Raw genomic sequence first — 121896 nt, forward strand, 5'->3', positions numbered from 1 at the left:
TCTTCTCCTTCTGCTCTCTCTCTCCACTCTCCCTGCAAAACTTTCTGGCTCCAAAACCTCTCCTCCAGCAAACATTAGCAAAACAATGGCCTTTCCCAAGCAGGAAGGTAATTTGCAATGTCACAGATCACATATACCTGGTGCTGCCCAGCCCCCAATGCAAACTATAAGCGAGCAAACATGAAAATCAGATTTTACAAACTTATTTGACCAACATTCTGTGCGTGTGTGTTTTTTTCCTGAAAGCCATGTATTTTTTTCTGAACTATTTCAAAGTTATAGACACAATGTTTCTTTTTTTTTTTTAATTTTATTAATTTTAATGGGGTGACATCAATAAATCAGGGTACATATATTCAAAGAAAACATGTCCAGGTTATCTTGATAGACACAATGTTTCTTTACCCCTAAATACTTCAAGGTGTATTTCCTAAAAACAAGGACCTTCTCCTACATAACCACAGTACAATTATTAAAATTGGGGAATTAATATTAATTGGTACTATTATCTAAACTATAGACTTACTTCAGGTTTTACCAATTGCTCCCAAATGTCCTTTATAACAAAAGAAGATGTAGGATCGTGTGCTGCATTCAGTTGTTGTGAAGAGAATCAACTTTCACCCAGAAATAAAGTTGGGGAAAGGGAGAGCTGTGATCAAGTTGGGTTGAGTTTTAGAGGAAATCAGGTTTTGTTTCTGCATACCTGAGCCATACGGTGTAAATGCTGATTTTGCAACATTAGTGATTAATAATAGCATTAATGATTATGATAATCATTTGTGGCCCTTTCTGTTCTGGGTCCTTATGTCTTTGAGACAGATGTATGGTCATTTGTTATCTGCCAGTTGCTCCATGGAAAAAAGTTATTATTGAGACAATGCACCTTAGAGAAAAAAGCAGGAGTTCTGGAGTTAGACAGACCTAGGCTGAAAATTAGCTTTGCCACTCACTGGTTGATGGACCCAGAGTGAACCTGTCTGAGTCTAACCTTCCTGCCTTCAACATGGAGGAGCAATTAGCACGGTGGGATGTGGAGCCAACAGATCGAGGTTCACATCTTGGCTCTTCACCAACTTGGGTTTGAGTCTGCTCATTTGTAAAGTGAGGAAAATACGACCACCTTGAAGAAAGGGTCCCTTGCTGGGCAGTTGAAAGAAGGAATGATTCTTGTACAGGAAGGCCTGGTTCATAACAGGGTCTCCATGAAAGGTTCATTTCTCACCCTCAGCCCTTCTGGGTTGGGGCATGTGTTTTTTCCTCTTGAGGCCTCAATTTCTTCATCTGTAAATCACAGCCAGTGATACCCATCTCTTGGTGGCATGAGAAGAATGACAATTGCAGATAGAAGGGCTTGGTGCTCTGAAAAGTCTGGTTCACTGTGGCCTTGGCAGAGGAAGTGATTGGCTGACACTGATGAAAACAGAAAGTGCTTTGGAATCCTGAGGCCTGCCAAGAATGCGGGCAGACCTGTTCTCCCACTGCTGCTGGGCTCTCACCCCAGCCAGATTTTCTCTTTTCTTCCACTGGGTGCGTCTGATGCTGGGCTTGTCCTGCCTGCCTTTTTCTAGGAAGCCACTCAGTCCCACCTCCAAGAAGGGAAGAAGGACATCACCTTGTCCTGAGCATGTTGTTGAGCAAGAGAGGGCAGATCCAGGGCTGACCCACTGCTGGGAAGAGAGAAAAGAACATGCAACTCTGGCAGGCTTTCCTCAGAGGAGTCTCACCCAGCCCTGCCAGCCTCCTCCCTGTCTCGGGCACATGCCAAGTTCATGATCAGATCAAGAGGCTTGGTGGAAAAGGCTCTGGCCTGGAAACAAGAAAGTCCACCATAGCATTCATAGGATCAAGAAAGGTCTGAAGCAAGACCTCTTGGGGCAGGAGGCCCTCGGCAAGTGAGGCAAGAAGCGGTGGGTATATTTCCAGAGGGGGCAAATGTCCAGCTCCTAGACCTCCTGCCTGGATAGTAGAACCACACTCTAGTGCCAGGCCTTGTGATAAGCACTTGACATTATACTTCTATTATCTTATAGTGCCCTCATAAGTCCTGGGGAGCTTGGGGGCACCATTCTCCTTTGAAGAAGAAAACTAAGGCCCAGAGAATGAATCTACCTTCGCTAGTGGGTGTCTGCTCAGGATTGAAACCTGGATCTGGCCTGACCGGTGGAGGCACAGTGGATAAAGCATCAACCTGGGATGTGTGGTCCCGGGTTCAAAGCCCCAAGGTCGCTGGCTTGAGCAAGGGGTCACTGGCTTGGCTGGAGCACCCCAGTCAAGGCATGTATGAGAAACAACCAATGAACAACTAAAGTGATGCAAGTACAAGTTGATGCTTCTCATCTTTCTCCCTTCCTGTCTCTCTCTCTCTCTCTCTTTCTCTCTCTCTCTCTTGCTAAAATAAAATTTAAAAACCTGGATCTGCTTGATTCCAAAGCCCATGTTCACCAGATTTGCTATGAGATGGAAGAAGGATCTAGGCCAAAGGCTGCCCTTACCTTCAAGGGCCAACACCTTTCTGAGTGCAGCCCTGTGACCTCACAAGTCATTCACATTTTCCTTTTCCTGGACTGACACACTCTGGGGATCCCGTATCTAAGGGGGACTGTCCACATCACCTAGCACTGACCAGACATATCCATGATTAGATGTTGTATGTACCCTCCTCCGTCCCCACCTGAGAGTGGACTATTCCAGGCACTGAGTCCAGTTCCTCTATTTCGAGTGCCAAGCAAATGCCAGGAATGTAGTGGGAGTTCGGTAGAAAACCTTTTGTTTATCAGAGGAAGCATCTGAGACCCAGAGCAGGAGGAAGGGGACCAGTCCAAGGTCACTTAGGCTTGTTCAACTTCCATTCAGGGTGGTTTCCCTCTATTACTCAGTCTTGGTTCGAGCTCAGGGTTTTGCCAAGAAGGAGGGCTGCATTTGAGGATGCCCCCAGGAAGCCGAAGAGTTTGTCTGGTCCCTCAAGACCCTCCCCTCTGTAAGATTAGGGACAAAGCTCCAAAAGAAGCTGGAAAACAAGACCTCAAGACATTCACCTGAAAAGAGAGGCTCAGTGGCCTCTGAGGCCGGGATCTGCTGACCTGGACAACAAGAACAGCATGGTAAACAGTTTTTGCTCTAAGGCACAGTGCCTAAGGACGCTGGGCCTGTGTTTTGTGGGCCATGATGAGTCTCTGACTTGAAATGCAAGGACTAGAAAGTAATTCTTTTTTTTTTCTTTTTAATAAATTTCTATTAACAGTAATGGAATGACATTAATAAATCAGGGTACATATATTCAAAGAAAACATGTCTAGGTTATTTTGTCATTAAATTATGTTGCATTCCCCTCGCCCAAAGTCAGATTGTCCTCCGTCACCCTCTATCTAGTTCTCTGTGCCCCTCCCCCTCCCCCTAACTCTCTCCCTCCCTCCCTCCCATGTCCTCCCTCCCCCCCCACCCCTGGTAACCACCACACTCTTGTCCATGTCTCTTAGTCTCGTTTTTATGTTCCACCAATGTATGGAATCATGTAGTTCTTGTTTTTTTCTGATTTACTTATTTCACTCCGTATGTTATCAAGATCCCACCATTTTGCTGTAAATGATCTGATGTCATCATTTCTTATGGCTGAGTAGTATTCCATAGTATATATGTGCCACATCTTCTTTATCCAATCTTCTATTGAAGGGCTTTTTGGTTGTTTCCATGTCTTGGCCACTGTGAACAGTGCTGCAATGAACATGGGGCTACATGTGTCTTTACGTATCAATGTTTCTGAGGTTTTGGGGTATATACCCAGTAGAGGGATTGCTGGGTCATAAGGTAGTTCTATTTGCAGTTTTTTGAGGAACCACCATACTTTCCTCCATAATGGTTGTACTACTTTACAGTCCCACCAACAGTGAATGGGACTACATCAGAATAAAAAGTTTTTGCTCAGCAAGAGAAACTGATATCAAAATAAACAGACAGCCAACTAAATGGGAAATGATATTTTCAAACAACAGCTCAGATAAGGGCCTAATATCCAAGATTTACAAAGAACTCATAAAACTCAACAACAAACAAACAAACAATCCAATAAAAAAATGGGAAGAGGACATGAACAGACACTTCTCCCAGGAAGAGATACAAATGGCCAACAGATATATGAAAAGATGCTCAGCTTCATTAGTTATTAGAGAAATGCAAATCAAAACTACAATGAGATACCACCTCACCCCTGTTAGATTAGCTATTATCAACAAGACGGGTAATAGCAAATGTTGGAGAGGCTGCGGAGAAAAGAAAGTAATTCTTAGTGTGTGTATATATATATAATGAAACCCAAAGATTCTACTGTTGTCCATTATTTCTTCATTTACTCATCCATCTGTTCACTCACTCACTCATCCATCAATGGAGTGTTTCCTAAACTTCACTCATTCCCGTACTACTTATGTCATTTTCCTTATCCAATACAACCTTGTTTACTTCATGTTCCTCTTTATTTGACTATTTCACTTAAATGCATTTAGCCTCAGCCTAAACAATAGTTCAGTTAAGTATATCTTTGACAACACAACGTATTTGACCACGTATCACGTAAAATCCTCTCCCATACCACCACTGGGTATCTCTGCGTTCATTCATCTCGCCTCTGTGCATCTCAGTTCCTGGACCGTGATCTCCCAGTCCTGATATTCTAGACGTCTATGATTTTTTTTTTTTTTTCATTTTTCTGAAGCTGGAAACAGGGAGAGACAGTCAGACAGACTCCCGCATGCGCCCGACCGGGATCCACCCGGCACGCCCACCAGGGGCTACGCTCTGCCCACCAGGGAGCGATGCTCTGCCCATCCTGGGCGTCGCCATGTTGCGACCAGAGCCACTCTACCGCCTGAGGCAGAGGCCACAGAGCCATCCCCAGCGCCCGGGCCATCTTTGCTCCAATGGAGCCTTGGCTGCGGGAGGGGAAGAGAGAGACAGAGAGGAAAGCGCGGCGGAGGGGTGGAGAAGCAAATGGGTGCTTCTCCTGTGTGCCCTGGCCGGGAATCGAACCCGGGTCCTCCGCACGACGTCTATGATTTAAAGAGTCACATACACCCAGGGGAGGAAACCCCGGAGACCAGATGGAATCAGTGGCAGAGGTAGCTGGTGAAACAACATGTTTATCTGTCATGTTTCTGAGGCTCAGCAGTGACTCAGGAGGCAGGACAGGAAATCCCTTGGGATTGGTCTGTAAGCCACCCCTCAGGGACAAAGAAAAACAGTCAGGCAAGTCCCCAGAAGTCCTAAACAGGCCCAAAAGCATGAGCTACACACTCTTCTCTGGACTCTCCCAGAATCTTCTGAAGTTTCCAGAGGCGCTGGCGTCCTGGAAGGAGGAATGCTATCCCTGGAGAAGTCTGGCTCTGAGAAGCGACTGGGCAGGAAGATGACCCGACTGGCCCCCTTCTAGTCTCCAGAGTAGGCAAGAGGGAAGCGGGTTCCTTCTTAGGCACCTGCCCAAGCCACAGGTCTCTATTTGGTTCCAGCCCAGAGGGATCCTGGGCCCGTATCTGTTCTATGTAACTCAGCCACTTCTCCTCCAGCTAATTAGCCAGAGGTGGATCCCAGCCTGAACATTTGAATTAGGATGAGGAAAGCTCGACCCTGATTAGGTACGGGTACAGGTCGGGTAAGGTAACATGGACTCACTGAAGAGCCTGGCCTGGGACATCCGTCTGGGAGGGGGCGGGAGGCATTCTGAGAGAAGCTGGGTGCTCCCAGGACCTTCTGTCCTGGTGCCTCGCAAGTCCCGGTAGTGAGGTCCTTCTGTGACCAGTCTGCCCTTGAGATCTCTGAGATGGCCCTGAGTCCTTCTGCTTAAACTGGCTGGACTGGGCTTCTGTTTCATGTAACTGAATCAATCACGGTCCAGGGAAGCTGGCCCTTTGGTCTTCCCATTAGCCTTGGCAAGCCAAAGGGTCATGATAATGATAGCAATGACCCCTGCCCCTTACATTAGATTGGCGCTTTATAACTTTAGAAGTCCCTAACATAGGGTCATCACTTCCAGACTTAGAAGACTTGCCCCAGACCTACTCATGCTCAGGACTCCTCTCTCAAGAACATAGGAGGGAGGAATAACCCAGCTTTGGAACCAGGCAGACCTGGGTTCCGATCCCTACTTATCGGTCATCTACTACTTGTATGACCTTGGGCAAGTTATTTAACCTCTCTGAGCTTCACTTTTTAATTTTTACAAACTAGAAAACAGGACAGTGTGGACCTGGAGTCAACTCCCCTTTGGCTCTGCCACCTATTGACTGATGACCTTGGGAAAGGGATAATTTCTAAAAGCCTTAGTATCTTCAACAATGAAGACTGTTTTAACTGATTGTTGCAAGACTTGAATGAAGTATGCAAAATGTTCCATGTGTAGCCTGATCAGACTATGCCTGAAGCCTTATAATCCTAGACAAATGAGTTACATAAGCCAATAAATTCCTGTTTTAAAGAAATTGCGGCATTGAAAAAAATGTTTTGAGTGATATTTGGTACATAGTAAAAATGCTAAGTATTTGATAGTGCTAATAGCAATTTGTTATGTAAAGTACCTAGCATGAGCCTTGACAGATAATTATTAGTCAAAAATTATGTATTAAAAAATGCACTGGTAAATACAGAGGGTTTAAATCAGCCTGGTTTAGCAGGACCACTTATAAGACAGACAAAGGAGTCCTAGTTGATAGCAAGCTTTAAATATAACCACGACAAAGCTAATGTGATCTAGACTATATTAAGAAAACATTGTCTCTAGAAGATGGGATGTGTTAGTCATGTCTCACTCAGCCCTGATCAGAGAGCTCCTAGAGATGGGAAAGTGGTAGTGGCTGGGAAATAGGCATGAACCTTTCACTTTCCAGGAAAAATAAAAGTTCTTTCTTTGCTTATTTAGAAAAAACATATCTAGACGAAGATTTCTTTCTTCTTTTTTAAATCAGTTATGTCTTTGCTCTGGAATGGAGTATACACTGTAGTAATCAAGACTGTGGCAGCCTGACCAGGTGGCGCCATGGATAGAGCATCGGACTGGGACACGGAGGACCCAGGTTCGAAACCCCTAGGTGGCTGGTTTGAGTGTGGGACATAGATATGACCCCATGGTCACTGGCTTGAGCCCAAAGGTGGCTGGCTCGAGCAAGGGGTTGATCACTCGCTCCACTGGAGTCCCCCGGTCAAGGCACATATGAGAAAGCAATCAATGAACTAAGGAGTTGCAATGAAGAACTGATGCTTCTCACCTCTCTACCTTCTTGTCTGTCTGTCCCTAACTGTCCCACTCTCTGACTCTCTCTCTGTCAGAAAAAAAAAAGACTGGCATTGGTGTAAAGTCAGAGCAATACATTAATAGAGCAGAACTGAGAGTCCAGAAATACACACATATAAGTACAACTGATTTCTGACGATGGTACAAAGGCACCTCTGTGGAGAACAGAAGTCTTTTTAACAAATGATGCTGGGACAATTACTCATCCATATGTTAAAAAACACCCATACACAAAACCTCTGATCTACTCATTGCATCATATAAAAAAGTAACTTACAATGATTTTATAGACCCAAAAGCAAACCCTAAACCTGTAAAATTTATAGAAGAAACGTAACAGAAAAGTTCTGTGGTCCTAGGTTAGTCAAAGACTTTTAGATACAACACCAAAAACATGATCGGGGTGTGTGTGTGTGTGTGTGTATCAATAAACTGGACTTCCTAAAAAAAAATGAATGTCAGCTCTTTGAAAGATACTATTAAAAGGAAAAAAAGACAATCTACAGCTGTCAGAAAATATTTTCAAATGATATATTTGATATAGGACTTGTATCCAAAATGTATAAAGAACTCAAAACTCAATAATTAGGAAACAAGTAACCCAATTAAAATTTGGGGAAAATATTTGAGCAGACACTTCACCAAAGAAGATATATGAATTGCAAATAAGCACAGAAAAAGATGCTCAACATTATTAGTCATTAAAGAAATGCAAATTAAAGCTACACTGAAATGCCACTACATGTCTATGAGGGTGACTCAAGTTAAAAGGCTGACCTTGGTAAGGATGTGGAGAAACTGGGACTTTCATACACCACTGCTGGGGATATAAAATGGTACAACCACTTGGAAAACAGTTTGATTGTTTCTTAAAAACTTAAACCTACACCTACAGTATAATCTGGTCATTCTAATCTTAGGGATGTACTCAAGAGAAATGAAAGCACATATCCATGCATGACTTACAAATGAATGTACACAGCAGATTAATCTATAATAGCCCAAAACTGGAAACCCAACTGTTCATCAACCGATGAGTGGATAAACAAATTGTGGTATATCCACGCAGAGCATACTACTCAGCAATAAAAAAACAACAACATAAAATAACAAAAAGAGCTATTGATGGATGCAACCAAATGGATAAATCTCAATACAATTATGTTGAATGAAAGAAGCCAGACATGCCCTGGCTGGATATCTCACTCAGTTAGAGCATCTTCCCAAAACACCAAGGTTGCAGGTTTAATCCCCGGGCAGGGCACATACAAAAATCAACCAATGAATGCATACATAAATGCAATAGCAAATCAATGCTTCTCTCTCTCTCTCTCTCTTTCTCCCTCCCTTCCTCTCTCTCTAAAGTCAACAAATAATTTGAAAGAATTCATTTACAAGTTCTCTGGGCTGGGGCTTTTCTTTGGGGGTAGATTTTTAAATAAGTTCAAATTTTTAATACATACAGAACTATTAATATTTTCCTTCTTCTTCTGTCAGCTTTGGTAAGTTGTGTTTTTCAAAGAATTTGTCCATTTCACCAAAATTTCAAATTTATCTGTATAACATTGGTTTTAGAATACTTTTATTGTGCCATCTATAGTGATACCCTGTTTTTAATTGCTGTTGTTTCGAATTTGTATTTTTTCTACTTTTTTAGCAGTCTTGCTGGGGTTTTAACAATTCTGTTAATCTTTTCGAAGATGCAATTTTGGGGCTTATTGATTTTCTATATTATATGTTCAGTGTTTATTTCCTTAATTTCAGCTTTTATCTTTATCATTAATTTTTTTAATTTATTTTATTTTATTTATTCATTTTAGAGAGGAGAGAGAGACAGAGAGAGAGAGAGAGAGAAAGAGAGAGAAGAGAGAGACAGGGGGAGGAACTGGAAGCATCAACTCCCATATGTGCCTTGACCAGGCAAGCCCAGGGTTTCGAACCAGCGACCTCAGCATTCCAGGTCGACGCTTTATCCACTGTGCCATCACAGGTCAGGCTATCATTAACTTTTAAAATGATCTTTTCTTATGTCTTGAAACACTCTTTCTACCTTTTTTTTTATTAACTTTAGAGAGTCTGAGAAAGAGGAAGGACAAGAGAGAGGGAGAGAGAGAAACATCGATTTGTTGTTTTAGTTTTTTATGCATTCATTGGTTGACTCTTGTATGTGCCCTGATGGGGTATCGGACCCCCTGCAACCTTGGTAGATGAAGGTGATGCTCTAACCAACTGAGTGACTCAGCCAGGGCTGTTTCTTTAGGTTTGATTGCTGCTCTTCTTCTACCTTCTTGAGATCAACACTTAATTATTGAGTTTTAGATTCTTTTCTAATACTATATGCATTTAAGGCTACATATTTCCTTCTAAGCATTATTTTAGTTTTTTCCCCATAAACTTTAAAATGTATTTTTTAATTATTCAGTTTAAAATATATTCTTCTTTCTGTTTTATTTTTTCTTTATACCATGAATTATTAAGAGTGTATTGTTTAATTTTTAGGCAGTTGAATGTCTTCTATTTTTGTTACTGACTTCTAGCTTAATTCCAGGGTGGTCAGAGAAGATATTCTGAAAATTTTCAATATTTTGAAATTGTTGAGACTTTCTCTATATTAAATATATTGATTTTAATAAATATTCAACAAAATGAACATGAGTTGGTCATTAGTAGATGCAATTTTATATGCATTAGATCAGGTCTGTTAATTATGCTGTTAATATCTTCTATATCCTTACTGATTTTTTTTACTTGTTCTACCAGCTATTGAGAAAGATGTGTTAATGACTCCCACTGTGATTGTTAACTTGTACATTTTTCATTTTTGTTCATTTTTTGTTTATAATTTATTTTGAAGCAATGCTATTGGATGCATAGAGATTTGGGATTATAGGGTCTTCTATTGGATTATCCCATTTAGAATTATGAACTATCTCTTTTTATCTCTAATAAAATTTCTTGCCTTAAAAAAATAAATTAAATAAAATTTAAAAATAAATGTTTTTAAAAAGAAAAGAAAACAGGCTTTTAAAAAGAAGAAGAAGCCAGGCATAAAGAGTACTTACTGCATGATTATATTTATATAAATGTCTCAGAAATGGAGAACAGATTGGTTTCCTGGGGACAGGGAAAACATGGTTGGAGGGAGAGTTTACAGAAGGGCGTAAGGATCTTTCAGGGATGATGAATATGTTCATTTTCTTCATTATGGTGATGACTACCCAAGTATATCTCGTAACATAAAATTCCAAACTTTAAATACATGCAGTTTATTATATGTGGATATACTACCTCAGTAAAACTGCTTAAAAAACAACAACACAACAGCCAAGGGCCTTCCCCATGAGTTACCCATCCAGGGCTTGCCACAGTTCCATACAACATCTGAACACGCCCATCTAATTGAGCACGATTGCTCTTTCTGGGTCAAAAGGCCCAACTGACTGAGCTGCCTGAACTGCAGCCTGCACCACCTGGAGTCTTCTTTCCCGGGGCCCCACTCTAAGTAGGAGCCTTATGGATAACTTGGTAAGTGGGTAACAATACACACCCAAGCCTGGAACACCATGCCTCCAAATTCCATAGGCCCACCAATCCATGCTTGTTAGTGCTGTGGCTTCATAGTGCAACAACTTGCCTTTCACTTTGGAAGAGAGAACTTGATACGCCCTAGACCTCTAGAGCTCCAGAAACATCACTGAGGTGCCAGCCCCTAAAATGTTGTGGCATTGATTTCCTACCTTCAGCAGGCTTGTATCTTACCAGGGGATTTAGGGTGTCCGCTACTTTTTGCTCACAGAGCATGATCTGCATGATATCATCAAGGTGGTAGACCAGTATGACCCACCTGAGGACAATGGTATGTCCCCACAAGCCACAAAACTGAAGAACATGGCAGAGAGAGGAAAGGTAGAGAATGAGGGGGCTGACCTGTGGTGGCACAGCGGATAAAGCTTCGACCTGGAACACTGAGATCGCTGGTTTGAAACCCTGGGCTTGCCTGGTCAGGGCACATATGAGAGTTGATGCTTCCTGCTCCTTCCTCCTTCTCTCTCTATCTCTCTCTCTCCTTTCTCTAAAATGAATAAATAAAATCTAAAAAAGGAGATGAGAGAATGGAAGAAAGAGCATGGAGAGCTGGGAGGCGTGGGTAGGTGAGGAGAATGGATGGTATTGAAGGAAGAGGGAGGAAAGTTCAAGAGTTTGTCTTTGAGCCTCCTTGTTGGTTCTGATGGAGAAACCTCCAGGCTCCACCTTGGGGGTGGGGGTGGGGGTGGAGGGAAGGGGAGCACTCTCAGCTGAGCCCTGCCTGAGCTGACACTGTCCTCGGCACTTTGTGGACATTTTCATCCTTCACAGCTTCCCTGTGTGGGAGCAGGCCTTGCACCGCATTTTACCATTGATGAATCTGAGGCTCGGTGGGAAGGAGACCTGGCTGGGTCCCATAGCCATTGAGAGTAGAGTTTCCAAAATTAAAGACCTGAGCACTTCCAGCTTCTCCCTGCTTATGCATTCCTACCATACTCTGCAGATTCTGGAACTCAAGATCCAGGCCTCAGAAAGGCCACAGTACCCAGAGGTGAGCTGTGATGGGGACTGTCACTGGAACGCCAGGGCTGGGCACCACTGGGAACCTAACAGAAGCTCCCCATCCTTTGCAAGAACTTCCCCATGTTATATACCCCCCATCTTATATTTGCCATGTTACTGAACTTCTGAAATGCTTTAATAAATTAAATCTGGTCAATTGAATTTGGTTTCCATGTCAAGCAGGAGCCAGCGCTCCAAGAAGCCAATGCAGAAGCTGCAAGGCTTCTTCTGACCTCGTCTCTGGGGTCACGAGGCATCAATCACCTCACCTCACGCTGCGGGGAGCGGGGACAGCAGGGAATCGTGCTAAGGCACAGTTCCTTTTTCTGAACTGACATTTATTGAGCACCCACCCACTGTGCACCAGGCAGGCCACTTAGCTCCTTCCAAGCCTTATCTCCTTACTTCTTCCCAACAGCCCTGTGATATGCAGAAAGCAGTGACGCCCACAGGACCCTGATAAAACTCAGAAGCCGTTTCATCAGGGTGGACACCCTTTCCTTCTCTCCCTGACCTGGGGCCCTGCCTTTTCTGGATCTAGGGCCTTGGGAAGGGAAATCTGAAAGTTCCTGGATGCTAATGGGTAACGGAATTATCGCAAAGGGAAGAGTCATCTTCAAGGAAACACCCCCCATGCTTCCTTGTCAGGCAGGTCCTGTGGACCCTAAGTCCCACAGGTCCACGTGGCTCTTTCTCTGTTCTGAGCCCCTCATATGCTCCCTGCCCCAGTGGGCCTCCCAAAAGCTTCTTAGTTGAGATGTCACCCTGTTATATTAAATATTAGGTAAGCATGAAAAATATTTTCATAATACGTGTGTGTGTGTTATGAAGATGAGAGGAACTGAGGTGACTCCAGTTTGTAATAGCAGAACACACTCCCCCAGCCCAGCTGCATTCATGCCACCCGTGTGTTATTCCTGCTCTGAGACCTTCCCCTCCTTCAGGATAAGGAAACCACCCTCCTGAATTGTGTGTCTGTTAGTCCTTTATTTAAAAAAGTATTTTCGGCCCTGGCCGGTTGGCTCAGCGGTAGAGCGTCGGCCTGGCGTGCGGGGGACCCGGGTTCGATTCCCGGCCAGGACACATAGGAGAAGCGCCCATTTGCTTCTTCACCCCCACCCCATCCTTCCTCTCTGTCTCTCTCTTCCCCTCCTGCAGCCAAGGCTCCATTGGAGCAAAGATGGCCCGGGCGCTGGGGATGGCTCCTTGGCCTCTGCCCCAGGCACTAGAGTGGCTCTGGTCTCCGCAGAGTGACGCCCCGGAGGGGCAGAGCGTCGCCCCCTGGTGGGCGTGCCGGGTGGATCCCGGTCGGGCGCATGCGGAGTCTGTCTGACTGTCTCTCCCCTTTCCAGCTTCAGAAAAATACAAAAAAAAAAAAAAAAAGTATTTTCCCCTACGTGTTTAGATCCCTAAGAATATACCATTATAGTTTTGCATTTTGCGAAGTGCATACAGGGATCACACTGAATTTGTTCAACATTATCACCCCGGGGTTCCTGGGAGTCATGAGCTGTATGTAAGTCATCCATTCTCACTGCTGTGTCCCACTCCACTGTAGAATATACCACCATCGTTTACACAGTCTGCTGGTGATGAATGTTGGGGACGTTCCAGTGTTTTGCTATTGCAAATAGGCTGCTCTGAACATTTTTGTACACACTCTCGAGTGTGAGTTTCTCTAAAGTAAATATCTTGGAGGGGAATTATTGAGTGATGATGGGGCAGATCGTCTTCAGCTTTACCAATAACGCCAAACTATTTTCCAGTGTGGATGCACTAAACAGAGCCTGAATCAGACCTTGTCCTCAAGGAGCACCCAGGGTAGTGGGGAAGGACAGGGGATCATCAGCTCATCATGATCCAGGATGCCAAGTAGCAGCCCTGCTTTGGGTGCAGGATGGAGAAGAAATAGCCCTGATCCACTTTCCAACCCTGGACTTAATGGGAAAATAATGACATGCCAGGAGCCTGACATAGTCTGCCTCTTTTAATTCTTTTTTTTTTTTTTTAAGTGAGAGGTAGGGAGGCAGAGACAGGCTCACGTATGTGCCCCAACCGGGGTCCACGGGGCAACCCCCTCAGATGCTCTGCCCATCTGAGCCACTGCTCCATTGCTCAACAACTGAGCTATTTTAGCGCCTGAGGCGAGGCCATGGAGCCATTCTCAATGCCCGGGGCTAACTTGCTCCAACCAAGCCATGGCTGAGGGAGGGAAAGAGAAAGAGAGCAAGAGGGTGAGGAGAGAAGGGTGGAGAAGCAGATGGTCACTTTTCCTGTGTGCCCTCACCAGGAATCAAACCCAGGACTTCCATACTCCAGGCTGACACTCTACCACTGAGCCAACTGACCAGGGATAATTCATACAGCAAACCCATACTTCAGTTAGATACCTTTCATCTTATTTTACAGGTAAGGAAAACTGAGGCACAGAGAGATTAAGGAACTAGCCCAAGGTCATACAGTTTGTTAAACCTCAGGGTCTGGATTCCAGCTTAGTCCATCTGATTCCAAATTCCATCATACTCTTCTGTCTTCCACTATAAGCTGTTGCACATTAGAATTATTGAACCATGACTACAACAGAAATTTTATAATTATTGTTATTTCCTTTCCAAGCATTATTATATTTTTAGAAACCTTCATTTGATATGTGGCCAACTTCTACAAAGCCAGCTATATAAGCACTCCATCCTACCCCCTAGGAAGCCTGCTCTGATTCCCCGTCCCCAGGGCCGACCCCAACACAGCACCAACCCAGTGTCTGCCTGCCTGTTGACTTGTCCCATTCCCCCTTGTAAGGCAAAACCCATGTCAGGGGCAGAGTAGGAGCCAGTAAGTGTTTAAAGAAGGAAGAGAGAAGGAAAAATTGGAAGTAAAAAGAATTTTAAGCCCATAATAACAATAATCATTTATTGAATGTTTGCTCTGTGCCAGACACTGGCTCTGCGTTCTAATGCACGCCCCACGCCCCCAAGCCTCTCAGTCCTGTGAGATGAGTATTTTCATCCTCAGTTTACGTTCAAGGAGACTAAGGTTTGAAGAGGGTGTCTGCTGTCCAGGGTTGCATAGCGAGTAAATGACTCCATCGCCTCTGTTGCTAACCACGATGTGACAATGTGGGGCCGCTTCCCCATGCTCTTAGAGGGGCAGAGGGATTAATCAAAAACAGTTTTGTCAAGAAATTCTAAATTGTGCCACTCTTGATCCACTAGGATTCTTTGGGATAAAATGCTCGATCTTTCAGGATTTCTCATTCCTTCTTTTCCTTCTCCTGAGTAACATCTGAAGGGAGGGGGGAATGAAGAGAAGGGCTTAGATTACCCCTGAGTGGGGAAGGGGCCTCTGGTCCCCATGTCGCCTCCAGCTTTGTCTCCTCCCTTGGGTGTCCACCCTCTATAGCTGCCCTAATATCTATATCCCACCTGTCCTCTGGGCGGGTCCCCTGGCATCCACTGCCCATGCCTTCTCCTGGCCACAGCTTCCATAACCTCTCCTCCAACCCCAGCTCCCTCTGGTCCACAGTCTTCCTAAGCATTTCTACACCTCCATCTCCTGGGTTCCCAGAAACTATATGTTGCTTTCCTCTCTCCTTCACTCCATTGTGGAGGGATGAGCTCCACAAGGCTGCCCTATGGAACAGAGAACAAGAGGACATCCCTATGTCAGGACTATTCAAAGTAGTTGACATCAATCACCTGGGGACTTGTCAGAAATGCACAACCTCAGACCTGACCCAGAGCTACTGAATCAGCAACTCTGAGGCTGAGACAGCTAGCCATCCACGTTGGAACAAGCCTCCGGGTGGTTCTGATGCACACTCAGGTGTGAGGATCACTGCCCAGCCTCGGTGCTTCCCTCCCACCAGGGTTCACCGTGGAAGTCCATGTCCAACTTGGCCGGACTCCAGGTCTTGATGTGTAAAAGGATTTGGGGATTCAGGAAAACACTGTATCCTGCTCACGTGTATAGGTCTTTAAATTAAAATTCTAAAACTGTTATGACTGCTGAAATCTTTGGAAATAGCCATTTAAAAAGTCAAAGCTGTGCCCTGGCCAGGTAGCTCAGTTGGTTAGAGCATTGTCCCCATACACCAAGGTTGCAGGTTTGATCCCCAGGCAGGGCGCAAACAGGAATCAATCAGTGAATGCTTAAATAAGTAGAACAACAAATCGATGTTTCTCCCTGACTCTCCCTCCCTCTCTCTCTAAAATCAATCAATAAAACAATAAAAGTCAAAGCCAAGGACTAGCTTCTTGTCGGCTGCTGAATCTGCTCCCTCAGAAGTAATAGATGCCTCGGTGTCAAAGGTGAGGAAGGACAGGAAAACTTCTAGGAATTAAAAAGTCACAGAATAGTTTCTCAAAATTCTTTTTTCACTACATATACAACATATTTTCAATTCCAGACTGATTTAACCTTCATGTCAACCCGGAGAGGTCCCACAATATCGGGTTACCTCCCGGAGTAGCAGTCAGCCCATAGAGTCTAGACCAGGGGTCCCCAAATTACGGCCCGGCCCACCGGCCGCATGCAGCCCCCGAGGCCATTTATCCAGCCCCCGCCGCACTTCTAGAAGGGGCACCTGATTCATTGGTCAGTGAGAAGAGCATAGTTCCCAATGAAATACTGGTCAGTTTGTTGATTTAAATTTACTTATTCTTTATTTTAACTCTTTTTTTTTTTTTTTTTTACAGAGGCAGAGATAGACAGGGACAGACAGACAGGAACGGAGAGAGATGAGAAGCATCAATCATCAGTTTCTCGTTGCGTGTTGCGACTTCTTAGTTGTTCATTGATTGCTTTCTCACATGTGCCTTGACCGTGGGCCTTCAGCAGACTGAGTGACCCCTTGCTGGAGCCAGCGACCTTGGGTCTAAGCTGGTGAGCTCTTTGCTCAAGCCAGATGAGCCTGCGCTCAAGCTGGCGACCTCGGGGTCTCGAACCTGGGTCCTTCCGCATCCCAGTCCGACACTCTATCCACTGCGCCACCACCTGGTCAGGCTTATTCTTTATTTTAAATATTGTATTTGTTCCTGTTTTGTTTTGTGTTTTTTTTTTACTTTAAAATAAAATATGTGCAGTGTGCATAGGGATTTGTTTATAGTTTTTTTTATAGTCCGGCCCTCCAACAGTCTGAGGGACAGTGAACTGGCCCCCTGTATAAAAAGTTTGGGGACCCCTGGTCTAGACCATCACCCAGGCCCCTATGTGGTGTCGTTTTCATCCATCCCTTCTCTCCACCCTCACTGATGTCACTGCCCACAGTCAAGTCCCATCATCGTAGCCCAAGCATTTACCGGTGTGCAATCTTAGGCAAGTTACTTAAACTCTTTGCCTCAGTTTCCTCATTTATAAAATGAGGATTCCACATTCAGGTTTAAAAACAGTGTATTGGGAACCTACAATATTCTAAGCACTGGGCTTAAGGCAGTGAAATAATCAAAACTCCCTGTCCTCTTGGAACCGAGCTTCTGCTGTGGTGAGGCTAGAGAATGCCTGAGGGGAAAGAAAGGAGGATGGTTATTTTAAATAGAGTGGCTAAGGAAGGTCCCACAAATAACGTGACATGAGCAGAAAATTGAAGACACACACTACATGGATTTCTGGTAAAAGTGCATTCCAGGTGAAGAGAACGGCAAGTGCAAGAATTTGGAACCTGACGGCTATTTGGAGTCTTTTTTTTTTTTTTTTACAGAGATAGAGAGAGAGTCAGAGAGAGGGACAGATAGGGACAGACAGACAGGAACGGAGAGAAATGAGAAGCATCAATCATCAGTTTTTCATTGCGACACCTTAGTTGTTCATTGATTGCTTTCTCGTATGTGCCTTGACTGTGGGGCTACAGCAGACTGAGTATCACCTTGCCAGTGACCTTAGGTCCAAGCTGGTGAGCTTTGCTCAAACCAGATGAACCTGCACTCGAGCTGGCAACCTCGAGGTCTTGAACCTGGGTCCTCTGCATCCCAGTCTGACGCTCTATCCACTGCGCCACTGCCTAGTCAGGCTATTTGGAGTCTAGAAGGATTGACAAAGAAGTCAGTGTGGCTGGCACAGAGTGATGGAGGAGAAATATGGAAGCTGGGGAGAAAGGAACTACATAGATCATGTAGGGATTTATCTGCTATTGTCAGGACCTTGACTTTGACTCTAGGGCAGGGGTCCCCAAACTTTTTACACAGGGGGCCAGTTCACTGTCCCTCAGACCGTTGGAGGGCTGGACTATAAAAAAAACTATGAACAAATCCCTATGCACACTGCACATATCTTATTTTAAAGTAAAAAAACAAAACGGGAACAAATACAATATTTAAAATAAAAAGCAAGTAAATTTAAATCAAGAAACTGACCAGTATTTCAATGGGAACTATGGGCCTACTTTTGGCTAATGAGATGGTCAATGTGCTCCTTTCATTGACCACCAATGAAAGAGGTACCCCTTCCGGAAGTGCAGCGGGGGCCGGATAAATGGCCTCAGGGGGCCGCATGTGGCCCACGGGCCCGTAGTTTGGGGACCCCTGCTCTAGGGATATGCAGGCAGATTTGAGCAGAGGAGATACTCAATCTGACTTTGTATTTTAAGGTCACACTGGCTGCTCTGTATGACAAACAAATGAAGGGTCTGGAGCAAGGGTAGGGGTGAGGACAGCAGTCAGGAATGTGGCCACTGTAGTAATCCAGGCAAGAAACACTGGGGTCTGCCCCAGCTGGCCACAGTGGGGAAGTGAGAAGAGGTCAGCTTGAAAATATTGCTGAAGTCAGAATCAGTAAGATTCACCGAGAGACTGGATGTGGGGAGTGAGAAACAGTGCTGACAGTGAGGGAAGGTGATGAGGGGAGAGAGTACACCAGGATAACTGCTATGTTTTTAGCCTGAGCAAGTACAGGGATGAAATTATTGTTTACTGAGAGAGGAGCAGGTTTGGGAAAATCTTTTTTTTTCTATTAAGTGAGAAGTTGGGAGGCAGACAGACAGTCTCTCACGTGTGCCCGGACCAGGATCCACCCAGCAAGCCCCCCACTGGATGATGCTCTGCCCATCTGCTCTGTTGCTTGGCAACCAAGCAATTTTAGGCCTGAGGGGAGGTCATGGAGCCATCCTTAGCACCTGGGAGCCAACTTGCTCAAACCACTCAAGCCATGGCTGCAGGAGAGGATGAGAGAAAGAGAGAGAAGGGGGAGGTATGAAGCAGATGGTCACTTGTCCTGTGTGCCCTGACTGGGAATCGGACCCAGGACTTCCACACACCAGGCCAAGACTCTACCACTGAGCCAACCATCCAGAACTGAAAAATCTTTTATTTTTTAATCATTTTTAGACATGTGAAAGCTAAGATTCCTATTAGACATCCAGCAGAGGAGAGGTGCAGGCTAGAAGACTTTAGGGGATAGATGGTATTTTTAAAATATCACGAGAGCACCTAGTTTGTATGGATATTGTGGGGATTAAATAAGTTAAAACATGTAAACACATAGCAGGCACTCAGTAAAGGCTAGCTAATCACCAACATCACTTTATATACTCCCCTTAGCTTCCCAAATGGCCTCCCTGCTTCCCACCCAGGGCCACCTCCATGCCATCCCCCACACTGCTGGTCTGTGAACTTTCTAAAGCCCATATCTAACCATCCCTCCCTGCTTAAACCTGCAATGGCTTCCTATTGCCTACAAGGTAAAGAACAACAATCAAAGGCCCTTCGAGGCTTTTCCTGATTCAATCACTGCCACCCTCACCGACTCAATTTCTGCCACTACCACCCACCTCCCACTTCGTTCTCCAGCGATAATAGGAACCCTTTGTTGACAGTGTGGTGTCTTTGAACATGCAGCTGCCTCTGCCGTGACTTGTCCAGCAGCAAACTCCGACGGATTCTCACATCCTCTATGAAGCCTTCCCTCCCCACCCAGGGGGCCTTTCTTCACGGGCCTCCCCCACTGCCCAGGGGGCTGTCCCCTCTCCCATGGCTCTGTCTCCTACCTTCCCTGGTGTTTCTTGCTCGCAAGAAAGATTGTGTTCCTTCTACTTCCATTCCTGCTGCACTGAACACTGAACCTGCCACAGGCAAGGGACTGAGGGAGGGGTGATTCTCCATAATGGGCTTTATTATTGTTACTATATTTTAGATCATCAGAGGCCCAAAGAAGTAAAATCATTTGCCCAGGTCATTCAGGTGGTAAATACTGGGGCCAGGAGTGAACTTCAAGCTTGTCTGAATCAAAGTCCTGAGCCCACATGCACACGTACACACTCACAATTAATCTCAGAACACCTAGGGTGAGGGTCTCTCTATTGTTTCCTACTCAGGAAGGGATCCAGGGCTAGAGAGAGGCTTAAAGACAGGCTCAGAATGGGTCTTCACTTATTAACTCACTACTTTATTTACTCATTCATTCTCTCATTCATTTACTCCTTCATCCTGACTCACTCATTCATTCACAATCAACTAATTGTTTCTACCTCCAATTTCTACTCCTGACAGACCCTACATTCTAAGAACTCAGAGTCTGTGGAGAGCCTGGCCAGGAGATAAGGTGACACAGGTCAGGGAGTGGAACCCAAAGGGCTTGCTGTGGATCCTGGCCTGAGGATGTGTAAAGGTCCAGAGGCTCAAACAGCTACTGGAGGCCCTTACACAGACCTTCCAGAAGGAAAGTACCTGATGGGGATGAGAGGAATGCAGAGGATTTTAGGGGAGGGAAGGTTGGAGACATGGGCAAGGGGTCAATGTCAAGATTAATTTGGGAGTTAAGTGTGGAGTAGGGTTAAAGCTTGGATTGGGTTTAGGATGAAAGATCAGAGCTTGAAATCTGATTATTTATCTTTTTAAAAGATTTTGTTTTTATTTACTTATTTTAGAGAGAGTGAGAGAGAGAGGAAGGGAGAGAGATGAGAAGCATCAACCAGTAATTGTGGCACTTTTTAAAGTTGTTTACTGATTGTTTCTCATATGTGCCTTGACCTGAGGTGACCCTTTGCTCAAGCCAGCGCCCTTCAGGCCCAGCAGGCGACCACGGGATCATGTTGATGATCCCACACTCAAACTGGTGAGCCTGCACTCAAACCAGTGACCTCGAGGTTTGGAACCTAAAACGTTGGGCGGATTAGGATGCTGTTCTATGTTGTCAGCATCTTCTGTGGGCCAGGCAAAGCCAGCGGTCCAGATGTTCTCATCTGCTCCCGACGCCACCCTAGGGTTGGGCTGGAACGGACAGCCAAGCCAACCTTTCCCTGCATACAGTAGGCGCTTCATCAAGGTTCGTTCTCTCCCCTCCCCTCCTTTCCCCACAAAGCCGAGTCCAGGAGCCCCTTCTTTGCCTGGGCGGCGCAGGAGTGCTGACTCACTCGTCCGGGGCGGGGGGCAGCGGCTGGGGCGCCCCTGGCCCCTCCCGGGCCAGCAAGGCGCAGCCGGGGTCCTGTGCTGCCGCGGGCGGGGAGCCGCGCAATTACCCTAATTACAGCCCGGCCTCTGCGGCGGTGGCGAGCGCGGCCACGCCGTGTGGAGAACGCCCCCGGCCCGGGCCGAGCGTGGGAACCGCCGTGCCCTCCGCCCGGGGCGGCGGCGGTGGCGGCGGCCGCGTTGGGAACCAGCCCGGGAGGCCGCGACTGCTGATAAGCCAGCCTCGCCGCTCGCCCGGCTAATTACCGGGCGGCGCTCAGCGCGATCACGGCGCCTTTCATCTGCCTTCTCCGAGTGCCCCGCGCTCAGGAATCCCAAACCCCACACCTGTGGGAGCAGCGGCGGGACCGTGGCCGCATCCGCGGGGGGAAGCCGAGTGGCCAAGCTCGCGGGCGCGGTTCCCATGCGCCATTCATTTGCTCGCTCCCTCACTCGAGCAGTTTAGAGATTTGGTGCTGCGTAAAGGGCATGAGAAACACAAGCAACCTGAGGGTTTACACTCTCTGCACCCTGGTTCCTTATCTATGAAAAGGGGGCTGCAGTCTCCATTCTGCCTCCCTCTCAGCACTGTTGCTCTCTTACTGTTCTTTCGTTCGTTGATTGCATTCATTCACTTAGAACATTTCTTGAGCGCCAACTATGAAATGAGCACCAGGGTTAGGGTGACCAACTTTTGTCCCAGTTTGTCCAGGACTGAGGGCTTTCCAGGATGCAGAACTTGGGGGTGCTAAAACTGAGATAACAAACCAGGATGGTTGGTCACCCTGCCTGTGCTGGGTGCTGGAGGGGGGTGGATTTGAGCTACATCAGAGCCTGGCCTATTCTATCTGAGAATGGAAGGACTACTGCCCGCGGGGAGGGATGCCCCATGTGAACTGTTGGCACTGGAACAGGGCAAGGGTGAGGCATCCTGGTGATGTGCTATGCTCAGCTTTTTCCCAGTCTCCTGGCTCGAGGCCCAGGCAGATATGTCAGAGCAAGCCTACCCATTGCCTGGCTGGGAAAGCCAAGGCTGATGGCTGACAGTGGCTTTCCCACAGCAGCGGCTGTGAGTCAGTGCCCAGGGGCAGGCGTGGTCAATCCCACCCTCTCATTCTACCTCATCTTTCCGAGCTGCCTCCACTCCTTACATGGGGGAGACAGGGCTGGGGGCGTGGTGGTGGCTGCGTGTCCTCCAAACCTGGTGAGGTAGTGCCTGCCATGATAGGAGGCCTTCCAGGAACCCTCCGCTTCACCAGTAACCCCCAATGAAGCAGACCTCCCCAAAGGCAGTGGTGCTTGCCAAGAACTTGGTTACTGCTGGGTTCTTGGCAGTAGCCAGGTGAGGACATGCCAGGAAGAACCTAGAAAGATCAGCCTTTGGAATCAGACAGAATGGTCATTAACCCCAATAGGTTACTGGAACTCGTTGGCTGAGCCTCACTGTCCTCACCTGTAGCTTGGGAGCAATATGATCTCCCACTATGGGGGCAGTGAATGGAATTCCTAAGACAAGGGAACAAATAAGTGCTCAAGACACACCAGTTCCCTTCCTTCCCCTTTACTGGTCCCTGTATTCCCCTGCCCAGCTGGCCCGCCTCACCTTCTGCTTCCCTCTTTTCTCTCCATTTATTGGGTATCCACCATGCACTGGTCTTCTTAGGACCGAAGGTGGGCAGACACATAAAAAAAAAAAATGGAATTTTCCTTCTTTCAGGGAAGCCATGGCGACTCCTGAAACCCCAGGGTGGGAGAAGGAGAAAGAATAGCAGCAGCCAGGGGCCCTGAGAAAAGAGGAGGCCGGCTCCCTCACTCCTCCCCCCTCTCCAGCTGTCACCCCTCTGCCTGGATGCCCTTTCCCTCCATCCCCCTCCCCAGCATCACACCACCAGTTCCAGCTCCTCTGTCTCCATCCAGCAGGGAAGCATGCTCTGGTTGCCCGAGGCAGATTTAAGCCCTCCTTCCCCAAGGAAGTCTGGCCTGTCTTTATCTGCAACCAAGCTCATTGTAAGCAGCAATAAATACGGATAGAAGAGAAGAGAATCAGAAGGGGTGGGGCTTGCTGAATCTGTTCAGGTTGGAAAAGTTATCCTAGGGATTCCTGCCCACCCTATGCCCAGGCTGTGACATTCCCTCCAGAAAGAGCGAAAGTGACAGATGAGAGGCTGTCCACTGGGGCAGGGTACATACAAACTCCTTCCATTGTCTTCCTGCCTCACCTCTTGCCCCTGTTTTACACTTTGATGGTGGCAATGAGCCACCTGTCTCCACTGGGGCGGTCACTGGGACACAGACACCCAGGTGCGGACATCAGCTTTTCTAGGAGAACTGAGCCTCCTTGAGGACAGTCACTTCCTTGAATGTGAGAGGCTTGACCAGATGACCTTAAAGTCCTTCCCAAGTACTTGCAGAAATTCGAGACTTTTGGTTCTTTGTAGCCAAAGGTGTAAAGCTTCTCTGTTCAATGTGGTGGCTGCCAGCCACAGGTGGCTACTCAGCTCTTGATAATGTGGCTACTGCAAATTGAGCTGTAAGTATAAAATACACACAAGATTCCAAAGATTTAATACAAAAAACATGAAATACCTCATTAATTTTTATATTGATTATGTGTTACAATGATATAATTTTGTGTATATTGGGTTAAAAATTTTTATTATTGCCCTGGCCGGTTGGCTCGGTAGTAGAGCGTCGGCCTGGCGTGCAGGAGTCCCGGGTTTGATTCCCGACCAGGGTACACAGGAGAAGCACCCATCTGCTTCTCCAGCCCTTCCCCCTCCTTCCTCTCTGTCTCTCTCTTCCCCTCCTGCAGCCAAGGCTCCACTGGAGCAAAGATGGCCCGGGCGCTGAGGATGGCTCTGTGGCCTCTGCCTCAGGTGCTAGAGTGGCTCTGGATGCAACAGAGCGAAGCCCCAGAGGGGCAGAGCATTGCCCCCTGGTGAGCATGCCGGGTGGATACCGGTAGGGCGCATGTGAGAGTCTGTCTGACTGCCTCCCTGTTTCCAGCTTAGGAAAAATGCAAAAAAAAAAATTTTTTATTACAATTAATTTCACTTGTTTCTTTTTCTCCTTTTCCAAGTGAAAGGAGAGGAGATAGAGAGACAGACTCTTGCATGAGCCCTAGCCAGGACCCAGCCAGCAACCCCATCTAGGTCTAGTGTTTTGCACATCTGGGGCCATGCTAATAACCAAACCATCTCTAGTGCCTGAGGTAGAGTTTCCAGAGGTTCCACGGAGCCGTCCTCAGTGCCCAGGGCCAATGCACTTAAACCAATCCAGCCATGGCTGCAGGAGCGGAAGAGAGAGAGAAGTGAGAGAGGGAGGGGTGGAGAAGCAGGTGGTCGCTTCTCCTGTGTGCCCTGACTGGGAATCGAACATGGGACATCCACATGCTGGGCTGACGCTCTACCACTGAGTCAACGAGCCAGGGCCACTTTTTACTGTTTTAAAACAAAACATGGTTACTAGAACATCTACAATTTCACATGTGACTCACATCCTGTTTCTACTACACAGCACTGGCTAAAGAGCTGGTTGGTGGTCACCCCAAGACTTCTTCCCTGGCACCAGTCAGCTCTGTGGGTGTCGGGGTCTTATTCTCTTCCTTGGAAGGAAGAACCAGATCCTGATACCTTAATGAGAAAGTGCTGCTTTTCCCCAAAGATGAATGTACCCCAAGTCTCTTCTTCCCCCTTGGATGGCTGGGTTCTGAGGGAGTGAAGAGCAGAGCCCATCCTCCAACACCCTGTTCCCTCCGCAAGGAAGACAGAAGTAAGACGTGACTGGGAAATGCCTTTCCAGACTGGCTTCCAGCCCAGCAAGAGCCAGGCTGGCCCACCCAGAGGAAGCCCCTGGCTGCCTCTTCCTGCCTGGCCCAACCCTGCCCTCTAGTCTCCAGCCAGGACAGCACCAGGCTGGGCATTCAAGGGGGCACATGACTCTACCTCCGGGAATTGATACACCAAAGAAGCAGTTCACACCCACAGAATAACTACAGATGATCACACAGCAGCCTCTGTCTGCTGAAACATCTCTAATGAGACATGGGCAGGTGCAGGCCCCGTTTCTCCATGTCCCACCCCCACCAGTATTCCTTGCTACATTTTGAAAGGAAGTAAAGGACAGGATATCGTGGTTAATAGTGAAACCTTAGCATTCCTTCAGGCATAAGTTTAAACCCCAGTTTGGCCAGCTGCTTTCTGTTTGACCTTGAGTATTAACCTCTCTGGGCCTCAGTCTCTTCAACTGTAAAATGGGAACAATCAAAGTACACACTTTGTACAGCTATTATAAGAATTCAATGAGCTAATGCACGCACACTGCCTGACAGAGCAAGTGCTCACCCAACGTCAGGTACTCTAACTATTATTAATAATAACTGAATCTGCCCTCAGTCACATACTTCTTTTTGTGACTAAAATCAGCCAAAACAAGACTACCACAGGAGGCTTCTCCGGGACTCTAAGCACCAGTTATTGGAACACAGATTGACTGGAAAGGGATTTGCAGAGTGTCTGGTCTAATGGTTCATAAAGACCAGCTGCACATCTCTGCAACACATTTCTGGTCCCTCTGGTGGGCTCTGGCTGGTCAGGTGCTCACAGCATAGACTGTGGTGAATAGCAGGGACCCTGCGTCTCAGGCAGCCCCTTTCTGGGCCCTCCTTCCCCTGTACACCAGACACCTGGGCCAGGAGGGGTGGGATGAAGTTAAGAAAAAAATGGCTGGGAACCCCAGCAGCTGTGTTTTTTTTTTTAATTTCCCTCAATTCATTCACAAAATGAAATAGCAGGAAGAGTATTACCTTTACTTCTTGCAAACTTCCCACTTAAAACTAGATTTTCAACAAGTAAAAAAAATTTTAAGTCCCAGAATGAGTCTTTTGTCTTAGCAATTCTAGATTCTCAAATGGACAAACTCACATCAAGAAAACAGTCGTGGATTTCAGGGCCAGGCTGGGAACCGGGGAGATGGCCGAGACTGACCCCGAGACTGTGCAGGATCTCACCTCGGTGGTGCAGTGCAAACATTCCTGCGCCAGACACAAGATAAATTCAGACCGTGTCCGACCAGATCACTGGGAGAAACGATGACCTGAGTAGTCGTCTGGATGGCCTGGAGAAAAATGTTGCAGACCTCAGGACACAGGCTGGGGTGGAAGAACTAGGAGGTGGAAACGCAACGGCTGCTACACGGAAGAATTGAAGGTGGCTGTTTACTGAAATCTGGAACATTGTTTTTACAAGCCAAGAAGAGATCAAATGGCTTTTTGCAACTAACTACTATGTGTAGACAGGTATTATAGTATGAGTGTGCATTCTTCTTATCACATACTGTATGGGTAGTTTGTACAGGGATTCCCTCCCACCCCCAGTTTCTTGAACATGCTAACTTCAAACCTGGGACCTCGGTCAGTTGTGCTAGTAAATAAACACTGAAAAAAAGAAAGAAAGAAACTAGTCGTATTAGCACATAATCATGTAAGACAAAGTGTCCTGCCCTAATATTTCTGCCTTCATATTGTTTTTAATGTATCTTTTTTTGCTATGTTGATGTAACCTTTCTCTTCCTTGAGGAAAAACAATAGTTTATTTATTCTGAGGTATCCTTCATTTGGATTTTTTGGTGTTACAGATGACCTTGCCCTGGCCAGATTGCTCATTGGTTAGGGCGTCATCCCGACACGCCAAGGTTTCACATCTGATTCCCCATCGGGGCACACACAAGAGCCAACCAGTGAATGCATAGATAAGTGGAACAGCAAATCAATGTTTCTCCCTCTCTCTCCCTCTCTGTACCTCCCTTTCTTTCTGTCTAAAATTATTTAATAATAAAAAAAAATTTTTTTTAATGGCCTTTCTTTCCGTGGAGTGGTGAAGTGGCTGGTAGCTGCTTTAGGCTGGTTTGATTAGCTGGTTAGGTTGTTTTATATGTCTTGACTTAGCAAAATAGAAGGTTTGCTGTCTTACATCTGTTTCTAAAATTTGAAAAGGGTTGGTTCACTGACCCAAAGATCTGGGGACCACTGCCCCCATCTAGCCTCAGACCACTCGTCCTTCCACTTGTCCTGCACAAGCTGTCCCCTCAGAGACAGAGATGGCAGGAATCCTCACAGCCAGAACCCCCTCCCCCGTGAGGGGGCTCCTCCAACCCCAGGCAACGAGCCACTCACATTTCCAGAGGCTCCTATGACATCCTCACACACCTCTGACTCTGAAGCACCTTCCTCCCATTGAACTGAACCCCACCTCTTGGTGATGTCTACCCACTGCCCACTGGTCCTGGATTCACTTTCAGAGGTCACCCCGAACCTTGCACTCTCACTGCCAAGGACAGCCATTTGGAAATCTGAAGGCAGTATGATTTAAGGGCCCCTCGAGGATTCCCTTCCCCGGGCTAAACAATCCAGTTCCTTCCTCACAGGGCCTCCACCCTGCTTACCCCTCAACCTTTAGATCCCCTGCAGGAGCTCAGTACAAGAGGCACAGCAGCGTGGTTGGTAAGGGTGCAAGCTCTGGAGTCAGACAGGCTTGCTATGATTCTTGGCCACACTTTTGGGGGGGAGGGGCTGTGTGACTTTAAACAAGTTACTTCAGCTCTCTGTGCCTCAGTTTTCAGTTTCCTCACCTCAAAGTAGACATAATAACAACTCAGATAGGATTGTTATGTTATGAGGATGATGTCAGTTAACACGTATTATGCCTTAAAACACTTGGCACAGGTTGTGCTCATCATGTGTCATCCTGGCTACGACTGGTGAGCCTGCCCTCCCCACCCATTGCCAGTTGATGGGGGAGGGTGGAGGGTGCCTGACCCAAGCTGGGCCAGTGAGCCTTTTCCCAGGGGTTTTTAGACATGAGAGGCAGAGAAAAGAATCCATTTTTCTCCAGTAGCTGAAGGTGCCAGGTGTAAAACTTGGCCATGTTTTCTAAACTATAAAGAAAACCAGCATGCTATGAGAGAGGAGGGGGGAAAAAGCATTGTTCAGAAAAAGCCAAGACAAGCAAGAAAGAGTTCTGATTCCAGTTGCTGCTCCTAAAGGCCAGCTCATTCCCAGCCCTTCCTATAACTTCATTGTTTGTCTCAGTAAGCTTTTGCTGTGTAACAACTACCTTCAAACCTCAGGCTTAAAGCAGCATTCACTTACTAGGTTCTGATTCTATATGCTGCCATTTGACTGGGCTCTGCTGGAATCCCGTGGGCCCATTCATGCAGTTGCAGTCAGCTAGCAGCTTGACCTGGGCTGCTCGGTCCAGGATGGCTTGAAAGTGACTAGGCATTTACTGAATGTCTGCCATATGCTAGGCAGTGTGGGAAATACCCTAGTGGAGAAAATTTAAATTTATTGACATCCTACTTTGTGTTATGCCAGTGATGGAAATTTTAGGTGTATTATTTCACTTAAGCCATCTGATGATATGACCATCCCATTTTACAGATGAGAAAATTGAGGCTCAGAGAGAAAGAATAACCTGCCTAAGATTTCAAGACCCAGAGAGGTGGAGCTGGAATTTAAGTGAAGGACTCCTGAGTGTCTGCAGACCCCTTGCACTGCATCATCCTGGTCCTTCTACATCACAGAGTAAAAGTTGGCCCTCCTTTCATGCTGCTTTAAGAGATGTCAAGGGGACTGAGTGAATACAACATCCAACAATGTCAGATTCAATGCCATTCGTTCAGCAAATGGGCCCCATACCTATTTTGTGCTAGGCATCATGTTAGGTACTAGAGATGTGGAAATGACTCAGACACAGGATGCAGCAGCAGCAGCGTGGAGGAGGAAATGATTAATCATGCCTGGTTTGGGCTCAACATTGACTAGTTTATCAGACTGAATCTTCAGGGATGGGTGATACTGGTGAGGAAATGCAGTTCAAGCTAAACTCCCCTTCCCACAGATGTTCAGGGTTTCCAAGTCCCAGTTACATAGCAATCAAAGGTCAGGGACATTCTCAGGGGGAGGGTCAAGGGCTCTTGGGCCATCTTTTGAGCCTGGCTACAAAGCTATGCACAGGCCACTTGTCCGCAGGATATCTGTGGATGGTCAGAAGTAGCCGTTTCCAGGGTAAAGTGATACCCTTGCCATCTTCTGAGCCAGCCTCCCTTCCTTGGTCTAAGGGAGGAATTTCTGCCAGCCCAGAGCTTGGAAGCTCAGAGAGGCAGCACTCACATGTCCAGAGCCCTGTTCCAGTGGGCAGTCATGAGCACTGGAGAGGCATCGTGAGCAGAGGAAGGGATGAGCTAGACCCTGCTGTGAGTTCTGGCTGCATCAGTGTTGGGCTGTTTCCATAAGGTGGTGATTTACCCTTCCTGGGCATCCTCATAGTCCATAAAATCAGGACAGAGCTCCCCATTTTAGCTAACACCTTTTGTATCTCTTGGGCTAGCTTAACCAAAATCAGTTTCAGAAGGAGACCAGGGCACCTCCTGAAACTCCAGGGCAGAGGGCCCCGTGAGCCTGGCACGGCACCTGAAAGGCTGTCAGATATTCAGTTAGGACTCCCTCTCCATCACTCTCTCGTTTCTTTTCCTTCCAGCTTGCTTCTTTTTTCTCCCTCTGTGCAAGGCTTCTTCCATTTATTTGGAGCCTGTGGCAACAGCTGGCTGCCCCACAGCTCACACAGAAGTTTACGTGTGACAGTCCCAGCCTCATTTAGTCTGGCTGCTGTCTTTCAGTCCCAATTTCAAACTCTAGGACCTAGAGGAGAGAATCTGGCCAAGGTTGGGCATGAGGTCCACCACTCCAGTCCATGGCACAGAGGACTATGTCCAGCAAAGGTGGGTCACAGAGCATACCTGTGGACCCCCCGTGGGTAAAGTGAGGAAGAGGGCATTTCTCAAGAGAGAATGTCACCATGAGCTAAACAGATCTGCCCCAAAAGTTACCAGGAGGATTAAATAAGTCAACAAACATCAACAGCTTGGCACCAGACATGCATGCCTTTCAAGGGAGGGTCTGGTTCAGATGCCCCAGAAGCCCAGCTCTCAGAAGAGGAGTGAGGGGGAGGTGAGGGGTTGTAGGAAGGATGCAGCCCCAGCCTGGTCCATGCGCAGCTCCGGAGCACTACTTGCCCCACAGAGCTAGCCTCACATTGAGGCAAGCAGACTAATCTATTGTGCCCTCACCAATCTGTCCCCAGGAGTGGTAGCAGCTGGGGGAGGGGGAAAGGACACTTCCATCTAGCTGAGGGCAAGTATCAAAGAAGAGGACAGCTGTGACTGTTAGCAGTCAACATCCCAACAGCTGGGAGACAGGAGTGCCAGCCAGGAGAGGGGGTCCAGGCAGGACGCCAACTTCATCCATTATAGGAAGCCTCATGCAAACGCATGAGGGCACTAGTGGACTCTTGCCTTTACCTCTTCCTTTTACATGTTTAAGAGTAATACTAAATTATATATTGGACATGTGCTTTTTATATATAATGCATATATACTGTATATCACCCTATATAGTACATACAAACATACCTATTGCTGTAAAGATGTAAATGTAGTAAGTCCCGAAGGGGAGTCTTGAGAACTACAGGTGCTTTTTGCCTTACATGCTGATTTTAGAACACAATTAAATATGTGTTCTTATTAAATATGACTCCACTATAAGTGGTTGAGCTTCTGCATCCCTCCCTAATCCCCTCTTCCACAGGGTCTCAGGGGTCCTGTCCTGATAAGGACCCCAAGGGGAATGAACCTCCTGGCTCCAGTGGCTTCCCATCCCACTTGACACATACCCAACCCCTTGACTCAGCCCCTCAGTGTCCACACGGCCTGACCCATGTGGACCTGTTTGACTGTTGTCCTTAAGCTAACCAACCTCCAGCCTCAGGGCCTCTAGTCAGTTCCTCAAACCCACCAGCTCTTTCCCACCTGAGTCTTTGCACCTGCTGTTTCTTGCCCGGAAAATCTTCCCATGTACTTTGCAGAATTGGATCCTTTTCTCCATCGGGTCACCTAACGTCACCTGTCTGGGAGGCCCACCCTGACCCTTCTTGCTAAAGTAAGTTCCCATCACCTTGCTTGTTTCCTTCCTAGCCGAAATGGTTTGTAATTGTTTTTGTTTTTCCACTTGGTTCTTGTCTGTTGTCACTAAATGATAAGCTCCATGATGTCAGGATGTGCCTGGCACACAGTAGGAGCTCAGTAAGTATTTGTTGAATGAATGAGTCTTTTGCCATGCTCCAGTAGTTTACCTGAAATCCATCCTTCCTTTGCCCTGGCAGGAAAGAACGTTCCAATTAAAGGACCATCACTCTCCCGTCCTGCCCACAGCCACTAACAATCCCTTGCTTGAACAGGCGAGTAAGTGTAGGACATGAAGTTAAATGACCCATAGCTGTGCAGCATTAGGCAAATGACCTGCCTCTCTCTATCTCAATTCCTTTCTGTAAAATGGATGAAACACCTCCTGGCTTCCCTTTTCTGGGGTTGACGTAAGACGATAGAGAAGCTCTGCAGAGATGGTGTTCAGTGTGTTGAGTGCTAGCAGGCAAGCACATTCACGGGGTGGCCTGATCTGTCCCTGTCTAGACACACACGATCATCCTGCCCCACCCAGCTACTTCGTACTTCCTGAACTTCACCCCTTACGTTCACGCCTGGGGGCCTTCATTTCAAAGCTGTGCTTTGTTGGGAAAGTCCATTTCCCTGATTTCATCTGTCCAGATCCTGCCCATCTGAGAAGGCTCACTCCTCCATACCTCTTCCTCCACCGCTGGGCTCACTGCATCACTCCTGGGAATGTCTCCCTTCCTGCACTTGAGCTCCTTTCTCTAATCCGAGCTGCTAATCCCAGCCTCACACTGCTCTGTTTAGTACAGACTAGGCTCCATGTGGGCAGCGGGGCTTCAGACAGGAAAGAGACCCCCATCTCTACCCTCAAGGTGATCACCATCTACTGAGAGCAGAGGAGCCAAAAAGCACTTGGGCCCTGGCCAGGTGGCTCAGTTGGTTAAGACATCATCCCGATACGCCAAGGTTGCAGGTTTGATCCCCAGTCAGGGCACATATGAGAATCAACCAATGAGTGCATAAATAAGTGGAACAACAAATCAATGTTTATCTCTCTCTCTCTCAAGTCATTAAATTTTTAAAACAGCATTTGGTAACTGATTTGCAGGTTAGGAGAGCATAATGGTTAAGCACACCTGCATTAAAGTTACACACACCTGGCTTTGAGTCTCAGGGTGCATGGAACAGAAACCTAACCACTTAACTAAATAGGACACTTCCCTCTAAATAGTAAGAAGACCAAGGTAGGTCTTCCAGGACTGCTACAGAGGATTCGTGGTACATGGAGAACCCAGGCTTCTCCTAGATCCCACTCTGCCATACTTAACGTGTCCGTTTATTATTGTCCTCTGTACCAGTTCTCTTCTAGAAAGTGGGAATCACTGCTTTCCTTATAAAGAAGATACAGCCTGACCAGGTGGTGGTGCAGTGGATAGAGTGTTGTACTGGGACTCGAAGGACCCAGGTTCAGAAACTGAGGTCGCTAGCTCAAGCTCAGGCTCACCAGCTTGAGAGCGGAGTCGCCAACTCGAGCATGGAATCATAGACATGACCCATGGTCGCTGGCTTGAGCAAGGGGTCACTCACTCTGCTGGAGCCCCACCCGACCTCTTCTGCTCACCTCTCATTGACCTGGACTGTGTCTGATTTTTGCCTGGGCACATTGCTTCGCTCAAACCATCAGCATCCGTCATTCTATAGTGTAATCTTATTGAGTTCCTACAATCATATTTTATTGATTCTCAGACCCATGAATTCTTTTTTACATTCTAATTTTTCCAAAATAAGAATCATCTTATATTGATACAGTCTCATTTTTTAATGAAATATGGTGTCAGGCATTGTTCTAGATGCTGGGGTCAAACCAATAAGTGAAAAAGACACAGTCCCCTGCCCTCATGGAGGTGACAGTTACACATAAGTTAATTGTTTAATGTCTTAGAAAATAATAAATGCTTAGAAAAAAAAACAAAAAGTAGAGCAAAGTAAGGCCCATTTGGGTGATGGAATGGGGACCGGTTACAATATTAATATATACATTAGTTATCTATTGCTGTGTAACAAATTACCCCAAAACTCAGTAGCTTAAAACAACAGTTATTATCTCAGTTTCTGTAGGTCAAGAATCTAAGAATGGCTTAGCTGGATCATCCTAGTTCAAGGTCTCATGATGTTGCAAACATGATGTCAGCTGGTACACAGTCATCTGAAAGCTTGACCAGGGCTAGAGAGTCTCTTCTAAGATGGCACGCACACACAGCTATTGGCAAAAGGCCTTAGTTCCTCACTGGCTATTGGCAAGAAGTCTTGGTTCCTTGCCATGTGGGCATCTCCATAGGGCTCCTTGAGTGTCTTTGCTTCACCAGAGCAAGTGATTCAACAGAGACAGCAAGGAGAAATCTACACCATCTTTTATGACGTAATCTTGGAAACGACATCATCACTTCTGCAATATTCTATTTGTTCGAAGTGAGTCAGTACATCCAGCCCATATTTAAGGAGGAATATCAAAAAATTAGTGAACATTTTTGGAAACTACTACAATGAAATAGGAGAGTCAGGATAAAAGAAAGGTCATATTTGAGCAAAGACTTGAAGGAAGTGAGGGAGTCGCCAAGCAGATATGGTGACGAGGGAGGAGAATGTCTAGGCAAGGGAAACAGCTGGAGCCACTGGAGTAAAGCTCACCTGGCATGCTGGGAAAGAAGAAAGAGAGAGTGAACACTGGGAGACAATTAGTGGGGCTACTACACCCCTTTCCTCTATTACTATCTGTGTGACCTTGGGCAAGCCACTTCCCTCTCTGAATCCCAGTTTCCTTCTCCTTCAAGTGTCAATGATAGAACTACTGACAGGTTTCTTATGAGGATTAATAAGGTAATGCATGTAAATCATCCAGTCTATATCTAGTACATAGTACTCAATAAACATTAGCTAATATTATTCTTGTTACAATCCAGCACAGTAGCCTCATTCTTGTCATTTGATCCTCAGGTATACTGGTGCAAATTATCAACCGGGGGCTCTTGGAGGACATGTCCCTTAGGGGATCTGGTAAAAACTACTCCCCTCCTCTGTAACCTAAGGAAAAAGCTGCAAAGAGATGGCCTTTGCCTGCCAGTCAGAGCCTGGACCTCAGGTCTCAGAGCAGCCTCCAGGCTTAAGTGGTAAGACAGCAAAGGTGCTGGGATAAGAGAGGCTCAACCAGGGACTGGGGAGCCAGCCCAGAGTTTCTAGAGCAAGGTCTTCCCAGGTACCTCACTTGACCCGTCTAGTCTCAGTGGAGAGTATTTGCTGAGCCCTGGCTGAGACTTGCTTTGTCTTGGTTACTGGAAATGGGGCTGTCAGCAGGACTGAAACCTAAGAGATCCTGCCAACCATGACCTGCAGTCTTTGGGAAAGGCAGAAGCCATTTGGGGTAGATCCTTCTGTATATTCTCAAGAAAGGGGACTGGACACAAGGACAAAGCAGGAAGAACTGCATCCTCAGTTGGTGGTACTGAACTGACCCTAGGACTTATCAGTGCCCACCTGGGCCAAGCACTACTGTGGCTCTGTCAGCTCAAGCCAGGTGGACTCAAGGGCTTCTCCTGCACCCTCCCCCAGCCCAACAGGCTCATAAAGACATGGCTACAGGCCCTGGCCGGTTGGCTCAGCGGTAGAGCGTCGGCCTGGCGTGCGGGGGACCTGGGTTCGATTCCCGGCCAGGGCACATAGGAGAAGAGCCCATTTGCTTCTCCACCCCCTACCCCCTCCTTCCTCTCTGTCTCTCTCTTCCCCTCCCGCAGCCAAGGCTCCATTGGAGCAAAGATGGCCCGGGCGCTGGGGATGGCTCCTTGGCCTCTGCCCCAGGCGCTAGAGTGGCTCTGGTCGCGGCAAAGCAACGCCCCGGAGGGGCAGAGCGTCGCCCCCTGGTGGGCGTGCCGGGTGGATCCCGGTCGGGCGCATGCGGGAGTCTGTCTGACTGTCTCTCCCCGTTTCCAGCTTCAGAAAAATACAGAAAAAGAAAAAAAAAAAAAAGACATGGCTACAGATGAAAGTAGCTTGGGCCTGGCTGGGTGGTTCGAGCACTGTCCTAATACGCCAAGGTTGCAGGTTTGATCCCCAGTCAGGGCACATTCAAGAATCAACCAATGAGTGCATAAATAAATAGAAAAATAAATCAATCTCTCTCTCTCTCTTTTCCTTTCTCTCTAAAATCAATCAATCAATAAATAAATTTTCTTTTTTTAAAAAAAGCAGCTTGGATCAGTGGGGAGTGCTGTGCTCCAAGGACTACAAACATTGCTTTTGACCCTGCCTCTGCCACACACCTTCTGACCTCAGCCAACTTCCTGAATTATTTTAGGGGCTTAGGTTTCCTTCTTTGTCAAAAAGGATAATAACTTCTGCTTTGCCTAATTTATTCATTCAACAGATCCTTCAGTTCCAACTAAGTGTGCCTGGCCTATCATCCTTGCTCTGCTCCTCCTGTGCCTTTCCCTCCCCCTTCTCCACTTCTTCCCCCAAGGTGCATATCCCTTGCCACTTTCTTTCTTCTAAGATCTAAGGGATCCCCCCCCCACCAGGCTTGCAACCAGAGGAGGAGTAGCAGCAGCAGCTGTCCCAGGCTAACCCCCTGAACCTGTCTCCAAGGTCCCTTTTCCCCTAACTTTCTTCCTGCACAGCCAATAAATTCTTCCTTTACTTGCTGCATTTTGTCTCTTGATTGAATTCTTTCTTCCAAGAAGATAAGAATCGAGGTCCCGTTGCTCCTTCTGTAACCTAAGTGCACAGCACTGTTCTGATGCCTTAGAAATACTGTGCACAACACTCTGTGCAAGATTCAGGTCTCTGCTCTTGGGGAGTGAGCTGCTGGTGAGGAGACATTCTGTGAAATAACGATGGTAGAAGGAAAGCAGACGTGGGTGAGGGGACGGAGAGGGCTAGTCAGGGATGGTTTCACTGGGGTGGATGGTGGGGTGACTGTTAGATAGAGATCAGAACAAAGTGAAGGAGTGAATCATGGATGTCTGGGCAAGTGCATTCCGGACAGAGGGAACAGCAGGAGCCCTGAGAAACAGATGTGCCTGGGCAGTCCACAACAGACTGAGGAAGCAGTTCATGGAAGTGCTAGGAACAAGTGGGGTCCAACCAGAGCAGTGCTGTCACAGCATAACTCAGATCATGTCACTCCTCTGCCAAAGTCCTTACAGGGCCCCAGAAGGCCCCATGTGATCTGCCTCACTCTTTCTCTTTCACGCCTCCCCCAAGCAACCTCTGCTCCAGCCACACTCCCCCCTGCCTGTTACACCTGCCATAAGCTGTTATCCTAACTCAGAGGCTCAGAAGCACCTGGGCTTATCACAATGCAGATAGCTGAGCCCCAGACCAGCCACTGACTCAGAAGCTGATTTAGTCTGGGATGGGGTCCCCAAATGTTCATTTCTAACAAGGTCCTTGGTACTACAATCTGACAAGCACACTCCAGGTGTTCTCTCTGCCGAGACCACTGTGGCACAGACCAACTATTGCCCTTTCCTCCTTCAAGTCTTTGCTCAAACCAAATGGTCTCAGTGCGGCCTCGGACCGTGCTGTGCAATACTGCATCCTGCCCCGGGACCCCATCTCCTCCCTACTCTACTTCTCCTTTGGCCTACAGTACCACTTTCTAACATGTGTATAATTATTGTACTTCATTCATTGTTAACTATGCGTCCCCAAGTTCCTCAGATGGGTTCTCAACCCAGACTCCACGAGCTCCTGAGCAGTCCTGGGTCCCCCAGAGAACTGCTAATCTGCCAAATTTCTATACAATGGTTTGTGGCCATCATGTCTGTAGCTTTCATCACATTCCCAATGTATTGCTAGATCCTGAGACCTTAAAAAACCACTAGCAGAGCAATGCCTGCCATAATTGCTCAAAAAATATCTGTTGACTAAATTAAAGACATTTTAAACATTATTCACACACTTTTTTTTTTTAAAAAAAAGGAAAACTATATAGTAGCATGATGGCTCCCAAATATTGGTGTCCTTAGATCAACTATGTAAGGATAACAGGGTTGCTCTTAAAAGTACAAATTTTTGCCTGGCCTGTGGTGATGCAGTGGATAAACCTTTGGCCTAGAATGCCAAGGTTGCCAGTTCGAAACCCTGGGTTTCCCTGGTCAAGGCACATACAGCAAGCAAGCAATGAACAACTAACATGAAGCAACTATGTTGTTACTTCCCATTCCATGCTCCCCTTTCTCTCCTGTCTCTGTAAAATCAATAAGTGTTTTTAAAAAATGAAATAAATTTTTAAAAATAAATAAATAAAAGTACAAATTCTTAGGATTCAAAATACCCCTAGAAAGTCTGAGTCAGGAGGTTTGGGTTGGGCCAGAGATTTGGGACTTTTCAAGCCCCCTTCACTTCCACCCTCACACACCTCAGGTGAGTCAAGGTGTGGCTAGGTTTAGAAATTTCTGTGTGAGGCCTTAACTGGAAAGAGACTCAGGACAATCAATTCTGGTGTGCAGCTTTTACACTTTGCAAAAAATGTGATCACATCCCTGGTCACTTGTGACCTTCCCACAAACTCTCAGGATGACAAAGCAGGGATGACAATCTCCCTTTCACAGAACAGAAAGCTGAGGCCCTGGGAACCAAATGACACCCTCCTCCCAACACCCAAAGGTCACACTGTCTTCATGTGGTGACGATATGATTAGAACCAGGGCCTGGACTCTCACTCTAGGGTTCTCCCTTCTGCACTAACTGGATAAACCCAATTCCAGGAAGTCCCAAGGTCACAACCAGGGGAGGAGAGCCAGAGAAGGGAGGGGTAGAGTGGCAAACTGTGGAGAGCAAGGTTCAGGGAGGCTGTCTCCTAGCCACTGGGAGAGACGCCAGCAGCTCTAAGGACATAGGCATTCACTTGCTAACTCAGTCTCCTTATCTGCAAAATGGGGCTGGCAATCCATGCCCTGCCCCCAATAAGAAGCTTCTAGAATATAAAGCACTCTAAATATTTAAATTATTATAGTTATTTAGGGAAGGTGCTACTCCCTCTACTCAGATATCCAGGAACAGAACTACATTCAGGCTTTCATTCGAGATACATTTTTGTGCACCTACTATATATATATCAGGCACTGTGCACGCCACTCTACACACATGGCCTCACTGAACCCTCACAACAGCTCTGAGGGGTCAGTGCTGCTGTTGTTCCCATTTTACAGAATAAGAAATTAAAACTCAGGAGAATGAGTTGTAATTGATTCCATCATTTGTACACTCTCCTAACTTTTACAAATATCTGCTCTGGGCTAGGCTCTGGGCCAAGTGCTGAGGTCACGAGAATGAACAAGTCCTTCAAGGAGACATGCCCATAAATTACTTTAATAACAACTCAGTACATGCTTCCACAGACAAGGGAGTGAGAGCAGGAGAGTGGGCAACTGGCTCCCTGGGGTAAAGGGACAGGCAGCTGACCTTCCGCAGGACCCTGCACTGCTAAGGTGGCCGTGGTGGCAATCACAAGGCCTGGGTTCAAGTATTGCTTCTGTCAAGATTCTGTGGTGTATTCCCTAGCAAACTGCTCCCTTCTGCTACTGAACCTCAGTCTCTACTTGAAAAATTAAGAGATTGCGCTTGTGATCCTGCAGCTCTGGGAGCCTAAATCTCTGGCCATCCCACCCCACCTCTGGTCAGTTCCAGCTTGGCCCCAGGCAGCACCAACACTGGGCCCGGGACATTCAAACCAAGCCCCTTGAAAGGAACGGAACATCCGGCGCAGAACACGACTCTTAGCCTGCAGCGCAGCCGGGGGTCCAAAGGGCGGAGCTCCGACGGGGGCGGAGCTGAGGCCTCCTGGAGGCGCGGCGTGATCCTCCCGGCGCGTCTCATCCAGCCAATGAGGACACGGGATCGGGGCAGCCCCGCCTCTGAATATAAGTCTCAGAGGCCCCGGGCGCGACGCGGCGGTCTCGGAACGTGAGCCGGTGGGTGTGCGTTCTCCTAGCGGCCCCGGGTTGCGGCCACGGGACGCCTGAAACTCTGGATTCGGTGCGTTCTAGGCTAGGCAGGAGCACCGGTCCGGTTTGGGTTTCCTTTGTCCGGCCGGGTTGCGGGGAGGGCACGCGACTCGGATCCCTCGCTGCAGAGGAACAGCTCGTCCGGTCGGGGGGACGCCTGCGCTAACCACCCGCCCGTCGTCCCCGCAGGCAGCCAGCCCGCCGTCATGGCCGACCACCTGATGCTCACCGAGGGCTACCGCCTGGTGCCCAGACCGCCGCCCGCCGCGCCTGCCCACGGTCCGCAGGCGCTCCGGAAGCTACAGCCGTATGCGGGCCCAGGTCTGGACAGCGGGTTGCGGCCGCGGGGGGCTCCGCTGGGCCCACCGCCGCCCCCACCCGGGGCCCTGGCGTACGGAGCGTTCGGACCGCCGCCTGCCTTCCAGCCTTTTGCGGCCGTGCCGCCACCCGCCGCCGGCAGCGCGCACCTGCATCCCGTGGGGACGCTGTACCCGGGCCGCGCGGCCGTGCCCCCCGGCGTCCCGGGAGGTCCCCCGAGCCTGCAGCCGGCGCCCGGAGCCCCAGCCCCGCCACCGCCGCTACCGCCGGCGCATGCCCTGGGCAGCATGGACGCCGAACTCATCGACGAGGAGGCGTTGATGTCGCTGGAGGTCGAGCTCGGGCTGCACCGCGTGCGCGAGCTGCCGGAGCTCTCCCTGGGCCAGAGCGAGTTCGACTACTTCTCAGACTTGGGGTCGACCCCGCCCGCGGGCTCTGTGAGATGCTGAGCACGACTCGCCGCCTACTTGAAGTGCCCGAGAATAGAACCGAGTCTGACTGTTCGCCAGACTGCGCACCCAGCGCAGGGCCCCGTACACACCCTCAGTTAGGGTGGAGGCAGCCTCCTAGTGCACGGATTTAACACCGGCTGGGACACCTGGCGTCACTCCAGGCCCTTCTTCCTGCAGGATGACAACAGTTTGGCATCACCTCTCTGACCCGGAGCCTCAGTGGTAAAAAGGGCACTGAACCCCCTTTCGGACTCCATGGTCTTGGATTCTGTGTCTTCTCCTTTCGGACTTTTCCCCCATTCCAACCCCCCAATCTGAGCCATTCCAGGCCTCTGCCTGATCCCCCCTCTCTCCTTGTGCAACCACTGCAGACACTGGATCCCTGGAGCTGCCCAACCACTGGGGCCTCTACCGCTGCTGCCTGAGCCCTGAGATCATAGGGCCTCCCGTCTGGAGGAGGGAAGATTGTAGGTGCAGCCCCTAACCCCTGCAGAGTCGAGCAATGCCCCATCTGGCCTCCAAAAAACAAAATAAAACTGGGTCACTTTACAGACTTGCATTTTCATTTCCCTATCACTGTAGCCCTTGACTATATTTGGCTTCTAGAGTCCTGAGGCTGTTGGGGACCCAGGGTGGGATGGAGGCCACAACCACCGGCAGTGCCCAGGAGAGGAAATTGACAGTTTCTTTTAAAAATATCTGTGAGTTGTGCAATTGTTATGTCATAATCTGGAAGGCAGAGGCTGCCACCACAAGGTGGCAGGGTAACCCAAGGGCACCAACGTTGGATTTCCCAGCTCCTGTGATGGGGAGCTTGGTGCTGCCGCCACCTGTTGCTGGGAAAAGACAACAGAAGATCAGAGGGGAGCTGGTGGTACATGAGGATTCAGAAAAACCTGGCTTTGAGCCATGGCTCTCTCCCTTGTCCATTCATTCAGATTTCTGAGGCTATATCCTCAGAGATGGTCACAGTCTCAAGTGGTTGTGAGGATTAAATGCAATGTGAGGCCTTTAGCACAGTGCCAGACACCTAGTCAGCCCTCAGTAAAATGATAGTGATGATGATTCTACAAATCGGTGCTAGCTATGTTCCAGTCCCTGTGCCAACTGTTACATGCCCTTATGGAGTCACAGTTCAGGTGGAAGTTGAGGGGGGGGGGGGGGGGGCTGACAGACCTTGATATCAATTCATGTAGGAACAAGGAAGAGTGTGATGAGGACTAGGAAACAACATCCCAGCAGGCAAACCCAAAGGAGGGAATGGTTTCAGCTGGTTGGGAATGGGGTCAGTTCAGGCTTTAGGGAGGCAGTGAGTGACATTTGATATGGTGAGCAGGCAGAGCCTTGGATCATGAGTACATCTTTAGGAACTGGAGAAGGTGACATGCACATGAAGAGCCTGTCCAAGTACAAGGCCTGGGGTGTCTAGAAGGGATAGGTTTAATGGCTTTGCAGCAACATTGTAAAGTATGCACAGTCCCCATTCAGCAGATGAGTGAGATTGAGTTGCCCAGGACTGGCAGAATTTTGTCTCAGCCTTTATCACCTGTGTGAGCTCCCGACCACCCTCTGCTGTTGCCTCTCTGGAAAGATCCCTAGGTGTTTCAGGGCTGTAGGAGAAAGACTGGCAGAGAGAGAGACTGAGGTAGAAAGGAGGTTGAATCAGAGATTTCAAGGGTCAGGCTAGGATGGGGCAGCGGGGCTGGAGAGGAGAGAAAGAATTCCAGAGACTGGAGAGGAAACACAGCTGAAACTTTCTCTTCCTGGTGGTCGGGCTTAACTCAAGCTTGTTTGTTAACATGACTTTCCCTCCAGCCTGTGAGTTCACCCCGAGCACACTGTGTCTGCGCCAGCTCTGGAGCCAGCAGGGCAGGCATGGAGTGAGCAGCAGGAGTGTTTACCAAATGAATACAGGTCTCCCCAAAGATAATGGGGCTTTCTGGGACAAGATGTGGAGGAAGGGCAGAGAGGCTTCTGGAAAGGGACTGGCCTGAGCTCTGGCCTCAAAAAGGCCAGTGTTTGCCGCAGCTTTGCCCAGGACCCCAGACTAGAGATGGAAACTGGGGGGCTGGGTTGGGGTGGGGGCTTTAGCCCTGGTCCGGACACTATCCCGATTCTCATCTCTCTCTGAACCTCAGTTTCTCCGCCAGTAAAGTGGAGCTAATATCCCTGGCCTGCAATTTCACGAGGCATTAAGCCTCACAATAAATGTGGAGCAAATTCAGGGATGGGATTACAATGAAAACTCAACAACTGCCTCTTTTTAGAGGGAGGTCAAAGAGGGAGTCCAGCTGCTGAGTGATTTCCCACCCCCATCCCTCCCTGAGGGGCTGCTGACAAGTCAGACTGCAGACAGGTAGACAGCAAAGAAGGCAAGGCTGGGGCAGTCCACCACCTGGGTCTCTAAATCCCTGACAGTATGGAGGATTCTGACCCTCGCAGCTGGAAGGATGAAGTGTCCTTCCTGGTAGCATGTACAGTCTTGTATTCCGACAGCTTCAAGGTCCAGTTCCAGAAGCAGCCCTTACTAGCTGCCTGACCTCAAGCAAGTCAACTTACCCTCAGAGTCTTGGTTCTCCTACAGTACAGGCATACTACAGGTTCCGTTTCAGATCACTGCAATTAAGTGAGTCATAATCTTTTTGCTTGCTGCCTTCCGTTTGTAAAAAAAAAAAAAAAAAAAAATGCAACATCTGTGAAACGCAATGCAGAGAAGTGTAACAAAATGAGGTATGCCTATAATCACACCAGCTTCCTGTGGATTCTGCAAGTATCTCACCCCTCTTCCCTGGGGCTACCTCCTTTAGCAACCTGCTTCCTTTGGCCCTATTGATTTTACTTTCATACCTAGGCTGGGTCTTGGGGCACATCAGTGTCCAGCACAAGCATGGGGTGGGAACTAGGGTAAGTCATGTGTCATAAAAGTCTAACAGCCTGACCAGGTGGTGGCACAGTGGATAGAGTGTCAGACTGGGATGCTGAAGACCCAGGTTCGAGACCCCGAGGTAACCAGCTTGAGCACGGGCTCATCTGGTTTGAGCAAAAGCTCACCCATTTGGACCCAAGGTCGCTGGCTTGAGCAAGGGATTACTCAGTCTGCTGAAGGCCCGCAGTCAAGGCACATATGAGAAAGCAATTAATGAATAACTAAGATGTCGCAACACGCAATGAAAAACCAATGATTGATGCTTCTCATCTCTCCGTTCCTGTCTGTCCCTGTCTATCCCTCTCTCTGACTCTCTCTCTGTCTCTGAAAAAAAAGAAAAGAAAAAAAAAGTCTAACAACAAGTGCTTTCTTTTTTTTTCTTTAATTCATTTTAGAAAGGAGAGGGAGAGACAGAGAGAGAGAAGGGGGGGAGGAGCTGGAAGTATCAACTCCCATATGTGCCTTGACCAGGCAAGCCCAGGGTTTCGAACCGGCGACCTCAGCATTTCCAGGTCGATGCTTTATACACTGCGCCACCACAGGCCAGGCAACAAGTGCTTTCTTAAACTTGTACTCTGGGGTGTTTGTTTGCCTCTCCCTAGTCCCTCTATTAGAGGGGGAGAAATTTCTTTTTAATGAAGTGAAAGGCAAGAAGGCAGCGACAGACTCCCGCATGCACTCTGACGATCCACCTGGCATGCCCACTAGGTGGTGATGCTCTGCCCATCTGGGTCCATTGCTCTGTCACTCAACCATCTAAGCACCTGTGGCAAGGCCATGGAGCCATCCTCAGTGCCTGGGGCCAACTTGCTCCAAACGAGCCATGGCTTCAGGAGAGGAAGAGAGAAAGAGAGAGGGAAGGAGCAGGGTGGAGAAGCAGATGGGTGCTTCTCCTATGTGCCCTGACCAGGAATCAATCCTGGGACTTCCACACAACAAGCCAATGCTCTACTGCTGAGCCAACCTACAGAGCTTTTTTTCTTTCAGAGACAGAGAGAGAGTCAGAGAGAGGGATAAATAGGGACAGACAGACAGGAACAGAGAGAAATGAGAAGCATCAATCATTAGTTTTTCATTGCAACACCTTAGTTGTTCATTGATTGCTTTCTCATATGTGCCTTGACCGTGGGGCTACAGCAAATGGAGTAACCCCTTGCTCAAGCCAGCAACCTTGGGTCCAAGCTGGTGAGCTTTGTTCAAACCAGATGAGCCTGCGCTCAAGCTGGCGAACTCGGGGTCTTGAACCTGGGTCTTCTGCATCCCAGTCCGACACTCTGTTCACTGCGCCGTCGCCTGGTCAGGTCCAGGGCTTTTTTTTTTTTTAAGTGAGAGGAGGGGAGATTGTGAGACAGACTCCCACATGTGCCCCAACCAGGATCCTCCCAGCAACTCCCATCTGGAGTCTGGGGCTGATGCTCCAATCAATCTAGCTATTTTTAGTGCCTGAGGCTGATGCCAGGACCAACTGGCTATTCTCAGGCCCCCAGGGTGCCTCAGCCCCAAGGGTGATGCTCAAGCAAATTGAGCCACTGGCTGTAGGAGAGAAAGAGGCAGTGAAGGAGGAGAGGGAAGGAAGAGAAGCAGATGGTCACTTCTCGTATGTGCCATGACCGAGAATCAAACACAGGATGTCCATATGCTGGGTTGATGCTCTATCCACTGAGCAAGCTGGTCAGGGCTGTAAATACATTCTCTTTAGGGACCATCAGGTCAACATTATAGGGTTGTATAAAGTACCTCATACATGGTGGATTCTTAATAATTGAGAGCAGCTGCCATAATTACCACCACCACCATCATCATTGCCACTCCAGCTCAGCTCAGTGTCTGACAGTCATTTGTTGAGTAAAATAAATGAACAGGCTAGTCTAGTCTTTTCCCAGGATGCTTAGATCATTTAGCTGATTAGTAAGTAATCCTCTTGGATTCCTTAATCCATTCTTGCCTAATTTTACGCCGCTGGCTATTAGAAATGCTGGGTCAGGATTACTGCTAATTGTAGGACTAAGAAGTCAGTTTGTTGAATGCCTACTGCACGCAGGCCTGGTTGGACCTAACAACATCCAGTAGGTGCTCTTTCTTTTTCAATGTTTCTTTTAACTGCCACCCAACCCTGTAAATTAGCACCGCTAGATAGTTTCATCTCCATTGCAGAAGTCAGGACATTGGGGCTTACACAGTGAATTACTTCTCCAAGTTATGCCCCAGTCAGTGGTGGGCCCACCCTAGTATATCCAGAGCCCTTCCCCTCCCAGGCTGGGGCTGGCCGAGGATCTGAGTCTGAGTGGAACAAAGCAGGGTCCCAGACCAGTTTTTTTTTTTTTGCCACTTTGTGACCATGGTTGAAGAGGAGGGCTCTGAGCCTCACTAGGCCTCAGCTTCTTCCTGTGTACAATAGAGAGAATAATTCCAGCTTCAGAGGTGTGTGTGCAAGTGTTCAAATAGACCTTGTTTCTGAGATCACATTGCAAACAGTGCAGCGCGGTTTGGCTAGGATGAGTTGGAGGTGAACAGCCATGGCCTCTACCCCTAGGTGGTGGTCTGGAGAGAGTAGACCTGCATACACGTTGGAACTTGAGATCTGGAGTGTGCAATGTGGAGACACATATGGAGGGATCTGGGCAGGTGCTGCCAAGTAGCTCAGGGTCTGGAAAGCCCTGATAGCTGGTGGTGATGAAAGGGTAGGGTGTGATGTCTGGTCAGGTTGCTCATTTCATTAGAGCACTATCCCACAATGTGGGTTTGATTCCTGGTCAGGACACATGCAAGAATCAACCAATGAGTGCGTTAAGGAGTAGAACAACAAATTGGTGTTTCTCTCTCCCTTCCTCTCTCTATAAAAAATCAATTAAAAATTTTTTTAATATTTCTTTCATTTTTTTTATTTATTCATTTTAGAGAGGAGAGAGAAGGGGGGTGGAGCAGGAAGCATCAACTCCCATATGTGCCTTGACCAGTAAGCCTAGGGTTTTGAACCTGCGACCTCAGAGTTCCAGGTTGGCTCTTTATCCACTGCGCCACCACAGGTCAGGCCAATTTAAAAAAATTTTAAGAAAGGATATGGTGTGAGTTAACTTGGGGAGGACAACCAGGTAAAGGCCTAAGGGCCGAGGCCCTGGCAGATAGAGGAAATAAAGCGAGCTACTCGGCCTACTCTCCTCATCTGTCAAATGGAGATGTCACAGGCTTCTTGTGAGAATGAACCCAGGTGATGTTAAGTGACTGCCCCTGTGAGCTACTTGGATAGAATCAGTTGTTGGGAAACATGACCACAGGGATAAGGAGGAGGGAGCCTTGTTCCAGCCACTCTCCTGGGTGACTTCCCACCTTCAACTCCCGGAACCCCGAGACACAATGCTCCTCATGCCTCAGTGCCTGAGCCTCTGCTGTTTATTTAGCCTGAAATGCCCTCCCCAGGACCTTTTCTACCTATTTCATCACCTAGTGGTGTTGATGAGGAGTCTTTACCCCTAGCCTGTATGGATTTGAGGATAGAACCGGATCCCTCATCGTCCCTGCCTCCACCCCACGAGCAGCTCAGAGTGGCTGTTAGGAAGTACGGGAGTGAGTGATGGTCCCTGGCCCTGAGCTGGGAACTGAGGCTGGCAGATGGCTATGGGCTGCAGCTGGAGTTGGAGTTGGGTGCCCTGAGCTCATCTCAGTTCTACCATGAACGTGTGAGCTCTCTAAACGTTGTAGATAGAACCATATTCCTCACCCCTCCTGCCTCACAGGCGCTGGGTGGCAGTGAGGCTGGACTGAGGGAAAAGGGCCGGGAAATGCAGGCCAGCACTGTGAGGGGAGCGGGCTATATGCCCTTTCTCCTTCAGTCCTCACCATAGCTCCGCGACCTGGGGGCAGTTTTTGGCTTCAATCTATTATTCTATGGGTCACATTCTAGGCAATTGAGGATCAGAAAGGTTAAACAACTTACTCAGCTATGCACAGGACTCTTGGGAAGAGGTTGTTCTTATTGGCAGGATAAGGGAAGGTTGGACATCAATAAGCATAAGTCCATGCCTGACCAAGCAGTGGCTTAGTGGATAGATCGTTGTCCTGGGATGCAGAGGACCCAGGTTTGAAACCCCAAAGTCTCCGGCTTGAGAGCTGTCTCACCAGCTTTAGTGCGGGGTCACTGGCTTGAGAGTGGGATCATAGACATGACCCCATGGTCGCTGGCTTGAACCCAAGGTCGCTGGCTTGAGTAAAGGGTCACTGGCTCAGCTGTAGCCCCCCCACCCCCATCAAGGCACATATGAGAAAGCAATCAATGAACAACTAAGGAGCCACAACGAAGAATCGATTCTTCTCATCTCTCTCCCTTCTTGTCTGTCCCTGTCCGTCTGTCTGTCTCTCTCTCTCTCTCTCTCAGTCTCCATCTCTCTCACTAAAAAATAAATTAATAAATAAAAATAAGCATGAAGTCCAGATATGCCCCACAGAGCAGGGGTCAGACCAGGACAGCTAGGATAGGGAGTCCTACACAGCTCATTACAGGGCAATATCCAGAAGGACTTACTCCTTTGCCTCTTCCTAGCGAGGAGCTACAGATCGGGGCTCTGCCACAAAACCACGAAATCGGCACATCCAGGCAGTGGGCACATCCAAGCAGCAAGACCCTCCCCCAGGCACCCCAGCCTACTCTGACTGACAGGGGATATGAGCCAATCATTATTTGTTTGTCTTTAAACAAACACATTTTTTTAAATCACACATAATATATGCTTGAGGCAAAATCATTTCAATTTAGAAAGTCTAAAGTGAAAAGTCAAAGACATCCCTCCCAAGGTTTTACACACACACACACACACACATACAATGTATACATTATGTACCACACACTGTATACATAACATGCATCTCTTTTTTACATAAATGATATTATATTATTTTATATACTTGGACTTATTTCACTTAATATATTTTGGAATCTTAATATGTTTGGAAATCTTCCTACATCAGTAAATATGGCTCTACCTTACTTTTTTTAGTGACTGCTTTGTGCATAATCTAGTTAACCGGCCTCCTATTGATGGAAAGTTAGGTTGTTTCCTAAACTCTGTGTAAGACAATGCTATAACGAGCTTCCTTGTATATCTGTCCTTGAACGGCTGTGGGGATATCTCGGTAGAATGGATTCCTAGAAGGGGAATTACTGTATTAGAAGGTATGAGCAAATAAAATTGTGATAGTCACTGCCAAATAGTTCTCCGAGTGGCTGATTCAGTCACCTTCCTGCCAGCGCTGCTGGCTCACACCCTTGACTACACTGGACGTGAGCTATATCTTGAATTTTACTTCTCTGAATGAAAAAAGAAAAGAAAAATGTTTATTTGCATTTCTTTGATTATCAGTGAAGACATTGTCTATTTGTATTCTAATGATTACTTGTTCACATGCTTGCCCGTGTTTCTACTGGACTGTTTGTCTTTTTGCTATTGACTCATAAGAGTTTGCCTTATATTGTGAATGATAAACTTTTGTCTTTTGTAAATGTTGCAAAATATTTTCTCCCTAACTGTTGCTGGTTATTTTATATTGTTTATGCTATTTTTTTTTTTGCCTTTTGGAAGTTAGTAATTTTTATGTCATCAAATCTCTGCATTTTTTCCCTCCGTAGCGTCTGGGTTTAAATTAGGGACAGGAATAGTTGGCTTTCCTCAGAGCTAGTTGGAGACAGCACGGAGGAGTTGTGCTTCTACCTGGAATCTGCACTGAGAACAAGGTCGACAGCCTAGCTGCTGGGGTTGGAGGACAAGCCCAGGCCTTGGGCCCATACATACCTGGTTTTAAATTCTGGCCTCAAGCTACATATATGACATCTGTCAAAGCTACTTGTCATTCTGAGCTTCTGTTTCTGTTTTTCATTCTAATCTAATATACATACCAATTCACCTACACCCAACTGGTCAGATTAAATAAACTAAAGGCTAACATGCTCAGTGTAGTGCCTGCACACAATAAGTTCTCAGTAAGTGGTAGTTGTTTCCAATGTTAATACAATAGGTGTTGAGAAAGCTGTTAAAATTATCCAGAGCCTGACCAGTGGTGGCACAGGGGACAGAGCACTGACCTGGGACACTGAGGTCTCAGGTTCAAAACCCCGAGATTGCTGGCTTGAGTGCAAGCCCACCAGCTTGAGCACAGGGTTGCTGGCTTGAGCATGGGATCATAGACACGACCTCATGGTCGCTGACTTGAGCCCAAAAGTCTCTGGCTTGAAGCCCAAGGTTGCTGGCTTGAGCACGGGGTCACTGGCTCTGCGGGAGCTTCTCAGTCAGGGCACATGTGAGAAGAAATCAATGAACAACTAAGGTGCTGCAACTACAAGTTGATGCTTCTCATCTCTCTCCCTTCTTGGCTGTCTTTTTCTCACTAAAAAAAAAAAAAAAGATATCCATAAATAGAAGTCCAGAGTGGGAGGGTGACTTCAAAGTATGTTCCGGGTAAATGGCAGAAGGATGGAGCTCTTCGGGTTGCAGAGGGAGACCCAAAGGCAGAAGAGGACAACTGCTGTTTATGCCTTCCAAGATCCAGTCACCCTTCTCTTGGTGAAAGGCTTCCCCAGATTTCCTTTGGGGAACCACCTCTCCCTCATTTAGTTTGGGTAAGTTTGCCTGTTCCTGCATACATGATTAAAAATGAAATAAAACTAAATTGTAAAATTAGTGTAAGAGACGCCAAAAAACCTTCAGTGTTCCATGACTATTTTGAAATAGCAGTGCTTTACCTCCTCTTTATCCTTCTCTTCTTCTCTCTTCTTCTTCACCTCAAAGTTTTTTTCAAATTTTCAGCTAGCACCCTAAACACCTGAGGTGTCTGTTAGTTATGCCATCCAGTGCTGGCTTATACTATTTCACCTAAGAGTCTCAATGATCAGACTTAATACATATGTTGTTATTTCAGGTTATGTAGAGGGGAGGAAACCAAGGCTCATAGAGGTAAAGTGACTTGTCTACTACCACACAGCTAGTAACTTATTGAATTTAAATATTAAATGTAAAAAATATATTTAATGTACTTAGGATAGTACACATAGCAAAAGATATTTAAGGATTAGATCAGCTGCTGTAATAGAGGGAACTAAAAAAAATTTTTTTAAGTGGCTTAAAGAGCCTAAAAGATTTCTTTCTAGTCTCACCCAGTCATGACCCCAACCTCATGAGCCAATACACCTGCTCAAAGATTGAGTTGGCTTTTTTTTTTTCTTTATTTGTCTATGGACTGGAAGCTGGGTGGTGGACACCTACACATTTAGTGCTCAGGGAGAAGAGAGGTGAGGAAGTGAGCACACCCAAGGTTTTTAAGCCCACACACATCACTTCCACTCAGCTACTCTTGACAAGAATTTGATCATGTGACCACAGCTGCAAAGGGAGGCTGGGAAATACGGTTTCTAGCTAGCAACCATGCATTCACTAACAACTCAGTTACTATGGAAAATGGGAAGGCTGGATTTTGGTGGACAACCAGCAGCCTCTGCCATAGAGAATGGTAATAATAAGTGGTTCACTTGAGATTAGTGCAAGTTTCCTGTGCCCCTAGTGCTTAGTGGAGGTGGGGAAGATGTTAGAGGCCCAAGTCCTATATAAAGAAAACTGTTGGAACTTAAAAGAATTGGTATGAATCAGTCATCACTATGAATGCGCACCTTGGGTAATTCACTTCCCTTCTTTGAGTCTTAGTTTCTTTATCTGTAAAAAGTTTCTTTATCTGTAAAATGGGGATAATAATGGGACTTACCACAGGTAGCTGTTGTGAAATCACTTACCAAAATTTGTGACACTCACATGGTAGAATGGGGAGGCAGAATTTGGACATGAGTGTACAAGAGAAGCCAATTCCAGGGAAGGTGACCATGTGTGCCGTGTCCAAGTGGCATGAATGAATAAGGCTTGAATAAGAAAAGCAAGTCCAGTCCAGTGTGGCTAGCATGTAGAGTAGATGCTCAGAGGGGCTAGGGATAGATTTGAAATAGGCAAGGATCAATGATGAGTGAGAGGCGGAAGAGCTTGAACTTGATTCTGTTGGTAATGAGGAGCCATGGAATAATGAGCAGGATGGACAAAGAATTAGATTTGTGTTTTGGAAGGATCGCTCTGACTGTTGTGTATAGAATGGATTTGAGAGGGGCACATTGGAGAAATGGAGAATGCTGAGAAGATTGTCACATTGATTCAACTAGCGATGAGAGAACCGGGACACGTACAAGATGTGGTAGATGGGAGAGATTGTAAAGACAGAAGTAACACATTGGGGGTGAGGTAGAAGAGGTTAAGGGGGGCGGTAAACAGTGATGAAAGGAGATGATTTGGGGTGGTAAACTCCAATACAATATAGAGGTAATGTGTTATAAAATTGTATATCTGAGGCCCTGGCCAGTTGGCTCAGTGGTAGAGCGTCGGCCTGGCGTGCAGAAGTCCCGGGTTCGATTCCCGGCCAGGGCACACAGGAGAAGCGCCCATCTGCTTCTCCACCCCTCCCCCTCTCCTTCCTCTCTGTCTCTCTCTTCCCCTCCCGCAGCCGAGGCTCCATTGGAGCAAAGATGGCCCGGGCGCTGGGGATGGCTCCTTGGCCTCTACCCCAGGCGCTAGAGTGGCTCTGGTCGCGACAGAGCGACGCCCCGGAGCGGCAGAGCGTCGCCCCCTGGTGGGCGTGCCGGGTGGATCCCGGTCGGGCTCATGCGGGAGTCTGTCTCTCCCTGTTTCTAGCTTCAGAAAAAAAAGAAAAAAAAAATTATATATCTGAAACATGTCATTTTATTAATCAATATCACCAAAAAAAATCAATTAAAGAAAAAAGAATATGTTGGGTCATCTGGGTGGATGTCCAGGTGAGGCAGGCCAGGTAAATGGGCCAAGCGCTCAGTAGTGAGGTCTGGACTGAGAACAAACATGTGGAGTTATTAGCATAGCCACAATTGCTATAGGAATAATGAAAGTGGCCAAGGACAGAACCTTGGGGGAACACAGACATTTAAGAGAGGGAGGGACAGAGAGTGAGAAGGAGCATGTGGGAAGGCAGGAGGAGGACCAGCAGAGAAGAAGCTGTGAAAGCCACAGAAGGTGTTTCCTGAAGGAGGCATGGTTAGCAGTGCCTAATGCTGCTGACAAGCCAAGTAAAATGAAGGCTGATAAGAGGCTGTTCAATCGGCAAGCACCTGGAGGGACGAACGGGGGTCCGGCTGCAGTGAGTCATCAGGAGGTGGGAAAAGAGGAAGAAGGATCATTAAATGTAAATGGCTTGTTTAAGTCATCTTTGGGACCTCCATGTTTTTGTGGGTGGAGTGACCCACAACTGGGTGTTGTGTGCTCATGGGTTTGGCCCAGAGAGCGCGTCCAGAGATGGGGTGTAACGCCTCCCTCTGCTCAGGAGGTGGCAGCACCACACCAAGTGACACCGCCTGGACCAAAACAATGCACATAAATAAATGTCTTCTCAGGGAAATGAAGCTTAGTTCCCCCAGCATCGAAGCTTTGTGAAGGGGAATCAACAGCTTGGACGAGAGCCTTGAGCAGAGGAAAGTGAATGTAACTTTGAATTCAAATTCTGACTCTGTCACTTACTGGCTGAGTGACCTTGAGCATGTCCTGTGTTGGGCAAATAAAATATATTATGCTCACTTTGTTAAAGATGGTGCTGCCCACATGGAAGCCCGTGGCCCAGTGTTGGTTAAATACGTTTGTAAATATGATATATATGTTTGCTCGCTTATACTTTGCATTGGGTGTGGGAGACAGGCTGTAAGCAGGCCGGGTCGTTATAGCCTAAGGCTTAATTTTAAGACTAAGCTTTTCCCCACACCTTTGACTGATTGCATGATGTGGGGTGGTGCACTCTCATGAGGAATCCCATTCATGCCTCAGATAAGTGACTTTGTATCAGAGACTTCCTTGTTTGTATATTGGATTAAAGGTTTTGGTTTCTACACTATAAAATGGGGCAGACCGGGAGCTTGCTCACTCTCCGTTCCTGAGATTAGCATAGAGCAGAAAAAGGCCACGTGGAGGAGAGGGGAGACAGCCAAGATGGCGGAGTGCTGAAGGAGAAGTCAGTTACTGCAGAGTTTGTGCAGAGAGAAGGAGATGGGGAACAGAGGTGAATAAGGCTGGTGAGGTTAGAAACCTTTGATTCTAGGAAACTCGGATAAGTCAGTAGCTTTGGGAGCCCTGAATGGAAAGAGAAGTGTTTTCCCACTGTGTATTTCTTGCCCATCGGGTGCAAGCTAGGATTAAAGCTAATGGCCCACCAGTTCTTGGCTCAATTGTTTCATTACCATCTGTCCAAATCGTATGCGAACCTGCATGGGCCAGGCGGCTGTGATGGTGGCCGCAGCTACTGGCTTTACATCCTGCTTCCTAGTTGGCAAACTGGGGATAACAAACCCAAACCTACCTCTCGGGTCACTGGGAGTGTCTAAACAGTGCAGTTGTGTCTGATGATCTTGTGGGCAGCAGCAAAGGACAGACATGGGCAGCAAAGAGAGGCTCAGAAGTGAAGGGAGGGGATTCAAACCCAATGAGCCCGGAGGGTGCCTATGGTCTGCCAGGACCAGACGCAGCAGTGGTTTTGGAGTCAGGAAAGCTGGGTACGGATTTTGCAGCTGAAGAAACTGAGGCTCACAAGAGAGGAAATTACTTTCCCAGGGTCACTCCCCTTGAACAGGCAAAGGCATCAAAACCAGAATTTGGAAAATAATTTGATGTTTAATTTTTCTTTGAGGCATTGGAGTTTTATCACGGGAAAAATTAGAGTTTTGTGGAACTTCTTTGCCACCTTGTATGTGTGGTTTTGTGTTTTCTGCACTTAGGACTTCTGAAGGCGTCCCTCTCCTCCAGTTCCTATTTCACACACACATTCTGAGAGTACCCCCAAATCTTCTCCTTTCCCCCAAAGATGACAAAGGGCAGGTTAAGGACCAGAGAGGAGAAAGGCCACCCAAGGAGAAGGCTGGAGGTCAGGAGATGTGGGCGCAGCTCTGGGCTCTGCCCTGACTTACCGAGCCTTAGTTTCCTCATCTGCAAAATGTGGCCGTCGGACCAGCCAGCCCCTGGGAGCCTTGGCAGCTCAGGCCATTCTGACAGTTTTTGCCTGTCTTCGAGCTTCCCTGACCACCCCCACCCAAGAAGTCTGCTTCGTAATTCTGCCTCTATCCCATTTCTGTTTTTTCTTCATAGCACTTATCACTCTCTGAAATTATCTTGTTTTTTGTTTATTTTCTGTCTAGACAGTAATCTACTGTCTACTCCATGTGAACAGGGACTCTGTGAGTTTGAGAGAGCCGCTAGGCCTTGGCACCTAAACCGGTGCTTGGCACACAGTAGAGATAAACGAACAATTGCGGAGTAAATGAATGAAGGGCAGAGAAGAAGCCCCTTCCTCTGTAGGGCAAGTCCTGGAGTCCCTGTTTCTCAACCTATGAGCTCCTCACCTCGGCCACCCCTCCCTCTCTCTCTCCCTCTCTTTCCCTAGCCCCCCTCCCCTGTATCTTAATTAATGGACTTTCATGGTGGGGTGTCCTGGCCCTGAAAGTTCAGCCTGCCTACCTGGTGCCAGGCAGGCTCTGCAACACCAAACCAAGGTCTTTACTGACGCCTTGTGGCCGTGGGCACACATAACAGGGACCAGGAGGACTCCCTGGTGGGAGCTGATTGATCCCAGGCGGCCCTGCTCTCCTCTTGTCCTGCCAACCAGCATCTATTAATCACCTATATGCCCGGCCCTATGCAGGGGCTGGTGTCTCATGCCCTCCAGGAGCTGAGTGAGTGACAGCTGGGTAAGGGGAGGTGGGGGTCACAAGGTCCAGGAGAGGAGCTGAGGGGCGGTCTGGTGGGACTAAGGGTAGAAGGTAAAAGCAGAGCCCACTCAGTTTCTGAGCAGGCCGGACAGCATGGGTCTCAAGCCTCAGGACCTTCCTCGAAGCAATTTCTGCCCCTCCAAGAAATTTTCCATGTCTCCCACCCACTTTAGAGGTTGTTGGGGTGGGGGAAGGTGTCTGGTGCCCAGAGAAGCCACTGGGGACAAAAACAAAGATGTTTCAGGAGGGTTTAAAGAATGTCCTGCTTTATAATATACGATGTAAACCTTCGACCTCACTGCTTCCAGTGAAATTGAACTGATTAGTTGTATTAGTCAGGTCCTGCTATAATAATGCTGTGAAACAAGCAAACCCCAAATCTCAGTGGTCAAGAAAATATGTTACTGCACACTGCTAAGTCTCGAAGTCAACTGCAGTTCAGCTGACACTGGTTGGGCCAGGATGGCCTCCCACTTCCAGGCTGGCCCAGGTCTGCTCTGCATCACTGCATTCTGGACCCAGGATGGAGCAACAGCGGTCTGAGTCTTCTCATTGTGGAGGAAGCACCAAGAGGTCTGATAGAACCTGGTATGCACTTATGTCCTTACCTTAGAATAGGCACATTCTCTTTCTCCACACATTCTACTGGCTAGAAAACCCCAGGGCCAACCAAAGTCAGTGGGGCAGTGGAGTGGACCCTGTGCTGCTCAGATGCCCCTTCCAGGCCAGTGCACCCATTCCCCAGTGGCTGGGAACCTGAGCTGCTGACTCACCACAGTCTGAGAATTGCCCTTGGCCATAGGAAGCTGCTTCACCCAAAGTCAAGCCCCTCCCAGGGCCAGTGATTAGCTGATGCAAGGAAACAAAAGCAGGCGTCCTTCCCTCAATCTGCCACAACTCTGAAGGGCTATCTGAGCTCTAGAGCTCCCTGAAGATCAGCAGATGCCTCGGCTGAAATCACGTAACAGATCGACTGCTCCCTCTGCGGGTCCCGCTTTCCTGACATCGTCACAGATGAATCTCCTGAAAGTACTCCCAGTAAACCTGCACACTGCTCTCTGTCTCAGAATCTGTCTATTGGAAACTGCTGTAAGACAGGTCGAAAATTACACTCTGCCCAAAGGTGGTATCATGGTAACGATGAAGAAGGAAGACTTTCAGACAAATAATACAATCCAATACCATCATTAAAGAACATATCACAGAGACAGATCTGACTTATTTAAGCTGCAACACAATGCTGGACACATGTTCAACATATATGCAGCGTGAGAACTGAGGACACTTTTGAAGGGTCCTCATTTTTTTTTTTTTTTTGGTTGTGATGGTTTTATCTTTTCTACTGGGGTTCCAAATAGACGATGTCGTAGCAAAGGTTCTGGGGCCTCAGGCCGACCGGTCATGTGTAGCTTCTCGATTTTGTGCAAGAAAGATTTCACAGCATGTGTCCAAGTGACTTTGAGAGTACGTTTGTTTAAACTGGGGACAGTGACACAGGAAGGGGCTTAGGACAGAAGCAGCCACAGGAGAGCGCCTAGGCAGGGCTGCTTTGGCTCTCTGGAAACGCGACAGGAAAGAAGTGAGCCAGGGTGGGGCTGTTACTGGCTCACTGCAAAGTCAGAGAAAAGGGGTTTGGAAACAGGAGCAGGGGTTTTGCTGCCTACTGTTCCGGCTTGCCAGTCCAATGGGGGCCCTCAGAGTTTTTTGTTCTGTTTTGTTCTTTTATTTAAATACGCGCCCAGAAAAGGGCGCGGGAGAGCTGCGAGGAGGGAGCACGTGCATCCTTTGTTTTCAGGGCTTTCTCTCTCTGCAGAGGGGGATCCTGGGGGACATCTCAGAGGAGGGTCGCAGCAGAATATTCGCCAGCTCTCCAGGTGAGTTCTTTAATATGTTGTTGTACCAGAATGAGTGCATAGAGGGACTGGAGTCTTTTTCTGGTCAGCTTCACCTTCAAAAAATGTCCCTGCAGAGAAACAAAGGCCAGGGTGGGTCTGCCCCAGCACCGCCTGGAATGTGTGAACTGTTTGCTCCTAATTGTCCTTGTTCAGGGAAGATAAAACCTTGGGTTTATTATCTGGCTGTTAATTGCTTGACTCATTTGTTCAGCTATCTGTCTCAGTTTCCCCTTTCCACTCGCCAAGGAATTTTCCTAGCTTCTTACTAATCTGCTTCAGGGTGAGCCCTAATTCAGTATGACGAATGTCCTTTATGAGAAGAGGTGATTAGGAGATGGGAGGAGGGGGGAGGAAGGGAGAACAATGTGTACATGTAGAGAAGCCATCCTGTAAAGACATAGGAAGAAGATGACCATCTACAAGCCGAGAGGCCTCAGAATGAAACCAACCCTGCTGATACTTTGATTTGGAACTTCCAGCCTCCAGAACTATGAGAAATCAATTTCTGTGGTTTAAGGCATCCAGTATGTAGCATTTGTTGTGACGACCCCACAAACTAATACACCAGGGTAGCAACCTTCACAGTCCTGTTGCACATAAGAGGAGGAAAAATAAAGTTGTCTTAACAACTGCAGCTTTCCAAAGTACCGTATTTCCCCATGTATAAGACTCTCCCATGTATAAGATGCACCTTAATTTTGAGGCCCAAAATTTAAAAAAATGTATTACATAAAATTATTGAACCCAAGTTTTATTCATCATAAAATTCATACAACCCCTCATCACTGTCAAATGCGAGTAACAAAAATCGACAACCAGTGTATAAGACGCACCCAGTTTTTAGACCCAAAATTTTTCAAAATTGATGCATCTTCTACATGGGGAAATGCGGTACCTGAAACAAGTTATCTGAATTGGGAAATATGTGGTGTAGTTTTCTTCGATCTGCAAGAGTGTAAAAATTGCAAGATTCAGAGCACCCCACACCTGTGTGAGCTGAGCTCTTGCAGCACTGCAGTCCCAGGCTGCTTGCTACAGCGTCTGGTACTGGGCCTCAAGAGGCCATCTAGCTTCTGCTTTGCTCTCTTGTCATGTGAAGAAGCCCAGTCTAATCTATCAGCACATGAGAAGGCACACGGAACGGAGACCAGCCATCCCACATGTGGACCAACCAGGGTGCTGACAGCCAGCAGCAAACACCAGACATGTGAGTGACACCATCTTAGAACAACACTAGTCAAGATGCCAGATGATTGTAACCCCATTAGTGACCCCAGGTGAGACCAGCACATCTGCTCAGCTTAGTTCAGCCCAAATTGCTGACCTACAGAATCAAAAGTAAATAAAATGGTTATTGTTTTAAGCTATTAAGTTTTAGGGTGATTTGTTGCATAGCGATAGATAAATGGTACACTAAGCTAAAATCATATCTGCTCTCGAGACCATATTTGATGACAGTTTGGGGACTCCCAGAGCCACCTGCAAATCCTCGTTGCTGAGCCAGACACAGTTAGAAGATCAAAAGTGATATGTGCATTGGTTCATTGTGCATCTGTTTTCCCCAAGGGCTGGATAACCTCAGGGCCATACTGGGTTTCCTGGGTCTGTTCATCCTGTGTTTAATGCTGAGCCAGGGGCTGACACAGAGCAGGTGCTCCATAGGCATTTACTCAATTAGGGAAATGCCATGGGACTTGTTTAGGTTACCAGCATCTCCCGCTCTCTTAAATGGTCTCCCTCTACCCAAACTTGCTCCCTCAAATCCATCTTCCATCCAGAAAAAGACATTCTTTTCTTTATTAAGATTTTATTTATTGATTTTATGGGGGGGGGGGGGAGCAAGAAGTATCAACTCATAGTTGTTTCAATTTAGTTATTCATTAATTGCTTATCATATATGCCTTGACCAGGCAAGCCTAGAGTTTTCAATCTTGCAACCTCAGCATTCCAGGTCAATGCTTTATCCACTGTGCTACCATAGGCCAGGCCAAAAAAACTTTCTCAAATACAGATCTACCTGGGTTTGATCCCTGATCAAAATCTTTAACTAGTTCCCCACTGCGCTCATGGTTTCCTATTTCTTTGGAATGAGTTATGAAATTCTACAAACCTTGACCCCTGCCTAATTCTAAAGTCTCATTTTGTACCTCTCTCTTCCTTGCCATCTGGGCACAGTCACAGGGATTTCTTTCTGTTCCTTTCATGTACCACACTCTCTGGTATCTCTGGACCTTTGCACATGCTATGCCCTCTAGCTGAAACATGCACCACCACCCAATTCCCATGTGTGGCTAAATTCTATTCACCCATCAGTACATTTGGTTGTCCATTTTGCTTGGGTTGAGATGACAAGTATGAATCTACACTGGTTTCTGGGCAGTAGCTAATGGTTTGGCTGGATGTTCAGGGACTCAGAAAGCACAGAGTGGAAGATTTCTAATAAGGACGACTTAGGAAGAGGTATTTAGATGGATTTCAGAATTGGGCACAGAGTGTGAAGATATTTCTGTGAAGTCTCACCAAAGGCCATCCATGACAGAGGAGGCTTTTGATAATCAGATAGCTAGATGGCACACCCCATAGATGTCAGCCCCTTTCTTCAATTCCTCCAGTGCTTGCTCAATACACTCTGTACAATGTGGTGATGGTGGCAAGAATGGATACTATTTATTGGTTCAACAATATGGACTTACCTTACCAAGGCTGATCCGGCTAATGCCACTACTGTATGTCCAACCCACCATCATCAGAGACAAATGCTGAATACCAAACATCCCCGTCAGGACGGTTCATCGAGCCACCTGCGGCCAGGTTGTTTCCACTGGATCCCTTCTGACATGGAGAGAGCAGTGGCTTATCCTCATCAACATGGCCAGATCATAAGTTTCCAGGAATCACTGGGAGGTAGTGAGAGTGGCTTTCTCACTATTATACCAAAACCCCCCACAGTGTTAGTTTCCTGGAGCTGCCATAACAAATGACTATAAACTCAGTGACTTAAAACAACGGCATTTATTCTCTCACAGGCCAGGGGTCAGAAGTGTATCAGTTTCACTGGGCCTAAATCAAGGTGTTGGCAGGATGGCTGTCTCTCCTGAGCTCTGGGGGGAGACTCTGTACCTTGACTCTTCCAGCTTCTGGTGGCTGCTGACATTCCTTTCCTGTGACCACTATGACCACATGACTCCTGTCTCTGCTTCCGTCTTCATATTGCCTCCTCTTCTGTATGAAATCTTCCCCTGTCTCTCTTGAAAGGATATTTGCTATTGGATTTAGGGTTTACTGGTTAATCCAGGATAATCTCTCCTTGTCAAAATCATTAACTTAATCACATTTGCAAAGATCTTTTTTCCTTATAAGGTAATTTTTTTAAAATTCCAGAGACGGGGACCTGATATCTTTTTTTTCTTTCCCAGAGAGAGAGGAAGGGAGAGACAGAATCATCTATCTGTTCCCGTGTGTGCCCTGACTGGGGATAAAACCCACAATCTCTGCGTTTTGAAATGACACTCTAACTAACTGAGCTATCTGACCAGGGTGGACCTCATATCTTTGAGTGGCCATAATTTAGGATACCACATCCACTCACAAAACTTTCACTTCTTGTACTCACAATGTTGGGCTATGCTAGTTTGGAAGTCTTAGTTCTTAAGGGAAGGGAAGAAAGACAGTTTTCATTGAATTGGAAGTTAGTTTCTAACTGGCTATTTGTGGCTCCTCATGCCACAAAACCAACAGGTAAAGAGTTAATGTACTAGCTGCTTGACTGATCTTCATTACCAAGGGGAAATTGGGATTCTGCTACATGATAAGGGTGAGGAGGACTGTGTCTACAATGCAGGGTCCCTCTTAGTACCCCCATGCACAGTAGTAGAAGTTAATGAAAAGCTATGACACCCAAAACCATGTAGGACCATTCATGATTCAGACCCTCCAGGAATGACTACTTGGGTCACTCTACCATGTAAAGAACTTTAACCAGCTGAGGCCCTGGCTGAGGACAAAGGGAACATAGAAGGGCAGTAGAAGAAAAAAGATATATGTATAATTGACAGATACATAGTATAGCTCAACTATGGCACTGTGATGAGTTACCATAAAGTTTATTGTAGCTATATGTATTTTCTTCCTTGCTTGATGTGTGTGTTCACATGTGTACATTATATTTCAGTAATTTCTTTCTCCTTTTTCTCCTATTTTATATAGATTGTGATGGCTACCTTAAGAGTTTATTGTTTAGTTGCAGATGGGGTTGTGAAATTAGGAGTAATTAACATCACCCAAATGTGGATTCAACAACTAACTCCTGGAGATGGATACATCTATGGGATGGTGGGACTTTCTGTTTTTCCTATTTTCTGGGAGAGAATTAGACTTCATTTGTATGCAAGATAGTATCACCTTATTAGGTGGAAGCTACTATTGCTATATGCAGGTTCAAATATGTGTGGATTGATGTTTTTGGATACTGAATGTCCAAAGGGGTGGACTGTAGCAGTTATTCAACATTGCCTATTAGTTGGGAATGTAGCCTTTTGTACTCTGCTCTGTGATACTGCAGCTGAGACTCTTAAAACCACATTATTCCTTTGCTAGCTGCCTTCCACAATAAGGAGCACTAGAGAAATACTGGAAGGCAGGAGGAGTGGAGATCTCCTTTTTCCTTTGCTTACTAACCTTATCAGCAACAGCCTGGTAGCAATGCTTGCGTTTGGTGTTTTTCTGCACTCCCAGACAAACTTCACTGTATCCCCTAAGAGGTACTCTCACCAGCCAGATAGCACCCCCTCTTCAGACCTCTGAGCCAGCACTAAGGGCTCCCCCAATCAAGCTTATGTGTTCTGCTGACCCCAACTTCTCTATATTCCTGCCTCAGGAGCAGTAGCTGCTTGCTGCGGTGATTTTTCTCCAGGTTATCTCAGTGCTCTATTGTCTTCTTCAAGCCCACCTATATCGATGTAACCCGTTCCCTATGGTGAATTATCTTTGTTGAAAAACCAGTATAGTTTCTATTTTCCTGATTGGCCCTTGACTGATGCAAACTATTAGGAAAGTGGCACCATTTTTCACTGAAGCATTGAGCCAAAAGAAAGTAAATTTGGAGGTGCAGCGGGATCATCATGAGAGGTCAGCCTGTCTGAGAGGAAGGTTAAATGAAAGATGGATTGCTGACACGTTTTATCACCTAGATATTGCTGTGCATGGAGCCAGATCTAGCCCCTGAACTTTTTTGTTATCTGAGCCAGTCAGTTTCATTCTTTGCTTAAGCCATAATGGATTGAGTTTTGTTGTTACGTTTTTACAATCAAGACTCCTGACTAATCCAAATCCCACCCCCAGACCAAGTGCCCCACGCTATAGGCACCAAAGAGCCAAGGCCAACCACCTCCTACTGAAAACTTTAATGAAACCAATAAGTTAATAAGTTAACAAAGTGAGGTACTTGCATATCTGAGAACTGGGTTGGTGGGGAACCTTGACTGTGGAAGGAGCAAGGGCTTCTTCCCCAGTCTCCTTTGGTCACAGGGTAATCCCATTCTCCTGTCCCTCTCCACAGCTCTGTCTCTGAGGGGCCAAGGGGTGGCTCTCTGGGGACAGTGCAGTGCAGGTGAGGTGAGCCAGGATAGACTCCATCGAGGGCATGACAGTGACATGCAGAGGGCATGTTGGGACAGAGGCTGGCACCACGGGGCTGAGCAGGACCCAGCCCCAGCCCCGGCGCTGCTGCATGCAGGGCCCCAGCCATGAGGTGCAGGTGGCTGGGCCTGAGCCCCTGCTCACTGGTACCCCACAGAGGGCCATGCTTGGTGACCCACTACCCATAACTCTCTTGCCACCTTCAATAGCTTTTCAGAACAGGGACAAAGGCGTACGATACCAAAGAGGTGCTGGGGGCCTGGAGTGGATAGGAGCTTATGCCAGTATAGGGGCTGCCAACTAAAGTGAAGAGTAGGGTATGGGAGGGGAGGAAACCAGTGCGTGTAAGTGCCAGATGTACAGTTGGTGCCTGAAAAAATGGTAGTTGCTAGGTGCGTTATTTTTCTCTCCGGGAGTTACAGTGACTAGGCAGGCAACAAACCTAGATAGAAGCAGGCCTGATAACCCCCTGGGGAAGGGCCTGGGGTCTTTCCAGTGCTATCCAGGCCTCAGGGACCTAAGCCTGAGTTGTGCTGTGGGGACATCGAGGAAGGCCCTTGCGGGCAGGCAGAGGCAGCAGTGAGGGCTCCTGGACCAGAGAGTAGTAGACCATCTTGAGAAAGAGGAGCTGATAAAGCTGTGGGGTGGGGCCTGGAGAGACCTGGGGTCACTTCAGAGCTCCCTCTCCTACCTGAATGGGGGGGGGGACCACCTTGTGGGCATCATCCTGCAAGGCCAGACCATTGGCATCAGCTGCAGAGGCCCAGGAAAGCCTAAGTGGCTCTGTGTTCATGTCTCCACGTGTGTACTTGTGTGTGTGTCAGTGTGAGTGTGAGGCTTTCTGCATGTCTGGGGAAACTAAAGGGACATGTTTGTGTGACATGGGAGCATTGTCCTTGGGAGGTTTGGGGTAGAACTCAGAAACCTGTGCTGTCGAATGTGAATGGAGGGCCAAAGAGGGGAGTAGACATCCAGCAGGAAGACGGAGCTCCTGGGAGGGGACACTGAAAAAGGGAAGAAAGGCCCAGGCACTGCGCTTGGGGGAGGCAAGGGAGAAACAGGCCCCATGCTGGGTGGGGAGGGCTATAAGCCAAAGAGTGGAAATGGGGATCATGGCCAAGCAGCCTGAGACCAGCTACTGCTGGGGGCCCATCTCCCAATGGGGGATGGACAGAGGACCCCATGGGGGTCCCCAAAGTTGCATATTTAACATAGTTTGCATATATGGTGCCCACCTGCCTTATGGCAGGGTTCTGTGCTTGTGGGTACCTGTGAGGGCACCTTGGGCCCACCCTCAAGGGGGCGGGGACTTGGCGGGAGGGCTTCCCTGCTCTGTCCGAAGGGCGGGCCAGAGACCTCACCTTGCATAGCTGGAAGCTGGTTCAGGGCCCAGAGCCCCAGCGACCCACTCACACTCCCGGAACAGTGTCCCTACCAGGCGGGCCGAGTTGGGCCTTGATGGAAAGAGCACTGGGGGGCCCAGAGGTCGCGGGGCAGCTCTGCTGCTGCCCTCCGTACGGCCTGGCATCTCACGCTCCTGAGGTGGGGCGAGTCGCTGGCACCCACAGCGGGGGTCTCGCCCACCCAGGCAGCTCAATACTGCGCGTGGCCTCTCTCCCCGCGGGGGAGCGAGTTCAAGTAAGAAGAGTCCCGAGGCCTCAGGGGGCGGGTCCGAGCGCCAGGCCGAGGGGCTGGCCGAGTGCTGTCCCGACACTGAAAAGCCCCTCAGTCCATGTTGGTGCTGACCGAGCGGGAGATGCTGAGCGTTTGTGCGGAGACGGAGATGTCCTCGTGGTCCACAGGGCTGTGGTAGTCCGAGGTGATGTCAGGGTCTAAAAGCGGCACTTGAACGGTGCCCAGGCTGGCCGAGGTGCCAGAGCGCAGGCAGCGGGAGTAGAAGCCCAAGAGCAGGTCCAACTTGTGCTCGATGTTTTGCACCTGGGGGCGGGGCGCAGCTGGAGGCGGGGCCTGGCCGGGACTGGAGGCGGAACTTGGGGCCGGGGCGGGGAGACGCTGGAGGCGGGGCTTGGGAGGAGCGCGGCTGGGAGGCGGGACACCGCTAGGAGGCGGGGCTTGTTGGGGAGGGGCGGACCTGGGAATCATGGAGCTTGGCGGGGGGGGGGGGGGGGGGGGGGGAAGGAAGTTGGTAACCTGGGGCTAATACCCCGAACAATATTACGTTGTTACTGGTTGTGATAGACCGGGCAATCGAGAGACAACCGACAACCGAGTGGGGGTTAAATTAGGTAGGTGGGACTTCGGCGAATTTATCTGAGACCATAGGAACCTGGGGCGGGGCTTAGCAGGAGAGGGTGAGTTTATCCTGGGCAAGTTTACTGGGTGGCTGGGCTTATCTGTGGGACGGGGTTCTGTCATGCAAGGGACGCGTGGGTCCTGTTTGCTCCTCCCCCGCTGGTGGGTGGTCTGGGCTGCGGCTCTGAGAAGCGCACCCTCCCCTTGTGCTTCTCCACGCGACTTTCAGAGCTTCTCCGTGACGATTAGCTCCGCCACACCAATGAAATGCCTTCGCACACTCACCTGCTTCTCCACTTTGACCACGCGTCCCATCATACTAATCTCATCCGCCGCCTCTGTGTCTGAGGGCCCCTTGTCGCCCTTCTCTCGGGTCTTCCGGTCCCCGGGGCTCCTGCCCACAATCTGGTCCACCCTGTGGGGAAAGGGAACCGTCAAAGGAAGACACAAGTCACCGCTTCCTCCCACAAGAACTCGAGGTTGCCTGCTAAGAGACACAACCTGCACGGAAAGAAGCTACGTGAGGGAGGGGGGCCGTTTTGCTTTGACAAACGGAGGAACCTGGCCACTGCTCTGAGGGTTTTCCAATTAGTTGAGCAAAGGCACCACAGAGAAGCATGACAAGTAAAAACAAACACCTGATGGGAGGACAGGTGGGAAATGGACTGGGAAAGGAGGGGGAGAAACAAGTGGGAATGTGAGTTATCAGGTAGAGGAGGCTGGAGCTGGTACCACCTTATTTTCTGTTCTCCTTTATAGCGACATCTTTGCAGTGGCCTACAGCGCTTGAACAGTCCAAGTGCCATTGGCCTTCTAACCTCATCTGCTACTTCTCTCCCATCAGGCATACTAGGACAGCTCCTTGCTGTCCCTAAAACAAACCCCAGCCACCTGCCCATCCGAAAGCCCTTTCACTCGCTGTTCCCTCTGGAAAAATCTTTATTTAAACAGCCACAGGGCTGCTTGCCTCAACTTCAATTTTTTTTTTCTTAACTGTCACTTTCTCTCCTTTTTAAAATAGAACACCCCAACACCCCAGCCCTTATTTTTTACCTTAGCATTTATTATTTATTGTCTGGTGTATTCTATTTTATTTATTTATCACCTGTTCTCCTTCCACTAGAATGAAAGCTCTGTGAGGGCAGCAACTCTGTTTGCTTTCCGCATATCCCCACTGTCTGGCAAGTAACGAATACCCCATGACTATTTCTTGAGAGAACAGATGAACAGGCAGTGAGAATTCAGGCCACAGGAGGAGAAAGGCAAGGTGACTGGGGTCTTGCTGTGAGAATTCTTTCTATATGCAGGGTGGAGAGAAGGGCCAGAGGATTCCAAAGGCAAGAGGTGGGCAGCATGGAGGACAATTTGCCTGTTCCCTTGGGAGATGGGAGGCCACTCATTATTTTAAGCATATTATTTTATGACCAGGAAATACTCATATAAAGACGTTTCCTGGATTGTGTGGGTCAATAGGTTCTCACAAAGGAAGGACCTGCCGCTGGGTCATTCTTCAGGTTCAAGACAGGTAGGTGCAGGTTCTGGCCTCAGCCTGAAGAAACTCCAGCTTCCGCAGAGGCCCGTAGAGGGCTCTCGGGCTTCCTTCGGGCGCTAGCGAAGGGGCTTTGGCCTTCACACCTTGCACCCTGATTCTGGGGCCGAGGTCTCCCTGTCCCCCTCCTGGATTGGGAGCAGGTAAACCCACCGAGTCTGCAGGCTCTTGATCCGGCCCAGCATGTCCAAGTGCCCTGCCGAGTACTGCTCGATGACGTCCTTCACGTCGTAGGGTCGCAGTGTCTCCTTGAATTTCCTTTTGGCCACCAGGAACTTCAGGATCCTGTTGGGGAAGATATCTCAGAGGGAAGAAATTCTTTTCTAGCCTTCTCTCTGTCTCTTTGTTACCTTGTGCTTGTCCAGCACAAGGGCTCCTCCTGCTTGGGCCACAGCAAACAGCTTCTGCGGAGTTTCCCTCCCTACCCACTATGCCCACACCCATGCCCCCGCCCCTGTAGATTTGTTTGATATTCTTTAATGTGCCAGTATCTGCAGTCATATTAGCCTGGAATGACAGGGACTGGGCCGGTTGCTCTCTGTTCGGTGGGACACTGTTGCCAATGACAGCTTGGAGAAAGACATTTTTGCACTCACTCTGCAAATCCTTGTTAACATAGCCAAAAGGGCATCAGATCCAATCTGGCCTCAGGAGCCCTGGTCTGAGATGGGAGTCAGAAAACAGAAAGAGGACTGGGGAGCATGAGAAGGGAGACCTTGGCAGGGGAGGTCAGGGGACAAGCCTTGAGAGTGATACTTTCTAGTCCCAGGTCAAGAGGATGGGGATACAGGGAGGCTTCTGGACATAGGCAGGCATGGAGGTGTGTGTGTGAAAGTCAGTTCAAAGTAGGCAAAACAAGTGAGGGGGAAAGGGGTTAATTCACAGGAGGTGGGAAGGGGCATATGAGAAAACAGGGAAAGAGACTGGCCTGAAGTTAGAAGCTGGAGGAGGGTATTCTGAAGAGCCCTGAATCCCTGGCAAGGATTGAGCATTGGGAAGTTGGGGTGGTGGGGAAGGGGCCATAGTAGTTTACTCGGCTTTCGGATGCCCATTCTGCCAGCCCTGCAGGGAACCTGGGACTCTGGTGCTTATTCTTCAGAAATTTCGGCAGGAAGATCTGTTCCGGGGGACAGGCCTGAGATGAAAGGGGCAGTGGGGTGAGATTCAAGATAGCTTTGAGCAATTTAGGACTGAAAGGGCCTGAAAGGCTTCTAAGTCTGAATCCAGGGTGACTCCCATGACTTGGGCAACAAGGTGAATGGTGGTGCCACTGCCTGAAATGGGGACCCAGGAAGAGGAGCAGATTTGGGGCATGCTGGGTGTAAGGAGTCTGTGGATGGCCAAGGAGTGTTGACCTGGGCCACGTGGCAGCTCAGGCGTCGTGTTCCAGAAGCTAGTCACTTGGAGGGCAGAGAGGGGATGTGTAAAAAGGGTGGGAAGACAACTCACATGCTCAACGGTGGGGGAAATCCGGCTGACTGATTTTTAAAGGAACACAAAGGGAAGAGGCTTACAGGCAGCTGCATCAGCTAGGGAAGAGAGGAGGTGAGTCTGGAAGGCCTGGGAGTGAAGGCGTCTCTGAAACTCGAGCTACAGGCTGGAGATGGAGACTAGGCAAGACCCCACGCTGAGAAGTTGGGGGGCCAGATCCATGGCTGGGCCATGACTAAAGAACTCAGGAGACTCTGGTTACCTCTTAATTGTTGAGGCAAAGAGACAGCCAGTAGAGTCCTTAGGTCAAGGGCTTTCAAACTTTTTGACCAAGATCTACTACAAGAAATATATTTTACATCAGAAACTAGTATCTATATACACACACACACATAACTGAAAACAAGTTTCATAAACATTGTTTGCCCTACTACTAGGATGAATGCTGATATTTTCTATTCTAGTCTTCTTCTTTTTTTTTTAATGCTGACCACGGCCTGCTAAATTGATTCCACTCAGTTGATTTCAAACTGTTGTGACCTGTGGTTTGAAAACCACTGCTCTAGAGGGAGTCCCCAGGGAACAGACAAACTGAGGTCAAGACACCCAAGAGAGAAAGTCTGAGACACAGATGGACAGGGAAAGGCAGGCAAGTGCTGACCCACAGCCAGGGAGAGCAAAATAAAGAGAATAAAATGAGCAAGAGGAAGCTGCAGGTGTGAGGAGAGGGACCATGTTGGGCAGTGAAGCCCACCGCCCCTCAGCCAACCCTCCAGACATAAGAGTATGCAGAAACCCTTCTGGGAGCCATATGCCACCTCCTCACCCACCCACACAAGGGTGCCAGGCGGGCAGCAGCTGGCATGCCCGGGAGCTAGGCCAGGCCTGGCCATGAGGGCAGGCCCCAGATGGGGAGCAGCAAAGCGTGGCAGGTGAATGTAGGGGGAGGGCCCACCTCAGGCCTAAGTCTCACCTGACGGAGCGGATGACTGTCTTCACAGCAGGCATGACGTCATCCACCGTGAGCTCGCACTGGTAGCTCTTCTCCTCTGCCACTTCCTCGGAGGGGCCCTCTGCAAAGTCAAGGGACCCAGGTGGTAGCAGCAGAAGGGGCCACTTCCACCTCCTACTACCACATGCCAAACCACCCTTAAAGGTACTGATAGGGAGACCGAGGCCCAGAAAGGGCCCAGAACCTCCCTGGGGGCACAAGGCAGACCAGCTCCAGCCCTCCTCAGTGCCCTACACAGAGTAGAAATCCCCAATTTGTTGCATGGCATCTCCCTGTGGCCAGTCGGGGTAAACATCTACCTGTCAGCCAGGTGTATGGGCACGTATCTGTTCTGGCCAGAGGCAAATTGCACAGAGCGCTGGAGGAAACCCCACTGGTTCCACCACGCAGGACAGTGAGACCCAGAGAAAAGGGGCTTGTGGCCTCTGCACCCCGACACACACACAGTCTTGTCCTTCAGCCGAGAGAGAAGGAAACTCAGGGGATGGCTCCCCTGCTCAGCTCTGCCACCAGGAAGACTCTTAAGTCAAGTCATTTTCATTCTGAATGAAAGAACTGGCTTTTCCGAGGCTGCTGCCCTGCACCGCACAGAGAGGCAACGCTGTCCAGCGACAGGTGGTGGGAGGCCAGGTATGTTCCTGTGCAGGGAAGAGGAGGCCCTGGGCACCAGCCATGCCCAGGCTCCCATGGGCCAACACCTCCCAAAGACGGGCTTGTGGGGTTCTGTAACTTTCTAGGAAAGGGTTCTCCAAGTTGTCACCCCACAGCATATTAGGGGCTGACACAGCACAGAGACAGCATAGCTTGTTCTCCCTCCAAAGCCAAAGGGGCTTCCTGTCCCCATCCTCCATCCTTGTCTACTGTCCTCCTCCTTGTACCCCGGGGCCTGAAGCATGTCAAAGCTCGGAGAGCTCTTCCAGGAGACCTGGTCCAACCCTCTCACTTTCCAGAAGTGGACATTGGGGCACAGAAAGGGCCAGTATCTTGCTTAAGTCACAGTGCAGGTCAGGAGCAGAGCTAGAACTAAAAAAAAAAGTGACCTAATTGGTTAATAAGCAACCCCCACCAGGTTCACAGCCACATATCTGCAGGTTGGGCTGGGTGAAGACGGGCGGAGTGGATGCATAGGCTACTGAGTTGGACAGCGCTGGTTGAGGATAACAGCTCTGCTACTGACTAGCCAAGAGATCTCAGTCTTCATGTCTGTAAAATGGGAATAAAAACAACCTTCTTCCCAGGGTGGTTGGGAGAAGTAAACGAGAGAATCCAGTGTGAGGCTGTACACAGTCCAGGCCCAGGAAGTATGGGCTTCTGCTCCTCCCAAAGCACATGTGTGATGCTGCGAGCTTTGGATGAGCACTCACTATATTCCGAAAAACTCTTCTGTTCACCTTCCAGGGGTAATCTCCTTTAATCCTCACAATGATCTTATGAAGGAAGTACTATTATTATCTTCATTTTATAGATGAGTCCCAGAGAAATTAGACTACTCAAGACAAATGGCGCCTGACCAGGTGGTGGCGCAGTGGATAGAGCGTTGGACTGGGATGCGGAAGGACCCAGGTTCGAGACCCCGAGGGCGCCAGCTTGAGCGCGGGCTCATCTGGCTTGAGCAAAGAGCTCACCAGCTTGGACCCAAGGTCGCTGGCTCCAGCAGGGGGTTACTCGGTCTGCTGAAGGCCCGCGGTCAAGGCACATGTGAGAGGGCAATCAATGAACAACTAAGAAGTCGCAACACGCAACGAGAAACTGATGCTTGATGCTTCTCATCTCTCTCTGTTCCTGTCTGTCTGTCCCTGTCTATCTCTGCCTCAAAAAAAAAAAAAAAAAAGACAAATGGCAAAGCCAGGATTCAAACTCAGGCAGCATGGCCCAAATCCTGTGCCCTTAATAACTATCAAATGCCACTATCCCTCTGCATTCTCATTTTATTCTCAGTCTGGAGCCCAGCAAAGCAGGTTATCATGACACCCATTTTACAGACCTGAAGACCAGTACCCAAAGGTGGTCAATCAGTTGCAGAGCCAGGACTAGAACCAAGTCTTTCCACCCCCAGCTGGAACCCTGTCCCCACCCTGCTACCTTCAACAGGTCCTGGGCCCCACACCCCCAGAGGCTCACCCTCAGCAGAAGTGCGGGGTTTGAGTCTCAGAGAGGCCCGGAAGCGGGTACGGTCATTGAAGCTCCAACTCTTCTGGACCTTGGTGGGGCTGGTGGCCTCACCCACCTGCTCGCTGCTCGGGGAGGTGGCCATGGGCGGTGGTGCCAGGTGCTGCTTGGAGGGACCCGTCCGCCGCTGGGAGCTGCCTATGCGGATGCGGTCTTTGATGCCCATCCGGCTGCTGGCAGGGCAGGTGAGTGGGGGAGAGAGCCAAATTAGCTGGAGCTGGGTGGGGGGCATGAGTGGAGACACAGCTGGCTTAGGACTTGGGGGTGGCTATTGGGTCTTGGTTCTCCACCAAGTGGAGACTTCCTGGGATGGGACAAGGGTGTGGTGAGGGGGGTCCCTGACTCCTACAAGAAGCTGATCCAGGATCAGTCTGAGTAGATCCTTTCCCCACCCCCACTGTCCACCCCTCATTGCCCAGACAGATAAGGGATGCACAGGAGACAGATGCCAGAGTGGAAGGGGTGATAGAAACCCAAGAAGGAAGTCAAAGACAGACAGGAGGACAGGGGAGCTGGCCTGACCCAGACGAATGGGTGGGTGGAGGTGAGGACCAGTCTGGGCAGACAGGCTGCTAAAGGACAGAGAAGCTCACCTGGCCACGCAGACTGAGGTAAGCCACCAGCTGCAGCAGGGCAGGCTGTGTGGAGGTGAGGACCAGCCTGGGCAGACAGGCTGCTAAAGGACAGAGAAGCTCACCTGGCCACGCAGACTGAGGTAAGCCTCCAGCTGCACGCAGGGCAGGCTGTGTGGAGGTGAGGGGGTGTGTGTTTGCATGCATGCATGTGATGGTGGGCACAAATGTACCAATGTGTGTACATGTGTCGATTTATATTTTCCTCTTTCCCCCACTCCTGGAACTATCTAATCCCACACTGGTCAGATCAGGGCTTTAGGACCTGGTGCAGTTACACAGGTAGTACACTGCAAAATCCCAAAGGTCTCCATCAGACAGACCTCCGTGTAAGGGGTGCTCCTGGAGGTGTGCAGTGTACTCCCTGCTGAAGGGCCTTGGCCCTGTGGGATTAGCTGCTGGGCCCACAGGTATGCCCAGGACATGTCTGGTGCCTGCCCTCCTGGGAAAGGGCTGGAACCTGATCTCCTGTGGTCTCCCCTGCTTAATTCTGCCCACCTGGACTGATAACTGAAAGCCTGCCCATGGGACCTTGGATTCCCCCCTTCCCTCATTGCCTGTTCACTAAGCCCCCAGTGAACAGCACCTACGTGTCTGTGCTCATGTGCGCACACAACTGCATATCTCTGCACATGCTCGAATTCCCCTTCCCACACCTCAGCTCCCCACCACATCCCCCAAACCATGGAGGAAGACAGGTCGGGGGAGGGGCTCAGGTTCCCCAGAACAGGTCCTGGATGACCAATACCTGGTAGAGTAACTCTGTGTCCAAGAAGTTTAGGGACCATGTTATTGCCATTATAGTAGGACCTATGCAAACGTCCCCCATCCCATGCACTGTGGGTGTCACAGCTGCCTCCCTGCTGTGGATTGCCACTTGAAGTGCCCCCAGCAGATAGGGTCAAGGGCCCTTCTACCCCAAATGCCAAGGACCCTGGCTCAGGAAAGCACCAGCCAGTCTCAGAGGAGACCTGAGGTGAGATAGGACAAATCTGTGTCACCTACTTTCAGGGACTTTCAGATCAAAGGTATAGCAGAGGAATGATTCTGGTTTCAGCACTGGGTGGGAGCTGGGGTCCCCCATGCCCACGGCATGGGGTTCAGGGTATAGAGTCAGGTACTGAGGTAAGGGGGATCTTGAAACCAGGGGCACCTTCAGGAAGGCAGCCAGGATGTAGGGCCATCCTTACAGGTAGGGGCCTCTGCCCAGAAGGGAGAGGTTATAAGTCAAGGATTGGGTTCCTGAAATCAGAAGGGAAGGACAGGGGTGGCCCCACAATCTAGCATGCTGTTTGCTGGCCCAGTATCCCCTCAACACACCCCAGATTCCAACCAAAGTTTGAGGTTGGCTCTCCCAAACTTTCCTCTGCAGAGCCATTCCTTCGCGCTGTCCTCATGCGGGCAAGCACCCCCACACCCGCCTGGCCCGTGCAACCCCTCCTTCTGTCCTCCAGGTCTCCAAAGGGGAGAGGAAGAGAGGGAGGCAGAGAAGACCCCGACACTCAGCCAAGGGCCTGGAATTCCAGATCTCTGAGCCCAGCACACGATTTCAATGGTTTTCTCGGGGAAGGGGGTGACCTCCCTGTCATGAGAAGTGTGCAAACTAGACAGCTTGCACTCAGCAGGAGTTATGTAGAAAAAGTCTAGGGGCTTGCACTAGAGGCCTTGAAAGGTCCCTTTCCAGCTCTGATTCTGTAATGGTTGAAGGAGCTTCCAGCCTGGGTTGTGGGGTTCTGTAACTTTCCAGCCAGCCCTAAGCTCCTCATCCATGTAAGAAGGCTCTGTTTTCCCAGGGGTGGCCCTGAATTCCAGCTCCTTGGGCGGGGCCCAGAAAATGGCTTACGTCAGCCTCTCTGGAGCCTACAAGCTCAAAGAAAATGGAAAGAAACCTGGCACGTGGTGGACATCGAAAGAGCGCCTTCCTTTCCCAGGCTCCTTCAAACACGCAAGTCCTGTCTCACTGCCTCATCCCTTCCAGTTCTCAGCCACTTCGTGTGGTGGGCTCCATATTTTCCATCCCTGTTTCACAGATGCAGAGGGAGGTGAAATGACTTGCCCAAGGTCACAGAGCTCCTACAGATGGAGCAAGGACTGGAACTCAGTTTTCTCTGACAGTATAGACTGTGTTCTTTCTCTGGGGCAAACAATCAGGATAGGGTCTAGGGCAGTGGTTCTCATCTGGGGGTGATTTTTGCTTACTAGGGGACATTTGGCAATGCCTAGAGACGTTTTTGGTTGTCGCAGTGGGGCATGCTCCTGGCACCTAATGGGGAGAGGCCAGGGACGCTGCTAACCACCAACAATGCATGTGACAGCTCCCGACAACAAAGAATTATCAGACCCAAAATATCAATCATGCCGAGGTCAAGATACTCTGATCTAAGTGATCCCAGTGGTGCCTGGGAGATGGAGGGGGTGGGCTTGACTAGGGCTGTCCTGTGGGAGAGAGCAGGCTCTGGGCACAGGCTGCCCTCTGATGGCCCTGCTGGACCAACCCCTGTACTCATTTCCACAGGGAATTTCTTTAATGACTCACCATTTGCCCGCCAAAGGCCAAGGTCATGGGGGAAGAGAGGCAGCCTACTCTTTCTGGTGCTGCACACAGCCTCTCTTCTCAGGACTGTGGAAATAGCCTCCTCACTGGCCTCTCTGCCCTGGCTCTGCTCTTCCTGACTACCGTGCTCACACAACCAGTCATCTTGGAAAGGGGCAGATCTGGAGACCCCTGGGCTTAACCCTTCAGAATGCTTCAATTTCCTATAGCCGTTTCCCAAACTCTTTTTTAAAGTAAGATCTTAACTGTTCATCATATTGTATCAAATGAGGCCAACATTTATACGGCACTTTCTATGAGTCAGGCACAGTTTGAGCAGAAGAAGATCCTAGTATCACCCACATTTTACATCTGAGGAAACCAAGGCACAGAGGGTTTATCGCCAAGGTCTCCAAGCTGGTGAGTGGTAGCCAGCCAGGTTCAGATCCAGCACCCACATTTCTGAGAAACACAGCTTCTGGGGAGAGCAGCCAGGAGCTCTGTCACTCATCTCCCACGCACAGGGCCCCCGGTCTGCAAGGCTCCAAAGGTTCTTTTGGAAAACCCAGGACTCCATGAGCCCAAGTTGCCAGGCAGTGCCAACAGGATGAGGCCCACGCTGGGCTTTTGGGTTCTTTATAACCCAGCTCTGTCCCCAACCTCAGCTCCTGGCCTCCCACTCTCCGATCTGGCCACACTGGGCTACCTGGTCCTTTGCCACAACTGTGCTCTCTCCTCCTCACCTTGCCACTTCCTTGGCCAAGAATGCCCTCCCTCATGCCCACTCCTCTTTGGGCCACTTTGGGGTAAAGTGTCTGACCCAGGCTCCACAGACCCTCTGCTTCCTCCATTTGCTGCACTTATTACACTGAATACCAATTACTCTTTGCAACTCTCCAGGCACCATGTCTTATTCATCATCGTGTCCCTAGTGCGAGGCCCAGCATGGGGCAGGTACCAAGGAATGTAGTGGTGTTGTAGCTAAGAGCTGGGCTCTGGAGTCAGTGAGGGAAGTGTTAATCCCACTCCTTCAGGCATCTGCTAGGATCCTAGGTGGGAAGTGGAAAAGCTAAACCCAAGGCCCCAAAAAAGTCAGAGTGGGAGGGACCCTCAGAGAGCCTCTAGTTCAATATGCCCATTCCACAGGTGGGAAACTAAGGTCCAGAGAAGGGAAGCAATTTGGCCAAGATCACACAAGGGGTCAGTGGCAGAGCCAGAACTCATTGCAAAGCTCCTGTAGCTGTCCCTGCTGGCAGACTGGGCACCAGGCCCATGCCCCCAGACTTGGCAAAGGCATCCCCAGGAAGGCGAGGGGTTCCTCAGGGCCCCAAGGCAGATGGCAGGCGGCAGGCACATGCACCTTGTCCTTGGCCCATCCTGTCCCCGACTCCAGCCCCCAAACTGGGTGGGGCAAGTAGGAGTGGGGACAGGAGGAACAGGTAAGGGGGTACCTCGGTCTCCAGCTGGCGTGGATCCGAAAGAAACTCCGTTTATTACTAAACATCTGGCTGGAAAGTTGAGAACAAGACACAAACAGAGGTTAGTGGGAAGGAGGCAGGTGGGCAGAGCATGAGGAGTTGCCAGGATGGGGCCGGCTTCCTGTTGCTGGTGGGAAAGAAGGCCCCCCCCACCCCAAATTATCTTCCAGCCCACATTCCCAGAATGCAGACGTTCTCAAGCTTTGCATGAGGATTTCCTGAGCAGCAGGTTAAATACGCAGAATTCTGTGTCTGTTCTCCAGAGATTCTCCTTCTGGGGGCCTGGGAAGATGTCCAGCCATCTGCTTTTTTTTTTTTAATTTTTCTTTTATTAATTTTTAGGAGAGAAGGGGGAGGGAGGAGCAGGAAGCATCAACTCCCATATGTGCCTTGACCAGGCAAGCCCAGGGTTTCGAACCGGCGACCTCAGCATTTCCAGGTCGACGCTTTATCCACTGCGCCACCACAGGTCAGGCCATCTGCATTTTTGACAGATACCCTACAGGATGCTGATGCAAGAGGTCAGTGGACCATGCTTTGAGAAACACTGCTTTAGTTCCTTATCACAAAACCCCAAAGAGAGGAGGCGCAGGCCCTGACAATACCATCCCCCAGGACGTCCTGCTCCTTATAGTCCTGAGAACGTGCTTGGCCTAGGTCCACTAACAAGCACCACTGATAGTGTGACCAATCAGGTGTGTATGTCTGTGTGTGCGGGGGGGGGGTCCCATCTGGGGCACCCATCCCATGGGGCCCAGACAGCCAAGATTAAGGATATGGCCATTTGACCTGAGCCTGGTGCCTGACCTCCTAGAAATCACAGCCCAGCCCCCTGGGGTTCTCAGTAGAAGACACTCCACCACCATTACCATGAGCCCCTGCCATGTAGACACTCCAGGGCAGACAGACATAAGGCTGGGAATTAGTGGTAGCCAAGCACTCAGCAATAATCTGTTCCTGGCCTTGGAGACCCAGAGCAGCTGGGAGGTGGCACAGGTGCTGGTCTCCAGGCTGACCTCCATTCTCAGAGCCTTCCTATTCAGGTAGGGTGAGACCAGGGCAAACTGGAAGCTCCAGCGTGCCCTGGCTCAGCCGAGCGGGTGGTCACCAGTGCCAACTTTTGAGTTTCTACCTGGAAGCCAGAGTTGGGCGGGGATGGGGATAACAATAACGGCCTTCAGGCCACGAACTGAGAATCCAAGTGGGGCTGCCCCAGGGATGCTGTTTCAGGGAGCTGCCAGCCTGGCCTGGCCAGTCACGCTTCCCCTCCCCCCAGCCCCGGAACTGGAGGACTCTGCCTCTCCACCCACTTCTTGTTAAGCCCCTGGCCAGAAGTGTCCTCACAGAGAGCAGGGAATGCCGTTCCCAGCATCCCTTGTACCAAAACCACCTCCTCCCAGTTCCCTGGGCTTTTTTCTGCCCAGAAACCAAGAGAACAAAGAGCTTCTTATCAGCTTAACTAACACTGATTTTTCTGCCCAGGACCCAAAGGCTCAGAGTGGCTTGATGACTTTCTCGAGGACACAGCGCATCAGGTGGCAGAGGCAAGCTTTCACTGCACCTCCTCTTCCTGACCACAGTGGGGTTCACCTTTTCTCCCCTCCCTTGTTCTGGGACCCAGGCTCAGCACTGCACCTGCAGCTCAAGGCCCAGGTGCCCAGCTGGCTGACGAAGGGATGACGTGTGAAGACGAGACAAAACAAAAAGATGGGCAGAGGACAGGTGAGAAATGAGGGGGATTGAATTCCTGACCTCAAAGTATACCTTCACAGGGGCAGCCACCTTCCCACATGTGAGGTCGGGGCTCAGCCAAATAGGTTTGAAATTTCAGTATGATGAACATTTATGTGGGGGTAAACATCATTACTTTTTGTTCTTCTTTCAAAATGCAAAAGCTCCAGGAGAGTCAGGTCAAGGGGAAGAAGACTGTTGGAGCAGCAAAATGTCTCTCAGTAAGGAAGAAAGGCATTGTGGGAGAATCCCAGGAGGATCCTCTGGGATTAGCAAAGCTGTGGACAAGGGTTACACAAGACAACAGCATTAGTCATTGGTTGAGTTTACGTAGGTCCTACAGTGGTTCTTAGTCACAGAGCTCTCTCTCCAGCTGGCATCTCATTCCCGAGACGGGAGTTCAGTGTGAAGCCCTTTCTAGAGGAACATGCTGGGGGAGGGGTCCCTGCCCTCACACCCCAAGACGGTGCCCACGATTACCTGATCCGTAAGCACCTGTGGCCAGCGGCCTCCTCCTCTCTCCAGCTTCCCAGGAGGGATGGGGGTGCAGGGGTGGAAGAGTGAGGGGGAGTGGAAACAGAGAAAGAAAGAGGACATGGAATGAATAGAGGAGGTGATGGGAAAGGATGGTGTGGACAGATCCCCCACTCTTCCAGGTGACAAAAAAGGTGAGTCCAGCCTGGTCCCTCCAGAGAGGCTCTCACTCTGTACCTGTCAGGCTGTCCGACGACAACTGCCCAGGCCTCATGACAAGGCCTGGGAGTCCCCAGAACAGGCCCAGACACCCATGTAGTGGCTGGAGGCAGGTCTGAGAGAGGATGAGACAGAGAATGAAGAGGAGGAGGAGAAGCAAGAGGAGGTGGTGGCCCCAGAGGGCCCCTACCTTTCCCCAGGGCAGAAGGAGGCGCTGCCTGGCCGGTGGCAGGTGGCAACGGGCGGGTAACGGGAGGGCGCTCCGTCGGGTACTGGCGCCCGCCGTACCTCCAGGGGCCGTAGGCCCCCATTGCGGGCCCGTTGCACGTGCTCAAACAAGAGGGCCAGCTCTCTGCAGGAGAGGGTGCCATCAGCAGCAGGCAGGGCTCTGGCGCCACCCCCTCACCTGGTGGGCACTGAGCTCCTGAGTTCACATCCTGCCAGGCCCTGACTCTCTAGAGGTGCTCAGCACACACCCCAGGCCAGAGTGGGCAGGGCTGCGGGCTGGAAGAGACTAGCCTTCCTCCTTCCCTTACTATACTCAGGTCCTGGGAAATCCTCGGGGATGCCAAGTACGGTTGTGCAGGCTGGGCACACTCCAGAGCACCCTCACAAGGGGGCAAGTGGGAGCTCAAATCCAGCTTACTCTACCCACCCCACTGACTGTCTGGACATGGAGCTGTGCCTACCTGGAGGCCGGTGGTGGCCCTGAAACCGCAGCCTCCAGATCTGACTCTGGATTTTAGGGGGGAAACCGAGGCCTAAGAGAGAGACTGGATAGGGTGGCTAGCCCAGCTTCCTACCCTGCAGCTCTGGGTTCTTGGAGACCAGATTTGGGACTCAGCTTCCTCCTAATTCTCTAGGCATTTCCTATTTCCATATCCAAGGAAGATCTCTCCCCTTTCTGCCTTCCCATTGTATAGATGAAGAAACTGAGGTCCAAGGAGCAGGACACCCACTGGACCCATAATCTCCAAGCCAAGCTCTGTCCCTCTCACCAGAGGACTGAAGATCACCCCACTCCAAAATCTCCCCCCCCACACACACAGCATATTTCTAACAAACCAGCCCCTACACTATTCCCCATGGCTTGGCCTTCAGTCCTTAGGGCTACTTCTGGAAGGGGCAGTTTCTTCTAATCTAACTACCCTCCTCATCTCTGAGGCAGGTGGAAAGATGGGGGACCCAGTGTGATTATGGGAGCCCCCCTTCACAGCCCCTTTTCTCCTGCTCCTCCCCTAGGAACCCCCTGGGCTGGGAGGGAGCAGGGAGGGAGGCAGCCAGGTGTAGTGATGAGTGGGATTGTGCAACAGCTGCTCCTGGAGAACTAATGAGAGGACGAAGGCGCCTGCAGAAGTGCTGAGCACAGCAGCCTGGCCTGTCTTGATACCCGCCTGATGCCCGCCTGCCTGGGGAACCAAGCCGTGCTCCGTGGTCTTCATTCCTGCCCAAGGGCCTGGCCAACCACCTGGCCACACGAACCTTGATGATACTATATTAATAATCCCCTGCACGAAGCCACCCCTGTGCAGTCTTACCCCGGCCTGGACCAGTGGGGTGAACTAGCTTCTGCACCCTCAGGCTGCCGCCTGGTACAGTACCAGAGGTACAAACTCATGCACGCGGAGCATGTGGGCCCTTGCTCCCAATACTGGCACACCCATTCTTGCCCATCACACTTTCTCTGTCCAGCTGCAATACACCAGGCTGGCAAGGGCTAATGCTGCCTCCAACTCAGACTGAGGAAAGTGGACTGGCAGTGCCACTGCCCTGAGCGGCGTGGACTCTGGGTAAGTGTGTGGACTGCCAGCAGTCCAGGACGCAGGGCACAGACAGAGGGGCAGGGCTCCACCCTGTGTCCTGGGTTCAGTGTCCACAGCCTTCCTGGGCACAGAGAGCTGGAGGAGAAGACACTCCAGGCTCTGAGTTAGGTAGGATGCACAGAGCCAGCCCCAAATGCTCTCTTGGCAGCCATCACCCCTGTCCCACCATCCAGGACTGAGTCCCAGTCACTGGTCCTCAGGGGTATTACCGTCAGCCCCACCCCGCCTTCCCCCTGCGTCAGGGCCTACCTGAAGGATGGGAGGATACTGTCGTAGTAGTACCAGGTGGCTGTCAGGTAGGCCCGGCTGGTGTCCGTGGAGTACAGGCGCCACGCAGCCTGGCGGTGTGGGGGAAGGGAAACGGGAGACACGGCATCAGCGAGGCCTCTCAGCCCCCCATCAGCATCTGCCCCCGAAAGAACCTAGGCCCTGGGCCAGCTGAAGGGTAAGCAGAACCAGGAGCCGGGTCCAATTCCATAGGCACCAGCAGGGCCAGCCAAAGAAATAGCAGCCTAGAAAGAATGACCCTAAGGCAGTGGTTCTCAACCTTCCTAATGCCGTGACCCCGCAATACAGTTCCTCATGTTGCGGTGACCCCAAACCAAAAAATAATTTTGGTGGCTACTTCATAACTGTAATTTTGCTACAGTTATGATTCGGAATGTAAATACCTGATATGCATTATGTATTTTCCGATGGCTTTAGGCAACCCCGCCGGGGTTGCGACCCACAGGTTGAGAACCGCTGCCCTAAGGTGACGAGCAGATCAGCCTCAGCCAGGGCCCTTAGAGGGCGACAGGAGCTGGGGCTTTGTCATCAGGCAGGTGTGGGTTTCCAGCCCCAGTTATGGCCCTTATGAGTGTGGGTAAATTAAGTAAAGCTGCGGAGCCTCAGTTACCTCATCTGTAAAATGGATGTAACACTACTTAGCTAACCAGGTGCTGTGAGGAATAAATGGGCAAATGTATATGAAATGCCGAGTGTAGTGCCTGGCACATAGTTGGCACTTAATGCCCAGGTCCCCTGTTAAACCCTCCTGTTATCTCCCTTACTATAGCTGATAGATATCTATTCATTGTGTATTGATTAATGTCTTTCTTTCCTCCTAGGCTGTAAGCTGTGTCTTGCTCACCACTGCATCCTCTGGCACATGGTAGGTGTTCTGCAAAGATTCAAGGGATGAATGCTGACTAAGTGAATCATTATTACTAATAATAACCCCACCCCATCTTTCCCAGATGCCTAGCACTGCCCATGGGGTTGAGGAGGCGAAGACAGAGCATCACCTCCCTCAGCATTCACAGACCTGCCTGGCTTCCTCTGCAGTAGGAGGGATGAGGGTCAGACAAGAGAAAAGTCTGTTTCCTTCCCTCCAGGTAAGAAGAGCCAGGAGGGACAGTGCGTAGGGCGATGAGTGAGGGCAGGGAGGCATGGAAGCTGCCAGGCAGGACAAAGTAGACCTGACTCTGGCTGCCCCCCTGTTCTGGGTGCCTCCTGTCCTTAAGGGACTGCCCACTGATGAACTCACCAGCCAGGCACTCTCCCAGGACAGGAATATTTTTACTTCCTGCTTGCCTAGGCCCTTGGCTTAGGCTGGAGAGCAGCTGCCAGACTGTCTCATTAATTATGGGCACCACAATACCAGCTGTCTCTCGGCATGGGCAGTGCCAGCCGCCTGCCCCTACAATGGCCCTCAGAAGGCCAGCTCCCAGGGGACAGTGGCCATTGTGCCCCAGGGGATGCTGAGAAGGAAAGGCTGGGCTGGTGACTGGAGATAGCAGGGATGGGGAACGGAATTCCACCCTGGGGAGGAGAGATAAGGAGGGGCTGATTCAGACTAGGGTTGGGGGGTCAGAAGGTGGCACACTGGAGAGCATGCCGACTTGGGCTGTGCCAACATTCCCTGAACTGGTTCCCGCAGGGGAGTCTCTTACACACATCCCTGACCAGGAAAAGCCAAGGCTGAGTCACAGAGTCACACAAATCAGAGCCTGTGTCTCAGCCCGTGCCCCATCAGGATGCCTCAGCACAGTGGGGGAAACTGAGGCTACACACTCTTGGGGTTTTTATCCCACCCTCTGGTTGCTGCTTCTCTGACTCCTTGGCTGGCTCAACTCTGCCTGTCCAGCCACAGAATGTTGAGGCTCCTAAAAGCCCAGTTCTGGACCATCTTCTCTGCTCCCTCTTTCCTCTCCCCACGAGGCAAGCTCCCCTGTGCCCAGGCTTTGTTACCATCATCAGCAGTGGCTTTACATCTTCTCACCCAGACTTTTTCTCTCCCCCCAGTGGCACATCTGCACTTCACATCCAGTTGCCCACTCAACATGGCCACCCAGGGGTTCAGAAGACCCTCAGACTCCACATGCTCTCACCAAACTCACATTCTTCATGCCCCAAATCTGGTCCCCCTCCAATGAACAGGGCCATCAACCAGCCAGTCAGGCAAGCCAGAAACCTAGAAGTCACCCCACCATCTCCCTCTCCCTCACTCCTGATGCCACTGATTTCACCTCCTAAATATGTAGAATCTGCCCATTTCTTTCCATCTCACCTGTTGCAAACCTAGTCCACATCACCCAGCAACCCACATCGCCCAGACTGTTGCGAGACTCTCTGATCTGGTCCCCCACACATACCTGAGTCATCCTCCAATCCATTCACCACTTTTCAAAATACAAATCTGATTGTGTCACCCACTCCCTTCCTTCAGACCTGTCAGTGTTTCCATGCTGCTCGTGGGAAAAAGTTAAACTCCTCCCAATGGGCCCCAGGTCTGGGCCTGGCCCACCTAGCCACTATCTACTGTTCCTTCAGCACTCTGTTCTGGCCCCTACTAGCTTTCTTCAAGTTCATCAAACACACCAGGACATTTGCACATGCTCTTCCCTTACCCCAAATGCTCTCCACTTCATCTCTTCACCTGATTACACCTACCCATCATCCAGCTTTCAGCTCAAGTGTCATTTTCCCGGGATAGTCTTTCCTGAATCCCCTTCAAGGTCTCCTGTTAAAAGCTCCTCAGAGAACCATTTCTTTCTTTCAAGGCATTGATCTCAGTTCATAGTTACAACGTTCATTTGTGTGAGTGTTTTTGGAATGAATTAATGAATTAAGGTGTTAGGAGTGGAACAGGCTCACTGATGGCTGCACAGCTGATGGATGTCTCTACTAGGCCCCTAGGGCCTCTCGTCTAAGCTGTATTCCACTTCAGGCCATGTAGAGTTGGGACCGGAGTCGGCCAGTAGGGCAGCTGTGGCTACTCCTAAACTGGGCATTTGGTACAGAGGGATGTTTTTGACAATCTGAGTCAGCATCCCAGCTCTGTTCCTGACTTGTCCTGTGACCCAGAAAAGTCACATCTCCTCTCTGAGCTTCAAAGTGGAGTCACAATTGCAAACTTGGGACACAAGAGTCAGCATACAGTGTTGACACACCAGTTCAGTTCAGGGGCTTCCTAGGCATCCTGTACCTGGATGAGGTTAGCTGCTGGCATCCTTCGCTTCTCAAAGTGCTTCTGCCGGTGCTGCTCCTGCACCTTCAGGGCAAAGCCGGAGCCAAGGATGCCCTAGGGGGGGAATAGGCACGGTTGGGAGATTGTGGTAGTGGAGACAACAAAAGGCAATCTCTGCTGATGTGAGCTGCCCCACCAATGATGTGGGATAGGGGCTTAGCAGGCTGTGCTCCCAGAACCCCTCTTCCCCAGTCTGGACAATCCTAGGCAGAGAGGGACTCACGGCAGGCAAGGCAAAGAAGGAGATGCCCAGTAAGGCGAAGCCAGCAGCCAGGACCCTGCCCAGCCACGTATGAGGTGTCTTGTCACCATAGCCGATGGTTGTCAATGTAATCTGGAAACACAAATGGGTTACCCAAAGGGCTGGTCACAGGGGCCATCTACAACAGTTTGTTGGGGGCACAGACAGATGGAAGCGTGATCATGAGGGAAGAGATTCCCCTGGTTGCCCACAGGGGCTGGTCACAGGATTTGTCATGGAGACTGGTTAGAGGTACAGACTAACTCTGCCCCCACCCCAGCCCCATGCAGGGATACAGGTCACATCTGGGACTAGATAGGAGCACAAGCTGGTCCATTGGGGCAAATTGAGAGGCTAGCATACAGGCTGGACATAGGGGGTGCTATCATAGCAGAGAGGACAGGTACAGGCCTGCTCAACCTTGAATCGGAGGTCACAATGGTTAGGGAAGGTCCTAAAGAGAAGGGAGGCCCTACAGAGACTGTCACGTACCGTTCCCCACCAAAGCGAGTCAGCGTAGGAGGAGAAGTCAGAGTTGGCGTCCTTCTCGGCCAGATAGACCAGGAAGGAGGCAAAGATGAGCACCAGGAACCCGATGTACCAGGCGGTAATCAGCTCCTGCGGGGGCAGCAAAGAGTAAGACCACAGGCAGGACGGAGGCAGAAAGACCCGACGAAGTGGGGAACTCTGTGCCCACCTGGGAAAAGGGAGGGGACGGGGCTCCCAGAATGGACAATGAGAGGTACTGGGGAAGGGGATAAACGTACCCCAACCTGGCGCTGGTTCTACCCACCTTTCTCATTTTCTCCCTTCAGAGACCCTGCCCCTCCTTCCTGAAACGGCCAGGCCCTCTTAAAATCCCAGACCACTTTCAGACCCCGCCCACGACCTTCCAGGTACCATGCTCAGACCTCCACCTTCAGGCCCATCTTGCCCCACCCTACAAACCCCACTTTCAGGCTTCGATCGGGCCCCACCTCTAGCCCCGCCCCATCCCACCCTCAGACCTTGTCCTAGTCCCCACTTTGCTGTGCACGTGACCCTCCAACTCTGAAGCTCCTCAAGCCCTTTCCCTCAGGCCCCGCCTCCTGCCCTGGTCAAGACTCCTAGACCCCGCCCAGCCCAGCGTCCGCCCCCAGTTTGTCCCGCCCCTTAGGCCGTGGGTCCAGACCTCCAGGCTCCTCCCCTGCCCCTCCCCCCTCCGGGCTCCACTCCGGCCCACCCTCCCAGCTACTACCCGACCTGACCCCGCCCCTGACACGCCTCTGACACGCCCCTAGCGGGCCTCACCTTGCTGTGTGCGTAGACCACCGAGCCCAGCAGCTTCCAAGTGCCACCTCGGCGGTCCATGCGCACCATGCGCAGGATCTGCAGGAAGCGCATGCTGCGCAACGCAGACGTGGCAAAGATGTTGCCCTGCGTGCCCGCGGCGATGACAGCCACCGAGGCCACGAACACTATGAAGTCTGCAGGGGCGGGGAAGGCTAGGTCACCGCCAGCGCCAGCGATCCAACTCACCCCAGGTCGAGGATTCCTGGGATCGTGGGGCCGTGGTTGGGGGATTGGAAGGGTCCGTTGAGTCTGTGCCAGCAGCCCGAGTGGGGTCAGGGTGTCAACCCTGGGGCTTGGGGTCAAGGGTCAGGCGCGGGGGGGGTATTGGGGGGTCAGGCCTTATTACCGATGACACAGAAAGGTTTTCTGGCAAAGCGGAAGCGGCCCTGCCATCCTCGGTAGCGGCAGCAGCATCCGGCGGACCAGACACGAATGATGTACTCCAGGCCAAAGACCACAATCATCACAAATTCCTGTGGGATCAGGGGCCTGAGTTCTCCAGTCTCCAGGACTGAGGCCACACAACACACAAACAGCCTGGATCCCTGGGTTAGAGATACTAAGATTTCCTCAGACACCTCTCCTGGAGATTCTCACCCCTGGATGAATCTGAGGAGGATTCTCTGCATGTGGCCCCTTCCAAAGAGACTGAAAGTCCAAGTCTGCTCTCTCTCCCCGTTCCCATGAGCTGTCTGGGTTTTTCTCCCTCACCCCACCCTCCACCTCCCAGTCATCCCAGACTGTCTAAAGTAGATTGGGTAACATAAAGGGTGGCTGTCAGCTGTCCCCTCCAAAATGATTCTGTTTAGAGGAGGAAAAAAAACCAACATCTCACTAGGGATGGAGTTAGTAGTCTGGGTCCTGAGAAGAAGTGGGACCTACTCACCTCTTCTCTCGGCCCATTGTAAGCCCTGACATAGAGGCAGGAGGTCCCCCAACACCTGCTATACAGCAGGAGATGAAACCTGGAGATGAGCAGCCACCAGCTCAGGGAACACAGCACCGCAAGCCACTCTTTGAGCCATGGTATAAGAAACCACTCTCCAACCTTCCCCTGGAACCCAGAGGTGCTTCCTCACACAGCCTCCCTCAGACAGGAATGCCAGCACTCACCAAGATGAGGAGACACTCATTGGCAAGTTCCTGGTGCTCCTGGATAGTGGACAGCACAGACAACACCAGGCAGGTGAACACCAGCAAAAATCTGCAATTGCAGCATGAGGGAAGGGTTAGACTGCTGGATGGACAGGGCAGGCATGGGCCCTCAGCAGTGTGCTATGGAGTCAGAGGAGGAGGGATGCATTTTTGAGATGTGTGGAAAGCAGATAAGAGAATCAGAAGCAGAGTTCCCTGGACTTGTGGCTCTGTGCTGAACACCAAGGAGAGAAGCCCCCAAGCCAAGCTCTGGCTACTGAGCTTATAGGCACCTTACACCTCACTCATCTGCCCTTGATACAGGCTGTAGTTCAGAGAGGTGGTTGCTCAGCTTTAGTGGTGGGTTGATCTGGGCTGGCAGTGGGAACAGACTGGCCCAGGGTTCCACAGTTAGGAACAAGTCTAGGCTCAGCCATTCTCAAGTGTGGCCTCAGCCCCTGGCTCAGACTCAAGATCATCTTGAGAAAAATACTCCAGAGATCAGCCAGTGGGCAGAGGAGCAAGAAAGATCATCAAATTGAGGGAGAATAGGGTCCCCCCATTCCCAGTGATCCCCAAGGCAACAGAAGCATGGCTTCATCAGTAGAGTGGGGTGAATTACTCCTACCTTTGTGGGCTCTTAAGATATTACATAATGAGACAGCTATGCAAGGATAGGGGATCAGGGAAGACAGGTAGGGAGAGAAGGATGCATAGGGGGAAAGGGTGTGAAGAGGGGAATCGTGTAGCAAGGAGCCATGACATGGAGGCTTGGAACTCCCCTGAAGACAGCGGGAAGCCACTGAGTGGCCTAGAACCAGATGTTCTAGATAAGGAAGGAAATTTAGAACCCAACTCCTCCACCACATCCCTCAACCCCAATTGCACTGTGAGGAAACTGGGGCCCAAAGAGTGAAAGGCATTGGCAAAGGTTACTCAGTATGTCCAGGACAGGATTAGAGCCAGTGGATGGGCAGAAGGGAAAGGGCACAGGGACAGAAACTGGTGGCCTGGGGAGGATGTGAGTGCCTGAGGGAGGCAGAATGAGAAGTACAGCTGCAGATGCAGCAAAAGTGAACGCAGCCAGGCTCCTGGAAGTGCTCTTCTTTGAAATGGGGGGAGTGCTAGACATGCACGTGTCCTGGAAGAGACGTCTGAGAAAATGGACTTCCCTTGTGGACTGACCCACAGCCCACAGCCTTCCCCACCTGGGACTGACCCTCAGCCTTCCCCAGCTGGGACTGCAGATTCTGCATTCTACCTAAAACACCGCACCATGGTAGCCTGCTGAGACTGCTCACCTTTCCCCACACAACACTCCCTGCTCTGGAGGGCCCTCTGCACCCCCACCCTATTGCGCTCTCCCAATGCTGGTCTCCCTGTATGTGGCCCAAGTCATTTTCTACACAGCTCCATTTGTGTTTGTGACAAGGGCATGGGCGGGGAGTCAGAGACCTGGGTTTGGATTCCAGCCCTGCTGTGTGTGTGGCACTGGGAAAGGCACCTACTTTCCCTGAGCCAGTCTCATGTGTAAAGAGGGCCATACAAGAAGAAAACCATGGAAACGGCATGGCTCCACCCTGACCCACTTAGATCTCCTTGGACAGGGGCTTCCGGCCTGCTTGGAGGGCAGGTAGAGGACTGCTACCTAGCACATGCCCCTGGGTGGAGGAGGTAGGTGGCAGATGTCAGTAAAGGGTTTTGCATGAATGAGGGAGGAAGAGGCTTTCTTGGCCAGTTTCAGACAAGAGCGAAGTCAGCAAAGACATAAGGCACGGGGGAGAGTACCAGCTCCTCCTGCTCAATAATTAACCACAGAAAACACAGCAGCCACATCCACTGGGGATAGGGACTGTCACTGACACAGGGCTCAAGGGCAGAAAGGCCCTCCCTGAGGTCCACTTATCCAGCCCCCGCCTCTGGGAAGGCCTGCAGCCAAAACTTGCTTTACCCCAATGCTGGACCGTAATCCTTCAGTCCCATTGCTCAGCCACACTAAGGCCTGCCTACTAGGTGTTTCAATTTTTTTTCTCAACATTTTTCTTTCCATGCCAATAGTAACACATTTATAACTGTCTACTTTATAATAGGTTAAGTGAAAAAAGATTATTAAACCTTAGAGGCATGTGATTCCAATTTTTAAAATGTAGATGTCTTTTATATACTATATACCAAGAGTGAGCAAGACTCTGGGTGGCAAAGTTAAGAATGACTTGGCCTTTGTTTTGCCTTTTGCTTCTCTGCATTTCCCAATATTTTTTAGAATAAACATGGGTATTCTTTGCCTGTGTAACTTGTTTCCTGAGCCCATTTCTTCTACAGCTCACTACTTCTACCTCTGTGACTTCCTTTTTGGTTTTGTTTTTTTTTTTCTATCTTTTTTTTTTTTTTTCAGGTAGGGAAGGGAAGGGAAGGGAAGGGAAGGGAAGGGAAGGGAAAGGAAGGGAAGGGAAGGGAAAGGAGGGGAAGGGAAAGGAGGGGAAGGGAGGGGAGGGGAGACTTTTTTGGTTTTTTGTTGTTTTTTGTTTGTTTGTTTGTTTTGTTAAGAGAGGGGCAGGGAGGCAGAAAGACAGGCTCCCACATACACCCCAATCAGGATCCATTTGGAGCTGCCACTCTGTTGCTCCACAACCAAGCTATTTCAGCACCTGAGGCAGGCCAGAGAGCCATCCTCACTGCCGGAGGCCAACTTGCTCGAACTATTTGAGTGATGGCTGCAGGAGGAGAAAAAGAGAGAGAGAGAGAGAGAGAGAGAGAGAGAGAGAGAAGAAGAAGAAGAAGGAGGAGGAGGAGGAGGAGGAGGAGGAGGAGGAGGGGAAGGGGGAGGGATGGATCAGATGGGCACTTCTCCTGTGTGCCTTGATCAGAAATCGAACCTGGGACTTCCACATGCCGATGCTCTACTGCTGAGCCAACTACCTAGGGCTATGACTTTCTCAATAAACTTTCTCTTACACTTTGAGTGTTGGCCCACCCATCTCTGCATTCACCAGTTGGTTCTTGCATGTGCCCTGACTGGGGATCAAACCTTCAACCTTGACTTATTGGAACAATGCTCTAACAAACTAAGCTACCTAGCCAGGGCCATCTAAATTTTTTTTAGGCAGTTAAGAGGGAGACTTCTGAGCTTTGATTATTTTCAGCTTGAAATAATCTGCATGCTAGAGTGGCATATCTTGGGGTGACTCATTCTGAACCCCTACACTTACCATGTAAACAACTTTATCAAGTAGTGATTTTCAACCTTTGTTTCTCACACACTTATAAACTAATTACTAAAGAAATAGGGGCCCTGACCTCTTCTCCCTTAGTAACTAATTTATTTGTGCCATGAGATGAAAATGGTTGTATTTAGTCAGGGGCACTGACCTTAGTAATTAATGTGTTTGTGCCATGAAAAAAAAAGGTTGAAAATCACTGATCAAGTTAAAAATTGACACAGTGTTCTAGCCATTAAATATGAATACTGTGGACCCAGTAAAGAAGCATGCATTTGATATGAACCCTGAGAAGGAATTTATCTGCTGAGATGGACTTCCCATGGTCAACCAAGGGACCAAATTTTATAAATAATAAAAGCCTAGTGGTGATTTGCTGACAGGGGCTCCTCATATACTCTAAAAGAGAGAGAGAGAGAGAGAGAGAGAGAGAGAGAGAGAGAGAGAGAACATGGGTAATTACAAACTAACATAAATCTTAAAAGACATTTTCTTAAAAATACAAATGGGGCCCTGGCCGGTTGGCTCAGTGGTAGAGCGTCAGCCCAGTGTGTGGATGTCCTGGGTTCAATTCCCAGTCAGGGCACACAGGAGAAGCAACCATCTGCTTCTCCACCCCTCCCCCCTCCTTCTCTCTCTCTCTCCCCCTCCTGCAGCCATGGCTTGATTGGTTTGAGCTCATTGGTCCAGGTGCTGAATATGTCGAATATGGCTCCATGGAGTCTCCACCTCAGGAGCTAAAACTAGCTCAGTTGTGAGCATGGCCCCAGATGGGCAGAGCATCACCCCAAAAGGGAGTAGCCAGGTGGATCCTGGTTGGGGTACATACAAGAGTCTGTCTCTCTATCTCCCCTCTTCTCACTTGGAAAAGAAGAAAACAAAGCAAAACAAAAAAGCCTCTCAAACCAAATGTGTCCAAAAACACACTCTCAATTTATCCTTAATCTCGTTCCTCTCCAGTCTCCCCATCTCAGTAATGGCACCACCCAGGGGCTTAGGCTAAACATCTGAGTTAAGCCTTAAAGTCTTTCTCTCACCTTCCACATCCCGTCCTTTGGAAATTTCTGTTGGCTCTATCTTCAAAATATCTCCCTGGACAGACCACAGCTCACCATCCTGACTCAGCCACCACCTTCTGGCCCCTGACTGGTCTCCTGACTCCATGCTGGCCCTGCTGTCACCCACTCCCTTCAAAGTAGCCAGTGTGATCTTCTCGTCGAGTGAAATGTCCTCAAAAGTCTCCACTGACCCATCACTCTTAGAGAGCAAAGCCCAAACCCTCAGCATGTCCAGCAAGGCTCTCCAAGATCTGACCCCCACCCCCACCTCTTGACCTTGATCTCAACCCAGCATCACTGGGCTCCAGCATTCTGACGTCCTTGCCCTTCCTGGAACACACCAAATGTGTTTTCTCCTCCAGGCTCTGCACTTACTGTGCTGTTTTCTCTGCCTATTTATTGCTCCCTTACTCATCTAGCTCTCTGTCCAAACATCACTTCCTTGAAGTCCCTGGCCACCCCCTCTCCAAAATAACGGCCCTATCTTCACTCTCTCTCTTCTTACCCTGCTTTATTTATTTTTTCATAGCACTGTTGAAAGACTGAGTAAATGAATAGCAGAATTTCAGACTTTTTTTCTTTTATCTAGAGAGACAAGAAGGAAGAGAGAGGGGGAGGAGAGAAATGAGAGCATCAACTCTTAATTGCTTTACTTTAGTTGTTCATTGATTGCTTTTCATATGTGCCTTGACCAAGTGACCCCTTGCTCAAGCCAGTGACCTTGGACTCAAGCCAAGCCAGTGACCCCTTGCTCAAACCAGTGACCTTGGGCTTCAAACCAGCGACCTTTGAGCTCAAGCCAGCAATTTTGGGATCATGTCGATGATCTCACGCTCAAGCCAATGACCCTGCGCTCAAGCCAATGAGCCCATGCTCAAGCTGGTGACCTCAGGGTTTCAAACCAGGGGTCTCAACAATCTGGGTTGATGCTCTATCTACTGTGCCACCACTGGTCAGGCCAGAATTTCTCATTAAACAAACATCAGGACATTATGTCAGTACCCACTGAAGAGGCCCCCAAAGCTTTTAGCAGATCCTTCTCTGACCCTCTGGTCTCCCCAGCATCCTTCCTGAGGAGGGAAGAGAAGATAGGCCTCTGACCTGACCAGCTCCAATTGATAGACTCTGTTTAAAAAGCCCCTGAATTTCACCTCCCTCTGCCTTTATGCACTGGGGGGAGTTTCCTCACCCTAGATCAGGGGTCGGGAAACTTTTTGGCTGAGAGAGCCAAGAATGCCACATAGTTTAAAATGTAATTCCGTGAGAGCCATACAACGACCCGTGTATGTTATGCATTATCCAATAAAAATTTGGTGTTGTCCCAGAGGACAACTGTGATTGGCTCCAGCCACCCGCAACCATGAACATAAGCAGTAGGAAATGAATAGATTGTAATACATGAGAATGTTTTATATTTTTAATGTTATTTTTTTTATTAAAGATTTGTCTGAGAGCCAGATGCAACCATCAAAAGAGCTATATCTGGCTCGCGAGCCATAGGTTCCCGACCCCTGCCCTAGATGCTCAATACAACTGAACAGATATACTTAGCCTGATAGAGAACACCTTATGTTCCAGGCAGCTGAGTAACTGTTTTTATCTGCCAGATGAGGAAACGGGGCCCGGGAGGGACACAGTAACTCAAGACCACACAGTGAATCAGTGACCAGCTAAAGTTGACCGCCAACCTGCCTTGGCCTCCCCAAGGGGGCCTCACACAGACACCCACTCGTTTTTGGGTATTTTTTGTATTTTTCTGAAATTGGAAACGGGGAGGCAGTCAGACAGACTCCCACATGCGCCTGGCCAGGATCCACCCAGCATGCCCACCAGGGGGCGATGCTCTGCCCATCTGGGGCGTTGCTCTGTTGCAACCAGAGACATTCTAGCACCTGAGGCAGAGGCCATAGAGCCATCCTCAGCACCCGGGCCAACTTTGCTCCAATGGAGCCTTGGCTGTGGGAAGGGAAGAGAGAGACAGAGAGGAAGGAGAGGGGGAGGGGTAGAGAAGCAGATGGGCACTTCTCCTGTGTGTCCTGGCTGGGAATCGAACCCAGGACTCCTGCACGCCAGGCCAACGCTCTACCACTGAGCCAACCAGCCAGGGCCCAGACACCTACTCTTTGGACAGCAGAAGAGAGATCAATGTCTGGAGCTTGGGGAGCTTGGAGAGGCAAGAGGAGGTGCCCTGAGCTGGGGTGTGGTTGTATCTGCCAGAACCAGAGGGTGGCTTCATTCATGCAACAAATAAGGACTATAAGGATTGTCTCTGGCCCTGTCTGGGGCGTCAGTTTCTCCATCTATATAAGTGTAGAGGGCACACAGGAGCTGGCTCACTTGACTCTCTATTATCATCCCAGCAGAGAGGTCAGACTGGCAGCTTTCTGGAGTAGCTTTGTCCATCATATCTGGCAATTTGGAGCCCTTGCCCAGTCTAGGAGGCAGAGCTGGGACAGGCGAGCACTGCCTGGCTGGCTCTCCCTGGCCGGTTGTGAGACTCATCACAACCCTTCCTCCCTGCCCCACCCCCCACCATTCTGTGACCATCCCACTCATCCAAAAGGTCAGCAAGGGATAGGCAAATGGTTTGCTTAGAACTGTGGTTGTCAAATTACAGCCAGTGTCAGAATAACCTGGAAGGCTTGTTAAAATACTGATTTGTGGGCCCCACTCCTAGAGTGTCTGCTTCAGTAAATGTGAAACAGAGCCTGAGAATCTGCATTTTTACAAAGTTCCCTGGTGATAGTAATGTTGCTCCTCTGGGAATCACGCTTTGAAAACCACTGACTTAGCTAATGGGAGTAGTTGTGGTTGACCAATTATTAGCTACCTCAAGGCTTTTTAAACAACTATAATCACTGCCTTCTCTGCCCCTTTCCCCAACCCTCATGGCCTGCTCAAATCATTGCTTGGAAGCCGCCACAGAGCAGGGGAGTGAGGGAAGCCTTTGAGGTGGGTCTTCTGCCAATGCCAGCTTCACCCTGTGACCCTGTAACCACTCCTGCTGGCCAAGGGTTCCTGTGGGCCAGGCACTGTGCCAGGCCCTCTCTATGACTATTCTTGATATCTTCTCACAACCCTGTGAGAGCAGTACGTCATCACCCAAGGCTGACCAATGAGGAGACAGAGGTTCAGAAAGGTGTACTATGATTGCTGCACAATTCTGTGACTATACTAAACACCACTGCATTGCCCACTTTATAAAGGAGATGGGGCCTGACCAGGCTGTGGCGCAGTGGATAAAGCGTTGACCTGGAACACTGAGGTCACCAGTTCAAAACCCTGGGCTTGCCCGGTCAAGACATATATGGGAGTTGATGCTTCCTGCTCCTCCCCCCCTTTCTCTCTCTCTCTCTCTCTCTCTCTCTCTCTCTCATTCTAACTCTCTCTCCTCTCTAAAAAAAAAAGAATAAATAAATAAAAATTAAAAAGGGGATGGGGGTGTCATTGAATGTGAATTACAACTCAATAAAGCTGTTATTTAAAAGGAAAAAAAAAGATAGGAAGAAACTTATATTAGGTTGTCCAAAGTCATAAGGCCTGGACCTGAACCAAAGTCCATCTGGACTACCAAGTCATACAGCCTATCTGGGTCTCAGTATCCCTGTCTGCAACATGAGGTAGGGGACGTCCGCCTATGTCTCTCCAGGAGTGGGAGCTGCTGGGGAAGTTCAGCCCCAGCTATTCTGGGATGTCCCTGGGGAAACTGATGCTTGGAGGATAGAAACTTGTGGCTATGGGGGGAGGGGAGGTCCACACTGCAGAAAAGAGGTTATCACCTAACCTCTCTGAGCCACATTCACTTAAGAAATATTCATTGCTGCCAGACCAGGCGGTGGCGCAGTAGATAGAGCCTCGGACTGAGGTGTAGAGGACCCAGGTTCCAGACCCCGAGGTCGCCAGCTTGAATGCGGGCTCATCTGGTTTGAGCAAGGCTCACCAGCTTGAACCCAAGGTCGCTGGCTCAAGCAAGGGGTCACTCGGTCAGCTGTAGCCCCCCGGTCAAGGCACATATGAGAGATCAATCAGTGAACAACCAAGGAGCCACAATGAAGAATTGATGTTCCTCATTTCTCTCCGTTCCTATCTGTCTGTCCCTATCTGTCCCTCTCTCTGACTATCTCTGTCTCTGCCACACACACACACACACACACACACACACACACAAATTTATTACTATCTACACTCAGTCAGGTTTATTGTAAAACTAGAAATGAATAATCCAAGTCACCAAGAAACTAACTAGTAAACCCAGCAGTAACATGACAGACAAGATGATGACGGTGTGCCCTGGGGGTTGGGAGGAACCCTAAGGCAGTTTTAGCAAGATAAAGTTGGGGAATCAGTGAAAACTTGCTGGAGGAGGTGACAAGGGCAGGGGTGGGGGTGCCCCTGGTGGCCAGCAGTTCCAGAAGGTGATGGCCCAAAAGGGAGGGGTACTGGACAAACCAGACAGGCAGATCCAGGGGCCTCAAGTAGCATCCTCAGGCATTACGAGCCTTATCCTAAAGGCAATTTTAAGAGAGAATGACGTAGTCTGATTTGTGTTTCGGGACCACCACTCAGGGGCAGTGTGCTAAGAGGGTAGGCTGATGGGGAAAAGCAAGCGGAAGTCTCCACAATAATTCAGATTACAAGGAGTTGGTGGTGGGAGCACTGGAGAGAAGTGGGAGGCCTGGAGAGAGTTTTGGGAAGTAGGACTTGGTGACAAATTGGAAGCGGAGACCATGAGGGAGAAGACTCATATTTCTGGTGTGCGTACTGGGTGGATGAGGGTGCCATGCATGAACTGTGGTGGGAGACCCAGGTGGAGAAACAGGTGTGGGGTGATGAGTGCCACTGTGGACACGCTGAGGTGGAGAGGGCCATGGGACACAGAGCAAACACTCAGTGGGTTTGAAGAGAGAGACCTGAGCCAGAAATGCAGCCTTGGGGGACATTAGGGTAAAGGGGTGACTGGGGTCTTGGGAGCAGCTGAGACAGTCCAGAGAGCAGGTGGCAAATTTAGAGGAGGACCTAATGGAGCTCCAGCTGGGCAGAGCGGGGAGAGACCCCCCCTCACCCAGCAAGACAGGAGGGAAACCGGGAGAGGGAGGGGCCAGGCCGAGAGAAGAAAGTGTTTAAGGGAGTGGATGACAGTGTCAAACACAGCCAAGAGGTCAAGCAAGATAAGCCCCGAAAAATGTTCACTGGCTTTAGTGACAAGTTGGTCACTGGGTACCTTGGCAAAGGGCAGCCTCAGAGAGAGGAAAGGACCAGGACCAGATCAGGCCCAGCTGGGGTGAGGAAGGGAGAGGGTCGTGAGGAAGTGGATGCAGAGTGTAGGCATAACTATAAATATTTTGAGAAGTTTGACACAGAGAGTAGAGGCTGAGTTCAGTAGCTGGAGAAGAATACAAAGCACAGAGTTTTGTTTTGTTTTTTTTAAGATGAGAGAAGCAGAGTGGAGGGAGAAGTTGAAGATGTGGGAGAAAAAGGGAATGGTCAATGGATGAAGTCCCCAGGGCAGCAGGGAGGTGAAGGGCTAGTATTAAGCAGAAAGAACCCAGCCAGCTTCCCTGGGGGCAGGCGGGAATGGGGAGAGACTAGATGGGAGAGGAGGGCAGGGGACCGAGGAAACCCAGAGAGCTCCTACAGGGGTCCAACTTCTCTGTGAAGAGGTCAGGAACACTTCTCAGGGGTGGGGATCAAGGTGGGTGGGGCTGTCTGAAGAGGTCTGAGACAGTCTGTGTCAAATAAGGATGGGAGGGAGAACTGACAGGCCCTAGGGAGGAGTTCCTTGGGAACACAGGGCCTTTATCTCCACAGTTAAGTGGGAGGAAAGATCTAGAATATCATCAGTGCTTCACATGTGCATTTTTGGTTTTGTTTGGTTTGAGGTTTTTTGTTTTTGAGACTTGATGATCCTGAGGGGAAAGCAGACTGCGCTGGATGAGAGGACCCCCCTGCCCCCAAATCTGGCTAAAGTGAATGCGGAACCAGTCCCTGCTCTGTTCTTCCTCCTGGGCTTCCTGCCTTCTTTCCGTCTCCAGAGTCCCTCTTCCCAGACAGCCCTGCCAGTGTCTGCCACCTGCTTGGCCACCAGCTGGGCCCCTCGTCAGCTTTGAGAATAGGTGGCCCCTTCTTCAGCCCCTAGACCAGGACCCCAAAGGCAGTGTTCTGTCTTCCCTCCTGGGGACAGATGGGTCCAGTCTGTCCCCATTCCTGGAGGACATGACCTTCACTACCTTCCAATGGAAAAGGGCTTCCTAAGCCCCGAACTGGAGCTGATACTACAGAAGGGACTCCAGCTAGACCTGAGAGGCACTTCTTGATGGGGTGCGAAGTGGCCTGGCTCCTCTGGGAAGAACAGGCTCTTACTTCTCTTGCAGGGGGATAAAGAGGAGGGGCCGTCAGCCGGGCCTCAGACCAAAAGGCTCTTTCCAAGAATCCTCAGGGCCTGGGATGAGAAGTTTCCCGTGATCCAGCGATTCTAAATATGGCCAAGGGAGCAAAAGCATGTGACCCAGGGCCCCACATTAGAGCTGCTGAGTGGCTGCTGCTTCTCTGAGCTGGGGGCTGGCGCTGGGGCTCAGGGCAAGGAATGAGGTCTCAATGGAGCCTCAGTTTCCCTGTCTGAAACCTGAAGGTGAGGGACAAACTCAATGAGGGATGAGGTCCCTTTAGCCTTATGACTCTCCAGCAGTGGGGTGGAAGGGAAAGGCTGGCCCTCAGCTCAGTTCCAGATTCTTTGAGGATGTCCCTGGAGGGACAGCAGCCGCCAGCACAGAGTACAAACTATGAAAAAAATGCCCCCTCTTGGAGGACAAATTAGAAAAAGGCATTCTCTTTTGCCTGAAAAAGTATAACAAGTCGACTCCTTTAGATATGGTCCCATTAGAAACAGGTGCCCCTTCCCTTACTCTGGGCTGACCCACCCTTGAACAAGTCTCGATTTCAGCACCACTGGCATCCTCCCAGCCATGCCCATAGGCAGGTACAGGACTCCCAAGGACTAGGACAAGGAGAGCCCTGGGGGCCGCTCTGACTGCCACCGCAGCCCTGAAGGGCCAACTCTACATGGTACCACACGGCTTCATGCTCCTCTCCTGGCTGCCACTTACTCACCTAGAGCTGGAGACTGACCCAAGAAAGATACCTCATCAGTTGGGCTCAGCCAATCAGATTGTCTTTTTCAGGAATGGAACTGAGAACCATAGAGGAAAGTTGGCGGAGGTGCAGAGCAGTGGAGAGGAGACTGCCGTTCTAGAGTCTCATCACCCCTTCTCTACTCCGTGAGGTCCAGATGTGCTCCCTGCTATGACGCTACAGAAGTCTTCCCTGTCCTTGCAGCAGGTATCCTCCACCACCACATGCCAATCTTTCCTGAGCAAGTGTGAATAGTCTCAGTCCCACTAAGGTACAGAAGGCAGTACCTTCTGGACCAGGTGTTTAATGAGTCATCTCCTAGTCCTTGCCCATCTGGACCCATTCCAACCCCTCCTACTTGTTCTGCCATGCCAGCAAGACTACCTGGTATACCAGGTAAGTGGGCTGAGCAACACACCAATGGCAGCCACAGGTGGGAACAAGGGGGAACAGGGCTCATTCATCGGCTCAGGGCTGGCCGGCCCTCAAATAAACAGAGCGTGGGCCTCCCAGGCAAAGTAAGAGCGAACTAAGGGGTGGAATACAGGCAGCCTGGGTTTTAGAAACCTCAACAAGATGGTCAGTGAAAACCGTCCCCTGGTTCTACCTCATTAGCTCCATGTGGATTTGAGTGACTCAGTTTTACTTGCTGAGCTGAGCATAAGGTTTCATTTGAACAAAGAGCTTTGCTGCTTTTTTTTTTTTTTTTAAAGGGCAAAATCCACCAACTTGCAGGCTCAGGCCCAAGCTTCTTAGCATAATTGCAAGGAAGGTCCTTGCCCCCCCCCCCACCTCACTCTCCACCACTCGGTGCCCAACCTGGCACTTGGTAGTCTGTTGTCATAGCCCTGGTTCCCCCACAACAGCAAGCAGGGTCTTTTTATTTCCTTCCCACCTTTGCTCATGCTGCCTCTCCTCCACCTCAGCTCAGTTAGTTGGGAGCTCCCACCTCAGTTCCTTAATCTCTCATCTCCTCTTCCATGCGCACCTCCATCATAGCGTTTACTTCCGTGAGCGCGTGAGAGGCTGTTTGGTACCTGTCTCCTCCTACTGACCAAGAGCTGGCTGAAGTCCTGTCCTTTTTACCTTGAGTGCTTTGTGACCAACTCAGAATGGTGCTGGGTAAGTTTCCTTGGAGAGGGGATCATCTCAGCACTGATGGGCACCATCTACCTCCCCCAGTGTGCATTGTCCTGCTGGCCACTCCTGACTCCACACCTCCACCCTCCTTGTAGCAGGAAGGATTATGAGGGAACGGTGGGGGTGGGGGGGGGAGGTGGGGGGCGGACAACTCCAGGAACCACACAGCCCAGAGCCATCGAGCCACTCACTCATTCATTCATCCTGTGTTGGCTAAGTGCCTAAGTGCTCACCATGGGCTGGGCACAAAGACAGACAATGTCCCTGCCTTCACGGAGCTTCCATCTCGAGTGGGGAGATGGATAGTAAGCAAATAAAGCTTCAAAATGTGGACAAAATAAAGAGGTTATGCAATAAACATTACATGGCAGTTCCGACAAGCTCAGTGACCAAAAGTAACCACTCAGTACTGATCAAAAATTCCTAAACAGGCAGGTCACAGCAGGTGTTCACATCTCAGGCCTGTAGCTTCCTTACCAGAGGTCAATCTTTATCTTCAGTGAGCTCTGCCTACCGTTCTTCTGCATCTAGGGTAACATACCTTTGAAATCTCAGAGTAATTCTCTTTTCCTCAAAGGCACAAGAGATGTCCCCATTCGCTTTCTCCCAACTCCTTTATCACTAGTGGATTTCATGCACCTTCCTGGCGTCTTCTCCTCTGATTCCAATGTATAAAATAAACTACAAAACTATTATTCTCCAGAGCATTTGAGATCTTGCCCCCTGGCATCTGTTGTCAGTTTGGATCAAATAAAGTCATAAAAGTTCTCTCAGGTTTGGATGTTTCTTATGTCAACAAAAATGATGATGATGGAGAAAAATTAAGCAGAAAGAGGAGAGGAACATCGGCATGGGAGTCAAGGGGAGGTTATTTTATGGAGAGTGGTCAGGGAAAGTCGCTTTGAGAAGGTGCCATTTGAGCAGAGATCTGAAGGAAATAAGAGCGTGAGCCATGTGGCTATCTGGGAGAGGAGGGAAAAGCAAGTGCAAGAGGGTGCCTGGTATGTTCCAGAACCATCAATAAAGAAGTGCTCCCAGAGGGGTGAGCAAGGGAGAGTGGGAGGCTATGAGGGCAGAGAGGCAGTGGACGTGGGAAGCAGATGATCTACTGGCTGTTGTGAGGAGTTGGGCTTTTACTCCAAGTGACATGGGGAGTTTTGAGCAAGGGGAAACATGATCTGTCTTATGTTTGCAAAAGATCACATAGGCTGTTGAGTGATGCGGGGCAGGGGTGGAGGCGGAGGAGGAGGCAATGACATTTGCCCCATGTGAGTTGGGAAGCTAATAATATAATCCAAGCAAGAGATGATGACTTGTACAAGGGGGAAGTGGATGTGGCAGGAAGTGATCAAATACTGACTATATTTTGGCACTGAAAGATCCCTTAGAGGTAATCAATCCTCTCATTTATAGATGAGAAACTGAGTCTCAGAGAGGGACATGACCTACCTGTGATCATACAGTGGATCAGAGGCAGAGCTAGATCTGGAGCCAGATTTCCCCATTTCTACAGTAATTCCTTTGTATTTCTCCTTATTCTGTAGAAGGACTCAGGTACCAGCCCCTCATCCCCACTTCAAAAATTCCCTCATCCTGCTGCATGTGACAGGTTGGCACTGGGTTTGAGGATTGCCCGGGCCTCTAGCTACTAGATCCTGGCAGGGGTCAGGGTCACCTCTAAAGAGCCTGTCCTCTGAATCAGCAGAACCTGTGCAAAGTGGGGAGGGAGGAGGCAGAGAAGAGACCAAAACAGGGAAAGAAGTTAGTCCCCAACACTTGGTTCTCAGCACTCCAGGAGCAGAGAGGGCACCAAGAGCTGACAAGGTGGAACAGGATCTGCAGCGAGGGCTCAGCCCCCTGGGGAGTGCAGGCCCCAAGACTGAGCTCAGCCTGGGAGTACTGCAGACTCAGCCATTGAGGACCCCACTCAGTGGAAGGGTTAAGGAACATGGTGGGGGAGGGGCATTTCAATTCCTTCACTACTAATAAGCAAAGCAGCATGCAATCTCCCAGGCCACACCTGGGACAGTTGGTGAGAGCTTCCCTGAGAGCCTTGCTTCTCAGTGGAACCCCAAGTCCAGGACCAGCCAGACTGAATCCAGCAAGACTGAGTTCAATGGACCCTTTCAGTTGGGAAAGGTTTGCTGTGTGACCTTGGGCCAGGAATGCAACTTCTCTGGGTCTGTTCCACAACCAAGGCTAAGAGGGTCTGAGGCTGGAAGCTGGAAAGCACATCCACAGACCCTCTCAGTTTCTTTGGTCTTTAAGGGGAGAGGATGCCCAGCCTGAGGTCCCAGCTGATTCAGGGTCCTCAAAAAAGGGAGCAGCCTGCTTGGTGGCTTTGAGAGAGGTCTGGGCAGCAGAAGGAGAGGCACAGGAGTGTGGCCAGAGCTAGGACCCTGCATTAATGAGGTCTCTATCCTGATTCTGTCACCACAAAGCAGATGAGTTGGGACACTAATTTGGAGTCTTAGTTTACTCTTCAGTGCAAGGAAGGGGCTGAAGGCCCTATTTTTTGCTGATTCCCTGTGGGACTGTTGATTTCAGCTTCCCAAGTGGGAAGTGAGGCCCCGGCAGCTCCTGAAGCTGCCAGTCAAGGACTTCTAGAGTCTCTGGAGGAGGGTCTTTTACATTTCATTTACATGGTGCTCCTTGTGTGCATGGAAAGGCTAGAGACCTTCTTCTATCTCCAAAACTCCCCTACAATTGCATATATAAATGATAACAAGGAGGAATCAGAGTGACCGAAGCACAATTTCCAATAGCTCATTAGCCACAGAAAGGGTACTGGAGGTCAGGGAAGGGACAAATTGCACCTCTCTGGTCCTGATGCCCCCCCCCCAACCTCTTCTGAAAAAGACAGAACCTTATGTGTTTCAGAGGCCAAAAGAACTAACTTGAATTCAGCTCTGACCCTGACCCCTGCCAAGCTCAAGAATTCAGCCTTGATTGCGTGACCTTGAGCAAGTGGACTGTCCCTCTTTGGGACTCACTTTCTCCGTCTGTTGATTGTGGCAATGACCCCTGGTGCGGCAATATGGAGGCAGGGGTCTGGCCCTGAAAAACTCCCGCGCTGAGGGGTTGGGGAAAGGCTTGGGTTCACTTAGGGACACAGAGGAGGTTGACACCAGGCGGGGCTTTTCGGGAGAGGGAGGGGTTCCTGGAGACGAGGGCTCCAGGGTCACTCCTCCCTCAGCAGGGCCCTCTGCTTCCTTCCCTGCAGGGGCCCTTTTTCTCCCCACGCAGAGGCGCCGCGGCTCCGCGCCCGAGGGTCCGCCCCGCTAGCCGCTAGCCCCATAGTTTCGGCGCGGGGAGGGTCATACAAGAAGGGGAGGGGCAGGCTAGGGGCGGGATACCGTGGTGGGCGGGGCTCCAGGTCTGGAAAGGGCGGGGCTTCGGCGACACCCGGCACCGCACGCGGGAGGGGCCGGGGCGGCGCTGCGGCTCCGGTTACCTCTCTGCGGCCTCCCCTAGCCCGCCGGCTTCTTTTTCCGTTTCCAAATTAACAATTGAAAACGCGGCGGCCTGAAAGGCGAGCAGCGGGCCAAGCGGAAAGTGTGAAGGTGCTGCCGCGTCCCCGAGGACAGGGGCGGAGAAGGGGGCGCGACACCCTAACTGCCCGGGGCTCGCCCACCCACCAACACTGGGTGCGGGTACTTAGTGCCCCAGGACCCAAGAGCGCAAATGCCCTAAGACGGGTCCTGGCCTGATACGGCTCCTGGTACTGCCCCGGCCAGTGTCGCAGTACCCAATGCCCAGCCTCAGCGTAGTGCCAGCCCCCAAGGGGGGTGGAGTGGGACTTAGGCTGGGTTACCACTCTTGAGGCTGAATGCCCAGGAGGGGCAGGTGCCAGGCAGCACCCTCATAGCACCGTCCTTAAGGGCTCCCAGAGTCGGGTAGGTTCGCGTGTCATTTCACCTCACTGAGACTCAATTTCCTCATCTGGAAAACGGGGAGGGAAGATAATCAACCACACAGAGGTTCTTACGTGGACTAAATTAAATTAGGTGTACTAGGCTGACCCACAGTGGACACAGTGGATAACAGCTATTATTATCTTAAGTTGATAATGATGATGATACTGTATCCCTGGGACCTCCACCTCCATGCACAAAGGAGCTGTCTACAAATGGCCAATACTAGAGCTGACTGTTCTTTCCCAACTCTCACTACCTTAGGGCCTCCCCAAAGTCCCGCCTGACAAAGAAACTGTGGCTAGGATGGTCCTTTTAACGGGCTCCAAGTTGCATGTGAGTGAAAAGACCTAGGGCCTGGGCCCAGGTCCTGACTCCAGGCCTCTTCATATGGAGACAGGTGATCCTTGGGGTTGGGGCCCTGGGCCTTGGATCCCCCTCCTCAGTTCCCTGAGAGCTGGGTGCTAGCTAATACCAGGGCAACTGGAACAAATGAGTGACTAATGGAGAGAGTCCCAACTCTCAGGCATCCAGTGGCATAGACCTGAAAGGCAGAGGGTGGGTACCACTGGCCCAGGCCCCCCCATAATGTAAGTTCCTTGAATGCAGTCACTTCATCCATCTTATTCACCACTACCTTTCCCACACCTGGAATCGGACTTAGTGCACTGCAGGTTCTCAATAAATATTTTTTGAGTGACTGAATGAGCAGGTCCCCTTGTATACAGCTGTAGTTTCCCATCTCACCACCTATGTAAAGTGGACTGCTTTGGGGAGGGGGTTTGGAGTGGTGTGCCCATCTCCCCAGCCTGGAGACCCAGGCAATGGAATGGTGGGAAAAGGAGCCAAGAACCAAGACAGAGTAAAGGAGGAGGAGATAGAAGAGGTTCGAGAAGGCCGAGTTGAGATCACCTCTTTCTTCCAAGACTTTACTTCCCACTCCTGTCCAACCAAGGATTCATGCCATTCCCCCTTCCTCCAGCCACTTCTTCACTGACCATGGATTCCAGATCCATCCCCATCCCCACCCCTCCATTTACCTTGCAGTCCTAGTGCCCCTCCCCTTTACAATACTACAACACCTCTTTAATGTTTACATTCTAAAACTCAAGCTCCTAAGCATCAGCCACATGGTACCCATCCATACCTTGTACATTTTCACCTTGGTGACTTTTGTGCTCTCTCCTTTCCTTGGGCTGTCTCTCTCTGGCCCCCACCCCCACCCCATCTCTGATCTGGTTGAGATTCCTGGCCCTTTCTGAGCACCCCAGGCCACCCCTAATCTGACGGAGGCTGTTTCTAATTCTGTCCACCCACCACCACCTCAATAAAATGCATCCACCAAGGGCAAGGCCAGTTCTGACTCCCCCACTTTCACCAAGCTTTCCCAGCAGACGCTCAAACAGCATATGGAAAGGAACAGAAAAATTCAGGTTGCCAGGGCCCTGAGCATCAGCGAGTTGGGATTGTTCCACAGCCCTGTGAACCCGAAGAGTTCTGGGAAAGGGTGTCTTGCTTGGGGGTGCTGCAAAGGTGGGTGGGTAGAAGGAGGGCCAATGCAAGCCCACCCCAAACACTGGCAAACTTGGGAAAGAATACAAATAGAGACCCATATACTATAAGTCTAAATATTTAAAAGTTTAACTCAAGCTAACAAGCTGTTAACTAAAATAGGTTCTATCCTTCCTGACATATATACCTTGGTAGGATGTTGAAATCTGGAAGGAAAGAGATGGTCAGCCCCTGCTACCCTCCTCCCAACATCAGCCCAGATGTGCTCTCTTTTCTTTTTTTTTTTTTATTTTTTTTTTATTATTTTTTTACAGAGACAGAGAGAGAGAGAGAGGGATAGACAGGGACAGAGAGATGAGAAGCATCAATCATTAGTTTTTCATTGCGCATTGCAACACCTTAATTGTTCATTGATTGCTTTCTCATACATGCCTTGATCGTGGGCCTTCAGCAGACTGAGCAACCCCTTGCTGGAGCCAGCGACCTTGGGCTCAAGCTGGTGAGCTTTTGCTCAAACCAGATGAGCCCACACTCAAGCTGGTGACCTCGGGGTCTCGAACCTGGGTCTTCTGCATCCCAGTCCGACGCTCTATCCACTGCGCCACCGCCCGGTCAGGCTGTGCTCTCTTTTCTTCCCACACTAGGCTTATTCTCATCAGGAGAAACCTTAGGTTCACTCCTATGGCTGCCCTAGCCTGCTCTTCCAGGCTTTATCTACGCTGGCCGCAAACAGCTGCCCTTTAGCCTATGAGTGCTCACACGACAATGACCCTTAGGTGATGAATCAGAAAAGAGGCCTGTGCAAGCCCTGGAAACAGGCAGGGAAATTTGGCCAGGGAATTCCAGGGTTACCTGGAATGTATTCTAGAATAATGAGGGCCATGGGCAGGCTGCAGGTTGGTGGTATGCAAGGACATACAGGCTGAGTGGGCAGAATTCTGGGCCCCCACCCAGGACTCCACCCAGAGAGGTCCTGCTTTGATCTATTTTATATACTGTGTTCCTGTGTCATGTTTCGTTTAAAGAACCAGATCTGCTACTTAAAACAGTTTGCAAAACACTCATCTAGACCCTTCCCTACTACTGAACACAGTACAAACTAGGTTAGAGGGTGCCAGAGACCACAGTCATGTAGCAGATGATAGCAAATCCAGGGTTCAAGCCTCAGACTCCTGCCTCCTGCCCAGGCTTTGGCCTCCATGAGCACATTTCTGATTGGTAGGACCCAGTGCCTCCAATGGACAGGCCATTGGTAGGTAGTTAGTGCCTAGTCCAGAGCAGGCCTGCTGCTGGGGCCTCCAGCCTTGACAGGGGGCTGCATCCTCAACTCTGGTCATCCAGTTCGAGTGGACTGAGAAGCCCAGACCAGGCCTGAGAAGGAGAGGGAGTCCTGGTATAAATAACCGTGGGGGGCCGGCATGTTTGGGCCGTCTCCTGGGCCACGGCTATGTTTACCCGCCAGCGAGGGGGGGCATAGCCCACACATTTGCCTCCCTGACTTGTAGCCAAATTTCTCTAGGAAGGGATGGCCCACGATCAGCCGCATACTCTTCAGCTCTGCACCTCTATCGGGTCTTCCGCCTAACCCTGCTCCAGCACGGGCTCTGAGCCACCCTGACATTGCCCTCGTTTTCCAGCCCCAGATACTGCATAGCATTGCATTTCTATCAGCCCCAAATGGCCCAGTATTTGCCCCCATAAGTCCCACTTTTGCTCAGATCATGGGAGGGTGAGGAGCATGAGCAGGGCAGGAGAAGGCCCCACGGAGAGGAGTTGTGTGTGTGTGCCAGGCATCTGAGCTGGGGCTGCTGGACATGGGGGCAGAGACAAACCTCTCCCATGGCCCTGGCCAAGACAGGGGAGGGCTGCAGCCCCCGGATTAAGACAATGCAAATCCCTTTCCTACCCTGGTGCCCATCCCGTGCCTGTCATGTGCAGGGCATTAGATGGCCAGACCCTATTCTTGGTCAGTCCACGACCAGATCCTCTCCCTGGCCAGCCTAGCCAAGAGTAAAAACCCTTGATGCAAGAAGGCAAGTAGAAATATCCCCTTCTTCATGGGGCAGCAGGGGTTGATGTGAGCTGAGTTCCAGCCTGCAGGCCAGGTCACACACATACACATGGGCACGTATGTGCGCGCGCACACACACACACACACACACACACACACACACACACACACTCTGTTCAGCCAATTGATGGGTCTTGCTTGGGACATCAGCTGATTTTCCCTGAAAGCAAAGGCTCAAAATTGGGACTGTGCTGGTCAACAGTCCTTGACGGGTACATGGACACCTAGGATTCAGCCCCATATCAGCCACTTCTTAGCTGAATGAGCCTGGGCAAGTCATTTCTCCTTTCTAATCCTCAGTGTAAAATAGTGTCATAATATCTTCCTCCAGGGTTGTTATGAGAATCCAGTGTCATAATATCTTCCTCTAGGGTTGTTACAAGAATCCAGTGTCATAATATCTTCCTCCAGGATTGTTATGAAAATCCAGTGGGATTCACTGATCAAACATTATAGGCAGTCCCTGGGTTATGAACAAGATGGATTCTGTAGGCTTGTTCTTAAGTTGAATTTGTATGTAAGTTGGAACAGGTACATTTACCTATTAAATACAACTTAGATGTTTGTCTTAATATAGTAGTATTTACTTTTACCTTTCTGTGCATATAAATGCTTGAATATTTTCAAACCTACAGGACCTATCCCGTCCATAACCTGGGAATTGACTATAATTAAGCCCCATGTTGGGCCAGGAATGCTTTGTGATCCACCAGGTAGAAGAGGGGACGGACATCCTGCCCAGGAGGAGGTAGTATCTTGGACCCAGAGGCTGATGCTCAGAGTGGTGAAGAGACTGCTCAAAACTACCCAGAGCTGCCAGCTCTGTGGGAAGGTTTTCACTGTTGTTTGTTGTTGTTGGTTACAACTGAGATCCTCTGGCTAAGCTCCAGTCTGGGCTCTGTCACCGACTTTAGTGCATGCCCTGTTCGGGGCCTCAGTTTCCCCATCAGTAGAATGAAGGGGCTGGGTAAGACCAGTGATACACTATCCTATTGAGCTGTGAGAAAAGGAGAGTGAGGGGCGCTAAAGCAGGCTGAAGCACCTGGGCTCTGCCCCTTTCTCCAGGGCACCCTACCAAAGCTGAGCCAAATCTCTGGGTGTTTTCATGGGCAGTTCTAAGGCCATTACCCTGGGGACCCCCACAGACCCCTGGAGTCCCTTTGCAGGCAGGCCACGAGCCTGTACCCAGCCCTCTGCTTCCAAGGCTTCCCTGAGCTCAGCCACACACACCTCCCCCTCCCCCCCAGCCAGGCTTTGCATGTGCAGCTGTGCTTTCCCTATAGGCAAAGTCCCGGGGCTCCAGGCCAGGTCCATCCAGGCCCTGGAAGAGTTAGTGGGCAGCTCCAGAGGAGTCATTCAGGGGGCTGGGCCATGAGGGGAAGGCAAAGGGAAGAAGAGGCCAAGTGGATGGCATTCCCAGATCTCCCTGCCAGAGTCTCCCCCCGACCATCCTCCTTGCCAGACCCAGAAAGATGTTTCTAAAACACCAACATGCCCACGGACCGCTGTCTTCAGTCTCTTCTGAGCTGTCTCTTCCAGAAAGTTGCTGCTTCTCAGCCTGGCATTTTCAGCCCGGCCTTGCTTCTGTTCCAGGCTCTTCTCTGCATACCTCCTGCACCCTCTAGGCTCCCAGTCTCCTGACCTCTTGCAATTCTTTGCAAGTGCTTTGTTCAGCCTCACCTCTGGGCTTGCCCCTGCTGGTCCCTCTTCCTGGAATGCTGTTCCTGCTCCTTTTTTGCTGGTTCAACCCCTACTCCTTATCTTTCAGGTCTCAATTTAAACCTCTCTCGGGGAAGCCTTCCCAGCCATGCCCATTTTGGGGCTGGGTTTGGCCCTTTTGTGCTGGGCTCCTACAGGACTCCAAGACAACTGCCCAGACAACTGCCATCCTCCTCGTCCATCTCCGCCAGGGGTCAAGGGAGGGTCTGATTCACTGCTTTGTCTCCAGCATCTGGGATAGCGCATGGCCTGGAGGAGCTGTCAGTGAAGTCTTCCCAAGTGAAAGACAGCAAGAAGGAAAGAATGAGTCCCCAGGATTAAATTGGGGTAGGGGGTAGGACCTTGAACTTTAAGCCTCAGCTGGTCCTCATATCAGCCTCCCAGCAGGTAGCCCCATCAGGGTGAGGTAGGCACAGTATGGCCTGTAGAGCTAGACTTCTGCCGTCTAAATCCTGGCCCCACTATCAAAACCCAAGCAAGTTACTCAACCCCTCTGAGCCTCAGCCTCCTCATCTGAAAAATGGGCATAACAATAGTACCTACCTCATTGGGTTGATGAGAGGAAAAAGTGAGAGAAGGTATGAAAGTCCTCAGTGCAGTGTCTGGCACACTGTAAGGGATTAACAGGCATTTGCTATTATTATCTTTGTTATTATTGAGAGTCACAGCAGGAGGGGAGGCTGAGACTCAGACAGAGATAGGGAAGTGCCTGCTGAAAGCCACTCAGCAGGAAGGTACCTCTTGCCTTCCCAGCCCCCCACCCCCCCACCCCCCGGACATGCACTATGAGCACCCTCACCTGCCCCACCCACTGCAGCAAGCCTGCCCCCCATACACACACTCAGGCTTCAACTCCCAGCCTGCTGAGTATTCACCACTTACTGGCTGTGTGTCAGTGGACCAGCTGAACCTTTAAGCTTCAGTGTCCCCTTTTACACAATGGGCTAATGATAATGTCCACCTCCTAGGGCTCTTGCAAGGATTAAATGAAGTAGTATGTGGTGGCACAGTGGATAAAGTGTTGACCTGGAATGCTAAGGTTGCTGGTTTGAAACCCGGAGCTTACCTGGTCAAGGCACCTACGAGAAGCAACGACTACCAGAGTTGATGCTTCCCGCTCCTCCCCTCCCCCCTTTCTCTTTCTCTCTCTCCTCTCTCTGAAATCAATTAAAAAAAAAGAAGTAGTATGTGGAGAACATTTGGCACAATGCCTGGTATAGATTAGACCATGAATCTTATTGCTCTAGGAGAACTCTGTTAGAACACAGAGCCCCGCTCCTGGCAAGTGCATTGTTGTCACAGAGGTCCCCAGGCCTCCAGCCTGTCTGGGGCTCCTGAGAAGAGGAGTTGCCAGTCTGGTCGATTTGCTCCTGCAGAGCCTGTCTACCACCCACCCACCCCCGCAACGGCCTTCCTCAGAGCTCAGACTAGTGCAGGCGAGGGTGAGACGAGGGGCCCAGGACCCGAGAGAACAGAAAGATAAGAACAGTAAAAGCACAATAAGCCTTCTGTTCTTCACAGCACTTTGTAGTTTAGGAAGCACTTGATGCGGGAAGCAGCCCTGTGAGGTGGGCAGGGAGAGATGATAACTTATTCCCCATGGACAGAAGCTGGAGCCTCAAAGAGGTCGAGTCATCTGCCTGGGATCTTTTAAGAAACAGAAGCAGGAACCAAACCCCAGCCTTCTGACTCCCAGCCCAGTGCTCCTTTAACTGAGGGGTGAGAACTCATTCTGACTGACCCTAACCCCCGCCCCCAATCCTGGCAAGAGCCCTTCCTGGGCTGGTCCTCACTGCACTCCAGGGCAGACAGGCCCCCAAAGCTCAGGAGGTGGAGGCTGACCACCCCACCCCTTTAATCCTTCCATTCCCACCCAGTCCTACTCTGGCCCCAGAGCTCAGGAGGGAGGAGGCAGGATGGCGCCCAGACTCGGGAATTTCACGCACCGGTAAAATTTTCAAAAACACTTTGGGGGACTGCGTCAGGTTGTCAACTTTCTATTTTGCCAAGTAAGGACATTTAAAAAAATTCCCAGGCCCATTATTTCATAAAAGAAAGAACATAATCTCGGACTAAAAGACAGTCCTTTAAATGGAATAAATTTAGCTTTATGAAAAAATCATCGTGTTGTCCTTATTTCCCTGGGTTTTGCCTTAGGCCACTGAAAACCACCATGGGTCTGCTGATGTGTGTGAGAACCACTGGAACTTGGGCTTGGGAGTCACGTGGACATGGATTCAAATCCTGGTTCCACGATGGACAAGCTGTGTCATGTGGGACACATTATTTCCCTCTCTGAACCTCAGTTTCCTACCTGTGAAATGGGAACAATTGTAGTGCCTGCCACATAGCGGTAGTAGGACAACTGAATGGCCTAGTGTTTGTAGAGCATAAGCTCATGGGAAAAGATCAGTCAAAGCCTGCTTCCCAGCCAGAGGTGCTTTCCTGGATCCGAGAGGCTAGAAGAGAGCCCCACCTCAGAGCTTTTGTTCTAGCTGCAGCCTCCCCTGAACTGCCCTCAGGACAAAAACCCTGCGAGCTGCTAGCTCAGTCTGCACACAGGGGACCTAGGGGTCCTTCCTTCAATTTCTTTCTACTTGGTAAAACCCTTCTCAGCCTTACAACCTGAACTCAATGCCACCTTCATTTCCTAGCTCAACAGACATCCACTAATTACCAGCCATGTGCCAAGCACTGTGCTCAACCCCACTACCCAGACCTCATTGCAGGTGGGAGAGTGCAGAAGAGCACGCAGACAGGGTAGGTGAGCAGAGCTCTGGGGACTCTGAAAGACCCCCAGTCCAGCCTAGAGTGGGGTAGGCAGGGAGTGATTACAAGAAGAGGTGAAGCTCAAGCTGGGATTTGAAGGATGACTAGAAGTTCGCTAGATAATGAGGCAGGTGGGAAGGGCAGGGCTTTAAGGCAGAAGGAGAAGCCCCTGGAGCATGAAACCGTACATCTGGGGACACCACAAGTTGTTTCTCAGGTAAAGAGCAAAGGATGCTTGAGGGAGGGGGTCCCTGACTTGGGCACCTGTGGTGGCAAAGTCACAGTGAGGGGGAAGAGGGTAGGTTTGGAGGGAGAAGCTGAGTTTGAGGAAGAAGGTGCAAAGGTGAAGTGTCCACAGGCAGCTACACGGGAAACTCAGGGAGGAAACTGCAGAGAGGGAGCCTGTCATCACAGGGGTGACCCCTGATGTCAAAGGAGTGTATGAGAACCCCCCTCTGTGGAAACTGTGCACAGAGAGGCGGACCCGGTACAGAGCCTGAGGAGCCCCAATATTCAAGGGGCAGAAAGGGCAGGCAGAGTTGCTGACAGAACTGAATGGAAAGAGCCAAAGAGGTAAGCTGACCAGCGCCAAGGGAAAGGCGTACTGGAGAATGGGGAGCCCAACCGGCTCAGACCTCGGGAGGCGACGGGCAGCACCCCAGGGACCCATATTCTGAGTTTGAATCCCATCTCTACAATTTAATTACTATGTTAACCTTAGGCTCTAAGTACCCTATCTGTAAAAAAAGCTAATTTATTTTTTTTAACAAAAAAGGAGGGGTCCTGGCCAGTTGGCTCAGTGGTAGAACGTCAGCCTGGCGTGCAGAAGTCCCGGGTTCGATTCCCGGCCAGGGCACACAGGAGAAGTGCCCATCTGCTTCTCCACTCCCCACCTCCTTCCTCTCTGTCTCTCTCTTCCCCTCCCGCAGCTGAGGCTCCATTGGAGCAAAGATGGCCCGGGCACTGGGGATGGCTCCTTGGCCTCTGCCCCAGGCGCTAGAGTGGCTCTGGTCGCAACAGAGCAACGCCCCGGAGGGGCAGAGCATCGCCCCCTGGTGGGCAGAGCTTCACCCCTGGTGGGCATGCCGGGTGGATCCCGGTCGGGTGCATGCACCGTTTCCAGCTTCAGAAAAGTACAAAAAAAAAAAAAAAAGGGAGGATAAAGGGCATGGGGGAGGGGCTGAGACCCTCCCTAGGCCTTCATGGCATCCCCAGGCTGAGCCTCCCTCTCTGTGCTGTCTCTCCCAATAGACTGCCATCAGTCCCCAGAGGTCAGAGAATTGGATAAGTGAATGAAATCAGGGCTGCTCCTTCCCTCTGAGATCAGGGGCAGAAGTGGGAGGCCGCTTCCAGCATGGGGAGGGGAGGTAGAGAAGCCCTGTGTGTGCTGTGTCCTTGGACAACCAGGTCCTTTCTCCTGGCCTCAGTTTGCCCATCTGTGAAATGAAGCCATGGATTGGATCCAGCTCTGAGGCCCTTCCGGCTCCAATGCTCTGCAGCAGGGTGAGTGGAGAAAGCGTGAGGGTAGAGAGACGTGTTCCTGACCTGGTCCTGCCTGAGGGAGGGGTTCCCACAGGGGTTTGGGTCTCCACTGTGCCCAGGGACTGGTCCCTCCAGAAGAGGGTGGCAGCCAGGCCAAGGAGGGCAGAGCAGAGGCACCTGGGATTGTGCTGACAAAGCTGTTCCTTCTCCCCTCCTTTTCTCCCTACCCTCCCCTCCCGGGGGACAGCCGAGCCCAGCAAAAAATAAACCTAAAGACAATGACCTGGACTAGCTGAGGCTCCCAGGGAGGAGCGACAGGGAAAGAAGGGTGGCAGAGAGGCAGCCTGCAGTCACCCACCCCCAAAGCCAAGTGCACCCGATCTGATCCCTTTCCCTGCAGGCTCGCTCTGCACTCCATCCTTCATATTGGAAAGGAAGCATGCCACTTGCTTGATAAGGACAATATCAAAGTAAATCTTATCCAGTCCAGCAAGACATGGGTCCCCAAGTTTTGGAAAGAGTACCCCAGGGAATCTCACTCTACCTACTGGTTATTGGGCAGTCCCTCCTGCTGTCTGACCTCCACCCCTTTTGCTTCAGTAGGAACCATGGTCCATTTATTTCCAGCAAGCTTTCCCCTGTCCTACCAGCCTGGCCTAGATGTCCAAGGAATCTCAGAAGAAAGTGCCTCCAGATTTTCCTGCAGAAATTGGGGTTGGGCCCAGAGTCCACACTCCACCCACTGTTGCCCAAATCTCCAGGAGGGAGGGAAGAGAGAAGGAATTGCTGAGCTCCCTGCTCCCTTTGCCTCCCTCCATCCCTCAGGCGCTGCCCACAGATTCCCAGCCCAATTAGTCTGCTGCCTGGGGCTGCCCCTCCTTCCTCACCCCTCCCAGGTGCCAACCCCCAGGGCACACAGATCCTGCCTTAGGGATAGAGTTGTCCAGAAAGCCTAAAGTCCTGGGGGGAGACTTTCCGGGGGTCTCAAAGGTCTGACCAGCTCCCTCTCCCCAGCCTCTCAGAGCCTGGGTAGGGAGCAGCCAGCCTCTGGGTGCCCTTCTAAGTATTGCCCAGTCCTCTGAGGGACCCAGGAAGAAGGTGCTGAGAGAACTCCCTAACCCAGAGGTCCCCAAACTTTTTACACAGGGGGCCAGTTCACTGTCCCTCAGACCGTTGGAGGGCCGGACTATTAAAAAAACTATGAACAAATCCCTATGCACACTGCACATATCTTATTTTAAAGTAAAAAAACAAAACGGGAACAAATACAATATTTAAAATAAAGAGCAAGTAAATTTAAATCAACAAACTGACCAGTATTTCAATGGGAACTATGCTTCTCTCACTGAACACTTCCTGAAAGAGGTGCCCCTTCCGGAAGTGCGGCGGGGCCGGATAAATGGCCTCAGGGGGCCGCATGCGGCCCCCAGGGCCGTAGTTTGGGGACCCCTGCTCTAACCCAACCCTACAAAACTCTGCGACAGCATCTCCTCCCATTCATGCGGCAGCCTCTGTGCCACACTGCCCTGAGTGTCCACTTCCCTGTGTAGCCCCATTTTACAGAGAAGAATAGTGAGGCTGGGGATGGGGGTGGAGGGGGTTGGGCACCTTTTCAGTAAGTGCTGGGACTGAGATCTCTAAATCTCCTTTGGGAATCCCTGTTCCCATTCCCCGGGAATGACATGCTCGGGAGAGAGTAGCCACTAGCCCTCTCCTCCCAGGGGTCCCTGGCTATCCCTGGGCACCACGCTCCACTGGCTCCACTGTCACCTCCCTGGGCCCAGACTAGCTGTGCGGTTTGACAATGAGGCTCACACCTAATCCTCACAGTGACACACTCACCTACATACTCTACCCCGTACACACATAGACACGTTCACTCCTGCACCCAGACCTCTCTGTGAGTCCCCAGGAGAGAAGGCAGGAGAGGCCAATGGTCCAGGTAGGCTCAGCAGCCTCCTCACTGTGCCTTCCCACCCCTCTCCCGGGCAGTGCCATGGTCCACCTCCCTCTGCCTCCCCAGGCCTGGTACAGAGTGGACATTCTTTAACTATATTATCATGTGAAGGAAGGAATGAGTCGATAAGGTCGTGGGACCCAGGTTGGAGTCCTGGTATCACCATTCACTAGCTGTGGGACCTTGGGCAATTGAGTGACGACTCCTCCCTGGCCCCACTTTCCATAAGTGTGAACTGAGGGTAATCACCGTGTGTGCACCTGATATAATGGCTGTGAGGGTTAATTGAGAGACGGAAAGTAAGAGGCACAGCCTGGGCGTGGCACAGCCTAGCTGCTCTTCAGAAGTCCACAAAGATGCATCCTCAGGCTCCTTGCAGGGAGCTGCCCAGCCCACAGCCACAGTGCCTACTCCCTCCCGGCACACCCAGACACACTCGCCTCGTGGACACTGGCCAGGCCTTTCCCTTCTCCCCGGGGAGGGAACGATGATGATAATAACAATATCATAACAGTGGTGATGGTGATGGCAAACGTTTGTACTCAGCACAGTGTCAGATGCTCTAATTCATTTAGCCCTGATATTCCTAGAGGCAGCCATTAGTATTCCCATTTTTCAGATGAGAAAACTGAGGCTCAAGGAGGTTAAGTTACTTGCCTAAGGACAGGGGTAGAACCAGAAATGAACCCAAAGCTGTCAGACTCGGACCCCATGTTCTTAACTCCCTGTGGAACAGTCTATGGAGAAATGACAAGTCTTTCCCCTTCCTCCACTCCAGCCCAACTCCCACACAAGGGGGGATGAGGAGGGCTGTCTCCAGGACAGATATGCAGAATGTCCTGCTGGGCCCTCGAGCCCATGAGAGGGCCAAAGACCCGCATTGGTGCAGGGGAGGAAGGGGGGGTGAGAAAACTTCCAGCGAGGAACATCCCTGCATAGCTTCCCTCTAGGGGCGGGGACAACGGCAGGGCCTTCGGGACCTGCAGAACCTTCCTCTCTCCCTGCTCCCAGGAGGTTTCAGCTCCCTTGACTGGCTCAGAGAACCTTAAATTAATCACCCACTCAAAGTGCTGCCATCAGCCCAAGAATAATCACCACTTGAATCACTCCTGGCTCAAGCATTCTGAGAATAGAGGCTTCTGTAACAATAGGGATTGAAGTCAGACATTTAGCAGGGCTTCCTCAATGGGGAGAATAAATGGACTACGGAGTTGGGGTGGGGTGACCGACAATGAGAGGTCTAACCTGCTCCAGTGACCCCCAAAGCAGAACTCAGGAAGGAGGGAGCAAAGGGGCGGAACGGGGAGAGAGAGGGTTAGAAGGCTGGCCGGATGGTCTCTCCACTTGCTCCTTCTTACAAAGACCAAACAAAAGAACAAAAGGACAGGGACTGAAAAACAGCAGCATGAAACATTTGGGTCACACTCCAAAACTTTCCCCATCACAAGGCCAAGTTCTTAGAGCATCAGTCTTCCCTATTGGCTGGGATGAGGAAAAATACTATCTAAAGTCCTGATCTGAGAGGCAGAAAGCCTGGGTTCCCGGCACAGTTCTACTGCTGACCCACCAGGAGTGACCTTAGCCAAGTAGCTTCCCCTTTCTGTGCCTTGGTGTAAACTCGGTCCACCGCAGGGCTGGGCAGAAGGAGCTCAGAGGGCCCTTTGGAAGGAACAAGGGCCAGCAAAGTTCTAGGAAGTCAGCCACCCTGCTCCCCCATGCTCCGAGGCTGCCCTCCAAGGAGGCACAAATACACAGGCCGTAAGGGCAGCCCTGCAGTGTGGCCAGGTGAAGGCCACACGCTCAATGACTGGAGCCAACTCCGTTCCATCCTACGGCTCAGGCCGGGGCCACAGGCCAGGTTAGAAGGCTGTGTGAAGTCAGAGAAAAGGTGGGAGCAGCTGTACATTCAACTTCTGTTCATTGGATGTATGCCACTTGCACCTTTGTGACATTCACAGACACGTGTGCCCAAGATGCAGTGAGTATGTGTATGAGACAGACGGATGGGTGGGTAGCAGGGATACGCGTGTGTACAAAGCCGTGCACAGCAAAAGTGTGATTGCTTTGAGTGAAGCTGGGCAGTAATTTCATCAATTCCACAAAATCCTGCCAACTGCCCACCTCCTGCTGCCTGTGTACTGGATGCTGGGGACAGAGAGACCAAGGACACAGGAGTGCAGCTCCTGAGGATCCTAGGGGTGCGGCACCACCGAAGCTGAGGAGCAGGAAAAAGACAGCTGCGAGTCACACCCAGCTCTGGGCTGCGGCTCCTCCATGCTCACTGGGTGACCTCTCCTGAGCCTCAGTTTCCTCGCCTGTACATGAGGAGGATAACAGCGCCCACCTCCCCCCTTGTTGAAGTTCACATGAGAGTGGCTTATGGGGAGCACTTAGCATGGTGCCCAGCACAGAGCTGATGCTCCACACGAGACCACAAATTGCAGTTCAAACTCCAAGAGCTGACCTAGGCGGCCACAGGGAGCAGGGGGAGGTCCTAGACAGGGAGTCAGGAGTTTTTGGGTCTGGCTCTGCATCTGCCACTGATTTACTGTGCAACTTTGGTCTCCAGAGCCTCAGTTTTCTCATAAGCAAAATGGAACTGTCAAATGTGAGGACCCACCTGGCAGGCATGGCTGAGGGTTGTGGGTTCCCTCTGCTAGGATTATTTCCAAATCAGGTGACATTCCTGGTCAGATGGTCAAGGGGAAGCTGGGTGGGGGCCCGGGGTTAGGAGTCTGAGGGCCCAGGAGCAGCCGTCACCTCCTCTCCTCCCCATTCCCACAGCTTCTGACCCCAGGGACAAGGCTGAAGGAGGATGTTTACAGAGTGTAAACCTTCTCATAGAGAAAGGCCGCTGGGCCGCGGAGGGCCAGGAGCCACAGTCTCACAGTGGCTGGAGGAAGATCGGGGCACAGAAGGCTTGGCTCTGTCCCAGCCCCTTCCAGCCTTCTGACTTCCAAAGGGAAGCTGAGGTGGCCTGTGACAGGGTCAGCAAGGTGAGCATGCCTGCAAAGGCTCAGACAGCATCATGGACAGTGATGTGCTATTTCTCACAGTTCAGAGTAGGGCCTGGGAAGGGTTGAGGGCTTCAATCAGGGGCCAGAGCGTAGGAAGGAGGTAGAGGCCTGGTGACAGGCCTGGTGACAGGACCAAGGGCCTAACGAGAGAGCGGAGAGAGCTCAGAGAGGGGCCAGCAATCCCTCCTACATCTCAATAATGAGAAGACAGGAGTCAGTGGTTCCCACTTCCCAGAGGCCGCAGCTGCTGATGGGAAAAGCAGAACGGGGCTCGTCCTCTGGGCAGTCTCCCACACCACGGGCCAGAGAAGGTGCAGACTCTGTGCGGGGCCCAGTGGGACCCGGGCAGGTGTGAAGGAGGCATCTCCTGTGGCGAATGGACCCAGCTTATCCCAATTCCCTCTTTGAGCCCTTCTCTTCCCACTGGGGTCCCTCCTACAGGGCCTGGGACTCTGAGAAGGGGGTCGTCTAACTGCACACTGAACTCCCCTCACTTGGGCTGCTTCCCAGGGTCACTGGGGAAGGGGAAGGATTTGACTAAAAGTTCAACAGCAAGAAGCAGTTCTTCACTCCCCCAAGACCCTGCCATGAGTGACTGAGAAGCCCCACATCTGGGGCTCTTGAAGAACAAGAGAGACTTCCTGTGTGGCCCCCTCCCGCAGCCCCAATAATAACATCCATCCCTTGCGCTCCGCTCAAACAGGCTCTTGCAGCTCACCAAGCTCTTTCCCATCCATTACTCCAAGATCACACAGCACACACGAGGTGGGGCTCCTGACCTCTCAGCCTCCTCTGATCTCTCAGGTGGAGGCCAGTTCCCTGGGATCGCAGCACACTTCCTTCCCCAGAGCGCCTGAGAGATGCCCCAGCTCTGGGCTCCTGGGGACAAGTGGTCAGAACAAGCATGCCCCTGGCCAGGGCATTCCTGGCATCCAGTAAGACAGGATGTAGGGCAAAGGTACCAGCGGATTTAGCTCCTAGAGAGGAAGGAGAGGCCCTTCCAGAAGAGGTGCAGAGGTGAAGACAGTGTCTGGATGGGGGACATGAGGCGGGTGCTTCACCTTCAGTGACCCCTGTGAAGGCTGAGAGACCAGGCCTAGAGACTAAGGACCCCACCTCAGAGCCCTTTTGGCTTTCCCAGGCCCAGACATGGCTTAATGAAGTTATCTCCTAAGAGGAGCCCATGGAGGGGGCCCACAGAGGAGCCTGGGGAGTATCTACCCTCCTTGGGTGCCCCAGGCGGCAGTGTGGGCAAGGGCTCCACAATGCAGCCACTCTTTTATTAGCAGTGCCCGCCCCTCACCCTCAATCCCACCATCCCTTGTACCCCAGTACAGAAATTCCATCACTCCAAAAGCTCTCTCAGCAGCAAAAATATTCATCCTAGACCTTCCAGTGGGCACTGAGGGTCAGGCTCCTCCTAAACTTTGACCCTCATTCTAAGTCTAACCTCACGCCCTCAGCAATGTAACTCTCCGCCCGTGGCCTAGCCTAACTGGGGTCTCTGCACAAAGTTAAGGCTGCCACCCTAGGAGCTCACTGGCCAAGGGTAAGCTTCCTCTACCCTCCCCATGGGCAGTAGGCTTCTTCGCCAGCATTTCTCTCCCCTTCACCTTTGAAATTCTGTGAGCCCAGTTAGGATGGGGCAGAGGCAGGTAAGCAGGGACAGGAAGTCAGACAGACCAAAAGATGATGGAAACAGACAAGTAGAAGAGTGAGACAGAACAGGTGGGTTTACAGATGGACAGACAGGCACACAGAAAACTGGACAGGTCAATGTAGGGATGGAACACAGACAAGGAAAAGGACTGTTGGATATTTAGGTAAAGAGATGAATGGACAGGTGGAATTCACACACTGGTGGAAACTCAGTCTGACACGGATAGTCAGGCAGGCAGAACTGTCCACCAGTCAGGTAGACAGGCAAGGAGACCACTCAGAAGGCCCCTAGGGGCAGCAAGAAGGGATTAACGCAGCACATTCTCCAGAAACTAGAGGTCTCTATGCAGCACCTCCGCACCTCCTAGCGTCCCAGAGCCAGGCCTGGCCCTTCAACTGATATGGCTGGGCCTCTCATGTTCCTGGCTGGGCCAGGCCATCCCCCAAGACTGAGCTCTGAGCTGCCAAAATTCACTCTTTACATCCAAGAGGGGTCAGTGTTTTTTAAAGTTGTAGGAGCCTGGGGGGGGGGGGGGGAACAGCGTCAGTATTTCCAAACCTACCCCTCTCCTCTTTCTTTTTTCCCCCAGGGTGCCCAGAGCCAGGCCTGGTGCAGCAGCCAGCTAGCTGGGCAGGCTAGCCAGCCCGGCGGGCGGGCAGGCAGCAGGGCAGACAGGGCAGCCTGCTGCTGCTGCTGCTACTGGGAAGTTGAGGGTGCAGGGGAGAGTGAGTGAAGACTCGACAAGTCAGACAGCACACATGAGTGTCAGGGCTCCTGGGGGCTCACTGGGACCCCCAAACCTACAATTGGGAGCTTGCCCTGGACTGGGATGGAGACCATCCCCGGAGAGGGGTCTTTCCAAGGGGAGCCCAGGTGGGAGCCCAATGTACTGACAGAGCTGGGGAGAAGGTGACAAAGTGTGTGGGGGCCAAAGGGCCCCCTTTGTGTCTGGCACACAGGGAAACAGAGGTGATGATGAGGAAAGGGGCGCCCCGCTGTAGTGGCTCCAGATCGCAGAGAGGATGGGAACAAGAAGCTGGATGTGGGGAGCACCTGGGACAGAGGAGCAGGGGCTGGAAGTCAGGATGGAATTAAGAAGTTGAGGTGGGAGAGGTCAGAAGTAGGGGTCAAGTCTTGGAGATTGGGGGGTTAGGGTCAGCTTCGGGGGGTCTTTCATCAAGCTCAGGCCTGGGTGGGGGAAGATGAGGGTCGCCCGTGATGATGGGGGACAGGAGGCGGAGCCAGGGCCGGGCGGCCAACCCAGGGGAGTCCAGGCTCGGAGGGCGCCGCGCCGGGTATGGCAACGGGCAGGCGCGGGGTCGGAAACTCACATGAAGACGTGGTAGACGAAGGCCCAGCCGCGGGGTCGTTCCAGCACGTTGTAGACCCAGTTCTGCAGACGGCGGTAGCGCTTTTGAGCGGCGGAGGAGCGCTGGCCGCAGGCGGAGCCCGAGCCGGAGCCTGGCCCTGGGAGGGGCGCACCCGGAGGCAGGGGGCTGCCCAGGAGGCCCAGGCGGCGCGGGGAACCGCCCCCGCCCGCCTCGCCCTGTTCGCTCTGCACGGCTGTGAGAGCTACCAGCTCCGCGCGGGGGGCGTCCCCGGGCGGGGGGGCCAGGCCGAGGCGGCGCGGGGGGGCCTCGGCCATGGGCGGCGCCTGGCGGGGGGCCGGGGCCCAGGGGCAGTCCAGGGCGGGGGCGCGCGTAGGGCGCTCAGCGGCACATGGCTCGGACCCGAGGCCGGCGGGGCGGCCCGGGGTGGGCGCAGACGGCGGGTGCTAGGGGCCGGTCAGGAGCTGCGCCGGGGCCGGGGGCGGGCGCTCGGAGCCTGGGGGCCGCCGGAGCCCGCACTGACCGCCCGCTTCCCCGGCGACTGGGGCGGCTCTTTCCGACTCCAACTCTCTTATTACGCGCTCCATGCCGCTCGCCTTTCCACCTGCCCTGGCGCGCTGCTCACATGTCACCCTCCCCGCCCCGCCCCTCCCCCGCCTGCCCCCGCCCGCCCCGCAGCCGCCTTCCCAAATCGGGAGGGAGCGAGCGAGAGAGCGAGCGAGCCAGCGGGGCGGAGGGAGGGGACACGCGGCAAAGGCGGCGGGCCAGGGCGCACCGGCCGCACAGACCGCCTAGTGGGTGCCCCGACCCGACCGCGAGGCGGCGGGCTCGGGGGCAAGGGGCGTGCACGGCTGAGAGGGGCTGTGTGGACCTGAAGGCGGGGCTGGAACGCCTCCTATATGGTTGTGGAAAGTAGGGAGTGGAGCGTGGAGTTCTGGCCGCAGTCGCGGATGGGACACGCGTCCCGTGGAGTTTGGGTGTGAGTGGATGCGAAAGTGTCTGCTGTGTGTGTGCAGAGTGGGTGGCTGTAGGTCTGCCAGGTGGTTGTACTGAATCAGTGGAGGTGTGGATTGTGGGTCCGGTGTGGGTAGGTGTGAAGATGGATGTGCAGAGTACGGCCGTCTGGGTGTTGACAGTGTGATGAAGTGTGTCCCCTCGGGTTGTGCCGTTACGCTTTGTGCGGGATGTGGAAAGTGTGCTGGTGCAGCGTGTGACTAGGTGAGCAGCTCCTACCTGCAAGGCCTAATGCCCAAGCGCTGCCGCGTTGTCAGAGTGTGTAACACAATGGGCCTCAGGTGTGTCTAATTTTCTTCCCACCCACCCCCACCTCTGAGCTCCCTTCTTTATGATGGGGAAGAGCCCCTAGGTAGGCCACTTAGCCCCAAAGAGTCTTCTCTGATCCAGGTTCAGTCTGATATGTTCTGTTGGCTTGACCCCAGGTCAGGGAACCAGGTGCAGGGCACCTGGGTGGCAGGAGGTGAACTCTGAGCCAGCGTGCAGGCTGGACAACCCTTTCCCCGGAGGCCCACAAGATCCCACCCAGAACCGAGAGACGTTCCACCGCTGCGCTCCCTCTCCGGCTGGGAAGTTCTAGGTGCCTGGCCTCCTCTCCAGCTTGTAAGGGGGGTCGTTCTCTTTAGCCCTCTCCGCCTAGCACAGAGCGCTGATTGCTGATTTGGGTTCCCCATCCCCCTTCCCTTTTCCCTCTTCCCCTGCCGAAAGCTTGGGCTACACCAGCCGCTCCCTCCGCAGGCCCTGCCCCAGGGTGAAGCGCTTCCGCAGCAAACTCTTCCCGTTCCTCCGGGAGGATCTCGGGGGACGCAGTAGCCAAACGGGAGGGGCGGGGGAGGGGGCGGGAAGGCGAGCTCGATTCTCAGCTGTCAGCAAAGGCAGCATTGATCTGCTGAGCGCCAGTGGGGGAGGGAGGCAGGCAGAGCAGCGAGCGGGCAAGGAGGGGGTTTTGGAGACCTGGGGGTGCCCAAGTTGGCCTTCACAGACTGCGCACAACCCTTCACCCTTTCTCTCTGCATAGAAGGCGGTGCCTTCTGGGGTCTGACCTGAATCTCTCTCGCTGCTTCTGGCCCCAGGTTCTCCCAGGGCTAGAGTCTGAGGCCTTTGGGCAGGTTATTCT

The 121896-nt window shown here is 50.6% G+C and overlaps 2 protein-coding genes, 1 long non-coding RNA gene and 1 pseudogene across 7 annotated transcripts; 3 read left to right on the forward strand and 1 right to left on the reverse strand.

Moving 5' to 3' along the window:
• The first annotated feature begins 26210 nt into the window (after positions 1–26210).
• LOC136329119 (heat shock factor-binding protein 1 pseudogene) lies at positions 26211–26445 on the forward strand (annotated as a pseudogene).
• Positions 26446–39167: 12722 nt separating this feature from the next.
• Positions 39168–40556, forward strand: CITED4 (Cbp/p300 interacting transactivator with Glu/Asp rich carboxy-terminal domain 4). Its single transcript, XM_066265060.1, has 2 exons — positions 39168–39276; positions 39435–40556. Exon 2 carries the CDS (start codon positions 39452–39454, stop codon positions 40010–40012), a length of 561 nt encoding a protein of 186 aa, XP_066121157.1. The 5' UTR covers positions 39168–39276; positions 39435–39451; the 3' UTR covers positions 40013–40556.
• A 19219-nt stretch (positions 40557–59775) lies between these two features.
• KCNQ4 (potassium voltage-gated channel subfamily Q member 4) lies at positions 59776–120307 on the reverse strand. 5 transcript variants are annotated; one of them, XM_066269502.1, is made up of 14 exons: positions 119769–120307; positions 85772–85862; positions 85005–85131; positions 84617–84792; positions 83819–83944; positions 83309–83419; positions 83044–83139; positions 79824–79912; positions 77942–78103; positions 70637–70857; positions 68477–68576; positions 66226–66357; positions 64809–64938; positions 59776–59896 (listed from the first exon to the last, which is right to left on the reverse strand). In XM_066269502.1, exons 1-14 carry the CDS (start codon positions 120080–120082, stop codon positions 59804–59806), a joined length of 1968 nt encoding a protein of 655 aa, XP_066125599.1. In that variant the 5' UTR covers positions 120083–120307; the 3' UTR covers positions 59776–59803. The 5 variants fall into 5 exon arrangements, with proteins under 5 accessions (XP_066125599.1, XP_066125598.1, XP_066125597.1 ...); XM_066269501.1 differs by lacking the exons at positions 59776–59896; positions 77942–78103 and adding exons at positions 62622–64208; positions 77539–77583 and having other exon boundaries at positions 70637–70854; XM_066269500.1 differs by lacking the exons at positions 59776–59896; positions 77942–78103 and adding exons at positions 62622–64208; positions 77539–77583.
• Positions 79079–84222, forward strand: LOC136331280 (uncharacterized). Its single transcript, XR_010730464.1, has 4 exons — positions 79079–79541; positions 80684–80727; positions 80813–80950; positions 84142–84222. It is a non-coding gene; the product is annotated as an uncharacterized lncRNA (long non-coding RNA).
• Positions 120308–121896: the final 1589 nt, after the last annotated feature.

Source organism: Saccopteryx bilineata, chromosome 3 (assembly GCF_036850765.1).
Source record: "Saccopteryx bilineata isolate mSacBil1 chromosome 3, mSacBil1_pri_phased_curated, whole genome shotgun sequence".
NCBI lineage: Eukaryota > Metazoa > Chordata > Mammalia > Chiroptera > Emballonuridae > Saccopteryx > Saccopteryx bilineata.

Bases quoted from the DNA above. Each gene is read 5' to 3' on its own strand.
- CITED4 (XM_066265060.1), top strand. From the start codon at position 39,452: ATGGCCGACCACCTGATGCTCACCGAGGGCTACCGCCTGGTGCCCAGA.
- KCNQ4 (XM_066269499.1), bottom strand. From the start codon at position 120,082: ATGGCCGAGGCCCCCCCGCGCCGCCTCGGCCTGGCCCCCCCGCCCGGG. The intron at 84,793-85,004 runs GTAATAAGGCCT...CCGCCCCTGCAG, and splicing joins AAAACCTTTCTGTGTCATCG to ACTTCATAGTGTTCGTGGCC. The intron at 83,140-83,308 runs GTGAGTCCCTCT...TTCCCCCCCTAG, and splicing joins CCTTCTTTGCCTTGCCTGCC to GGCATCCTTGGCTCCGGCTT.